Genomic DNA, 108,976 nt, shown 5'->3' with positions numbered 1-108,976 from the left:
TCCAGTGTCCTGTGTGAATTTAACTTCTTTGGGGTAGGGGGCAGTATTTTGACATCCAGATGAAAAGTGTGCCCAAAGTAAACTAACTGCCTGTTACTCAGGCCCAGAAGCTAGGATATGCATATAATTGAAAGATTTGGATAGAAAACACTCTAAAGTTTCTAAAACTGTTATAATGTTGTCTGTGAGTAAAACAGAACTGATATGGCAGGTGAAACCCTGAGAACAAACCATCCACCCCCAAAAGATTCAGCTTACCACTATTTTCAATGGCTAGTACTATAATTAAGAGCCCAATTCCTCCCAAATTGCAGTTCCTAGGGCTTCCACTAGACGTCAACAGTCTTTAGAAAGAGGCTTGTTTTTCAGTTTCAGGCTGGTTTTTGGAAAAATGACCCAGAAATTGTCGTTTTTCCAGGTGGCTCCCATTTTGGCTGTAGTGTTTCCAAGCGCGTGGAGGAAAGCACATTCTTTCTTGTTTATCTCCGGTAAAGACGTTAACAATTCTCTGTATTAAATTTGATTGTTTATTTGCGTATTAGGATACCTAAGGGTTGATTATAAACATTGTTTTACTTGTTTGGAAAAGTTTATTAGAAACGTTTGTGTAGTATCCTTAAAGGCTTCTTAGAGTTATGACTCATGAGACTTAAGTACGGTTTAGTATTTAATTGTAACTTAGAATTACATTCTATAATGCACCTGGCTTAAACTACCTGAATCTTTCTTAATCATAGTTATATATGCAGACATAGGAAATAGCTACAGAAAGCGGGAAGCAAACCCCCATCTTGTGTCAATACTGCCATCTATTGGTAAACATAAATATACCAGGTTACTACAGTTTGAGATTCATTTTGTATGCATTTTGACGGAGGGAAACTGAGTGGATTATTGACTGGATGCGCGCCAGCTGAGTTTTTATGGATATAAAGAAGAACATTATCGAACAAAAGGACCATTTGTGATGTAACTGGGAGCTTTTGGAGTGCCAACAGAAGATCATCAAAGGTAAGGCATTTTTATATCGCTATTCTGACTTTCGTGTCGCAACCCCCTGGTTGAATTATGTTTGTCATGCATTTGTATGATGGGGCGCTGTCCTCAGATAATCGCATGGTTTGCTTTTGCCGTAAAGCCTTTTTGAAATCTGACACGGCGGCTGGATTAACAAGAAGTTAAGCTTTATTTTGATGTATAACACAACTATTTTCAAGAATGTTAAATATTTGAATGAGTATTTTTGAATTTCGCGCTCTGCAATTTCACTGGATGTTGGCCCGTAAGAAGTTAAGTATGCTCTCTCTAATTCTCTCTTTTTCTCTCGAAGGACCTGAGTTCTAGGACCATGCCTCAGGACTACCTGGCCTGATGACTCCTTGTTGTCCCCAGTCCACCTGGTTGTGCTGCTGGTCCAGTTTCAACTATTCTGCCTGCGGCTATGGAACCCTGACCTGTTCACCGGATGTGCTACCTGTCCCAGACCTGCTGTTTTCAACTCTCTAGAGACAGCAGGAGCGGTAGAGATACTCTGAATGATCAGCTATGAAAAGCCAAATGACATTTACTCCTGAGGTGCTGACCTGTTGCACCCTCTACAACCACTGTAATTATTATTATTTGACCCTGCTGGTTGTCTATGAACATCTTGGCCATGTTCTGTCATAATCTCTACCCGGCACAGCCAGAAGAGGACTGGCCACCCCTCGTAGCCTGGTTCCTCTCTAGGTTTCTTCCTAGGTCCTGGCCTTTCTAGGGAGTTTTTCCTAGCCACTGTGCTTCTACACCTGCATTGCTTGCTGTTTGGGGTTTTAGGCTGGGTTTCTGTACAGCACTTTGTGACATCAGCTGATGTAAGAAGGGCTCTATAAATAAATTTGATTGATTAATCTACGAGCCAGACTTAAGGTTATTTAAGGAGTGCTAGCCAACCTGGCACAATAGGGGAAGCACAGAACAGGGTGTTAGCTGGGTTGGGGTCAATTCCATTGCTATTGAGTCAATTCAGTAAGTAAACAAAAATGTCATGTCAGGAAGTAAATTAAGTTGAATTAAAATGGTATTGACCCCAGCACTGAAAAACAGTAGCTATTGTTCTAGCACCACAGAGAACAGAAGGGAAACTAAAGTTTTACGATCTTGTTCCTGTATTTCTCTTTCCTAATGCGTATGTACGTTCCAATCTGAGTCAAAGGCCTGACATTTAATGCCCAAATCCATTTAACATTCAAATCCAATTAAACCTGTTATGGCTGCTAGCTGAATATTGAAAAAACTGGAAAATGTGTGCACATTTTCAAACGGCCTCCTAAGAAACTTTTTATTTTCCAATATGCATATATTTACTACTGTTGGATAGATAACAGTCTGTAGTTTCTAAAAAGGTTTGAATTGTTTCTCTAAGTCGAACAGAAATATTTTTACAGCCATTTTCCCAGCCGAATTGAGTTTTCCAAAATGCGATGTGTCTCTTTAAGACCTTCTCTATAAAAGGCCCTTTGACTTAGGACCATAGGGACACGTCACAGGCGTTCGTCAGACTGTAATGCGGAAGTGAGAATTGAAAGGAGTCGAATATCTCGTCCATGGACTGAATAACACACCTTCTTGTGAGACCTGCGCAGTTAAAAAAAAATTCCGGGCGCGAAGGATAATTTGTTCTCGGCTTCTGGAACAAGGTAGATAACGTTGAATATGATGCCTGACTACGATATTATTTGATACATGTCACAAAATCATCCTAAAGTATGTTTTTTCAATATACTTTAATTATATTATTGCAATTTATTCTGGACTTTAGATGTGAAACGACGGAAGAATTTTTTGAAGAAACGCTTTCTAGCGCCGCAATGCTATCGTGCCTGCTAACCAAAGAGGGAAATAATTCGTTCTGGAACCCAACTAAAGACTCTACTGGACATTGGACCCCGTTACAACATTCTGATGGAATATCAAGAAAGATAAGACCCAATTTGGGATGCATTTTCATATATATGTCGAACTGTTGTATGCTAACTCTGCTAACTGTGCTAGGCTAGCGCTTGACTAGAATCAATGCTGCCTTATGCTAGCTTATGTTGTTAGCTAATATAACGATATATTGTGTTTTCGCTGTAAAACACTTCAAAAATCGGAAATGTTGGCTTTATTCACACGATATCTGTCTTTCATTAGTTATCCACCATATGTTTTTCTGAAATGTTTTATGAGGTGTAATTAGTAGCCGACGTTGGTGTATGTATTTTCTCTGGCTACTCCCGGCTGGATTCAGACTCTAGCTATGTATTAGCATTTTTGGGTAGAATCAATGTAAAACTGATTTATAGCTAAAATATGCACTTTTTATGAACAAAACATAGATTTATTGTGTAACATGTTATATGACTGTCATCTGAGGTAGTTTTTTCTGGGCTCTTTAGGTTGGTTTTAGTTTATTTCGGTTGGCTTGTGCATGCTACTTCAATCATAATTCATACTTCATAATCATAATTCATACGTGTCTGTCCACTTTTGTATTTGGTGGTGAGCTAACATAAATATGTGGTGTTTTCTCTGTAAAACATTTAAAAAATCGGACATGTTGGCTGGATTGACAAGATGTTTATCTTTCAAATGCTGTATTGGACTTGTTAATGTGTAAAAGTTAAATATTTTTAAAAAATAGATTTTGAATTTCGCGCCCTGCAGCTGTTGTCATTTTCGTCCGATTTCGGGCTTGCATCCCAAACAGGTTTTAACACTCCTAAATTGCCCGACACAGGTAAATAACATTTCGAGATTTATGACGCCTATCCAGCTCATCTGTTTCGTGGGGTTATTGGTGCCTGCCAGGTGTGTAAATATATCAACTAAGATCACATGAACCTTTGTGGTCTGACTCTGACATACTGTATTCATTTGCAGATATGTAAGTTTTCACATGTTTTTTTTGTTCTCCTGTCAGATAGGATAGCTATTTTTATTTAGTAAGTAAGTTATTGAGTAATTTTTTTGCAAGTGAATAATGGACAGTTTTTTTTTTTTACCCTAAATTCTATCTACAGTACACAGTCATGCGGGGGCAGTTTAGAAGTTTACTACACCTGACCTCTGTACAGTATGTAGGACCTTGCAGCCACAGTGCAGTCCTTAAACTCTTTCTTATTGGCCTACTAACTCATTTACAGCCTGGGGATGTCACCAGGCAGGCCAAAACTCCATCCCACTAAAACAGGTTGACATTTCAGGCAGTCTTTTCAAAACAGCTCTTACACTAAAAACTCTTACACAATTTCACAGTATTTTTCCAACCTCATAGTGTGGATTTACAGTACCTGTCACATCCTGATCTGTTTCACCTATCTTTGTGCTTGTCTCCACCTTGCGGCGCTCAATCTCCTCCAATTCCTCAGCCAAGGGGTAACAGGCCTTAACCTTTCTAGGACACACGTTCCGCTAGTGGAACCCCTCGACAACATTCTGCTGAAAAGGCAGTGCGGGAAATTCAAAAATATTTTTTTGAAATATGTAACTTTAACACATTAACAAGTCCAATACAGCAAATGAAAGATAAACATCTTAACTTCTACTTCCTCCCAATCCCGGATCCGGGAGCACCCCCATCAGTAAAAAAGCTGACTAGCATAGCCTAGCATAGCGTCACAAGTAAATACTAGCATCTAAATATGTCACGATCGTGTACTGGAGAGAATGAGGACCAAGGCGCAGCTGGATATGAATACATCTTCTCTTTTTTTATTTAAAAGACGAAGATGAACACGACACAACACTTTAACAAAACTATACAAAACAACAAAACGACCGTGAAGCTACAAACGTTGTGCACATACAAACAGGCTACAAACGTTCTTACATAGACAGACAGGCTACAAACGTTCTGACATAGACAATTACCCACAACCAATGAGAGTCTATGGCTACCCTAAATAAGGCTCCCAATCAGAGACAACCGAAATCAGCTGTCTCTAATTGGGAACTCATTCAGGTAACCATAGACTCTCCTAGAATACTAACCACCATAGACAATGCTAAACATCTACACTCAACACAAAACCATACACTACACCCATTAACCCCTTTACCAAATAAACACCCAAAACAACAAAACATAAACATTCCCCATGTCACACCCTGACCTAACTAAAATAATAAAGAAAACAAAGAATAATAAGGCCAGGGCGTGACATAACCCCCCCCTTGAGGCGCGAACTCCGGGCGCACCATACACAGTCTAGGGGAGGGTCTGGGTGGGCTCCCCTCCACGGTGGCGGCTCCGGCTCTGGTCGTAGTCCCCTCGTCACCACAGTACCTAACCACCTCCTAGGCTTTCTCCAAACGACCCCCCTCCACATTAACCCCATTGCATTCAGGGGCAGTTCCGGACTAAGGGGCAGTACCAGGGTAAGAGGCAGTACCAGGGTCAGGGGCAGTACTAGGGTCAGGGACAGTACCAGGGTCAGGGGCAGTACCAGGGTAAGGGGCAGCACCAGGGTAAGGGGCAGCTCCGGACTGAGTAATGGCAGCTCCGGACTGAGTAATGGCAGCTCCGGACTGAGGGACTGCAGCTCCGGACTGAGGGACTGCAGCTCCGGACTGAGGGACTGCAGCTCCGGACTGAGGGACTGCAGCTCCGGACTGAGGGACTGCAGCTCCGGACTGAGGGACTGCAGCTCCGGACTGAGGGACTGCAGCTCCGGACTGAGGGACGGCCCATGGCTGGCTGACAGATCTGGCTGCTCATGGCTGGCTAACGGATCTGGCTGCTCATGGCTGGCTAACTGATCTGGCTGCTCATGGCTGGCTGACGGATCTGGCTGCTCATGGCTGGCTGACGGATCTGGCTGCTCATGGCTGGCTGACGGATCTGGCTGCTCATGGCTGGCTGACGGATCTGGCTGCTCATGGCTAGCTGACGGATCTGGCTGCTCATGGCTAGCTGACGGATCTGGCTGCTCATGGCTAGCTGACGGATCTGGCTGCTCATGGCTAGCTGACGGATCTGGCTGCTCATGGCTAGCTGACGGATCTGGCTGCTCATGGCTAGCTGACGGATCTGGCTGCTCATGGCTAGCTGACGGATCTGGCTGCTCATGGCTAGCTGACGGATCTGGCTGCTCATGGCTGGCTGACGGATCTGGCTGCTCATGGCTGGCTGACGGATCTGGCTGCTCATGGCTGGCTGACGGATCTGGCTGCTCATGGCTGGCTGACGGATCTGGCTGCTCATGGCTGGCTGACTGATCTGGCTGCTCCTGTCTGGTTGGCGGCTCTGGAAGATCCTGTCTGGTTGGCGGCTCTGGCAGATCCTGTCTGGTTGGCGGCTCTGGCAGATCCTGTCTGACGGACGGCTCTAGCGGCTCCTGTCTGACGGACGGCTCTAGCGGCTCCTGTCTGGCTGGCGGCTCTAGCGGCTCCTGTCTGGCGGACGGCTCAGTGGGCTCATGGCAGACGGGCGGCTTTGCAGGCTCATGGCAGACGGGCGGCTTTGCAGGCTCATTGCAGACGGATGGCTCAGATGGCGCTGGGGAGACGGATGGCTCAGATGGCGCTGGGGAGACGGATGGCTCAGATGGCGCTTGGCAAACAGGCAATTCAGTCATTGCAGTGCAGACGGCAGACTCCTGCCGGCTGAGGCGCACTGTAGGCCTGGTGCGTGGTGCCGGGACTGGTGGCACCGGGCTGGGGACACGCATCTCAGGGCTAGTGCGGGGAGCAGCAACAGGACGCACAGGACTCTGGGGACACACAGGAGGCTTGATGCGTGGTTTAGACACTGGTGGTAAAGGGCTGGAGACACGCACCATATAGCTAGTGCGTGGAGGAGGCACTGGTGGTACTGGGTTGGGGCGGGAAGGTGGCGCCGGAAATACCGGACCGTGCAGGCGTACTGGCTCCCTTGAACGCCGAGCCTGCCCAACCTTACCTGGTTCTATGCTCCCCGTCGCCTGACCAGTGCGGGGAGGTGGAATAACCCGCACCGGCCTATGTAGGCGAACCGGGGACACCATGCGTAAGGCTGGTGCCATGTACGCCGGCCCGAGGAGACGCACTGGTGACCAGATGCGTTGGGCCGGCTTCATGACATATGGCTCAACGCTCAGTCTAGCCCGGCCGATACGTGGAGCTGCAATGTACCGAACCGGGCTATGCACGCGTACAGGAGACACCGTGCGCTCTACTGCGTAACACGGTGTCTGCCCGTACTCTCGCTCTCCACGGTAAGTACAGGGAGTAGGCGCAGGTTTCCTACCTGACTTCGCCACACTCCCTTTAAGGCCCCCCCCAAGAAATTTTTGGGTTGTACTCACGGGCTTCCAGCCTTGTCTCCGTGCTGCCTCCTCATATCGCCTCCTCTCGGCTTTCGCTGCCTCCAGCTCTTCACGAGGGAGGCGATATTCTCCAGGTTGATCCCACGGCCCCTTACCATCCAGTATCTCCTCCCATGTCCAGAAATCCTTTATGGGTAGGTCCTGTTGCCTTGTTTTCCGCTGCTTGGTCCGATGGTGGGTAATTCTGTCACGATCGTGTACTGGAGAGAATGAGGACCAAGGCGCAGCTGGATATGAATACATCTTCTCTTTTTTTATTTAAAAGACGAAGATGAACACGACACGAAACACTTTAACAAAACAAAACAACAAAACGACCGTGAAGCTACAAACGTTGTGCACATACAAACAGGCTACAAACGTTCTTACATAGACAGACAGGCTACAAACGTTCTGACATAGACAATTACCCACAACCAATGAGAGTCTATGGCTACCCTAAATAAGGCTCCCAATCAGAGACAACCGAAATCAGCTGTCTCTAATTGGGAACTCATTCAGGTAACCATAGACTCTCCTAGAATACTAACCACCATAGACAATGCTAAACATCTACACTCAACACAAAACCATACACTACACCCATTAACCCCTTTACCAAATAAACACCCAAAACAACAAAACATAAACATTCCCCATGTCACACCCTGACCTAACTAAAATAATAAAGAAAACAAAGAATAATAAGGCCAGGGCGTGACAAAATATCATTAAATCACAAGTCCAAGACACCAGATGAAAGATACACATCTTGTGAATCCAGCCATCATTTCTGATTTTTAAAATGTTTTACAGGGAAGACACAATATGTAAATCTATTAGCTAACCACGATTTTTTTTCCACCATTTTTTTCCTGCATAGGTAGCTATCACAATTTCGAACAAATAAATATATAAATAGCCACTAACCAAAAAACAACTTCATCAGATGACAGTCTGATAACATATTTATTGTATAGCATATGTTTTGTTAGAAAAATGTGCATATTTCATGTATAAATCATAGTTTACCATTGCAGCCACCATCACAACTCTTACCAAAGCAACTAGAATAACTACAGAGACCATCGTGTATTACCTAAATACTCATCATAAAACATTTCTGAAAAATACACAGCGTACAGCAAATGAAAGACAAAGATCTTGTGAATCCAGCCAATATTTCAGATTTTTTAAGTGTTTTACAGCGAAAACACAATATAGCATTATATTAGCTTACTACAATAGCCAACCACACAGCAGCATTGATTCATGCACGTTACCGATAGCGAATAAACCAGCAAAATATATTACATTTTTGACTAACCTTCTCAAAACTTCATCAGATGACAGTCCTATAACATCATATTACACAATACATATAGAGTTTGTTCGAAAATGTGGATATTTAGCGGCACAAATCGTGGTTATACAATGAGAAAAGTAGCCAGGCTGCCAACAATATGTCGGGAGAAATCTTGGGAGAGGCACCTAGTCTAATCAGTAACTAATCATAAACTTGACTAAAAATACAGGTTGGACAGCAAATGAAAGATACATTAATGCAATCGCTGTGTTAGATTTTTTAAATTAACGTTACTACAACATACAGCGTGCGTTAACTTCTTCTCAATAGGGGTGCTGTTTGCACTTTGTAATAATTTTGTTCCCAAATTAAACTGCCTCGTACTCAATTCTTGCTCGTACAATATGCATATTATTATTACTATTGGATAGAAAACACTCTCTAGTTTCTAAAACCGTTTGAATTATATCTGTAAGTAAAACAGAACTGGAGCTAGAGCAATTTTCCTATGAGGATGTGAGAATGCTGAATTCTGCTGGCTGTTCTGAGATCCGTTTATAAATCTGCCTGTCTTCTGTTGGTTGAGATGCACTGCATACGCCTACCCCTGGATGTCAGCGAATAGTGAGAATTGAAATGATGTTGCTAGGCAGATCTGAGAGGTTATAAATGGCCTGGGAACGTGGGGTCCGGCCTTTGTTCACTTCGCTCTGACGCAGGAAGAACCTCTGGCTATCGTTATAGAATGCTCCTTTTATAGCTCTTAGATATATCCGGCTCTGTTTTTATTTGATATAGGTGTTAAAGACATCATAATGTTGTTATATCAGTTTATATCGGTATATTGCGATTTTCGGATATTTATTTGTACTGCGTTTTAGTGAATCGGACACGTCTTTGCCACATGGCTAATGTTTACTGCTAATTCGAACGTTGAAGAGGACAATCTATAACCAAGCAACGATTCTTTTGGACTAAGGACACCTTGCCCAAGATTCTGATGGGAGTTCATCAAAAAGTAAGAACTATATATGATGTTAATTCGTTGTTCTGTTGAAAAATGTAGAACTCATATTCTGCCATTAATCTAGGTGCGGTCTCGTTAATACCCATCCCGGATCCGGGATCCTCCTCATCAAAAAAGCTGACTAGCATAGCCTAGCCTAACGGGACAGGGATATCATATAATATAATTTTCATGAAATCACAAGTCCAATACAGCAAATGAAAGATAAACATCTTGTGAATCCAGCCATCATTTCCGATTTTTAAAATGTTTTACAGCGAAAACACAATATGTATTTCTATTAGCTAACCACAATAGCCAAACACACAACCGCATATTTTCACCATGTTTCCTCCGCATAGGTAGCTTTCACAAAACCGACCAAAATAGAGATATAATTAGTCACTAACCAAGAAACAACTTCATCAGATGACAGTCTTATAACATGTTATACAATACATTTGTTTTGTTCGAAAATGTGCATATTTGAGGTATAAATCATAGCTTTACATTGCAGCCACAATCACAAATAGCACCAAAGCAGCCAGAATAATTACAGAGAACATCGTGAAATACATAAATACTCATCATAAAACATTTATGAAAAATACATTGTTTACAGCAAATGAAAGATAAACATCTTGTGAATCCAGCCAATATTTCCGATTTTTTAAAGTGTTTTACAGCGAAAACACAATATATATTTCTATTAGCTCACTACAGTAGCCAAACACACAACGCAATTTACTCCCCGCAAAAATAGCTTGCACAAAACCGACAAAATAGAGATAAAATTAATCACTAACCTTGAACAAATTCATCAGATGACAGTCTTATAACATCATGTTATACAATACAATTATGTTTTGTTCAAAAATGTGCATATTTAGAGTTACAAATCCTGATTATACATTGTGAATACGTAGCATCGATTCACCAGAATCTCCGGAGATATTTTGGACACTCACCTAATCTGACCAAAGAACTCATCATAAACTTTACATAAAAATACTTGTTGTATGGCAAATGAAAGATACACTGGTTCTTAATGCAACCGCTGTGTTAGATTTTTAAAAATAACTTTACCATAACATACAGCTTGCGTTATTGTGAGACAGCGCTCACCAAAACGGCGGAGAATAGGAATCAACATTTTACACAGAAATACGAAATAACATCATAAATGTTTTCTTACTTTTGCTGAGCTTCCATCAGAATGTTGTACAAGGAGTCCTTGGTCCAGAATAAATCGTTGTTTGGTTTTAGAATGTCCATTTCTTCTGTCGAATTCGCGCCACAATGCTAGCCAAGGTTGCTAACATTCCCATCCTCTCTTGACGCAAAGAACGGAAAACTCCAAAAGTCCCGATAAACGTTGAATAAACTGATAAAACTCGGTTGAAAAAAACCTACTTTATGATGTTATTATCATATGTATCAAATAAAATCAGAGCCGGAGATATTCGTCGTGTGAACCGAACGCTTTTCAGAATACAATGTCGAGCTCCGCCGCACGCCTTAGAAGACAAAGAAAATTCCGGACCTGTCACTCCAAGCTCTTGTTCGGCCTCAGATCAAGCTAGACACCCCACTCCACCTCCCACTGCCTGTTGACATCTGGTGGAAGGCGTATGAAGTACATACATACATATCGATAAATAAAAGCCAGTTGAATAGGCAGGCCCTGAAACAGAGCCTCGTTTTCAGATGTTTCACTTCCTGTATGGGAGTTTGCTGCAAAATGAGTTCTGTTTTACTCACAGATATAATTCAAACAGTTTTAGAAACTTGAGTGTTTTCTATCCAATAGTAATAATAATATACATATTGTATGATCTAGAAAAGAGTACGAGGCCATTTCATTTGGGCACGATTTCGAAGTGAAAACAGCACCCCCCTATTGACAAGAAGTTTAAGATTTCCCTTCACTGGAACTAAGGGGCCTATCCCAAACCATTAAAAACAGACCCATAAATTATTCGTCCTCCACCAAACTTTACAGTTGGCACTATGTATTGGGGCAGGTAGCGTTCACCTGGCATCTGCCAAACCCAGATTTGTCTGTCGGACTGCCAGATGGGGAAGCGTGATTCATCACTCCAGAGAACGCGTTTCCACCGCTCTACTGAGTCCAATGGCAGCAAGCTGTACACCACACCGCCCGACACTTGGCATGCGCATGGTGATCTTAGGCTTGCCGGCAATGGAAACCAATTTCTTGAAGCTCCCGACGAACAATAATTGTTCGGATGTTGCTTCTGTTGGTCAATTTCTTCAACAAATGATCAGATCTATATCATTTACATTTAAGTCATTTAGCAGACGCTCTTATCCAGAGCGACTTACAAATTGGAAAGTTCATACATATTCATCCTGGTCCCCCCGTGGGGAATGAACCCACAACCCTGGCGTTGCAAGCGCCATGCTCTACCAACTGAGCCACACGGGGCCATATATAATTATCAGACATACATTAGTAAATGGAAAGGAAACACAGACTCTTTGTTTAAGTATTAAAATTAGCCTTTAGCAATACAATTGTAGGCAGAAGTTGGTACAGAGTACAGTATATGATAGCTCTCCCCAGGTTCTGCAAAATGTCTAAGATATCCTGTAACTCATACAGCCTCTCCCAGTCCTCCTTGTGTGAGTTTCTCTGGCAACAACATTTTAATAAATTGTTAATAATAACATTTTAACTTCCCCCTGACAACAGCAACCATCTTATCAGCAGTTAACAGCTCAGAAGTGGGTTTAACTGAAACTTGACCTTTCATCACAAGTATAGTCATAACAAGGTGAACGAGTCAAAGCATCTTCTGACAGGCGGCTGTTTTCACCAGGCCTGCGATAGCCTTGTGTTAACCATGATAACCATGGTGGGGCCAAGAGAGGTGGAGTATGAACGTACTGTAGTTTTCCGCCTTCTGATAGTGTCTGAAAACTCAAACAGGTTATAACACACACACAGAGGTCTCCTGAAGAGGAGACCTTACAGTTTATCATAACACAATTTATTAACCCTTTAAAAGGTAGTGAGTGTTGCAACCGAGGACAGACAATTTTTATGCGCTACGCGCTTCAGCATTTGGTGGGCCTGTTCTGTGAGCTTGTGTGGCCTACCACTTCGTGGCTGAGCCAGACGTTTCCACTTCACAATAACAGCACTTACAGTTGACCGGGACAGCTCTAGAAGGGCAGAAATCTGACGAACTGACTTGTTGGAAAGGTGGCATCCTATGATGGTGCCACATTGAATGTCACTGAGCTCTTCAATAAGGCCATTCTACTGCCAATATTTGTCTATTGAGATTGCATGGCTGTGTGGTCGATTTTATACACCTATCAACGACGGGTGTGACCAAATTAGCCGAATCCACTAATTTGAAGGGTTGTCCACATACTTTTGTATATATAGTGTATATACTATATATTATGCTTATCAGTGAATGGTAAGCATAATGGTATGATAGGACTATCATACCATTATTGATGATATTACCATTCCACAACCTTTGTTCCGTCACAGGCAGATAGATCTGTTGTCTGATCACGCTTACTCTGTCCTACTTTGACAAACGCGTCCTGGTGCAGTTGAGACAAGTTCCAAGAGAGTGACCTATTAAAACATACCCACCCAACAGGGGCATGTGTAATAACTAGGTAAGGTGGTCGCTGATCAGTGTCATTGGTAATCTCAAACGAAGGAAGGTACCTATCACTCCAGGATGTCAGCTCCACCCCCAACTCATCCACATGTTTTTGAATGGACACACATCCAGGAGTATCAGACCTCCTCCAGCACCTATCTGCAGAACTAGGTACTCTTGCATGTTGATACTCAACATTCTCACCCTAATTAGTACCAATAATCGTCTTATACCAATTAACATCTCTCCACATACCCAACATTTCAGTCTGGTTAAAAGGAATAGCCCCTAATGGAATACCTGCCCTTGATGTGAATGGTGCATATGTACAAACTTAACAACTACGTACTTTGATTGACTACTGTGGCATATTGTAGAGAGAGAGCTAGAAACGTATTGACGCCCGCGTGTCCCTCATCCAGCTGATGCATCTCTGTGTTGGAAATGGAAACACCACCCCACATCCTGTATTAGGAGGAAACTCACAAGGAAAATAATTTCAAACATCTTTCAATTGTCTGCAAGATAATAATATTCAATCGTTCTATTGTAAAGGTAATCATTCACAAAGTCCTTTAAAAGTGTCCAGCTCTACCACACTGGTATCAGTCCAACATAAATAATTATTAGAAATTATATTCTGACAAAAATACAGAGAATGTCTAACTCCGGTAGTGAGGAATTCTTCTTCCGGTCCACTGGTTGATACGGACTTCTCTAATGAACACTTCACCGGTGATCTTGTATCGTTTCAGGTACAGTCCTTGGGTCAAGGGATATTGTTGCAGCTTCAGACAATAGATTATCATAACCTGTAACGAAGGAAACAAAAAGGTGAAAGTAACATGTCCTGGTTTTAAGGGAAATTGATATTTCACATAGGAAAATCTAAGTAAGCATGTCCCGATTTTCAGGAAAAAGTTGGACATTTCACCTAGATATCCCTTATATGATGACTGCGGCGTACAACATAGAAGCTTATCAGGTTCTGATCATTTTACTGTGCTTCTTCATCCGAGATTGGCCCCTGATTGCTGATCAATCAGTTCTTTATTCTCCGGGTTCCGCTTTGTCATCAAAATGGACAACCTTGCAATGAGTGACATGTATCCACCGTGATTTTCCATGGACTTTCACTGCTGACCTCGTTATGAACAAAACTTGATAAGGACCTTCCCATTTTGGTCCTAATGTGTTTGTCACGACTTCTACCGAAGTCGTTGCCTCTCCTTGTCCGGGCGGTGTTCGGCGGTCGACTTCACCGGCCTTCTAGCCATCATCGATCCATTTTTCATTTTCCATTGGTTTTGTCTTGTCTTCCCACACACCTGTTGTCAATCCCATTCATTACCTGTTGTGTATTTAACCCTCTGTTTCCCTTCATGTGTTTGTCAGAGATTGTTTTATGTCAAGTGTTGTTTTATTGGTGTATAGGTGCGCGACGGGTCCTCGTACCCATTTTTATTTGATGTATGTATATTTCTCGTGTTTGGAGAATATCATGGACATTTATTAAATGTCTCCATCTACACTTCGTTTACTCTCCTGCACCTGACTTCCCTGCCACCTATACACACGACGTTGACAGAGTTGGTTACATATTACCATCACCCACTGTCCTGGTACTACATCATGTCTCCCCTCGGGAGTTATTCCCCACGCCTCTTTTACTTGTCTTTCTGCTTCCCCTGCTACATTAGACAGTTGTATGCAATAATTAAGCATTGTGTCACTCATAACGTGAACGTCTGCTTTTCTCAAATCTAACGTGCCTGTCACTATCACATTGTCCATTGTAGTAACTGCCTTCCTCACACCCACCTCCACAATGCTTGAACCGTTGGCGTATAAGATAAACTCAGGGTTTTCCAACGAATTACTCTTATAAACCCATCAGAGAACTGATCCAAAACCAACTCACAACAGTCGTGTTCAAGTCATGTGGTATCTGGAGGAAGCATCAGAGTAGCTCGATTACATGGTGTACCACGTTGTATGATGATGTTAGGAGCCGCCAACATCATCAACCATTTGTTCCAACGAGCAGCTGTGACCTCTGCAGCTCGATTCATTGTCAAAAGAGTATGAACAGTATGTCGGCAGAATCTTTAACCACTACTTTAGTAGCGTCCATAGCTTCCTTGCTAATGGGATATTGTTTCGTGCAAGGTGGGGCAACACCTGTCAAGCATACCGGTTCCATATTTAAAATTCCGCACTCATTTTTCTTCATAGTCCAAATAGGATAGTTCTGAACTGTAGAGCCCTGCAGGTGTCTAATTTGCCACATCACCTTCCCTTCAGAAATGTTCAATGTAGTGTCAAGTTGCATAATAACATCAAGGCCTTAAATAGGTTGTTCAAATGAGCCTATCCACACCCCATGCATCAATCTTCATTGGACCAATACAAATTGATAATGATGTCGCCGAAGTTTTGTCTCTCCCAGTAATTAGAAATCATCATGTATGGATTGCATCAGCTGATGAGTGATTACACTCAATTCCTCCAAAAATGGGGCATCTTCATCTTCCATGTCAGGTAACCCACTGTGTCTAACCACCTCAGCTCTAAACCTTTCTTCAAGTTCAACAAACGGTTCCTTCGGTTTTTGAACACATTTGGTTCTCTCCCCCAATTGGTGGTTGCATTGGTCAGACCCTTAAGGAAAACATGTATGGCTCTCCATCCATCGGCCACATCTTGCTCTTCACCACCCACAACTCTATAAACCTTTTCTTCAAGTACGCCATGTTCACGGTTGTTCAAAACAAAGGCTAATAACTGTAACCCATCATAAGGATGTAGATTGGAGAGTTTCTTAGAACGCTTCAAATGGTCCCACGTCTTCATACACACATCTCGTGGATGTTTCAACGTTTTTGACCGTTCATCCAACTGTTTTGGAGATGCTTATTTATGTGTGATTGCTGTCATAGGAGGTTTGTCTTTATTACCTTTTACAGCCTGTGTTCTGGTTGGCCTAAGACATCCTTTGTCACCGCTGTCAGAATCTGTTGACTCAAAGCCAGGCAATGCTGACCAGATGCTTGAGACCCGATCATCCTTGCGCAACTCAGCCTGACGGTAGATTGAGGGAACAAAGGGTCCACAGGTGGGGGTTAAGTCTGTTTTTACGACCCTTGCCTGTAATTGTTGAATTTATTCTTTCAAGGTTTTTATCTGTTCAACAAGAGCCCTTAAACTTTCTTTATCTCTCTTCAATGTCCTGTCATGATTCTACAGAAATAATTTCTCATCTCGTTTTCTTACTTTGGCTAAAACAGTTAAAGACCATCTTGTTTTTGTCAACGAGTTAGAAATTCTCTGTATTTATCGCCAAGCTTTTTGTATATCAGACAGATTCCATATTCCATCTTTGTCAACAATGACAGAATATTTCTTTATTATCTCTTGCCTATACTTCTCTACAGTGAATTTAAAATATTTTTCATGCTCACATCTGAAGGAGCTGTTCCGCCCTTTTCCAGAGTGCTTTTCTCAGTTACCGGACAAAAGTTTTAGAACACCTACTCATTCAAGGGTTTTTCTTTATTTTTACTCATTACTACATTGCAGAATAATAGTGAAGACATTAAAACTATGAAATAGCACATATGGAATCATGTAGAAAGAAAAGAATAGCCACCTTTTGCCTTGATAACAGCTTTGCACACTCTTGGCATTCTCTCAACCAGCTTCATGTGGTAGTCACCTGGAATATATTTCAATTAACTGGTGTGCCTTCTTAAAAGTTAATTTGTGGAATTTCTTTCCTTTATGCGTTTGAACAAGGTAGGGGTGGTAAACAGAAGATAGCCCTATTTGGTAAAAGACCAAGTCCATATTATGGCAAGAACAGCTCAAATAAGCAAAGAGAAATGACAGTCCATCATTACTTTAAGACATGAAGGTCAGTCAATGAGGAAAATTTCAACAACTTTGACAGTTTCTTCAAGTGCAGGTGCAAAAATCTTCAAGCTCTATGATGAAACTGGCTCTCGTAAGGACCGCCACAGGAATGGAAGACCCAGAGTTACCTCTGCTGCAGAGGATAAGTTCATTAGAGTTACCAGCCTCAGAAATTGCAGGGGTGTGGACAATGCAAATAGTCTGGGTGGCCATTTGATTAGCTGTTCAGGAATCTTATGGCTTGGGGGTAGAAGCAGTTAAGAAGCCTTTTGGACCTAAACGTGGCACTCCAGTACCGCTGTCACGCCCTGGCCTTATTATTCTTTGTTTTCTTTATTTTTTTTAGTTAGGTCAGGGTGTGACATGGGTAATGTTTATGTTTTGTTGGTTTTGGGTGTTTATTTGGTAAAGGGGTTATGGGGTGTAGTAGATGGTTTTGTGTTGAGTGTATATGTCTAGCGTTGTCTATGTTGGTTAGTTATCTAGGAGAGTCTATGGTTACCTGAATGAGTTCCCAATTAGAGACAGCTGATTTCGGTTGTCTCTGATTGGGAGCCTTATTTAGGGTAGCCATAGGCTCTCATTGGTTGTGGGTAATTGTCTATGTAAGAACGTTAGTAGCCTGTATGTTTGTGCACAACGTTTGTAGCTTCACGGTCGTTTTGTTGTTTTGTTGTTTTGTTAAAGTGTTTTTGTGTCGTGTTCATCTTCGTGTTAAAATAAAAGAAGATGGCTTATTTTCCAACTGCTGCATTTTGGTCCGTTAATCCACCACACGATCGTGACAGAATTACCCACCATAGGACCAAGCGGCATGGAAGGCGGCAACAGGACCTACCTACACAGGATCTCTGGAGTTGGGAGGACGAATTGGAAAGAGATGGACCTTGGGATCAACCTGGAGAATATCGCCTCCCTCGTGAAGAGCTGGAGGCAGCGAAAGCCGAGAGGAGGCGATATGAGGAGGCAGCACGGAGACAAGGCTGGAAACCCGTGAGTACACCCCAAAAATTTCTTGGGGGGGGCCTTAAAGGGAGTGTGGCGAAGTCAGGTAGGAAACCTGCGCCTACTCCCTGTACTTACCGTGGAGAGCGGGAGTACGGGCAGACACCGTGTTACGCAGTAGAGCGCACGGTGTCTCCTGTACGCGTGCATAGCCCGGTTCGGTTCATTTCGGCTCCACGTATCGGCCGGGCTAGACTGAGCGTTGAGCCATATGTCATGAAGCCGGCCCAACGCATCTGGTCACCAGTGCGTCTCCTCGGGCCGGCGTACATGGCACCAGCCTTACGCATGGTGTCCCCGGTTCGCCTACATAGGCCGGTGCGGGTTATTCCACCTCCCCGCACTGGTCAGGCGACGGGGAGCATAGAACCAGGTAAGGTTGGGCAGGCTCAGCGTTCAAGGGAGCCAGTACGCCTGCACGGTCCGGTATTTCCGGCGCCACCTCCCCGCCCCAACCCAGTACCACCAGTGCCTCCTCCACGCACTAGCTATATGGTGCGTGTCTCCAGCCCTTTACCACCAGTGTCTAAACCACGCACCAAGCCTCCTGTGTGTCCCCAGAGTCCTGTGCGTCCTGTTGCTGCTCCCCGCACTAGCCCTGAGATGCGTGTCTCCAGCCCGGTGCCACCAGTCCCAGCACCACGCACCAGGCCTAAAGTGCGCCTCAGCCGGCAGGAGTCTGCCGTCTGCACAGCGTTGACTGAACTGCTCGTCTCCCCAGCGCCATCTGAGCCATCCGTCTCCCCAGCGCCATCTGAGCCATCCGTCTCCCCAGCGCCATCTGAGCCATCCGTCTGCTATGAGCCTGCAAAGCCGCCCGTCTGCCATGAGCCTGCAAAGCCGCCCGTCTGCCATGAGCCCACTGAGCCGTCCGCCAGACAGGAGCCGCTAGAGCCGCCAGCCAGACAGGAGCCGCTAGAGCCGTCCGTCAGACAGGATCTGCCAGAGCCGCCAACCAGACAGGATCTGCCAGAGCCGCCAACCAGACAGGATCTGCCAGAGCCGCCAACCAGACAGGAGCAGCCAGATCAGTCAGCCAGCCATGAGCAGCCAGATCAGTCAGCCAGCCATGAGCAGCCAGATCAGTCAGCCAGCCATGAGCAGCCAGATCCGTCAGCTAGCCATGAGCAGCCAGATCCGTCAGCTAGCCATGAGCAGCCAGATCCGTCAGCTAGCCATGAGCAGCCAGATCCGTCAGCTAGCCATGAGCAGCCAGATCCGTCAGCTAGCCATGAGCAGCCAGATCCGTCAGCTAGCCATGAGCAGCCAGATCCGTCAGCTAGCCATGAGCAGCCAGATCCGTCAGCTAGCCATGAGCAGCCAGATCCGTCAGCCAGCCATGAGCAGCCAGATCCGTCAGCCAGCCATGAGCAGCCAGATCCGTCAGCCAGCCATGAGCAGCCAGATCCGTCAGCCAGCCATGAGCAGCCAGATCCGTCAGCTAGCCATGAGCAGCCAGATCCGTCAGCTAGCCATGAGCAGCCAGATCCGTCAGCTAGCCATGAGCAGCCAGATCCGTCAGCCAGCCATGAGCAGCCAGATCCGTCAGCCAGCCATGAGCAGCCAGATCCGTCAGCCAGCCATGAGCAGCCAGATCCGTTAGCCAGCCATGAGCAGCCAGATCTGTCAGCCAGCCATGGGCCGTCCCTCAGTCCGGAGCTGCAGTCCCTCAGTCCGGAGCTGCAGTCCCTCAGTCCGGAGCTGCAGTCCCTCAGTCCGGAGCTGCCATTCCTCAGTCCGGAGCTGCCCCTTACCCTGGTGCTGCCCCTTACCCTGGTGCTGCCCCTTACCCTGGTGCTGCCCCTTACCCTGGTGCTGCCCCTTACCCTGGTACTGCCCCTTATCCTGGTACTGCCCCTGACCCTGGTACTGCCCCTGACCCTGGTACTGGTCCTTAGTCCGGAGCTGTCCCTTAGTCCGGAACTCCCCCTTAATGCAATGGGGTTAATGTGGAGGGGGGTCGTTTGGAGGAAGCCTAGGAGGTGGTTAGGTACTGTGGTGACGTGGGGACTACGACCAGAGCCGGAGCCGCCACCGTGGAGGGGAGCCCACCCAGACCCTCCCCTAGACTGTGTATGGTGCGCCCGGAGTTCGCGCCTCAAGGGGGGGGTTATGTCACGCCCTGGCCTTATTATTCTTTGTTTTCTTTATTTTTTTTAGTTAGGTCAGGGTGTGACATGGGTAATGTTTATGTTTTGTTGGTTTTGGGTGTTTATTTGGTAAAGGGGTTATGGGGTGTAGTAGATGGTTTTGTGTTGAGTGTATATGTCTAGCGTTGTCTATGTTGGTTAGTTATCTAGGAGAGTCTATGGTTACCTGAATGAGTTCCCAATTAGAGACAGCTGATTTCGGTTGTCTCTGATTGGGAGCCTTATTTAGGGTAGCCATAGGCTCTCATTGGTTGTGGGTAATTGTCTATGTAAGAACGTTAGTAGCCTGTATGTTTGTGCACAACGTTTGTAGCTTCACGGTCGTTTTGTTGTTTTGTTGTTTTGTTAAAGTGTTTTTGTGTCGTGTTCATCTTCGTGTTAAAATAAAAGAAGATGGCTTATTTTCCAACTGCTGCATTTTGGTCCGTTAATCCACCACACGATCGTGACAGAATTACCCACCATAGGACCAAGCGGCATGGAAGGCGGCAACAGGACCTACCTACACAGGATCTCTGGAGTTGGGAGGACGAATTGGAAAGAGATGGACCTTGGGATAAACCTGGAGAATATCGCCTCCCTCGTGAAGAGCTGGAGGCAGCGAAAGCCGAGAGGAGGCGATATGAGGAGGCAGCACGGAGACAAGGCTGGAAACCCGTGAGTACACCCCAAAAATTTCTTGGGGGGGGCCTTAAAGGGAGTGTGGCGAAGTCAGGTAGGAAACCTGCGCCTACTCCCTGTACTTACCGTGGAGAGCGGGAGTACGGGCAGACACCGTGTTACGCAGTAGAGCGCACGGTGTCTCCTGTACGCGTGCATAGCCCGGTTCGGTTCATTTCGGCTCCACGTATCGGCCGGGCTAGACTGAGCGTTGAGCCATATGTCATGAAGCCGGCCCAACGCATCTGGTCACCAGTGCGTCTCCTCGGGCCGGCGTACATGGCACCAGCCTTACGCATGGTGTCCCCGGTTCGCCTACATAGGCCGGTGCGGGTTATTCCACCTCCCCGCACTGGTCAGGCGACGGGGAGCATAGAACCAGGTAAGGTTGGGCAGGCTCGGCGTTCAAGGGAGCCAGTACGCCTGCACGGTCCGGTATTTCCGGCGCCACCTCCCCGCCCCAACCCAGTACCACCAGTGCCTCCTCCACGCACTAGCTATATGGTGCGTGTCTCCAGCCCTTTACCACCAGTGTCTAAACCACGCACCAAGCCTCCTGTGTGTCCCCAGAGTCCTGTGCGTCCTGTTGCTGCTCCCCGCACTAGCCCTGAGATGCGTGTCTCCAGCCCGGTGCCACCAGTCCCAGCACCACGCACCAGGCCTAAAGTGCGCCTCAGCCGGCAGGAGTCTGCCGTCTGCACAGCGTTGACTGAACTGCTCGTCTCCCCAGCGCCATCTGAGCCATCCGTCTCCCCAGCGCCATCTGAGCCATCCGTCTCCCCAGCGCCATCTGAGCCATCCGTCTGCTATGAGCCTGCAAAGCCGCCCGTCTGCCATGAGCCTGCAAAGCCGCCCGTCTGCCATGAGCCCACTGAGCCGTCCGCCAGACAGGAGCCGCTAGAGCCGCCAGCCAGACAGGAGCCGCTAGAGCCGTCCGTCAGACAGGATCTGCCAGAGCCGCCAACCAGACAGGATCTGCCAGAGCCGCCAACCAGACAGGATCTGCCAGAGCCGCCAACCAGACAGGAGCAGCCAGATCAGTCAGCCAGCCATGAGCAGCCAGATCAGTCAGCCAGCCATGAGCAGCCAGATCAGTCAGCCAGCCATGAGCAGCCAGATCCGTCAGCTAGCCATGAGCAGCCAGATCCGTCAGCTAGCCATGAGCAGCCAGATCCGTCAGCTAGCCATGAGCAGCCAGATCCGTCAGCTAGCCATGAGCAGCCAGATCCGTCAGCTAGCCATGAGCAGCCAGATCCGTCAGCTAGCCATGAGCAGCCAGATCCGTCAGCTAGCCATGAGCAGCCAGATCCGTCAGCTAGCCATGAGCAGCCAGATCCGTCAGCCAGCCATGAGCAGCCAGATCCGTCAGCCAGCCATGAGCAGCCAGATCCGTCAGCCAGCCATGAGCAGCCAGATCCGTCAGCTAGCCATGAGCAGCCAGATCCGTCAGCTAGCCATGAGCAGCCAGATCCGTCAGCTAGCCATGAGCAGCCAGATCCGTCAGCCAGCCATGAGCAGCCAGATCCGTCAGCCAGCCATGAGCAGCCAGATCCGTCAGCCAGCCATGAGCAGCCAGATCCGTTAGCCAGCCATGAGCAGCCAGATCTGTCAGCCAGCCATGGGCCGTCCCTCAGTCCGGAGCTGCAGTCCCTCAGTCCGGAGCTGCAGTCCCTCAGTCCGGAGCTGCAGTCCCTCAGTCCGGAGCTGCCATTCCTCAGTCTGGAGCTGCCCCTTACCCTGGTGCTGCCCCTTACCCTGGTGCTGCCCCTTACCCTGGTGCTGCCCCTTACCCTGGTGCTGCCCCTTACCCTGGTACTGCCCCTTATCCTGGTACTGCCCCTGACCCTGGTACTGCCCCTGACCCTGGTACTGGTCCTTAGTCCGGAGCTGTCCCTTAGTCCGGAACTCCCCCTTAATGCAATGGGGTTAATGTGGAGGGGGGTCGTTTGGAGGAAGCCTAGGAGGTGGTTAGGTACTGTGGTGACGTGGGGACTACGACCAGAGCCGGAGCCGCCACCGTGGAGGGGAGCCCACCCAGACCCTCCCCTAGACTGTGTATGGTGCGCCCGGAGTTCGCGCCTCAAGGGGGGGGTTATGTCACGCCCTGGCCTTATTATTCTTTGTTTTCTTTATTTTTTTTAGTTAGGTCAGGGTGTGACATGGGTAATGTTTATGTTTTGTTGGTTTTGGGTGTTTATTTGGTAAAGGGGTTATGGGGTGTAGTAGATGGTTTTGTGTTGAGTGTATATGTCTAGCGTTGTCTATGTTGGTTAGTTATCTAGGAGAGTCTATGGTTACCTGAATGAGTTCCCAATTAGAGACAGCTGATTTCGGTTGTCTCTGATTGGGAGCCTTATTTAGGGTAGCCATAGGCTCTCATTGGTTGTGGGTAATTGTCTATGTAAGAACGTTAGTAGCCTGTATGTTTGTGCACAACGTTTGTAGCTTCACGGTCGTTTTGTTGTTTTGTTGTTTTGTTAAAGTGTTTTTGTGTCGTGTTCATCTTCGTGTTAAAATAAAAGAAGATGGCTTATTTTCCAACTGCTGCATTTTGGTCCGTTAATCCACCACACGATCGTGACAACCGCTTGCCGTGCGGTAGCAGAGAGAACAGTCTATGACTAGGGTGGCTGGAGTTTTGGGCAATTTTTAGGGCCTTCCTCTGACACCGCCTGGTATAGAGGTCCTGGATGGCATGAAGCTTGGCCCCAGTGATGTACTGGGCCGTTCGCCTACCCTTTGTAGTGCCTTGCAGTCGGCATGTAGGCATAAATGTAAATGCATAAATGCTTCAAAAGAAAAATAGGCCTTATTCCTAAAATAAAATCCCAACTCCAGCTTAAATTCTTTTGTAAATTGTTGAGTATGCAATTTAAAAGAGAGGCCATCATTAATAAAAATGGCAAGGTATTTATGAGGTTACAGCCTCAATCTCATTGCCCTGAAAGGTAGTAATAGGTGAAAGGTTCAGGGGTCCATTTTTTTGCTTTAGAAAACACTATTAATTTAGTTTGGTCAGCATTGAGGATAAGCTTCAATTGAGACAAGGTATGTTGAACAGTATAAAAAGCAGTTTGCAAGATCTGGAAAACCTTTGTGAGAGATGAGGCACAACAATAAGCAACAGTATCATGAGCACAAAAGTGAAGTTGCGCATTTTGCATATTTTTGACTAAATTATTTATATAACTAGTGAGTAAGAGGGTACCAAGTACAGAGCCCTGGGGGACATCATTATAGACAGACAATTTAACAGACATCAAATTGAGTGTACAGAGTTCTGTCCGACAGATAGTTAGCAAACCATGCAACTGCATACTCTGAAAGACCTACGCTCGACAATCTCTGCCTCAGTATAGCATGATCAACTGTATCAAAAGCGTTAGAGAGATCAATAAAAAGTGAGACAGAGTGCTGTTTTTTGTCTAGGGCTTCAGTGATATCATTTAAAACCTTCATGACTGCTGTAATTGTGCTATACTTCTTCCTGAAGCCCAATTGGTACATTGATAAAATATAGTTAGAATATAAAAACTATTTTAGCTGTTCACTAACAAGGATTTCAAGTATTTTCACCAGGGGTGACATCTTTGAGTTTGGCCTTGTTATTTAAAGAGTTGGATCTCCCCCTTTTAAAAGTGGTTGAACAAATGCCGATTTCCAGAATTTAATTACATTGAAGGGTTAGATTGAATGGATATGTAAATGGTTCAGCTAGGAAATCAGCTGCCAGGACCTGCAGGCTTCCTCTGATCTAAGGATTTCAGGGCTTTATGTACCTCCTGCACTGAGAATGGCAAAAATATAAACGTTTGACCAGCTCTCACTGGTTCATCCACACAGGGTTGTACAGAGACAGAGGACACTGAATCAAACAGCCTACCAGATGATACAAAGTGCTCATTGAAACAATGCACATGACGGTAATTACACATGACGGTAATTCATTAACATTACTGTTACCAGACATAGACTTAATAGCCTTCCAAAACTTTCTAGGGTCATTCAGGTTATCAGTGGTAACAGACATAAAATATTCAGACTTGGCCTTCCAGAGAAGAGAAGAACACTTGTTTCGTAGCTGCCTAAAAAAAACTATCAGCATCAGAACATGATTTCCTTGCATTAGCCCAGGCTAGATTACATTTGTGAATAAATCTAATGTTATTTCTCACTTGCACTGAATACAGCAAGCCCTTAACAAAGCAGTTCAAGAAATAGAGTTATGAAAATATTTACTAAATCAATTAAAGTTTAAAAAAAAAGAAATATCCAAAAGTAACACAAGAAATTGACATAACAATAACGTGGCTATATACAGGGGGTACCGGTACCGAGTCAAGGTGCGGGGGTACAGGTTAGTTGTACAAAGTGACTATGCATAGATAATAAACAGCGAGTAGCAGCAGTGTAGAGACAAAGGGGGGGGGGGGGGTCAATATAAATAGTCCGGGTGGCCATTTGATTAATTGTTCAACAGTCTTATGGCTTGGGGGTAGAAGCTGGCAATGTTGGCCTTCTCATCCATATACACTTTACGTGTATGCTCCTCCTGCAGATGACGCAACTGTTCCTGTAGATTCTGAGATTATGCGACCGCTTCATCTGGTCCTCCCAAGAAGCTGTAGTAAGAGAAATATGAAACATCCTAATGGCATGACATGACTCCGGACCTCATGACTCCGGACCTCATCCTAATGGCATGACATGACTCCGGACCTCATTGAAGACCGAATGTCAGCCCCAGGGCAAAATGAGTTTGACACCCCTGTCAGGAGATAGAGGTCCTGAAAGTCAAACAATGTTAGAATTTCTTGAAAAGAAAAGAAATTAAATCTGTAATTTTTTACCTTTTCTTCATATTAGTCAAACTATTTGAATTTGGTGGAGCGATTTCTGCATAGTGAATCTTTAACTTTCAACACAGGGGGTTGGTGGCACCTTAATTGGGGAGGACAGGCTCGTGGTAATGGCTGGAGCAGAATGTGTGGAACGGTTTCAAATATATCAAACACATGGTTTCCACCCACCGCCAAACATCAACTTGAATGGGAATGTCTGTTCTATTATCTGTATTTCTATGACTTCAATAGTTTTTCTAAAACCAATGGCAGGGTGGATTTATTTGTGAAATCAACCAAAAATGTCAACCTGTCATTGGACATCACTCCATGAAGCATCTTTGTACACGCCACCCAAAATATTGTTGGGGACAACATTTCTGCAAGGCTCATGTGACATTTATAAATTATACTGTATTCATCGACAATCACCTTAAGACAAATATATTTGGGATGAAATGCTAGTGCCTGGAAATACAATTAAAAGTTTGGTACTGATAGTCTTGCCATAGATTTTCAAGACAATTTAAGTCAAAACTGTAACTATGCCACTCGGGAATATTCAATGTCATCATGGTAAGAAACTCCAGTGTAGATTTGGCTTTGAGTTGCGGGGACAGGGGGCTGGGATTAAAAATAAAAAAAAATATTGGACAATACACACATCACGACAAGAGACACCACAACACTACATAAAGAGAGACCTAAGACAACAACATAGCATGGCAGCAACACATGACAACACAGCATGGTAGTAACACCACATGACAACAACTATCTGACTCTTCGTAAACTGGAAACCACACAACCTGAGGCTGCATTCATCGTAGCTGGGGATTTTAACAGGCTAATCTGAAAACAAAACTCCCTAAATTCTATCAGCATATCGATTGTGCTACCAGGGCTGGTAAAACCTTGGATCATTGTTATACTAACTTCCGCAACGCATATAAGGCCCTCCCCCGCCCTCCTTTCGGAAAAGCTGACCACGACCCCATTTTGTTGCTACAAACAGAAACTAAAACAACAATCTCCCTCGCTCAGGTCTGTTCAACGCTGGTCCGACCAATCTGATTCCACGCTTCAAGACTGCTTCGATCACGTGGATTGGGATATGTTCCGCATTGCGTCCAACAAAAACATTGACGAATACGCTGATTCGGTGAGCGAGTTCATTAGAAAGTGCATTGACGATGTCGTACCCACAGCAACGATTAAAACATTCCCAAACCAGAAACCGTGGATTGATGGCAGCATTCGCGTGAAACTGAAAGAGCGAACCACTGCTTTTAACCAGGGCAAGGTGACCGGAAACAGGACCGAATACAAACAGTGTAGCTATTCTCTCCGCAAGGCAATCAAACAAGCTAAGTCCCAGTATATCAAATCAAATCAAATCAAGTTTATTTTATATAGCCCTTCGTACATCAGCTAATAACTCTAAGTGCTGTACAGAAACCCAGCCTAAAACCCCAAACAGCAAGCAATGCAGGTGTAGAAGCACGGTGGCTAGGAAAAACTCCCTAGAAAGCCCAAAACCTAGGAAGAAACCTAGAGAGGAACCAGGCTATGAGGGGTGGCCAGTCCTCTTCTGGCTGTGCCGGGTGGAGATTATAACAGAACATGGCCAAGATGTTCAAAATGTTCATAAGTGACAAGCATGGTCAAATAATAATCAGGAATAAATGTGAGTTGGCTTTTCATAGCCGATCATTAAGAGTTGAAAACAGCAGGTCTGGGACAGGTAGGGGTTCCATAACCACAGGCAGAACAGTTGAAACTGGAATAGCAGCAAGGCCAGGTGGACTGGGGACAGCAAGGAGTCATCATGCCCGGTAGTCCTGACGTATGGTCATAGGGCTCAGGTCCTCCGAGAGAGAGAAAGAAGGAGAGAATTAGAGAGAGCCAAGATTTTCAAAATGTTCATAAATGACAAGCATGGTAAAATAATAATCAGGAATAAATGTCAGTTGGCTTTTCATAGCCGATCATTAAGAGTTGAAAGCAGCAGGTCTGGGACAGGTAGGGGTTCCATAACCGCAGGCAGAACAGTTGAAACTGGAACAGCAGCAAGGCCAGGTGGACTGGGGACAGCAAGGAGTCATCATGCCCGGTAGTCCTGGCGTATGGTCCTAGGGCTCAGGTTCTCAGAGAGAGAGAAAGAAAGAGAGAAGGAGAGAATTAGAGAGATCGTACTTAAATTCACACAGGACACTGGATAAGACAGGAGAAGTACTCCAGATATAACCAACTGACCCTAGCCCCCCGACACATAAAATACTGCAGCATAAATACTGGAGGCTGAGACTCGAGGGGTCAGGAGACACTGTGGCCCCATCCGATGATACCCCCGGACAGGGCCAAACAGGAAGGATATAACCCCACCCACTTTGCCAAAACACAGCCCCCGCACCACTAGAGGGATATCTTCAACCACCAACTTACAATCCTGAGACAAGGCCGAGTATAGCCCACAAAGATCTCCACCACAGCACAAACCAAGGGGGGGGGGCGCCAACCCAGACAGGAAGATCACGTCAGTAACTCAACCCACTCAAGTGACGCACCCCTCCTAGGGACGGCATGAAAGAGCACAAGTAAGCCAGTGACTCAGCCCCTGTAATAGGGTTAGAGGCAGAGAATCCCAGTGGAGAGAGGGGAACCGGCCAGGCAGAGACGGCAAGGGTGGTTCGTTGCTCCAGAGCCTTTCCGTTCACCTTCACACTCCTGGGCCAGACTACACTCAATCATATGACCTACTGAAGAGATGAGTCTTCAGTAAAGACTTAAAGGTTGAGACTGAGTCTGCGTCTCTCACATGGGTAGGCAGACCGTTCCATAAAAATGGAGATCAATAGGAGAAAGCCCTGCCTCCAGCTGTTTGCTTAGAAATTCTAGGGACAATTAGGAGGCCTGCGTCTTGTGCCCGTAGCGTACGTGTAGGTATGTACGGCAGGACCAACTCGGAAAGATAGGTGGGATCAAGCAAATTTCTTGGTTCTAGTCAGGATTCTAGCAGCCGTATTTAGCACTAACTGAAGTTTATTTAGTGCTTTATCCGGGTAGCCGGAAAGTAGAGCATTGCAGTAGTCTAACCTAGAAGTAACAAATTTATGGATACATTTTTCTGCATCATTTTTGGACAGAAAATTTCTAATTTTTGCAATGTTACGTAGATGGAAAAAAGCTGTCCTTGAAACAGTCTTGATATGTTCGTCAAAAGAGAGATCAGGGTCAAGAGTAACGCCGAGGTCCTTCACAGTTTTATTTGAGACGACTTTACAACCATCAAGATTAATTGTCAGATTTAACAGAAGATCTCTTTGTTTCTTGGGACCTAGAACAAGCATCTCTGTTTTGTCCGAGTTTAAAAGTAGAACGTTTTCAGCCATCCACTTCCTTATGTCTGAAACACAGGCTTCTAGCGAGGGCAATTTTGGGGATTCACCATGTTTCATTGAAATGTACAGCTGTGTGTCATCCGCATAGCAGTGAAAGTTAAAATTTTGTTTTCGAATAACATCCCCAAGAGGTAAAATATATAGTGAAAACAATAGTGGTCCTAAAACGGAACCTTGAGGAACACCGAAATGTACAGTTGATTTGTCAGAGGACAAACCATTCACAGAGACAAACTGATATCTTTCCGACAGATAAGATCTAAACCAGGCCAGAACTTGTCCGTGTAGGCCAATTTGGGTTTCCAGTCTCTCCAAAAGAATGTGGTGATCGATGGTGTCAAAGGCAGCACTAAGGTCTAGTAGCACGAGGACAGATGCAGAGCCTCGGTCTGACGCCATTAAAAGGTCATTTACCACCTTCACAAGTGCAGTTTCAGTGCTATGATGGGGTCTAAAACCAGACTGAAGCATTTCGTATACATTGTTTGTCTTCAGGAAGGCAGTGAGTTGCTGCGCAACAGCTTTTTCAAAAAAATTTGAGAGGAATGGAAGATTCGATATAGGCTGATAGTTTTTTATATTTTCCGGGTCAAGGTTTGGCTTTTCCAAGAGAGGCTTTATTACTGCCACTTTTAGTGAGTTTGGTACACATCCGGTGGATAGAGAGCCGTTTATTATGTTCAACATAGGAGGGCCAAGCACAGGAAGCAGCTCTTTCAGTAGTTTAGTTGGAATAGGATCCAGTATGCAGCTTGAAGGTTTAGAGGCCATGATTATTTTCATCATTGTGTCAAGAGATATAGTACTAAAACACTTAAGTGTCTCTCCCAATCCCAGGCCCTGGCAGAGCTGTGCAGATCCAGGACAGCTAAGCCCTGGAGGAATACGCAGATTTAAAGAGGAGTCCGTAATTTGCTTTCTAATGATCATGATCTTTTCCTCAAAGAAGTTCATGAATTTATTACTGCTGAAGTGAAAGCCATCCTCTCTTGGGGAATGCTGCTTTTTAGTTAGCTTTGCAACAGTATCAAAAAGAAATGTTGGATTGTTCTTATTTTCTTCAATTAAGTTGGAAAAGTAGGATGATCGAGCAGCAGTGAGGGCTCTTCGATACTGCACGGTACTGTCTTTCCAAGCTAGTCGGAAGACTTCCAGTTTGGTGTGGCGCCATTTCCGTTCCAATTTTCTGGGAGCTTGCTTCAGAGCTCGGGTATTTTCTGTATAACAGGGAGCTAGTTTCTTATGACAAATGTTTTTCGTTTTTAGGGGTGCAACTGCATCTAGGGTATTGCGCAATGTTAAATTGAGTTCCTCAGTTAGGTGGTTAACTGATTTTTGTCCTCTGACGTCCTTGGGTAGGCAGAAGGAGTCTGGAAGGGCATCAAGGAATTTTTGTGTTGTCTGAGAATTTATAGCACGACTTTTGATGCTCCTTGGTTGGGGTCTGAGCAGATTATTTGTTGCGATTGCAAACGTAATAAAATGGTGGTCCGATAGTCCAGGATTATGAGGAAAAACATTAAGATCTACAACATTTATTCCATGGGACAAAACTAGGTCCAGAGTATGACTGTGGCAGTGAGTAGGTCCAGAGACATGTTGGACAAAACCCACTGAGTCGATGATGGCTCCGAAAGCCTTTTGGAGTGGGTCTGTGGACTTCTTCATATGAATATTAAAATCACCAAAAATTAGAATATGATCTGCTATGACTACAAGGTCCGATAGGAATTCAGGGAACTCAGAGAGGAACGCTGTATATGGCCCAGGAGGCCTGTAAACAGTAGCTATAAAAAGTGATTGAGTAGATTGCATAGATTTCATGACTAGAAGCTCAAAAGACGAAAACGTATTTTTTTTTTTGTAAATTGAAATTTGCTATCGTAAATGTTAGCAACACCTCCGCCTTTGCGGGATGCACGGGGGATATGGTCACTAGTGTAACCAGGAGGAGAGGCCTCATTTAACACAGTAAATTCATCAGGCTTAAGCCATGTTTCAGTCAGGCCAATCACATCAAGATTATGATCAGTGCTTAGTTCATTGACTATAACTGCCTTTGAAGTGAGGGATCTAACATTAAGTAACCCTATTTTGAGATGTGAGGTATCACAATCTCTTTCAATAATGGCAGGAATGGAGGAGGTCTTTATCCTAATGAGATTGCTAAGGCGAACACCGCCATGTTTAGTTTTGCCCAACCTAGGTCGAGGCACAGACACAGTCTCAATGGGGATGGCTGAGCTGACTACACTGACTATGCTAGTGGCAGACTCCACTAAGCTGGCAGGTTGGCTAACAGCCTGCTGCCTGGCCTGCACCCTATTTCATTGTGGAGCTAGAGGAGTTAGAGCCCTGTCTATGTTGGTAGATAAGATGAGAGCACCCCTCCAGCTAGGATGGAGTCCGTCACTCCTCAGCAGGTCAGGCTTGGTCCTGTTTGTAGGTGAGTCCCAGAAAGAGGGACAATTATCTACAAATTCTATCTTTTGGGAGGGGCAGAAAACAGTTTTCAACCAGCGATTGAGTTGTGAGACTCTGCTGTAGAGCTCGTCACTCCCCCTAACTGGGAGGGGGCCAGAGACAATTACTCGATGCCGACACATCTTTCTAGCTGATTTACACGCTGAAGCTATGTTGCGCTTGGTGACCTCTGACTGTTTCATCCTAACATCGTTGTTGCCGACGTGGATAACAATATCTCTATACTCTCTACACTCACCAGTTTTAGCTTTAGCCAGCACCATCTTCAGATTAGCCTTAACGTCGGTAGCCCTGCCCCTGGTAAACAGTGTATGATCGCTGGGTGATTCGTTTTAAGTCTAATACTGCGGGTAATGGAGTCGCCAATGACTAGGGTTTTCAATTTGTCAGAGCTAATGGTGGGAGCCTTCGGCGTCTCAGACCCCGTAACGGGAGGAGTAGAGACAAGAGAAGACTCGGCCTCAGACTTCGACTCGCTACTTAATGGGGGAAACCGGTTGAAAGTTTCTGTCGGCTGAATGAGCGACACCAGTTGAGCATTCCTACAGCATTTCCCTCCAGAAGCCATGAGAAAGTTGTCCGGCTGCGGGGACTGTGCGGGGGGATTTATACTAACGTTACTATCTGTACTTACTGGTGGCACAGACGCTGTTTCATCCTTTCCTACACTGAAATTACCCTTGCCTAACGATTGCGTCTGAAGCTGGGCTTGCAGCACAGCTATCCTCGCCATAAGGCGATCGTTCTCCTGTATATTATGAGTACAGCGACTGCAATTAGAAGACATCATGTTAATGTCAATACTTAGCTTCGGCTGTTGAAAGTGCTGACGAACCATGTCCAGATAAAGCGTCCGGAGTGAAAAAGTTGAATGAGGGAAAAAAGTTGCGATGGAAAAACAAAAAATATAAACGGTAATTAAAAAGAAAAAAAAACAAACGTAAAGTTGTCAGCTAGTAAAGTAAGGTTGGCAACAAAACGCACAGCAACAAAACGCACACCAACACGTCTGCAAATTATAGAGACAAAGTAGAGACAAAGCAGAGTCGCAATTCAACAGCTCAGACACAAGAGGTATGTGGCAGGGTCTACAGTCAATCACGGATTACAAAAAGAAAACAAGCCCGGTCGCGGACCAGGATGTCTTGCTCCCAGACAGGCTAAATAACTTTTTTGCTCGCTTTGAGGACAATACAGTGCCACTGACACGGCCCGCTACCAAAACCTGCGGGCTCTCCTTCACTGCAGCCGAGGTGAGTAAAACATTTAAACGTGTTAACCCTCGCAAGGCTGCAGGCCCAGATGGCATTCCCAGCCGCGTCCTCAGAGCATGCGCAGACCAGCTGGCTGGCATGTTTAAGGACATATTCAATCAATCTTTATCCCAGTCTGCTGTTCCCACATGCTTCAAGAGGGCCACCATTGTTCCTGTTCCCAAGAAAGCTAAGGTAACTGAGCTAAACGACTACCGCCCCGTAGCACTTACCTCCGTCATCATGAAGTGCTTTGAGAGACTAGTCAAGGACCATATCACCTCCACCCTACCTGACACCCTAGACCCACTCCAATTTGCTTACCGACCCAATAGGTCCACAGATGACGCAATCGCAACCACACTGCACACTGCCCTAACCCATCTGGACAAGAGGAATACCTATGTGAGAATGCTGTTCATCGACTACAGCTCAGCATTTAACACCATAGTACCCTCCAAACTCGTCATCAAGCTCGAGACCCTGGGTCTCGACCCCGCCCTGTGCAACTGGGTCCTGGACTTCCTGACGGGCCGCCCCCAGGTGGTGAGGGTAGGTAACAACATCTCCACCCCGCTGATCCTCAACACTGGGGCCCCACAAGGGTGCGTTCTGAGCCCTCTCCTGTACTCCCTGTTCACCCATGACTGCGTAGCCATGCACGCCTCCAACTCAATCATCAAGTTTGCGGACGACACTACAGTGGTAGGCTTGATTACCAACAACGACGAGACGGCCTACAGGGAGGAGGTGAGGGCCCTCGGAGTGTGGTGTCAGGAAAATAACCTCACACTCAACGTCAACAAAACAAAGGAGATGATTGTGGACTCAGGAAACAGCAGAGGGAGCACCCCCCTATCCACATCGACGGGACAGTAGTGGAGAAGGTGGAAAGTTTTAAGTTCCTCGGTGTACACATCACGGACAAACTGAATTGGTCCACCCACACAGACAGCGTTGTGAAGAAGGCACAGCAGCGCCTCTTCAACCTCAGGAGGCTGAAGAAATTCGGCTTGTCACCAAAAGCACTCACAAGCTTCTACAGATGCACAATCGAGAGCATCCTGTCGGGCTGTATCACCGCCTGGTACGGCAACTGCTCCGCCCACAACCGTAAGGCTCTCCAGAGGGTAGTGAGGTCTGCACAACGCATCACCAGGGGCAAACTACCTGCCCTCCAGGACACCTACACCACCCGATGTCACAGGAAGGCCATAAAGATCATCAAGGACAACAACCACCCAAGCCACTGCCTGTTCACCCCGCTATCATCCAGAAGGCGAGGTCAGTACAGGTGCATCAAAGCAGGGACCGAGAGACTGAAAAACAGCTTTTATCTCAAGGCCATCAGACTGTTAACCTTTACTGAGTATCAATCCCGGATCCGGGATCACCCCCCCCCCCCCCCCCCCCCCCCCACCCCCACACTGATTAGCATAGCTAGCATAGCTTCACAATTAAATAGTAGCATCTAAATATCATTAAATCACAAGTCCAAGACACCAGATGAAAGATACAGATCTTGTGAATAACCCCATCATTTCTGTTTTTTAAAATGTTTTACAGGGAAGACACAATATGTAAATCTATTAGCTAACCACGTTAGCAAAATACACCATTTTTCCTTTGTCCACCATTTTCTCTCTCCACCAGTAGCTATCACCAATTCGGCTAAACTAAGATATTGATAGCCACAAACCAAGAAAAATCCTCCTCAGATGACAGTCTGATAACATATTTATGGTATAGGATAGGTTTTGTTAGAAAAATGTGCATATTTCAGGTAGAAATCACAGTTTACAATTGCACCCACAGTCACAACTGGACTAGAATTACTAGAGAGAGCAACGTGTATGACCAATTTACTCATCATAAAACATTTAATAAAAATAGACAAAGCATAGCAATGGAAAGACACAGATCTTGTGATTTCAGACAATATTTCAGATTTTCTAAGCGTTTTACAGCGAAAACACAATAAATCGATAAGTTAGCATACCACATGTGCAAACAATACCAGAGCATCAATTCAAGCCAAAGAGAGTGATAACGTAATCATCGCCAAAAGATATTAATTTTTTCACTAACCTTCTCAGAATTCTTCCGTTGACACTCCTGTAACATCATATTACAACATACATATATTGTTTGTTCGAAAATGTGCATATTTAGCCATAAAAAAACGTGGTTATACAATGAAGATGGTAGCAAAACCAGCATGGAAAAGTCGGTCGCCATCTTTCAGAGTGATCTAGTTTAATCAATAGCTAATCATATACTTGACTAAAAAATACAGGGTTGACAGGAATCGAAAGACAAATTTGTTCTTAATGCAATCGCTGATTTACATTTCTAAAATGATCCTTACTGTGCAATACAGGGTTCGCCAAGCGAAGGGATAGAAAACAAAATGGCGAAATATGCGTTTCAAATATTTCGACAGAACAACAATTTATCATATTAAATATTACTTACTATGAGGTGATTTTCCATCAGATTCTTGGGCAATGTATTCTTTCTTGGGTCTAATCTTCTTTTGGTCGAAAGATGTCCTTTGTCCGTCGAAATGCCCGCTAACGTTCGACCGGGACCCCCGAAACGTGCCCGGTGCTTCATAGAGCATCACATAGAAATGCATCAAAATCGCACTAAACGGATATAAATTGCTATAAAAGGGTTTAAATTAACTACGTTATGATGTTTCTAACTCCTATATCAAATTAAATTACAGACGGATACATTTCACGTTGATAACCGAGCCTTTGAAAATGGCATCCGGAGGTCCCTTCCTGCGTAAAGGCGAGCGTCGAAAGGGGGGCTACCCTCACTCCTTGGTCTTTTATAACCTCTGAGAGCTACGTAGAAGGCCCATTCCACTTCTCATTGGTTACTGACATCCAGGGGAAGGCGGGTGCAGTTCGTGTCGTTCCATAGGATACACAGAGACCTTAAAAACTGATCTGAAACCTGAGCTTCGCTCTCAGACCTTTCACTGTCTGTCATGGATTTCGCTGTAGAAAGAGTTCTGGGTAACCCACAGACATAATTCCAACATTGTATGAAACTAGAAAGTGTTTTCTATCCAATAGAATTAATAATATGCATATTGTACGAGCAAGAATTGAGTACTAGGCAGTTTAATTTGGAGACGACAAAATGCTAATTCGGAACAGCACCCCCTGTAGTTGCAAGAAGTTTTAAACAGCCACCACTAACATTTAGTGGCCGCTGCCAACATACTGACTCAACTCCAGCCACTTTAATAATGGGAATTGATGGAAATGATGTAAAAATGTACCACTAGCCACTTTAAACAATGCCACTTAATATAATGTTTACATACCCTACATTACTCAACTCATATGTATATGTATATACTGTACTCTATATCATCTACTGCATCTTGTCATCTTTATGTAATACATGTATCACTAGCCACTTTAAACTATGCCACTTTATGTTTACATACCCTACATTACTCATCTCATATGTATATACTGTACTCTATACCATCTACTGCATCTTGCCTATGCCGTTCTGTACCATCACTCATTCATATATCTTTATGTACATATTCTTTATCCCTTTACACTTGTGTGTATAAGGTAGTAGTTGTGGAATTGTTAGGTTAGATTACTTGTTGGTTATTACTGCATTGTCGGAACTAGAAGCACAAGCATTTCGCTACACTCGCATTAACATCTGCTGACCATGTGTATGTGACCAATAAAATTTGATTTGATTTGACATGGTAGCAGCACAACATGGTAGCAGGACAAAACATGGTACAAACATTATTGGGCACAGACAACAGCTCAAAGGCAAGGAGGTAGTGTGATGGGAATGTTATACTTGTCCTTTTCTAATAACTCATTTATGTGTTAAATTGATGTGCTGTTCTAATAACCAATTTCTGTGCTCATGCAAGGGACTGATTGAACGAATCCTCACCTATCAGTATCTGCAATTGGGCTGTACGCCCAGACCATGTTTTGAGAACGAAGCATATCTCAGTTTCAAGGTCTCAGTTTAGAGAGAAAAAGCCTCTTAAGGTATTGGTTGGTCATATGAATTAAGCAAACATTCATTCATTATGAATGATGAAGAAGCTAAATCATACAAAATATGACTTGTCTGCAGTATATAAGGGAACTAACGGTGTTAGTGGACGGGAGGACGGGAGGAAGTCAGCAGGCATTGATAAGGGGAGAGAGCCATGGATTAGTGATGGAGGGGGGTTGAGGTCAGGTCACCTTAAGGGAGAAATAGAAGTTTCTGGCCCGTATCACTAGTGTCCTGCCTAGCAGTAAAGAACGATGTTTGTACAGATGGGTAGGAGGAGACTCAGCCGAGGAGAAAGGGTTAAATATCAGTGCTTGTGTAAAATGTTTTTTTTTGTCTGAATAGAGCTGTGTCGACCCTTTGGCAAGAATTAAACCTGGTGAAGCTTCTCTAGTGTCCGTGAGTTATTTACTCAGAAAAATTTGAACCTAACAATACACATGGATTTAGTACTGTAGATACAGTTTAAGTCGGAAGTTTACATACACTTTAGCAAAATACATTTAAACTCAGTTTTTCACAATTCCTGACATTTAATCCTAATAAAAATTCCCTGTCTTAGGTCAGTTGGGATAACACAAACTGGATTCGTTAGCCCTTTCATGCCCTGCCTCCAGTCCACTTACCGATATCAGAACAAGAGAGCCTCATCGAAATTGCAACAAGCGGTTCTGGGAAAATTTCATTTAAATCAGAAGCCACTGCCAGATTTCTGGATTGGGCTGCGCGCAGAGTATCCTGTCTTGGAAAACCGTGCTGTTAATGTACTGATGCCCTTTGCAACCACGTACCGATGTGACAGTGGATTCTCGGCCCTCACTAGCATGAAAACTAAATACAGGCACAGACTGTTTGTGGAAAATGATTTAAGACTGAGACTCTCCAATACAACCCAACATTGCAGAGTTATGTGCATCCTTTCAAGCACACCCTTCTCATTAACCTGTGGTGAGTTATTCACAATTTTCAATAAACAAATAAGGTGTTATATGTAAGATGATTAAATAAAGAGCAAAATTATTGATTATTATTTGTGCCCTGGTCCTATAAGAGCTCGTTGTCCCTTCCCACGAGCCGGGTTGTGATAACTCATTGTGGCAGGCTTACAATGATGACAAAAAACAACCTTTGAGAGTGTGCTGACCCTGGGTGCTAGAGGTGGTACGCAGCTGGAGGTTGAATGTTCGAAGGGAGGGGTAGAGGACTCTAAAAAGTTTGGGAACCACTGCTTCAAATCAACCACTTTAGCGACCTTTAGTGATGCCCTCTGCCTGTCCAGCCTGCAGCGAACCCTTCAACACCTAGACCTGAGTCAGAACAGGCCCTGCCGCTTCAGTTCTGCCAGCTGCGAGAGCTGATCAAGTTCAAGCTGGACGACAACAAACTGGTGTGGCTGCCCTTTCACATCGGCCATATCTCCAAGCTGCGCTTTCTGTCAGCAGCCCACAAACAGCTGGCCGTGCTGCCAGGGGACTTCCGAAAGTTAACTCTTGAACCTGGACCTGTTTGGTAATCTGTTTGCCCATCCCAACCCCCTGGGCCACACCATCCAGCTCACCTTCCCTCTCAAACTGCAGGAGATGGCATCCAGGGTTGTGGCCAACATCAGGTTAGTTCAATTATTAATTTCAACATTTCACCCATAAAATGTTTTTACCTCGTTTTGAAGTCTAGGATCACCTGTAGTATCATGCAAGGTGTTATATAATAGTTTAGCCTAGCCTACTTCTCTTGTTTTGCGTTTACACCACAAAGAATCCCATATGGGCCTCATCTATGCCAGCAGCATACCACCCTGCATACCACTGCTGGCTTGCTTCTGAAGCTAAGCAGGGTTGGTCCTGGTCAGTCCCTGGATGGGAGACCAGATGCTGCTGGAAGTGGTGTTGGAGGGCCAGTAGGAGGCACTCTTTCCTCTGGTCTAAAAAAATATCCCAATGCCCCAGGGCAGTGATTGGGGACACTGCCCTGTGTAGGGTGCCGTCTTTCGGATGGGACGTTAAACGGGTGTCCTGACTCTCTGAGGTCATTAAAGATCCCATGGCACTTATCGTAAGAGTAGGGGTGTTAACCCCGGTGTCCTGGCTAAATTCCCAATCTGGCCCTCAAACCATCATGGTCACCTAATAATCCCCAGTTTACAATTGTCTCATTCATCCCCCTCCTCTCCCCTGTAACTATTCCCCAGGTCGTTGCTGCAAATGAGAACGTGTTCTCAGTCAACTTACCTGGTAAAATAACGGTAAAATAAAAAAATAAATAAAAATCTCAACCCTGCACACCTTTGTCAAGTGTGAACTACATCAAAACGGCAGTCAGCATGAATCTGCATCTCGTCTCTCACACTGTGGTATTGGTAGATGACATGGGAGGCACAGATGTGCCAGTGCATCACCACTTTTGCTCCCTATCGTGTTACTCTGAGTTCCGAGACCAATGCCTTCAGCAAGGCCTGAGATGATAAGGCCCCTTAACTGTTCCGTGGCAGTGCTTTTGGTGTAACTCTGAAGGAAATGGTGACCAGCCAGTGTAGTGTAATGTCAAGGACAGTATGGACACTTTGGACATTGTACCCGACACGTACCTTAGAACTACTTGTCATGTGACCACTGATCGAACATATGCTCAGGCATTTTCTCTACAGGTGTGTTTCGCACATATCAGTGTTACAGATTGAGAGACCAAAAATTACAAGAAGTAGTATATAATGTATGTTTGTCTGGTTTAAAAAGGTGCTTTTGTGTATATAAAACATTTGTTTGCAGATTCCAAAAATGTAATTACAGTTTACTATATTGGTACAAGATTTAAAGAAATTAAAGTTACCATCCTATCCTTGTCTCAATCTATCCTCGTCTCAATTAGATTATGTTTGGAGATTTAGAATTCCATTATCATCTGGTTACACCTTGTAGTAATACAATGTTCAAGAAAATTAAGATAACAGTAATACAATTCTTTAAAGTTGTAGTATTTATTTGTGTGACTAATGCTCTTTGATATTTCAAGCAGACTTGACCCTCTTGGCATGGTCTGAGTACAGCACTTTGCAGTTGTAGAAGCTATGCTCAAATGGTGAGCTGTTCCACACCCTCAACATGTACCAGCACAAGGTAAGTAAAGCTAAACACACGAGATGTAACCTTTCCCCTTTTGTAGAAAGAAAAATATGAATAACAATTATAAGAACTCTGAAATAGATACTGAAGACATGGGAGTGTTACTGGTTGCGTTTACACAGGCTGCCATCTTTTTTCCAGTAATTTTTTTTTTTTAACCAATCACCTCAGGGCCCGATTTCCAGATAGCGATGGAATTTATGTTTAGGAATTTAGGTTTTAGTGATGCATTTTCCTACAACGGTCGAAGATGTAAAATGCATTTCCCAAAACACCACACTAAGAGAGCATTCGCTCTGACAAAACCATGGCAACAAGGCAGGTGCTGGGCCCAGGAAAGGGGCTCATCCAATTGCGTGACGTTTGTCTAAAAAGCGAAAAAAGTAATAATAATAACTTCAGCCTCTCTGACTTCAGTGAATTAACATTTTTATGACTCATCAAAAGGTTTATATGTTATTATAACCATTTGGGGTGGTGGCCTAAGCAAAGTTGAAGTTGTAAAAATTAGGAATGATATCAAACATTACAACAGTCTTCTTTATTAAAATGCCTTTGCTTTTGTTGCAGGCAGAATACACATCCATTCATAGTCATCATATACAGTTAATTCGGAAATTATTCAGACCCCTTGACTTTTTCCACATTTTGTTACGTTACAGCCTTATTCTAAAATGTATTAAATTGTTATTTTTCCCTCAATCGACACACACACTTCCCCATAATGACAAAGCAAAAACAGGTTTAGAAATTTTTGCAAATGTATTACAAATAAAATAAAAAAATGGGAAAATATCACATTTATATAAGTATTCAGACCCTTTACTCAGTACATTGTTAAAGCACCTTTGGTAGCGATTACAGCCTTGAGGCTTCTTGGGTATGACGCTACAAGCTTGGCACACCTGTATTTGGGGAACTTCTCCCATTCTTCTCTGCAGATCCTCTCAAACTCTGTCAGGTTGGATGAGGAGCATCGCTGCACAGCTATTTTCAGGTCTCTCCAGAGATGTTTGATTAGGTTCAAGTCCGAGCTCTGGCTGGGCCACTCAAGGACATTCAGAGAATTGGCCCGAAGCGTTGTCTTGGCTGTGTTGTCTTGGCTGTGTGCTTAGTGTTGTTGTCCTGTTGGAAGGTGAATCTTTACCCCAGTCTGAGGTCTTGAGCGCTCTGGAGCAGGTTTTTTATCAAGGATCTGTGTTTGCTCTGTTCATCTTTCCCTCGATCCTGACTAGTCTCCCAGTCCCTGCCGCTGAAAAACATCGCCACAGCATGTTGCTGCCACCACCATGCTTTACCGTAGAGATGGTGCCAGGTTTCCTCCAGACATGATGCTTGGGCATTCAGGCCAAAGAGTTCAATCTTGGTTTCATCATCCTTTAGGTGCCTTCTGGCAAACTCCAAGCGGGCTGTCATGTGTATTTACTGAGTGGCTTACATCTAGCCACTCTACCATAAAGGCCTGATTGGTAGTGCTGCAGAGATGGTTGTCCTTCTGGAAGGTTCTCCCATCTTCACAGACGAACTCTGGAGTGACCATCGGGTTCTTGGTCACCTCCCTGACCAAGGCCCTTTTATTTAACTAGGTAAGTCAGTTAAGAACATTCTTATTTACAATGACGGCCTATACCGGCTAATCCCAGGCGACAGTGTCTGTAGTGACGCCTCAAGCACTGAGATGCAGTGCCTTAGACCACTGCGCCCTTCTCCCCCAATTGCACAGTTTGGCTGGGAGGCCAGCACTAGGAAGAGTCTTGGTGGTTCCAAACTTCTTCCATTGTTAAGAATGATGGATGCCACTGTGTTTTTGGGGACCTTCAATGCTTCAGAATATTTTTTGGTACCCTTCCCCAGTGGCGGTTCTGGGGGGGGCAGTGCCCCCCTTGTGGCCCCCCTAAATGTGGAGTATGAATACATTTTTACATAACAAATTTTTGTTTTCGTTCGTTTTTTTACATTAGTTATTAGACAGTGGCAACGATGATGATTATGAACATGGTCTTTTGCCTGCTAATGCCTGAAGAAAACGATAACAATAACGTCTAATGTAACTGGCCCCTCTAACAGTACAACTGGCCCCAGCTTGGCCCCCCCAGTTGAAATGGTCTAGAACTGCCACTGCCCTTCCTCAGATCTGTGCTTCGACACAAATCCTGTCTCGGAGCTCCATGAACAATTCCTTCAACATCATGGTTTGGTTATTGCTCTGACATGCACTGTCAACAGTGGGACCTTTAAATAGACAGGTGTGTACCTTTTCCAAATAAATGGAAACACCTTTTCAAGCCAAGTTTCAAGGTCCATATACAGTGGTGCTCCAGTACACTGAGCAAAATTATCTAGTTGCCACTCCAGAACGGAGGAAAGCACACCAACTGTGCCATGTACATTTGTTAAAACCCTATTATGCACGTTCCTCTGAGACTGAACAGTGGGAATCTACAGAGGACGGTAACCTGTTCTTTTGGCTGATACCGTTATTTCCTTGGGTTCTTCTCAGGCTAGGTCTGTGAATGAGGAGGGAAGATGTTCCTGGTCCTGACGATTGCATACTGCAGGGTAGATTGAAAAATTCAGAGACACTGGATATTTTAGACAGCCTTCTCACTCCTCTACCTGTTGATGGGCGGAAAGAGATGGTTGGTCTGATTCAGAGATTTCCAGGTTTGTTTTCTGATACACCCACACGTACAAACTTAATAGATCATGATATTGGAGATGCTGACCCCATTCGTCAGCGGTTCTATAGAGTTTCTTCAGAGAAACTGCGTTGTCTGGATGCTGAGGTCAGATACATGCTAGAGAGTAAGATAGCAGAGCCTTCTTTCTCCAGCTGGGCTCCTCCCTGTATCTTGGTCAGTAAACCGGATGGAACAAACAGATTTTGTACGGACTACCGTAAGGTAAACAGTGTCACTAAGCCTGATTAATTTCCTCTTCCTCGGATGGAGGACTGTGTTGATCAAGTCGGAGCAGCTAGGTTTGTGAGTAAATTTGACCTGTTAAAGGGCTATTGGCAGGTGCCACTGATGAGTAGGGCACATGAAATTCTGTTACGTTGAGAAGTGACTATGAATCGTTGGGAAGTGACTATGACCCGTTGGGCGATGTTGTAAAAATTAGGAAGCACCCTGAGATGTTATTTTCTTTGGCGTTTGTAGCTGATGCGGTCTCTTGTGTGCCCTGTTCCTGAATGTTTACGTGACTGACCATTGTTTGGTATTGTCATGTTCTATCTTTGCTGTCTGTTCCCTCCTGGTCTTGTGTTCTTCTTTTCTCTTAAACGTTGCTGTGCACGAAGGTTGCTGAGGTCTGGGGAGGAGGTTGGCTGGGGCAATTTGGAAGTGTGAACACGTAACCCCTCATCAATTTGGGACGCAGAGGCCGTGTCAATTTGGGACGCAGAGGCCGTGTCAATTTGGGACGCAGGGGCTGGTACGTTGTTCCGGGGTCCTTGTTGGTTCCCGGTTTCATGGGGGGGGGGGGGGGGTGACGACCCTCCCACTCTGTCTACCGTATTCTCTTTCTCTTTGCTCTTGTTTCCTTATTAGGATGTCGGTGGGCGGAGTTGAGAGGGTCGTCAGCTACATGGGAAACACCTGGGCCCGGGTGTGTCCCAGGATAAATAGACCTCTTCCACATTCATTGAGGAGACTCTCTCCATTCAGACACAGGCAGATTTTGGTTGTGGCATTGTTGTGGCTATTTGGTTTGTTTGCGTTGGCACCCTTCAACACCCCCAATTATCACATGTATACATGCAACCACTCACTTACAATACTGACTACACACACACCATTGTTAATTGTATTTACTTTACTTCAATTAATAAATATATTTTGTTATTCTTTATCTCCATGTCTCCCTTTTGTTACGGGCTTTGAGCATTTCCAAATGTCCATTCAATTGAATTTACCACAGGTAAACCCCAATCAAGTTGTAGAAACATCTCAAGGATGATGAATGGAAACAGGATGCACCTGAGTTCAATTTCAAGTCTCATAGCAAAGGGTCTGAATACTTACAGTACCAGTCAAAAGTTTGGACACACCTACTCATTCAAGGGTTTTTCTTTATTTTTACTATTTTCTACATTGTAGAATAATAGTAAAAACCATAAATTATCAAATAACACAGAATCATGTAGTAACCAAAAAAGTGTTAAACAAATCAAAATATTTTAGATTTTAGATTCTTCATAGCCACCCTTTGCCTTGATGACAGCTTTGCACACTCTTGACATTCTATCAACTAGCTTCATCAACTAGCTTCATTCACGCAGTCTCCTCTGAACAGTTGATGTTGAGATGTGTCTGTTACTTGAACTCTGAAGCATTTATTTGGGCTCCTATTTCTGAGGCGGTAACTAATGAACTCATCCTCTGCAGCAGAGGTAACTCTGGGTCTTCTGTTCGTGTGGGGGTCCTCATGAGAGCCAGTTTCATTATAGCGATTGATGGTTTTTGCGACTGTACTTGAAGGAACTTTTAAAGTTCTTGAAATTTTCCGGATTGACTGACCACGTGTTAAAGTAATGATGGCTGTAACATAACATGTGGAAAAAGTTAAGGGGTCTGAATAATTTCTGAATGCCTTGTAAGATACACTGTAAGACATTTGACAATAAGTCAATAATGTTTTGTAAGACAAATCGCCCCACATACTATGAAGGCCTTCTCAACAGTAATATGCGGAACATAGTCTGAACTCTGCATTATCAGTTTACTGTAGTCTACTTAAGCAATACGGCACCTCGGCGGTTGGTGGTATATGGCCAATATACCATGGCTAAGGGCTGTCCTTAGCACGATGCAACACGGAGTGCCTGAATACAGCCCTTAGCTGTGGTATATTGGCCATACACCACCAACCCCAGAGGTGCCTTATTGCTATTATAAACTGGTTACCAACGTAAATAGTAAAAATAAATGTTTTTACCACGGCTGTCAGCCAATGAGCATTCAGCATTCAGGACTCAAACCCCCTAGTTTATAATACTGAACATTTCCCTTAAGATTTATATCTGACAATGCTATATTTTCTTTGTTGTCCGAAAAAATGATATTCTCTTCTGTACAGCTGGCAGTAGTTTTGGAGGCACAAATGGAAGCTGTTTTTCAAGCATCTTGCAGTTCTTCACATTCTTGGCTATGTAATCCTCACATATCCTGTGAGACATTTAAAAAAAAAAAACGTTTTAAGTATAGGCTAAGAGGGCATTGCATGCATTTGGTAGTTGTAGCTTACTATACTAAACTGTCACTGTGTTATAGCATCTATGTAATAGCCAAATAATACATTCCATGAACTATTTGTATGGGGACCATTCTGTATATAGAATATATATATTTTTTTATCAGTCAACATGATTTCCAAAATATCAGTGTCTTCTAGCTGAGACAGATTCTCGCTCATTGAATTATCATAATTGATTAGTTACCGAAAGAGTGGGTAGGGCTGGATCTGGAAAACAAGTGCGTCATTGCAGTGACCCTGAAGAAAGGTGATAACGAAACAGTACCATAACAGCTCATTGTAAACATGTCTTCCATAATTCATGATACGTGTTCCATAATTCATCAATGATCTGCTTATGAATTTTAATCATTTAACATTAACATAACACCAAGCAATTTCCTTCCTGTCACAAATGGTAAAATCATCCAATGTGAACGATTAGGGAAGTTCCTTGAGTGGTTTCCATAGAATCCGATTGATTCTAAGGTGGTTTCCATTATACTTACTGTGTCTACTAGAAGGATGTAGTTGCAACTACCCCCAAACACAATGCCATCAGAGTCTTTCCCTTGGCATGCTGTGTGCCACAACCTGAGGGTGGAAAATAAATAAAGGGTCAGATCATAGAATTACATATAAAGTGAATTAAAGGATCTCTGTGGGTCAGACAATGTGCTTACAGTTTTATCATTTGCACATTTTAGGTACATTCCTCAGACTTTTAGATTGGAACATGTAATGCTATCCAATACCAGTTTAGTAATTTAGCTTGATTTAAACATGACACAAACAGCTTGAACATGCACTAACCTTGGTTTGTTCGTGTATGGATGCTCAAACTCTCTCCATGTCTTCGTCCCAACATCAAATACCCAGCCATCGCCTGGAGAGATATCATTTATTTGTTAGAAAAGCGAATGCCATGTTTCCGTGGACCTTATTAAGGTACAGAGGTAGGATTTTGAATCTGTACAGGTAAATGACTTACTCATTGGTTTGCAGTCTATACTCAGTCCTCCAAATAGAAACAAACTGCTGTCAGATATTGCAGTGAGGGTATGCCACGACCTTCCCACTGGCACATTGGATGCTGGTACTCTAGAAAAGCCATTTTGAAAGAACAGTTAAAAAAATTTAATCGAGCGTGTTGTGATAACAGTATAGAACAGGAAAGTAACCATTTTAAGTTGAGCATTTGAAAGAGTGAACAGTTAATGCGTACATTTCAGACCATGTCCATGATTCTAGATCTAGACAATAAATGTCACTTGTCCTGGTTTCCTGAAAGTGAAAGAAAAATGATCTTCTTTCAAACCAAATCAAAAAAACTTGAGTTAAGTAGGTATATTTAAACTTGAATGTACAATAAAAGATGTAATCCCACAAATCTTATTAGCAATACACTTTAGGGTTTTTGTTTCTGTGTTTCAATGCAACCATGGAGAGGAGTTAAAATTAATAATTTCTCACCCTTATTCTGCCCCCACATACATATCCTTTGTGGCAAAGTGTTACACTGGCATGGGCAGCTCTGGGGTCAGGTGCACAACCCTGTAGACAGTAGATATCCACAAATAAAGTATAATATGTGCCTTGTATGTTCCATTCCTCAAAACATGTGATGTCATAGCACATTCTTAAGTTTTTGCTTATTGTATATGATATCATGTCTTTTTTTTAAATAAATAAACACGTTCAATGTATTGTTTTACACTGGTATGTGGTTCACTCCAACTGGCCGATGTTGGGTCAAACATATGGACTTCATTGTTTCATCCCCAATAGATGTCATCCACCTACAGAGCACAGTATTACTAATTCATATAATAAAGTTAAAATAGTTAATAGTACTAGAAAATGTATTTATACCTTTGGCTATAATTGCACCCATAAGCCAAAATTACCCATGATGCCTCATCCATAAGGAAGCTTCTGTTGTTATTGATGTCATCAAGTTGCTTATGACCATATCCACCAAAGTAGATGAGCCTACAGAATAACCAAAACATATCCCAATCACAAGGGTTTCGTTTTACAGGGTAGCTGTGCACCCCCAACGATTTTTTAGCTCACCACCAATAGTAAAGTGGCAAGGTTCGATTTATAAATCTTCCCAATTAGGCCAATACTGCCATGGGCATTGTTTTGTTTTTTAAAGAATGCTTGCCTGCCATTGAAAACCCAGCAAGAGAGCTTATCTCTGGGTGTGGGAGGGGAGCCACTCTTATGGTTAACTTTCCTCCAAGTATATTTTCCATCCAGAAGATTGACACAGTAAAGCTGAAAACAGACCATTTCAGCACGTAAATGTAAACAAAACAATGTAAGGCTTAGTAAGCTATTGAGGATTTTCACACATCCGTGCAAATGTACTGTACATTAGGGGGCTTTTCTATTGATTGGGTTTACCTGGTTGGTCTGGCCATTGTCATCGCATCCCCCAAATATGTACATGTCTCCATTCAGAGAGCAGCCACAGGTGCCTGACATGGGAGGCGGGACCTCTCCTGACATCCTGCACATTTCCCTTCAGAATGGAGAAGAAACAAACAAAACAGGGAAATGTAAGTTGCAGGGCGCAAAATTCACAAAAAGTATAGAGTACAGATATAAACACAAACCACTGACCAATAAACTTCTAGCAACTATGTAACAACATTGTAAATAACATGTAACAACCTCTAATGCAGAGCTCCATAATTATGAAATGTAGTGTTTACATCTCTCAAATGTTTCCCACTTGGCATAGACGTCAGCTCAACATCTAGTTTTGATTTACATTTGGTTGATATGAATTCAACATGAAATAAATAAATAAATAAATAACCCTGTTATTGGATTTAGGTTAAACGTTGGGTGAAAAAAATTACAAAATTCCCTGACGTCGATGCGTTTTTTGCAAATCCAATCAGTTTTCCACATTGATTCAATGTCATCACATAGTTATTTTTTGTTGTTGAAATGAAATGATTCAACTTTTGCACTGAACCAACCCACTGGGCAAAAACTGGTTAAGTAAATTGTTGCGTGGTTGTTTTTTGATGGGTAGACTGTAGTAGAATATTCGAAATCAAGCTTAGTTCTCATTACATTTACATTTAAGTCATTTAGCAGACGCTCTTATCCAGAGCGACTTACAAATTCTCATAAGATATCAACTTCTCCATTCATGATCTTAGAAATGTGTTACTTTGTTAAAATTCCATTCATATTCTTACCATACACCTCTTTCTAAGTCATATAACCAGATTTCATCATTAGGTAGGAAAACTTCATCATCAGCAATTGACTGCAGAAAACAAGTAACATAGAATAGTAATTTGGCATCAATCAACATATTGCATAATCCTTGAATATTATTTCACGACCCAAATAGCATGTTGGTGAAATGCAAAACATAAATGAAAGATAACACTATCCATTGGAAATGCTTGTCAAGACAGTTGCAGCCAGGTAGGCTTTCTGTTTGACAGTTTCTGCTTACCACGTAGCCTCCCCACACGTACAGGACATTTCTCTCAATTAGAGCCGTATGACCGCTTCGCTCACGGGCTACAAGCTCTGAACAGTGCTTTTCAATTGCAGAATCCATGAATGCTAATAAGGAAAAATAAAATAGGATACGTTGCTACGTTGAAACAAATATCACTGTGTCAGGACATTATAGTATCGTTGAAGAAATCTGCTCAGAGATCCGGGTTGCTAATTTTTGTCAACACAGCGAAGAGAAGAGCATGGTAATTGAAAAATTACAATTGGTCGCGTTCTGTCGTCTCAAGATGTTTTTAATCAAGTGCAACAGCTTTGAGAGAAAACAAGTTTTTCTTGCTCTGATCAACCTAATGGTTGTTTTATTCTGTATTCGTTCTACACTGATGTGTTGTAAATATGAGAATACTATTGAGATATGATGAATAAACACATGGAGGATAATAAATTAATAAATGTTCAAGTAATAATTCATATACTTACATGTCTGTGAATACGGGGTGTTTTAACAACATCAGCTGACTTCAAACAGTAAATCTCGGCATAATCGTGATTTGTACTATCCGGGATCCTTGGGACGTCCCTACCTAAACCCTAACTTAATATCGGCAATCAGCATTAAAAACAATAAAGGCGTTCCCACCCATGGTTCGGTAAAAAGCCTAGGGATGGGGCTGGAGAAATGTAATCACTCTCAAATTAATAGACAGAGCTATGGGTGCAAGGATTGACCCTCCATGATATATAAACATTATAGTTTAATCATGTTTTGAGGCTATATAGTGTTTGCTTACATTTTCTTTGTTTAAAAACACATTTATAAGTCATCTTTTTCAAGAATCAATGGATACATATCATTAATATGGATGTAAATTCATGTAGCAACTGCTGACTGCCCCTTTAACCTTTACCCTACCAATTTACGTTTCAACTTCAATGGGGACGTCAAAAGGATTCCGAATTGCAAAGACTGCAGACTAAAAATAAACTTGTTTAGAATTTTTGCTTTGGAGGAAGTGACGAAACATGTAGCCTATAGGCGGAAGTTAAGATTTAGCACCAAGTGTTTGATAGTTGAAGGAAGATTGGATTGAAAATGAAGGTTCGCAAAGTCAAGACGAAAGTATCTGCTGGCTTCAAGATGCGGGGACTTATGCTTCGACCGTATGTTATTGTTTGTCAATCATGTTGTTCTTGACATTTGTTTACAGTAAATGTAATGGCTGCATTGCTAGTTAGTAGCCAAATTGGTCTGGTGTGTCAGTGTCATACCAAGAAGCTATGCTAGCCCAGACTCGACGGCAGGATAAAGTAACTAGGGTCAGTTGAACTCGCCAAGGGGGCTACATTTTTTTGTGTTCTTGCATTGCAATTATATCGAATTCTGCGCCTTTCATTTACAATAATACTAACTAAATGCTGAAAGTAGTACGCCTACTCATTCAATGTTTTTTTTCTTTTTCCTACATTGTAGAATGAGAGTGAAGACATCTAAACAATGAAATAACACATATGGAATCATGTAATAAATCATAATAAACAACGTTCAAATGCTGAGACTCCGAGATCATCGAGTTATTTTGGAATCTGTAGTCTGTCTGTTGCGACGTATCAGAACAATGGACAGCCCCCTACAGTAGGGCGGTTTCGATGGGCAATTACCCTATCACAAGCAGCCTATGTGAATGCAGCCGTAAACACAGCTGCCTTACCACAATAATGCTAACTAAATGCGGAAAGTAGTAGGCTAGTTATTTATGCATTCAAACAAAAACTGTATAGCAGTTTGGCTTAGAATACCGACAACTGCGAACAGAACAGCGGTACAAAGTAGTAAGCCTAGTAAACAAAATATCACCTCGATAAAGGCATGACACCATCTATATGAGCCATGCTAAGCTGTTTTGCCAAATAAAATGGGGCGTCGTTTGGGTTTTTGCGTTGGAATTAAATTGAATTCTGCTTATCACGCTATACCACAAACATAAAAGTTAAGTGACAAGTTCAATGGCAAACAATCTTGCGGCGCTCTATCAGCACAATGGGCAGCGCTCTACACAAAAACCAACCAGCTAGATTGTTTCAATCTTACCTTTTCAAAAGAGTTCCAGCTTCCTTGATGCTCTGTGGAATTTCCGGAATAAGTGATCATTCTATTCTCCCCGAATCTTGTAAGATCCCCCTCAAATGCCAGTTGTATTAGTTGAGCTTTCTTCTGGTGTAGCGTGCTTCTACTCTGCTGACTGAATACATTTTTCAAAGTGGAAAATGAATTCTCGCATGTAGCTGTGGACGCCCCAAAGTCAGTCCATGTTTCAGTGCAGAAAGCACAGTCGTTATAGTGGAGAGAGGCCCAGAGAATCGTTACAGGATAACAAGTGGGGTCCATTTGTTCTCATTGGGGCTAGAGTGGGCGATTTCAGGCTGCAAAAACTGTAGCTCGACAACTCAGCTTCCACCAAATCTTTTTTTTGCTTAGATCCAGGAGTTGCTTTACATCTAGAAAGTAATGGCTCTCTGGGTCAATGACACAGGGCCTCCACCAGATGGCAGTTGCCTTTGCTGAATTGTTCTGACATTTCACCAATGACCGCATCCAACGTGCCGAGGAACAGTCTTTTACACTCAGTCTCTTTTCCTCTGTCCTGCTGTACTGTCCAGTGGATATATTTTCACATCCATTAGGAACCTTGGTCCAGTATATCTTCAGTGTGTGCCAAGATTCTCAGATTTCTTTTAACTATTTCCCCAGTGACAATCTCACATGAGCACTATGATTTAATTTTGAATATCGTGTTACGTATGGGGTATGGTGCTAAACACCTTGGCAGGTTCCTCGTCTTTTTGGAGAGTATATTTCATCATAGACAGAAAAAGTCCACTGCTCCCCTCCCATCTTGATTCTTATCGCGTCCAATGTCCCCCTCAGTGGTTGCTGGTTTGAAACAAGGAACTCAATAATCACAATCGCCGACAAATACGACAGCCAGTTTCATCCTAGTGCTTAATGGTTTTTGCGACTGCGCTTGAAGAAACTTTCAAAGTTCTTGACATTTTCTGGATTAACTGACCTTCAAGTCTAAAAGTAATGATGGACTGTCGTTTCTCTTTGCTTATTTGAGCTGTTCTTGCCATAATATGGACTTAGTCTTTTACCAAATAGGGGTATCTTCTGTATACCAACCCTACCTTGTCACAACGCAGCTGATTGGCTCAAACGCATTAAGAAGGAAAGAAATTCCACAAATTAACTTTTAACAAGGCACACCTGTTAATTGAAATGCATTGCAGGTGACTACCTCATGAAGCTGGTTGAGAGAATGCCAAGTGTGTGCAAAGCTGTCATCAAGGCAAAGGGTGGCTACTTTGATGAATCTCAAATGTAAAATATATTTTGATTTGTTTAACACTGTTTTGGTTACTAGATGATTCCATATGTGTTATTTCATAGTCTTGATGTCTTCACTATTATTCTACAATGTAGAAAATAGTACAAATAAATAAAAACCCTTGAATGAGTAGGTGTCAAATCCTTTGACTGGTACTGTATATGTGTGTGTACACACACACACAGAGTGTACAAAACATTAAGGACACCTGCTCTTTCAATTAAATAGACTGACCAGGTGAATCCAGGTGAAAGCTATGATCCCTTATTGATGTCACTTGTTAAATCCAGTAGATCCGTTTAGATGAAGGGGAGGAGACAGGTTAAATAAGTATTTTTAAGCCTTGAGACAATTGAGACATGGATTGTGTATGTGTGCCATTTAGAGGGTGAATAGGCAAGACAAAATATTTAACTGCCTTTGAATGGGGTATGGTAGGTGCCAGGTGCACTGGTTTGTGTCAAGAATTACAATGCTGCTGGGTTTTTCACACTCAACAGTTTCCCTCCTGTGTGTATCAAGAATGGTCCACCACCCAAAGGATATCCAGCCAACTTGACACAACTGTGGGAAGCTTTGGAGTCAACATGGGCCAGCATCCCTGTGGGACACCTTGTAAAGTCCATGCCCTGACAAATTGAGGCTGTTTTGAGGGAAAATTTTGCAACTCAATATTAGGAAGGTGTCCTTAATGTTTTGTACACTCAGTGTTTATGGGGGGAATGATGTATGGCAGTCAGATGTTTTAGTTACGATTACAGCTGTCTGATGGGTGTTAATGGCTAGATAGGTAATGTTAAGCGTGGCACACATAAACCTTTACTTTGCGATACTTCCTCAATTCCCGACATGGAAGACAAAACGTCTTCTAAACTTCCATGTCTAGTTGTTGGGGGTTTGTTGGAATGTAGAAGTAATCCAACAGTGTGTACGCGGTCATCTTGGCTATTTTAAATCTTCTCTCATTGATCGAGATGGGTGAGTGTCATGACATGTAGCACTTTGGGGTGGACATCCACCTGTCTCAATGAATGAGAGAAGATTTGAAATAGACAAGATGGCGGCGTACACATTGTTGGATTACTTCATGGAGCAAAAAAGTATATATTTTTTAACAGAGCATCAAACGAACTCCCTGCATCTAGACATGGCAGTTTAGAATAATTGTTGTCTTCCAAGTTGGAATTGAGGAAGGATCACCAAGTAAAGGTTGGTTGAAAATTCAATGTGCTACTCTTAACATTACCTACCTAATAACGCCGATCAGCCAGCTGGAACAGTAATAATGGTCTGACTAGGCATATATATGTGTTGTCCTCCAATGAAGCCTGCAGGTACACGGTGGAGGTGTAAGAGTCTGTCAATGAGCTGGAACTGGATGTCATCATCGAGCGAGTCTTGGACGCTGTGGAGAAGCAGCCATGTAAGTCTTTGATCACAACCACTAACATAATGTACACAATTCTCAATACAATCAGTTGTGAATTATGTCAATGATGTACTCCTCTTTTCTCCTGGACGGTGACCTCCAGTATGATTGAGCTGGCTGTGGTGGAGACTGCTGTGCAGGACTCCAGCCAGTCGTGATGAAACCATGTAAGTTGAGCAAAGTGTCATTCTCACAAGAACCAATTTCACATACATTCACTTGTCATCCCCGCATATTTTCCTTGTCAATGTGAAATCTAATTATTTTCAGAGATAACGTCTTCAACATCATTGGCGCTTTTGATGTGCCAAGATATATCTACAGTACAGAGAGGAAGAAGTTTGTACCGTAAGTATAAATGTGTAGGTTGACTTCAAGTCTGCATGGGTCATGGTCCTATGGTCCAAATATTATACCAAATACACTCTAGAATAAATGTTCTTTCTAATGAAATCACCATATCAAGACATCCCTCAGTGAAGCTGTTGTTTGTTCTTCCCCCAGCCTTACCATGACCACCCACTCTGCTCCAAGTCTCTGTGGCTCAGCGAGGGACAAGGCAGAGCTCTTCAGGGAACGCTACACACTCCTACAGCAGGTCAGTTCACTCCATATTTTTGGCCTTTGAATGAATCCTATATTGCTGGTCTTGTATATTTCAGCTGTAAAAAAAAAAGTCCCCTGACACACTGCTCTCTGTGAGGTAGTTGTAAGAGAATGTGTTCCAAATCCACTTGCCAGATAAATGTAAAGTAAGTACATGATAATGAAATGTGTACCATGATCCACATTGACACTTAGCCCATTTCTGTAGCGTACACATCGGCATGAGCTCTTCACCCCACCTGTAATAGGGACCGGGACGCTGCAGAAGGAAGTAGGAACACATTTCAGGTAATAACTCTGTTATAACTTAAGACACACTTTACGTGTTTAATCGATTTTAAATAAGCTAGGAGGACATTTTTCAGACATTCCTCAAGTGTTGTGAATGGATTGCCCTGATCTTGATCTGTGCTTGTTTTCAGCTTAAGACTGTTGAAGCACTTTTAGGTAGTACGGCTAAGCTACGAGAGGTCATTGTCTTGGGGATGGTCACACAGCTTAAAGAGGTGAGCAGCTAAAATCATGTTAAGGACTTTGAATTGGAAAATGCAGTAATATCTGCAATACAAATGAATGAATATACACTACCGTTCAAAAGTTTGGGGTCACTTAGAAATGTCCTTGTTTTTGAAAGAAAAGCATTTTTTTTTATCCATTAAAATAACATCAAATTGATCAGAAATACAGTGTAGACATTGTTAATGTTATAAATTACTATTGTAGCTGGAAACAGCAGATTCTTTTGAATGGAATATCTACATAGGCGCACAGAGGCCCATTTATCAGGTACCATCACTCCTGTGTTCCAATGGCACGTTGTGTTAGCTAATCCAAGTTTATCATTTTAAAAGGGTAATTGATCATTAGAAAACCCTTTTGCAATTATGTTAGCACAGCTGAAAACTGTTGTCCTGATTTAAAGAAGCAATAAAACTGGCCTTTAGACTAGTTGAGTATCTGGAGCATCAGCATTTGTGGGTTTGATTACAGGCTCAAAATGACTAGAAACAAAGTACTTTCTTCTGAAACTCGTCAGTCTATTCTTGTTCTGAGAAATGAAGGCTATTCCATACGAGAAATTGCCAAGAAACTGAAGATTTCGTACAACGCTGTGTACTACTCCCTTCACAGCTCAAACTGGCTCTAACCAGAAAAGAAAGAGGAGTGGGAGGCCCCGGTGCACAACTGAGCAAGAGGACAAGTACATTAGTGTCTAGTTTGAGAAGCAGACGCCTCAAGTCCTCAACTGGCAGCTTCATTAAATAGTACCTGCAAAACACCAGTCTCAACGTCAACAGTGAAGAGGAGACTCTTGGATGCTGGACTTCTAGGCTGTGGGGATCTTTTTCAGCGGCAGGGACTGGGAGACTAGTCAGGATCGAGGGAAAGATGAACGGAGCAAAGTACAGACAGATCCTTGATGAAAACCTGCTCCAGAGCGCTCAGGACCTCAGACTGAGTCGAAGATTCACCTTCTAACAGGACAACGACCCTAGGCACATAGCCAAGACAACGCAGGAGTGGCTTCGGGACATGTCTCTGAATGTCCTTGAGTGGCCCAGCCACAGCCTTGACTTGAACCCAATCGAACATCTCTGGAGAGATCTGAAAATAGCTGTGCAGCGACGCTCCCCATCCAACCTGACAGAGCTTGAGGATCTGCAGAGAAGAATGGGAGAAACTCCCCAAATATAGGTGTGCCATCGAACCAGGGACTGGAATCGAACCAAGGACTGTAGTGACGCCACTTGCACAGAGATGCAGTGCTTTTGACCGCTGTGCCACTCGGGAGCCAATTATGAGGTATTGTCTGTAGATGGATGAGGGGAAAAAATCTATTTACTCCATTTTAGAACAAGGCTGTAACGTAACAAAGTGTGTAAGGGTCTGAATACTTTCCAAATGCACTCTAGACACACACACACACACACAATCAGAGCGCAGCGTATGTTTGTTGTTGAAACCTGTCGAACGCTGAAACCTGAACTGAAGACCTCAGGTTTAAAAGCTGACAGTGTTTGTATATACTTTAATTTTATTTTGAATCCTGTGGCTCTGTTGGGCTAAATTGCTGTGAGTGCTGCTATCCGTCCCGGGATCCTGCCAGATTCCGTATAGGGGGAGAGACGCGAAAGCTCAGCTAGCCTAGCTGACTCGGCGGTCTCAAATGGAGGCCTCCATTGAACGTTTCCAACGTTGCAGGAGCTGCATTTACTTTGCTTTGTTCCGGGAAAATGTTGACTTTCAATGTAGTAACTGCTTGCTTGCAGAGGACTACAAGAGTGAAGTAGCTACTCTTAGCAAGCAAGTAGCAAACCTACATAAGCTACTAGGGAACCCACGCCCACCTCCTTTTTATTTTTCTTCCACACCAGTAGCTGGATACCGCTCTGGTCTGGTGGAAGTTTCACCGCCGTGTCCGCTCTCCACAGCCGACTGGCCGGTGCTAGGCAAGGTTCTATCCCTGAAGGGGTCTCCCCCCTTCCCTTGAGAACGGAGCTGATCTCGACCCAACCAACCAGCCATGGAGGTATGTCACTCGCCGTGGAAGTCGAAGAAGGCGTCCTCTGGCAACGGGGGGTCTCCATGGAGATGTTGAGCCTAGAACTGACACAGACCAGAAACAGCTTTGCCGCCCTGGATCCAGAGGTTCCGGGTGCCTTCGTCCATGGTGGCTTCGGATCCGGAGGTACCTGCGTCTTCGTCCTCCGCTCTGTCTCCCTCTCCGGTGGCTTCTACCTCGGGTTCACCAGACCGTGAGGCTGCCTGAGAGACCGGCCCATTCAACATTGGTGAGAAATGGTGAGAAACATCTCGGTCCCCATGCCAAAAACCCTGTGCTACCCTGGAGCACGAGTACAGGACATAACAAGGCTGCTTCCGACTATTCTACCACAGATGCCGGGAGCTGACACTGTCGTAGTCCATGTGGGGTCAAACGACATCAGGAGGGCTAGCTCGGGAAACATTTGAAAATGGATTTTAAAGAACTGATTTTAGCATTAAAAGACTCCAAAAAATGGCCAATAATTTCAGGTCCAGTACCATCGTTGGGCCGCGGGTGTGAAACGCATTTCAAGTCTGCGTTGAAACAATGACTGGTAAGTGATCCAAGACCAGCTCAGTTAATCCCTACCATTGTGACAATGAGTCGCCATAATGCTGCATCAAATGTACATGATCTTAGGGGCATTGGCAAACACAATGTAAGTAATTTAATTTATGTACCCCTAATTGCACCGAATACATCTGTTTATCCTACAGCTATTGTAAGCAGTAATCATGAGCCTATAAACCAGAGTTACACTGTTAGCACTGAGGCGGTGTGCAATAGTAGGAAGACAACTTTATGCAGCTCACCCTGCACTATCAGCTCCAATGTAAATAACATGAGTAAGTCTACCTCTGATAAGCTTCCCAGTAAAGCATTAAAAACAATCAAGCAACCCAGAAAAGTGCTAAAGAATAGCCCATATTAACATCTGTAGCCTAAGAAACAAGGTCCATGAAGTCAATAATGTGCTTGTAACAGATGACATTCATATTCTGACTATCTCTGAAACTCACTTAGATAATACCTTTGATGGTACAGTGGTAGCAATACATGGTTATAACATCTACCGAAAAGACAGAAATGCCAACAGAGGCGGTGTTGCTGTCTATATTCAGAACCACATTCCTGTAAAGCTTAGAGACGATCTCGTGTTAAATACTGTATATGGCTACAGGTTCATCTGCCTCACCTAAAGCCCATTCTTGTGGGAAGCTGCTATAGACCACCAAGTGCTAACAGTCAGTATCTGGATAATATGTGTGAAATGCTTGATAATGTATGTGATATCAACAGTGAAGAAGTATATTTTCTGGGGGATTTAAATATTGACTGGCCATCATCAAGCTGCCCACTCAGGAAAAAAAATTAGTTAGGTAACATAGATAAATATACTTTCGGCAGTTGCATTTTCCTTTCTCCTCTAGGGAAAAGTCACTTGGGGCCCAGAGAGGGGAGAGGTCAGGCTTGTCTTTTACATGTCTGGTAATAGAGAAGTCAGATTTGAACATTGTCTTCATAATGAATATATCTGTGAAACCATGTGAAGGGCTCCACTATGTCTGTATGCCAGTCATATCCTCCTTTTCCCATTGGGGGGAGGAGTATGGCAGTGTCTGGAACCATTATACCACCCCTCTGATGTTGAACTTATCTTTCATAGTATATGACCTAGAGGTTCACTCCCATTTAACATTTACATTTAAGTCATTTAGCAGACGCTCTTATCCAGAGCGACTTACAAATTGGTGCATTCACCTTATGACATCCAGTGGAACAGCCACTTTACAATAGTGCATCTAAATCTTTTAAGGGGGGGGGGGGGGGGCAGAAGGATTGCTTTATCCTATCCTAGGTATTCCTTGAAGAGGTGGGGTTTCAGGTGTCTCCGGAAGGTGGTGATTGACTCCGCTGTCCTGGCGTCGTGAGGGAGTTTGTTCCACCATTGGGGTGCCAGAGCAGCGAACAGTTTTGACTGGGCTGAGCGGGAACTGTACTTCCTCAGTGGTAGGGAGGCGAGCAGGCCAGAGGTGGATGAACGCAGTGCCCTTGTTTGGGTGTAGGGCCGGATCAGAGCCTGAAGGTACTGAGGTGCCGTTCCCCTCACAGCTCCGTAGGCAAGCACCATGGTCTTGTAGCGGATGCGAGCTTCAACTGGAAGCCAGTGGAGAGAGCGGAGGAGCGGAGTGACGTGAGAGAACTTGGGAAGGTTGAACACCAGACGGGCTGCGGCGTTCTGGATGAGTTGTAGGGGTTTAATGGCACAGGCAGGGAGCCCAGCCAACAGCGAGTTGCAGTAATCCAGACGGGAGATGACAAGTGCCTGGATTAGGACCTGCGCCGCTTCCTGTGTGAGGCAGGGTCGTACTCTGCGGATGTTGTAGAGCATGAACCTACAGGAATTAGTGAATTTCTCCAGGAGTGGGGAGAAGAGGGGGTGTATTTGAGATGGGAGTATCTAGAATTGACAATTGATATATGCCATTGGATGAGGTAATGTTTTGGTACTAAGAAGTACCAAGAACGAGATTAGAACCTCGTCTTAGAGAGCAAACTGAACGATAATGTATAGCTAATGCTATCTGGCTATGGGATACTCCTCTCTCTCAACTAAAAGTCTTTCTTTGTGAACTGTTCCTGAGATCTGTGGTTTGTCATGTAAGTTGAGAGGGGTGTATCTTGGCTATAAAAGATACTAAGAATTGTTTTGTAAGCACTCTCGGAGAATTCATTTATAGACACTGAATTGATCTGAGAGTCAACGGGCTATGGTGAAGCTCATATAATTAAAGATGGACTTTAAAATATAACTGACTTGTGTGTGGTTTGTAAACATAACTCATTTAGTAATACAGGAAATTACCACGACAAGTCGTTGAAAGTTCTTGCAGATGCAATCTATGAATACCTCAGCATCCACAACAGGTAAACTCTGAGAAGAGATAAACCACTTGGTTGGCATGAAAGTCAGATATTCCAGGGAATAGTTTTAACAGTACTACATTGTTATATGACTTGCATACAGGGTGACAAACTTTTGGAAATATTCACCATGCTGCATTGAGGTCTGGTCAGAAATTCTACAGGTAATAGTTTTTCTCAGTTGTTGGTTTACTTTCCTGATTTGAATCGATCCTTTCAACTGCAGTAGTCGCTTTGTGTTTGTCCCCGGTCCTGAAGATCCTAGTCCCAGCACAATCCTACCCAGGTGAGAGTGGAAAAACTGAGACAAATTATTCCTCTGTTGTATTGCTCTGTTGTATTGCTCATGATTTGACTATAATCCTCTGATGTTTCAATGTTTCTCAATAGACACTTTCTATAGTTTTTTTTCTGTTCTGTACTAACCATGAGGTACTCTACTTTATATAAATGCTTATGTCCTCAGGCCCCGTTGGCAGACCACATCACTGAGGAGTTCAGACAGAGGGTGCCATTCTCTGTGTTCACTACGAACCCATGCAGGTGACTGAAATATTATAGTTGCTTGATTTGTTAACTTTTCCATAATTTGTTTCTCATCTTGAACTTTATTAGCAAAGATCTTATGATTTTTTTTCACATAATAGCTAATATGTAGCATTGTCAAATACATTTGTCTGCATAAGGCTACATTTGCTCATTATAGCATTTTACCAATCTTGTTTTCACAGGTTACTAGATGGCTTGTTGTCTTTGTTTTGCCACTGCAGTGGCATTTTGTAAATGTCATCTTTGACGTATAACAACATGTGAATCTACTTTTCCTGTGTCAGAATCCAGTACTGCAGCCAGGAGATTGTTGTCATTTGAGAAGACCTGGTGAACAAGATGTGTAGAAATTGTGTCCGGCTGCCTAGCAGCAATCTCCGCATTCCAAACCATGTGAGATTTAGCTCCTCAGTTATGACACAGTCAACCTCTACTACTACTGCCTATAGCATCTAACTTGGCTACTAACCATGGCCTGTATTCACAAAGCATTTCAGAGAAGGGGTGCTGATCTAGGATTGCCCCCTCCCCCCCCAAACTTATTTTGTCCAGATTATTTCTAGGTTCACTGCTATCTTCCTCTGTTCTTCAGAAATACAATTAATCAAAATAAGACCACTCCTGGTCACTGACAGACCACTTTTCCCAGCGCATTCTTCACAATTTGACACCTCAAACAGGTCTCCCACATATGCATCCCAACAAGAAGAGATTCATTATCATTCATACATGTATCCTCCACTCCAATTCCAGTTTTCAATACTACTGTTGTCCATTCAGAACATTCGTCTTCACCAACTTTGCTCGACAAGCTGCTTGATTCGAACTCATCATCCACTTCCATCTTTCCCTGACAGCATGTCCCAGCAGCCTTTGCCTTCCTCCATTTCTAAAAGGGACATGTCTTCTTAAAGGGATAGCCCACCAAAATGACTATGGCAGCCATCTTGGATTTGACAGTGAAAATAATGCAGTCAGAACTGGCAGATACATAATATAACAGCATTAAAATGAAAATACACAAAGGTTTAACCTTGCAAAGTTTTTAAAACTTTAAACCAGATGTCATTATATGTCTATCACCTCACACTACCTTTTGTATCATGGAGAATAAAGGTTCACATTCCTTGAATTGTCAACTTTGTTCTTTTTCACTTGACTGGTGAATGTTTGACAATAAAATCATATTTTTATTACGCTTCTATCCTGGCTACTATCCTTCTTGCACAAATGAAATTATATTGACCCCATAAAGATGGCGGAAATGAGATGTTCTTGGCTGCTTCCGGTCAGGCTTCAACTAAATGTTGCACAGTAATCACTGGACAAAAACAACGCTTTACGCTAAAGCAGACGTCGGTCATTTGAAGTCCTGTAAGTAAGTGACATATTTTTGCAAGGTTGAATCTGTCCCTTTTCAATGTTTTATGCATTAAACGCAGTTAAATTGGATGATATGGCAAACTAGCTAGCACGTTCATGTCAGCTGTTTCTGCAAGCTTTCTAACGCGTTAGCTAGCTAGGCTACGTTGATTATCAATCAATATGTTTAAAACGATGCTAACTGCAAACTAGTCTTTATACACGAGCTACGTATTTATATTATGTTAATGATAGCATGAAAGCTAACGTGTCTTGCGTTCCCATGTAAACAAACCATCCTTCACGGTGCAAAAAGTTGTCAGGTGTTTAAGTGTTTTTGTGATCTGGCACAGTACACAGTTGGTACATAGTACTTGCAGGTTCATACTAGTTAACAGGCAATAACAATCCAAGTATTACCCAGTAACAGCTATATATTACCAAAACAATTATGTATACACATTTATTTAACTAGGCAAGTCAGTTAATAAGAACAATAAGATTCTTATTTACAATGATGGCCAAACCCGGACGACGCTGGGCCAATTGTGCGCCTATCTATGGGACCCCCAATCATGGCCGGATGTGATACAGCACAGGTGTCAAACTCATTCCACGGAGGGCCGAGTGTCTGCGGGTTTTCGTTCCTCCCTTGTACTTGATTGATGAATTAACATCACTAATTAGTTAGGAACTCCCCACACCTGGTTGTCTAGGGCTTTATTGAAAGGAAAAACCAAAAACCTGCAGACACAAGGCCCTCCGTGGAATGAGTTTGACACCCCTGTGATACAGCCTGGATTTGTTGGCCAGTTTTAGGTACACCACACAGTTTACGAAAATAGTTAGCTCCTACAGACAGTGAGTCAGGTGGCCGTGGCTTGCTATATAGAGCAGGCATTGTTACTGTTCGATTAAACGTTGGAATAGGCAAAACGAGTGACCTAAGCAATGTATGATCGTTGGTACCAGGCACGACGGATCCAGTATCTCGGAAACAGCCGCCCTCCTGGGCTTTTCATGCAGGTCGAGGTCACTTTGAGTCAAAATGCAAGCAGATATCTACCTCTCAGATTTATTTAAACATGACTTAAAAAAGTAAGCCTATGCCACATTAACCAATTAAAACAATATATATGGGGGATTGGAAATGATGCCGACAATTACATTGTTGGAAGCTACAATTTATCTGCAATATTAAAGCTGAGCTACACCCTTAAAAAACAAAAAACGTTAACCAATTAAAAGTTCTGTAGCAATGTTTGTGCATATTGTCTATGCCTGAATTGCCCTGACAATGTTCTTCTCAGACCATTTTCAAATTACATAAAAAAATGTAGGTATATGATCACACTGGTAATTATTATTTTTTTGTATAACTTGTGAGGCACAGCTGAGTGTCTTTTTACTGGACTGATGGCCTGCATCTGATGGTCAGTCTGAGGGGAGGGAGCAGCGGTGTGGCTGCCACTCACCATCCCTGCGCACACCTTCTTCCACTGAGAAAAGGGGACACAGTCTTCCAGCTGATTGCGAAACTCAAGTCACGCATTATTTCTGCCTCATGCGCCAATTAACATTACTCATATGACCAGAGAAAGTTAAATATTCCTCTATTAAAATAGACAAGCTGCGAATAATAACAACGCAAGCTTATTGGAACACTTTGCTATACTCATTCATTGCAGCTGCAGTGCTGGTTGTAGCGTGAGCGGAAGTAGGGAGAATGCACATTTTATGGCTTTATAAAAGTGTTGAACAAAGTGTTGACAGTGCTGAATAACCTAAACATGAACTTACTCATAAAAACAGCTCTTTGCTGTATTCGTTGCGTTCTAGTCATGCTTTTGAAATCTCAGTATCAACTTTGCCAGGCGTTTGAGGCTTCTTTTTACAGTTTATGCCTCGAGGAAACTGCAGATGTGTTGATCTGAGCTATGATTGGCCAGCAGTAGGCCTATGGCTGCACTTGACTGGGCAGGCAGAGTTCTACCTCCAGACATGAAATGGTTCAAAATGGGAACACTTTGCCTTGTAGGGCTGCTGAATCAAGTGCGCCAACAGTACGAAATGTTTGGTGATCGACTAGGAATGCCTTGAAGATTGACCAGTTGGTGACCACAGGTCTAGGGTTTCCCAAGAATGGGCGACAAACAAAAAAACATCCAGTTAGCGGTAGTGCTGTGGGTGAAGGAGAATTGCAAAAATCGTGCAAGCTAACAGGCGGGCCACAAACAGACAAATAATGGCACAGTACAACAGTGGTGTGTAGAACAACATCTCAGAATGCACAACTTATCGAGCATTGTCACGGTTTGGCTATTGCAGTAGCAGACCACGCTGGGTTCCACTCCTATCAGCTAAAAACAATAATAATTTGGGCTGTTCTGGAGGCAAATGGGGGTCCAACCCGGTACTATACTGAACAAAAATAAATGTAACATGCAACAATTTCATAGATTTTACTGAGTTAGTTCATATAAGGAATTCAGTCAATTGAAATCAATTAATTAGGCCCTATCTATGGATTTCACATGACTGGCAATACAAATATGCATCTGTTGGTCACAGATACCAGAAAAAAAGTCAGTATCTGGTGTGATACTGACTATGGGGGTCTCATTCAGCTCGACACACATCTCCTTTGCATAGAGTTGATCAGGCTGTTGATTGTGGCCTGTGGAATGTTGTCCCACTCCTCAATGGCTGTGCGAAGTTGCTGGATATTGGCAGGAATTGAAACACGCTGTCGGACATGTCTATCCAGAGCATTCCAAACATGCTCATTGGGGGACAGGTCTGAGTATGCAGGCTGTGGAAGCATTGGGACATTTTCAGCTTCCAGGAATTGTGTACAGATCCTTGCGATATCATGCTGAAAAAATTAGGTGATGGAGGCGAATGAATGGCACGACAATGGGCCTCAGAATCTTGTCACGTTATCTCTGTGCATTCAAATTGACATAGATAAAAAGCGAATTGTGTTCATAGTCCGTAGCTTATGCCTTCCCATACCATAACCCCACCACCACTATGAGGCACACTGTTCACAACATTTACATCAGCAAACCACTCGCCCACACAATTCCATACACGTGGTCTGCGGTTGTGAGGCCGGTTGGATGTATTGCCAAATTCTCTAAACCAAAGTTTGAGTGAAATTAATGTAACGATTGAGAAATGGTGCACTTGTGTAATGATCTTGCTGTTTTAATCAGCTTCTTGATATGCCATCCCTATCAGGTGGATGGATTATCTTGGCAAAGGAGAAATGCTCACTAACAGGGATGTAAACACATTTGTGCACACAATTTGAGGGAAATACGCTTTTTGTGCATATGGGACATTTCTGGGATGTCGTATTTCAGCTCATGAAACCAACCCCTAACGTGTTCATATTTTTGTTCAGTGTAGATGAGTGTACCTAATAAACTGGTGTGTGTAGTTGAGCTAGCTGCTTATAGCCCCATGTTGGGGATGGGAATTCTTAACTACAGTAAATGTCTATCGCTCCAATAACCCTCAAAATCCTTGTGCATGCAAAACTATGTAGCCCTCTTCTCCCATCCAGGTGATCATGGCAGAAATGGAGGACAATGCTGACCGCTTGCCTGTTGAGGAGGAAGACGAGGAGTCCGAGAGAGATGAAGAGGAGAGAGAATTTGACTGGGTGGGGGATGAGGCTGATGAACTCGATGAGGATGCAGTTCTTCTGGACACTGAAGAGCCCTTTGAGTTGGACCAGCCAGCTGAGCGCAGTGGCCACATAGCAGTGGTGGATGGCCACTGCATGTATGTTTGGGGAGGATATAAGGTAAGCAAGTATGACTGACAGACAGACATTTGGAATTTGCTGTCAGATGAACAGTAATATTTATTAAGACCTTTGTTTAGATGTTAGTTTATAGTGTATCTAAATAATAGAATTCTGAACTATACCATTCCAATCAGTCTTTAACCATAATTTTTACTGGGAGATTTGGCATCAACTTTGACCTTCCTAAACATTTTGTCTGGAGTTTTACTGTGTTATCTATTACCAGGGAAAGTGTGACATGGGTCAAGTGGACTAAAACAGTGTCAAGATTCCATTGACTTCCCTCTTGTTTGTCTTCTAACTAGAATTCCCAGACCACTGGCTTCATTGACTTATACTTGCCAAAGAATGAAATCTGGATATACAACATGGAGACAGAACAATGGTAATAAGGATTTTAACTTAATTTTGTTTGTAGTTGTGTCTAGCTGTGAAATCTAGGTTGTCACAAATCAAATGGCACCCTATTCCCTATATAGTGCACAACTTTTGACCAGACCTTATACAGGGCCTTCAGAAAGTATTCATATCACTTGACTTATTCAACATTTTGTTGTTACAGCCTGAATACAAATACAATACAACGGATTCGACTAAAACTCAATACCCAATAATGACAAAGCGAACACGTTTTTAGAAACTTTAGCAAATTTATATAAGTATTCACACCCCTGAGTCAATGCATGTTAGAATCACCTTTGACAGCGACTACAGCTATGAGTCTTTCTGGGTAAGTCTTAAGAGCTTTGCACACCTGGATTGTACAATATTTGCCAACTATTATTCAACAAATTCTTCAAGCTCTGTGAAGTTGGTTGTTGATCATTACTAGACAGCCATTTAAGTCTTGCCATAGATTTCCCAGACAATTTTAAATCAAAGCTATAACTAAGCCACTCAGGAACATTCAATGTCGTCTTGGTAAGTGACTCCAGAGAATATTTGGCCTTGTGTTTTAGGGTATAGTCCTGCTGAAAGGTGAATTTGTCTCCCAGTATCGGTTGGAAGACAAACTGAACCAGGCTTTCCTCAAGGATTTTGCCTATGCTATTCTGTTTATTTTTATCTTAAATTCTGGAATCCTTGCCGATGACAAGCATACCCATAACATTATGCAGCCACCACCACGCTTGAAAATGAAGCGTGGTACTCAGTGATGTTGTGTAGGATTTGCCACAAACATATCTTTGTATTCAGAACTTTCATTTCATTTTGGTCTGTTTTACTTTAGTACCTTATTGCAAACATGATGCATATTTTTGGAATATTTATATTCTGTACAGGCTTCCTCCTTTTCACTCAGTCAATTAGGTTATAGTATTGTGGAGTAGCTACAATGTTGTTGATCCATCCTCCGTTTTCTCCTATCACAGCTATTGAAGTCACCATTGACCTCATAGTGAAATCCCTACAGTTTCCTTCGTCTCCGGCAGGAAGGACGCATGTATCTTTGTAGTGACTGGGTGTATTGATACACCATCAAAAGTGTAATTAATAACTTCACCATGGTCAAAGGGATATTCAATATCTGTTATTTTTTTACCCATCTACCTATAGGTTGCCGTCTTTGTGAGGCATTGGAAAACCTCCCAGGTCTTTTGTGTTTGAAATGTACTGCTCAACTGAGGGACCTTACAGATAATTGTATGTGTGGGGTAGCAATGAGGTAGTCATTAAAAAAAATAATGTTAAACACTATTATTGTACACAGTGTCCATGCAACTTATGACTTGTTAAGCACATTTTTACTCCTGAACTTATTTAGGCTTGCAATAACAAACAAGTTGACTACTTATTGACTCAAGGCAATTCAGCTTAATTTTTTTTAAATGAATGTAATTTTTTTTGAAAAACATTCCACTTTGACATTATGGGGTATTGTGTGTAGGCCAATGCCACAAAAACTAAATGTAATCCATTTTAAATTCAGGCTACAACACAACAAAATGTGGTAAAAGTCAAGGGGTGTGAATACTTTGAAGGCACTGTATCTACTGTCTATTTGCAGGAAGAAGCAGATGGCGGGGGGTAACCTTCATGCCGCCATGTCTGGCAGCTGTGGAGTGTGTGTGGACGGCGTCCTCTATCTGTTTGGAGGCCACCATGCCAGAGGAAACACTAACCGGGTGTGTGTGTGCGTGTTGTCTTGTATAATTTCGGCACACAGAACCAAATTTCTCATGCACGCTGGCCAACTGCTGTATTTGCAGTAGTATTCTAAGGGCAAAGGATTTGAAGTCTACACCCCTCCCTTTCTGCCAAAGCCGTTCCCAGCCCCCACCTTTCCAGAAACTGGAAATATTTTGTGCTGCATGCTACCAACATGGAGGTATCTTTCGATGCAACTATTTCACATGTAAGCAGTGATGATTAGAGAATTACAGAATTTTCCATTTAAAATCCCTGCCCCCACTTTAAAGCAACAATCCCAGTAGAAACAATAACAAAGCGGCTCCCCAACCCTGATTTGGTGAACAGCTGAGGGATGGGTCTGAAAATGTAAGCACTCTCAAATTCATAGAGAGAGCTATGAATGCAAGGACTGACCATCCATGATATCAAAATGATAGTTTTAACCCTGGTTTGATGCTATATAGTGTTTGTTTACAACAAGCTTTTATTTTGGTTTCTGATGGGGTACGAGAGTTGAACTAAATTCATAAGTTCTGAAAGAATCAATGGGGTACATATCATTAATTTATTAAGTCCACAAATGGATGTAGCAACTGCTGATTGCTCCTTTAAGCACCATGGCAGGATTTATGCATTTATCCTTATCTCACCTCAGAAGCCTGTTTGCCAACAGACTTAAAGGCCCAATGCAGCCATATTTATATCGATGTCAAATAATTTCTGGGTAACTAAGTACCTTACTGTAATTTTTTCATTAAAACTGACAATCGCTTGATTGCAAAAAAAATATTTCTCAAGCAAGAATTTTGCAAGGACTGTGGCTGTGTGGAGGGGAAAACTTAATACTAGCTGTTATTGGGATACAGGTTTGGAGATCTTTGTTATTAATCAATTTATGGCCTAGTGATATCACCAGGAAAGCCAAAACTCCTGCCCATGCAAACAGGCTGATTAGATGGCCCTATGTAGATTGTATTTTCCACTATAACACTTTTTTTACAGTCACCAGGTTTCCGGCCAACAGAGTAAAGTAATGAAGTAAAACATGTAATGACCAGCATAATGGAAACAAACATTTTCTTCCCAAATGTCGACAACTAAATGCGCTAGGTAGGATATTTTTGTTTGTAAAATGTATTTTGCAAGAAATGTCGGTGGAAATGCGTAAGTATTGATATAACATATCAAAGTGAACTTGGAGTCACGTGATGACATGTCCTCCCACTACAACTCGTCAGGAAAGCATGCAGTTTATTAGGCTACAGATGAACTTCAGAGTGGTGAAAGTGCAAGGTGATGAGCTTGATGCTCCTTTCCAATAAATAGAGGTTCTTATTCTGGTGACATCTTAAATCGATGCTTGGCTGCCATTTGACAAATACAAAAATCTCGATATTTTGTCCTTAATAATAATCTCATCATGTAGGCAATATTTTCGCTCAAGCCAACAGTGTGCTGATAAAGCTGTTGTCTGGAGAGCAATGCCAGTGGGCACCTGCAAAAAAACATTTTGTGATGAAAGCCCATTTAACTTTTAATCGCTACATTTGTTGTGCAATGACACAAAACACTGGAGAACAGAATTTTGACTGCACTGGGCCTTTAAAATGTTAATGTTAGTTACAAGAGACTAGTCTTATTCCATTTATACCGTCTGCCCTTCAGGTCTTTCGGCTCCCTCTCCGAACACCTCTCCTCTGCTGGGAGGAGATGAAGGATCTTAAGGGCCTGGCCCCGTCCTGCAAGGACAAACTGGGCTGCTGGGTTCACAAGAATAGGTGAGTTGGTCTATTGGCAGGCAGTGTATTTATATAATAGGTCTTATAGTTGCTCCATCTCATTACCCCTAAAGCAGCGTTTACCAAGCTATGGGGTCGCAAGAGAAATTCTACACAGAAGATCATACAAAATTGACTGATGATCTTCTGAACTTCCCAATACCTTTGATGCATTTGTCACTTCAAACCATTTCTCCATTAACTGCTGGCTATTCACAGGCTAGTATTCTTCGGGGGCTATGGATATATGGCACAAGGAGCTCACAGAGGGACATTTGAATACGATGAAACTTCATTCGTGGTATGGTCAATTAATTGCACAACCCTTGAAACCTTCAGCTGCTTTTAACATCAGTATGAAAATGGTCTGTTAAGTGTATCTTTCTGCAGCAAAGGGAGTTGTCAATGATAGTAAAGTTCTTGGTCGTGTTAATTAGGCACCAAACATATTTTTTTTACTGAAACGGGGATGGACAACCAATAAGAAATGCACATTTTTGTTCCGTAGTTAAATGTTTGCATGCCCTAATGAAAACAACCCCTTCTCTGTGTGGTGTAACAGGGAGATAATCTGGGGCGGGGCTGGAACAACCACATTCACATCCTGGACCTGGAGATGTCCACCTGGAGCCAGCCAGTCACCAAGGTAACAGCATTCCCTTAAATCACAGCTTTCTGTGTTGGAAGCCATTTTGCACATCCGTTTCAATGGGAGCTCCAGTCTCACCTCTCCATCTCCCCTTTTTATTGAAGGGTAATGCCCCATCTCCCCGGGCAGCACATGCCTGTGCCAAGGTGGGCAACCGAGGCTATGTGTTTGGGGGGCGTTACAGGGTAAGTAGGAATGTTCTGAAAAGAGATTACTGTCAAATGTGAAATGGTATCACTGGCCTGTAGATACAGATGTTGACTTATTACATAAAGGATCTTGTTTTCTAAATGTTTGATGCTTTGTCTCTTTTACAACAGGATTACCGCCTGAACGACTTGTACTACATCAACATGGATTCCTGGGAGTGGCATGAAATGTATGAGATGGGGTCCTCATCCAAAATGTCTTAGCATTAAAATCCTTTTTTTAAATGGGAGGATGATGTGCTCTAACCCATGGATGTACCTCTGTTCACCTTTATGGGACAAACCCTTTACCCCGGTCCTATATCTCCTCTACAGGAGTGTTCCTCAGCAGGGTCCTGTGGGACGCTCATGGCACTCCCTCACCCCCGTGTCACCTGATCACATCTTCCTGTTCGGAGGCTTCACAACATATAGAGAGACACTGAGTGAGTGAAGAATACTTCCTTGTCCATTTTCCTTGAGTCCATGGCATGACCAAATGTTTTTATTCCTCCATCCATTTGTAATATATACAGGTGACGCTTGGCTGTACTGCATCAGCAAGAACGAGTGGCAGCAGTACAAGCACAATCATACACAGAGCCCCAGGTAATATCCCAAGAGAAACCAATTAGTGGTAATGAATAGGAGCTTGCTTGTGTGTGTGTCCTTAGTCATGTGAGTCAATAGTGATTTTCCTCTTTTTTTGTGTCAGGCTCTGGCACACGGCCTGTTCCGGTTCTGATGGGGAGGTGTTTGTGTTTGGCGGTTGTGCCAATAACCTGCTGTCCCATCAGCGAGCAGTGAGTACAGTGAGACCACACCTTCTTGGTGTCTGGCCCAAGTGTCACAAATTAGAACTACAAACTGATTGATAACCAGGTTTACTACAAAGTATGGTTTGAATAAAGGTATGTCAATTGCCTTTCACAGGCTCACAGCAAAGAGTTGCTGGTGTTCACGGTTCAACCCAAGTCACTTGTCTGGTGAGTAGAGAAACAACCCTGAACCCAGACACAAAAACATGGCCCTAACTACTGGGAGTTAGTCAGTCTGTTTTCTTCTGAACACATCAGCTCTGATACATATCCTAGTCAATGAAAAACTTGCTTAAGTGGTGCCTGATTGTCCCCCCCTCTCTAGGTTCTGTATGGAAGCAGCATTGCAGCACAGAGAGTTACTGGCTGCGTCATGGAACTGCCTGCCTAAACACTTGCTACACAGTCTCAAACAGAGGATGGGAGGCATCAACGCACTGGGGTCATGAGGCATATACCACCACATTCTATGGGATGCCGGGGTGTGTGTGGACAGCCATGGCCTTGGTGCTAGCTGAACAAAGAGGATGGCTCAACCCATCTTGTCACGAGTGGAATTAATTTAGTGAAAAAAAACGTAGGCTTTTGATGGGAGTGGGTTTGGCCAATCAGCAAGCATGGCAACATTCATTATCCTTACGTGTGAATTTGTCATGCCAGTGTTCGAACATGTATATTTTTTTAAAGTGAAAGTACCATGTTCAGTCCTGCTGGAAAGGTGTTATTCCTTTGACCATGTTAGTCAGAAGAGGCTCGTGTAGTATTTTGTCTGTTTTTAATCAGGTAATAATACCAGTTGCACTGAAGTTACCACAAAAAGTTACTCATTTTGTATTATTTGCACAAGTTTCATTATAAAAACCTTAATTTTGAATCAAGAAAAAATAAATGTCAGATTTTGTTCTGAGATTTTGCATTGCTTTCCCCCTCCGTCATCTCGTCCAGGAAAATGAATGCGTCGGTGCACAAGCTTTTCCTGTCATCCAAGTCCTATTAAGGGTGGGGTTAACTCATTGTTTTGTGAAGAAAGCCCATGTCGACTAAATTGTATAGGTCTATTTCTTCTTGGCTGCCATTAGGTTAGGTGCTGATACTTTAACTTTGCCTGGGATGTTTCTTGATAAATCTGTATCCTGAAATGAGAAAAGGATGGTTGTTGTTTTGTGCTAAGGTGCTTACATATTCCAGAATGTCAAATTGATTATATATATGTGTAAATGGCAGGTTAGACATCTTTCAGCAAAATCACTTGTAGTATTTGGACGCTCCAAAAACATCCGTTTAGAAATGGCAAAGCTCTCAGTATAGTGATGCAAGTCTTAAGATGTTGTACGCAATGTTATATTCCCTTTTGGCGACTCTAAATTTCCCTGTCCAGCTGTTCAATTCTGTGTAGCCTGCTGCTAGTTAAATGCCAAAGTAAAGGAATCACCAACTTAGTCATCATAGGGCGTTGGCCACCACGAGCCGCTTCTATGCCCCTTGGCATAGATTCTACAACTGTCTGTAAATATACTTTGTATTCCTCATTTACTCAGATGTTGTGGATAAAGTTTGGAATGACACAATTTCATGTGTCATTCCAACATCTAAAGACCTGCATCGCTTTGCTGTTTCTAAAAGGACGTATTTGGAGCCTGTGTTCATATTTTTCGGAAGTGATTAGCTGTTTGGGGTTTCTCAAAAATGTGAAATCACAAAAGATGTGTTATAGAATGTTATAGAAATAACTCAAGGGCACACTGACCTAGTTGGCTCGTGAGTTCGAACCAGCAACCTTTTGGTTACTGGTCAAACACTAGGCTTACGTGCCGTTCAGTAGTCTCAAAATGGGTGAGGTACTATCTGAACTCTGTCCAATAAAAATAACTTGTTTTCCTACGGTGCACCCTAATGAACAAGATACAGGTATGTGGATCCGCCTTACCTTGACACTGCGAAACAGGTCCTTCTCTCTGGTCGAAGCCTCCCTGGCCTTCATGAAGCTGAATACTGCAGTGCGGGCAGCTGGGAGGACAAAATATAGATAGATACAGAATTTCCTAGGATCCAGCCATATCATTTATAATACTAGATAAGAGATGGAGACCTGCACACTGTCAAAAAAAGTAACAAATCCATTTAAGCCTCAGTTTTGGATTTATTCCTTTTTTTGTTACTGTGCGGGTCTCTACCTCTTCCAGTATTCTTATTGACTCCTATGCACCTGGAACAGACACTATTCAGTAGTAAGGACCTTAAAAGACGCAAGTGCTGAGCGATTAGTGCTTTTTGAGGTTGTTTTGGTTTATAAAAAGAATCATACAGATCTGTTTTGAACACTGAAACAATTAATAAAAGTCCCATGAAGGTATTGACTGCTCATTACTGCTTCACTTATGGACCATCATTTATTCACTTTAATAAAATACTTCAGTTGTGTATTACTTTTTATTTAATTCCAAGTCATCATCATCCCTATAGAGCTGCTGCATAATACAATCACAATTTTGTCGTTTTTCAAAGTAAATAAGGCATACTTTTATGACTGCTGAATACCAACAATCACTTAAATCATGTATTTTCAGGTAGAAACACCTCGTGAAGCAACAGCTGCTCTCTATATCCCCTCAAGATTGTGCATTCTTCTGCCTCTTCAAAGCAGGCATAAAAGAAACCAACCAAACCAACCAGTAGATGCGCAATTGATTGTGGTCATAGGAGTTAATTACTACGTTTTATGCACTTAAACTATGTAGAATTCTGACCTAGTTGGAAACTACAACTCCCTCACACAGTTCAGGTTGGATCTGATTTATTTCTAGAGAAACAGCAATGTGCGGATTGAGCTCACAGGGGAAAAAACGAACGAAATCGAATTCAAATAAATTGAAACGACGTCGGACGAATTAGTTGTTTAAAAAAATAAGTTTTGGTTAATCGCTCAGCACTAGCAGACGCCCTCTTATCATTTATAAGACGTTAATTGCTCTGATATTACCTTTTCCTTTCTTCTGGGTCCCTGGTGTCAACTTCACCTTGTGCCTATTGGGAAACACTGTTGTTTAGCTAACTTTTAAAACATAGCCAGGTCCCATTTCCTAAGGCAAATGGAAGCAGAATAAGTATATCCTTATTTGGGTAAATGGATTAATCAACATTGGTGTTAGGTTGGCTTCGATGGAATGGTAGGAGGATTTGGTATTTCAATGGTAACGTTACATAGATATTATACAACTAGGTAGATATGTTGTCATTACTTGTAGTTGGAGAGGGCAGTGTAGGGGGCACAGACTGGCACAGCGAACAGCAACACATCCTCTGGGTGGGGTTGGCCCGTCAGAGAATTCAGCAGTTTCTCTGCTTCCTAGGGAAGTCAATGGAGAGACAATAAGACAAGGATGTTGGCACTGCAACAAAGGATTTCATTATTTTATCCCCTTTTTTCAAAATTAAAATATATTTATACCTAGCCAGGTTTGAACAGTAATACAGTAATCTCGAAGAACCCACCTCTGCTCCAGGGTTGTCTTGGTCCTGTTCATCTCCTTCCTGCAACAGAAAGAAAATAGTCTCCCTTTTTCTTCAATCACCTTTGTTTCAGTTCTTAGATCAAGCAAACATGGATTCAGAGGCCCTATTCAAATACTCTTAAGATGCATTCTTCCTTCCTTAAAGTAATCACTGATCTGACAAATGGATTGATGATTGGTGCCAGTTTTCCATGGCATTGCTTTCACCAATTATGTCATGTTAGATCAGTTGCTACGTTTCCATTAACTTGTCCAGTGATTTTTTTTCTCGACATTTAGCCAGTTTGCATGGAAAATAGATGTGACAATTGCCTTTAAGACTTTCCAGTCTTAACAGTCTTGTGTTGACAAAAACAGCTGGACATAATGACGTTACAACAAAAAAGAAAGCACTTTTTCACAAAAACCTAGTGTCGAATAGAAATAAAGTGTTTCCATGATACATTTAGGCAGCCTGTATGCTTTACAGTCCGCAAAAGCCAGCATGGATAAAATGCAAGAATTTACTAATATTTCTCATGTGCCATCATAACACCACACACCGTGCCATGGTGAAACTTGCACTCCTGTATATCTGAAATAATTGGATGGTGAAACTTGCATCCAGCCAACCAGAAAAGCAAGGCGAAGTAATTTAAGCATTCTTGAATGTCAAGACAATCTTTGTCCTTAAATTTGTGGAGAAATGTAGATTTAGAAAGCAGTAGGCATTTAGAATTAAATGTGGAGTGAAGCTTTGTAATTGCGTGATATCACGTGCCATGCGTACCTTCAAAAATTATTTAACAATCATCATTATTCAAAAAACACTGTTTCCATCATCATTTGTTGCAATAAAAGAGTTTGACAAAAGCAAAATCCACCCGTCGAACAGGTAAAAATGAAAAAAAGATAAACATGAAGTGTTGGTCCCATGAGCGGAAATATTCCATAAACACAAAAATATTATTTCTCACAAATTTGTTTATATCCCTGTTAGTGAGCATTTATCCTTCTATGAACTGTAACTCAGTAAAATCGTTGCGTGTTGTGCGTTTAAATATTTTTTTCAGTATTGATCTTTAGAACATTTCTATTATACTTTTGTACTATTTATATTATACTATTGGGGCAGCAGGTAGCCTAGTGGTTAGAGTGTTGGACTAGTAACCGAAAGGTTGCAAGATAGAATGACCGAGCTGACAAGGTAAAACTCTGTCGTTCTGCCCCTGAACAAGGCAGTTAACCCACTGTTCCTAAGCCGTCACTGAAAATAAGAATGTGTTCTAAACTGACTTGGCTAGTTAAATAAAGGTTAAAAAAAAAAAAAAAAAAAATTGGGGGACATTATTTTTGTCTAATAAACCTCAGGTCAATGGAAACCTGCCTATTGATTACTTTGAGGAAGGAATCATTCATTTTAAGAGCATTTGCGTGTTCCCTGGAGAGAGAAAAACAAAAACCTTTCTGATGATTGTTGCACTTTCGGACACTGAACAGACATGGAGCAGTTTGACTTGTTTTTTTTACCTTGTCATCCTGTTCAGGTGCTGCTCCCTCCTCCCCAGCCAGATCCTCCACTTCCCCTTCTGGTTTCTTTAAGATGACCTCCTGAGGACGAGGTCTCTGGGCTTGCTTCTGAGGTGCTTTTCTCAACACCTCGTCTTTACCCTTCCCCTTCTTGCCCTTCTTAGGCTTCTCTTCCTTAGTGGAGCCAGCAGACTGCAGACGGAAAAGGTTTGGGATTTCAATAAATTCCTGTACTGTACTGCTTTATTGGAAACATTTATTGGTAACCAGTTACCAGCCATAAAAAAACTCCCTTTCATTCAATGTGTTTTTATAAATTCTTTGGTATACAGATATGCTCTTGTGTTCCAGTTTATAATCCAGACATTTCAACAGTATGAGGGAAAGTTCAACATCATACTCCTCACCCCCAACAATTTCATCATCAGCTCCCGATCCTCTTCGTCTTGGTCTTTGTACTTCTCTTTTATTTTCTTCAGCTTGTTCTGGATTTCAACAACAGCATAGATGAAAAGCTTGACTTTCAATGGCAGTTTATTCTAACTAATGCCACCACGAAGACAGGGAAGCTGACAATAACCTTAGCCTGCACTAGATCCAATCTCCAGTCCAATTGGACTACAACTAATTTAGTTAATTCAAAACTTTGAAAATGTCTCACCTTTTGATGTCTCTTAAGAGGTTGCTGAGAGGCTCCTCCCCCTCCTTCGCTCTTGGTTTTCTGATTGGCTGCGGAGGCACCATGCGTCTCCTCGATCTTTCCCTCTTCTTCCTGAGTTTCAGAAAGATCCTGTTTCCCCTTCTTCTCCTCCCTTTGGACAAGAAGAAAGCAGCAAAACAAAACCATTGCATTCATGCATTAATGTTAGACACGAGGGAAGGTTACATTGCTATGTATTTAGCTTACCTTCTTTGCTTCGCTGTAATGTGTTTCCCCCCCTCCTTTTGCGCCTCCACATCAACCTAATGAAGAATAAATTGTACATACAGTTGAAGTCAGAAGTTTACATACACCTTAGCCAAATACATTTAAACTTAGTTTCACAATTCCTGACATATAATCCTGGTAAAAATTCCCCGTTTTAGGTCAGTTAGGATCACCACTTTATTTTAAGAAATGTGAAACGTAAGAATAATAGTAGAGAGAATTATTTATTTCAGCTTTTATTTCTTTCATCACATTCCCAGTGGGTCAAAAGTTTACATACACTCAATTAGTATTTGGTAGCATTGCCTTTAAATTGTTTAACTTGGATCAAACGTGTCGGGTAGCCTTCTACAAGCTTCCCACAATAAGTTGGGTGAATTTTGGCCCATTCCTCCTGACAAAGCTGGTGTAACTGAGTCAGGTTTGTAGGCCTCCTCGCTCGCAAACACTTTTTAAATTCTGCCCACCCATTTTCTTTAGGGTTGACGTCAGGGCTTTGTGATGGCTACTCCAACACCTTGACTTTGTTGTCCTTAAGCCATTTTGCCACAACATTGGAAGTATGCTTGGGGTCATTGTCCATTTGGAAGACCCATTTGCAACCAAGTTTTAACTTCCCGACTGATGTCTTGAGATGTTGTTTCAATATATCGACATAATTTTCCGTCCTCATGATGCCATCTATTTTGTGAAGTGCACCAGTCCCTCCTGCAGCAAAGCACCCCCACAACATGATGCTGCCAACCCCCGTGTTCCACGGTTGGGATGGTGTTCTTCGGCTTGCAAGCCTCCCCCTTTTTCCTCCAAACATAACGATGGTCCTTATGACAAAGAGTTCTATTTTTGTTTCATCAGACCAGAGGACATTTCTCCAAAAAGTACGATCTTTGTCTCCATGTGCAGTTCCAAACCGTAGTCTTTTTTATGGCGGGTTTGGAGCAGTGGCTTCTTCCTTGCTGAGCGGCCTTTCAGGTTATGTCGATATAGGACTTGTTTTACTGTTGATATAGATACTTTTGTATCCGTTTCCTCCAGCATCTTCACAAGTTCCTTTGCTGTTGTTCTGGGATTGATTTGCACTTTTCACACCAAAGTATGTTCAGCTCTAGGAGACAGAACGCATCTCCTTCCTGAGCGGTATGACGGCTGTGTGGTCCCATGGTGTTTATTGTTTGTACAGATGAACGTGGTACCTTCAGGCGTTTGGAAATTGCTCTCAAGGATGAACCAGACCTGGTAGAGGTCTACAATTTATTTTATGAGGTCTTGACTGATTTCTTTTGATTTTCCCATAATGTCAAGCAAAGAGGCACGGAGTTTGAAGGTAGGCCTTGAAATACATCTACACCTCAAATAGGCTAATTTACATAATTTGAGTCAATCAGAAGCTTATAAATCCATGACATCGTTTTCTGGAATTTTTCAAGCTGTTTAAAGCCACAGTCAACTTAGTGTATGTAAACTTCTGACCCACTGGAATTGTGATACAGTGAAATAAGCTTACTTGTGTCATGCACAAAGTAGATGTCCTAACCGACTTGCCAAAACTATAGTTTGTTAACAAGAAATTTGTGGAGTAGTTGAAAAAGGAGTTTTAATGACTCCAACCTAAGTGTATGTAAACTTCCGACTTCAACTGTATATTACGTTTACAAAATAAAAACGTATACTATAAAACATCAATTATTTTATTGCATAATGAAACCAGATTAATGCAAGCAGTCAGAAGTTCACCGATCACAATGGCTTTACCTGAATGGACACCTTTTTGAAACCAGCACTTTGTGTTTCCCTGGAGAGAGAAACAAACAGAAACCTTTCTGATGACTGTTGCACTTTCGGACACTGAACAGACCTGGGTCAAATAGACATGTCAAATACTTGAGCTGCACTTTATTCTGCCATCGTATCTTACGTCAAAAAAAGAGCTGCTGGATATCAGGACAGCGATCACTCACCTCGTATTAGACAAATATTTTTTCTTCAACAAGGAGGATGATGATGTACTTCAGACACCCAACAAGTCCCAAATCTCTGTCATTGGCAAGAGAAAGAGACGCAGGTATAGAGGACACAGGGCGGGTTGCCTCGTAAGGATCCGCTGATGGCGTTTGGGAAATCTGCCCTTACTATCAATATTACTTGCCAACGTACAATCATTGGACAATAAATTAGATGAGGTACGGTCACGAATATCCTACCAACAGGACATCAAAAATTGTAATATCTTACGTTTCACCGAATTGTGGCGGCTAGATAGAACAACACACTCCGGTAAGACGGGGGGGGGGGGGTATGTGTATATTTGTAAAAAAACAGCTGGTGCACGAAATCTAACCCAGAGGCGGCGCTCCTAGTGGCCGAGGACTTCAATGCAGGGAAACTTAAATCAGTTTTACCTAATTTCTATCAGCATGTTAAATGTGCAACCAGAGGGAAAAAAAATTATAGGTAACCTTTACTCCACACACAGAGATGCGTACAAAGCTCTCCCTCGCCCTCTATTTAGCAAATCTGTTCCTAATTATATCCTCCTGATTCCTGCTTACAAGTAAAAATTTAAGCAGGAAGCACCAGTGACTCGGTCTAAAGTACAGGACTGTTTTGCTAGCACAGGACTGGAATATGTTCCGGGATTCTTCCGATGGCATTGAGGAGTACACCACATCAGTCACTGGCTTTATCAATAAGTGCATCGAGGACGTCGTTCCCACAGTGGAACTGTGGGAATAACCCAACCAGAAGCCATGGATTACAGGCAACATTCGCACTGAGCTAAAGGGTAGAGCTGCCGCTTTCAAGGTGCGGGACTAACCCGGAAGCTTATAAGAAATCCTGTTATGCTCTCCGACGAACCATCAAACAGGCAAAGCGCCAATACATGACTAAGATTGAATCGTACTACACTGGCTCCGACGCTCGTCGGATGTGGCAGGGCCTGCAAACTATTACAGTCTACAAAGGGAAGCACAGCCACGAGCTGCCCAGTGACATGAGCCTACCAGACGAGCTAAATCGTTGTCGGTGATCAGGCCTACCACTGTTGTGTCGTCTGTAAACTTGATGGTGCTGTAGTCGTGCCTGGCCATGCAGTCGCTTCGAGGCAAGCAACACCGAGGCATGCATGAGAGAATCAGCTGTTCCGGACGACTGTGTGATCACGCTTTCCGTAGCCGATGTGAGAAAGACCTTTTTTAGAATTTACCAGTCATTGTTTCAACGCAGCCTTGAAATGCGTGGAGAGAGTTCAGGAGCCAAGATGATTTGGATGGACTCAGTCATTCCTGTAGAGTATCTTCTGTTTCCAGAAGGTGTCAAAGTTATCAATAAAAGTGACTACAGCAGAGCTACAGTAGTATTTTAGTGTAATGCCAGCAGTCTGCTGAATCTTTCACACCCGCGGCCCAACGATGGTACTGGACCTGAAATTATTGGCAGTTTTTGAGTCTTTTAATACTAAAATCAGTTCTTTAAAATCAATTTTTCAAACGTTCGAAGCTAGCCCTCCTGATGTCATTTGACCCCACATGGACTACGACAGTGTCATGTGGGAAAAAGTAGGTGGGCGTGGGTTCCCCAGTAGCTTATGTAGGTTTGCTACTTGCTTGCTAAGTGTAGCTACTTCTCTTCTGTAGTCCTTCGCAAGCAAGCAGTTGCTACATTGAAAGTCAACGCGGTCCACATTGTCCCGGAACAAAGCAAAGTAAACGCAGCTCCTGCAACATTGGAAACATTCAATAGCGGCCTCCATTTGAGACCACCGAGTCAGCTAGGCTAGTTGGGCTTTCGCGTCTCTCCCCCTATACAGAATCTGTTAAGATCCCAGGACAGATAGCAGCGCTCACAGCAATTTAGCCCAACAGAGCCACAGGATTCAAAATAAAAGTATATAAAAACACTTGTCAGCTTTTAAACCAAGGTCTTTAATTCAGGCGTCAGTGTTCGACAGGTTTCAGTTTCGGCGGTCGACAACAACAAACGTACGTCGCGCTCTGATGACATTCACAAGGGTTTAGGCTTTAATACATGAAGGTCAGTCAATGCGGAAAAAGTCAAGAACTTTTAAAGTGCAGCCCTAAAAACCATCAAGCGCTCTGATGAAACTGACTCTCATGGGGATCACCACAGGAAAGGAAGGCCCAGAGTTCTCTCTGCTGCAGATAAGTTCATTAGAGTTAACGGCACCAAATTTATGCATCACAGAGTTCAAGTAACATACAAATCTCAACATCAACTGTTCAGAGGAGACTGTGTGAATCAGGCCTTCATGGTCGAATTGCTGCAAAGAAACCACTACTAAAGGACACCAATAATAAGAAGAGACTTGCTTGGGTCAAGAAACATGAGCAATGGACATCAGACCAGTGGAAATCTCTCCTTTGGTCTGAGGAGTCCAAATTTGAGATTTTTGGTGCCAACTGCCGTGTCTTTGTGAGACGCTGAGTAGGTGAACAGATGATCTCCGCATGTGTGGTTCCCACCGTGAAGCATGGAGGAGGTGTGATGGTGCTTTGCTGGTGACTCTGTGATTTATTTAGAATTCAAGGCACACTTACTCCAGAAATACGCCATCCCCATCTGGTTTGCGCATAGTGGAACTATAATTTGTTTTTCAACAGAACAATAACCGAAAACACACCTCCAGGCTGTGCAAGGGCTATTTGACCAAGAAGGAGAGTGATGGAGTGCTGCATTAGATGACCTGGCCTCCACAATCACCTGACCTCAACCCAATTGAGATGGTTTAGGAGGAGTGGGACCGCAGATTGAAGGAAAAGCAGCCAACAACTGCTCAGCATATGTGGGAACTCCTTCAAGACTGTTGGAAAGAGCATTCCAGGTGAAGCTGGTTGAGAGAATGCAAGAGTGTGCAACGCTGTCATCAAGGCAAAGGGTGTGTACTTTGAAGAATCTTAAATATATTTTGATTTGTTGAACACTTTTTTTGGTTACTACATGATTCCATATGTGTTATTTCATAGTGTTGATGTCTTCACTATTATTATACAATGTAGAAAATAGTCTAAATAAAGAAAAATCCTTGAATGAGTAGGTGTCCCCAAATGTTTGACTGGTACTGTATCTCTAAACTATTTCACCTACATATTTGACCTAGGTCTACTGCTCTAGACACTAGCCTTTACTCAATTCAAAAGGTAATAGTTGGTATTCAAATACAGTGGAATAACATATTAACATGACCGGCACACATACAATGGCGACATACAGTAGCAGCAGCATAATATTACCTGGTGGACTGCAAGTGGGACAGGGAGATGGTGGTGTCTGGAAAACTGAACTCTGCACTCTCCCCATCACTCTTCACCTTGAGCCCCTCCACCTCATCCTCCTCTCCTTCCTCCTTCATGTCGTCCAGTTCTTTAGCGTCTCCATCCTCCTTATGTTCAGCCTCTGCCCCTTCGGTGGCTTTCTCTACTTTTACCTCCACTCCATTCTTCTTTCCATCTCCTCCTCCGTCTTCCCCCTCTCCCTCGTTGCTACTGTCATCCCCTGGGAAAGCATACGTATGGTACATAAATGCAACAACCAGTAGATTTACATACAGGTGTGTGTGTGTCTGTGGCTCTTGAAGTCCTGTACCTATAAGCTCCTCCCCATCCTCTAGTAGCTCTGCTGTGCTGGACGTCACATCCGAAATGTCCTCGTCAATGGTCTTGACCTTCCTCTCACCCCGGTGTCTGAATACACACTGCTCATCTACCTGTGGACACAAGACTGGACTGTTGAGCCAAGATAAAGTTTACCAACTGACTCCTCAAAAGGCAGTCAGATATATTTTAAGACTATGACAGAGCAAACACGTTTCAAACATGAGCTTTTACCTTGAAGAGAAAGCTGAAACCCATCATTAAATAAGAGGGCGGCATAAAGTTCTTCTTTCCTGTGAAAATAGGAATGCGGTTTTAGCTGTCGATAATCCAAAACGACATAATTGACACATAACCACCATGTGGTGGCTACTGGGAAGATGTTGGCGTACCTCGGATCATGAAACTTCCAGTGGTCAGGTATTCTCCAGTGGGGGCCGACTTAGTCACCTAGACAGAGAGAGACGAGAAGAGTTATAATTGGAGCAGCTCTGACTATACCCTGATCTAACCATCCAATCCTGCAGCAGGCTCCCAGGAGAACTCACCTGGTGGTGGTGCACCCACCATGCGCTGGTGATGACCTTGGCGTCCCAGGCTGCACTGTAGCACACGGCCATGGTGCCCGCCTCGGTCAAGGTGCGTGGAGGAATGGGCACACCTAGAGGGAAGAGATAGAAGTGTCACAATACACCCCATTAAAATACATGGAGAGTTCACAGATGATTGTCAACACTTAAGCTTGAATTCAAGTCGGGTAGTTATAACTAGAATTTGGGCTAAGATGGGTTATTCACTTTAAGTTGCATGAACATACAGTACTAGTCAAAAGTTTGGACACACCTACTCATTCAATTGTTTTTCTTTATTTTTACTATTTTCTACATTGTAGAATAATAGTGAAGACATCACAACTATGAAAGAACATATGGAATCATGTAGTAACCAAAAAAGTTGGTTACAAATCAAAATATATTTTATATTCTTCAAAGCACTGTTCCTAGGCCGTCATTTTATTTAAGAATTTGCTCTTAACTGACTTGCCTAGCTAAATAAAGGTTAAATAAAAAATTTAAACATTTAAGTAGCCACCCTTTGCCTTGACAGCTTTGCACACTCTTGGCATTCTCTCAACCAGCTTCACCTGGAATGCTTTTCCAACACTCTAGAAGGAGTTCCCACATATGCTGAGCACTTGTTGGCTGCTTTTCCGTCACTCTGCGGTCCGACTCATCCCAAACCATCTCAATTGGGTTGAGGACGGGTGATTGTGGAGGCCAGGTCATCTGATGCAGCACTCCATCACTCTCCTTCTTTGTCAAATAGCCCTTACACAGCCTGGCAGTGTGTTGAGTGATTGTCCTGTTGAAAAACAAACGGTAGTCCCTATCTGGTTTGTGCTTAGTGGATAGTGTGTCGCAGCACAATGCTGTGGTAGCCATGTTGGTTAAGTGTGCCTTGAATTCAAAATAAATAACAGAGTCACCAGCAAAGCACCCTCACACCTCCTCCATGCTTCACATGTGGTTCACACATGCGGAAATCATCCATTCACCTACTCTGTCTCACAAAGACACTGTGGTTGGAACCAAAAATTTCAAATTTGGACTCAGACCTAAGGAGTGATTTCCACCGGTCTAATATCCATTGCTCATGTTTCTTGGCCCAAGCAAGTCTCTTCTTCCATGAAGGCCTGATTCACGCAGTCACCTCTGAACAGTTGATGTTGAGATGTGTCGGAAGAATTTATTTGGGCTGCAATTTCTGAGGCTGATAACTCTAAGGAACTTATCCTCTGCAGCAAAGGTAACTCTGGGTCTTCCTTTCCTGTGGCAGTCCTCATGAGAGACAGTTTCATCATAGCGCTTGATGGTTTTTAGGACTGCACTTGAAGAAACTTTCAAAGTTCTTGAAATGTTCCGGATTGACTGACCTTCCAAGTCTTAAAGTAATGACGGACCGTTGTTTCTCTTTGCTTATTTGAGCTGTTCTTGCCATAATATGGACTTGGTCTTTTACCAAATAGGGCTATCTTCTGTATACCACCCCTACCATGTCACAACACAAATGATTGGCTCAAACGCATTAAGGAGGAAATAAATTCCACAAATTAACTTTTACGAAGGCACACCTCATAAAGCTGGTTGAAAGAATGCCAAGAGTGTGCAAAGCTGTCATCAAGGCAAAGGTTGGCTACTTTGAAGAATATAAAATATATTTTGATTTGTTTAATCCTTTTTTGGTTACTACATGAAACTATTATTCTACAATGTAGAAAATAGTATATTTAATGAAAAACCCTGTAATGAGTAGGTGTGCCCAAACTTGACTGGTACTGTATATTAAAGAGAGATTCCAGAGGATAAGAGAGCATCATTTGACTGAACAACAGTGTGCTGATCACAGAACTAGGCCAGCTCTTACCAGATGGGTTCTTGATGACACAACTAGTAGCTCCATGGAGGTCGGCGTGAACGTAGATATCCCCTGATAAGAGACACCAACAGAGGATGAGATTTTCACACGGGTAGAGAGATAGTATGGATATTGGAACAGAGTCTAACTACAATGAAGCAATGTATTGTGAATGCATTCTATGTGGTATGCTAGTATGGACAGTGGAACATAGCGTGTTGTGTGTACCAAACTAGCATACGTTCAAGTCTGAAACAATGTATTGGGCATGTATTCGATGCTGGTATGGACATTGGATGTTGCAAGGCAAGACTATAATAAGTGTATTCCACTCTTACCAGCCCTCAAGTAGCGCTTAACGATAATTTCATTCTGTTGCTGGTCACGTCCGGCGATGATGAGGTAATTTTCTGAGCTGATGAACCACAGGAACTTCTCAAACCTGACAGAGCACAACGATACATAATTTGTCACATACTGAAAAGATAGAGAAAGTAATTGCCCAGAAGAATATGAATTTGTCACAAACCTGACACAAACAAAGGTGGAGAGAACTTTGCGCTCATTTAATCACTTCTTACAGGTGTTACATTAGCTGGACATGGCTGCATTAGTTCAGATTTGTCAATGACTGTTCATCTCTCTACACGTGGCAAGTTTTCAAAGGGTGAATGCAGCTTCAGTTAGGTTGAGTGTCTTACCAGTAGACTTTCCTGGCCTTCTGAATGGTCGTAACGGTTTGGACCTCTTTAAGGGTTTGCTTGGTCTTCTTCTCAGCAGATTTGAAAGCCTTAAATTAAAAACGGGGAAAATGTTACAAATATATGAACTGATCACAAACACAATCGACAGGGAATGTCATGCATGTGGCACCATCACCTTCTGGGCTGCCTCCACGGTTTTCTGCTCTTTCTTAGCAGCGGTTCGCTTGTGGTCGTAGTATCTGGAAAGAAAGGATAAACGTTTGGGTTCGTCAGCTTGATATCTAAAACCACATCTGGCCATACTGTTCAAAGCATTAAGATAAAACATAACTGTTTTATTTAAATTTTGCAGTTCAAAGAATACAGTAAGTCAGGGAGAGTGGAGAGCCTACTTTTTGGCATTGGCGTAAGCTGACAAGCTGAGGTCCACATCCACCAGCATGGGCTGGTCCTTCTTGGGCTTGCCCTTCTGACCCTTGTCTTTGTTCTTGTTCTTCTTCCCCTTTTTCTCTTCAGCCACCTCGGCTACATCTTCCTCCTCTACTTCCTCTGAGACAATGTATGGGTTCCTGAAAGGGGAAACAACAGGGTCGTTTTCAGTAGGGGGCTGTCTTGTTAGACTTCAGTGCAGCTTTTGACAATATTGATCATAGTCTGCTGCTGGAAAAACGTATGTGTTATGGCTTTACACCCCCTTTTATAATGTGGATAAAGAGCTACTTGTCTAACAGAACACAGAGGGTGTTCTTTAATGGAAGAATATCAAATATAATCCAGTCAGAATCAGGAATTCCCCAGGGTAGCTGTTTAGGCCCCTTGCTTTTTTCAATTTTTTACTAATGACACGCCACTGACTGAGTAAAGCCAGAGTTTCTATGTATGCGGATGACTCAACACTATACACGTCAGCTACTACAGCGACTGAAATGACTGCAACACTCAACAAAGAGCTGCAGTTAGTTTCAGAGTGGGTGGCAAGGAATAAGTTAGCCCTAAATATTTCTAAAACTAAAAGCATTGTATTTGGAACAAAACACTCACTAAACCCAACTAAATCTTGTAATAAATAATGCGGAAATTGAGCTAGTTGAGATGACAAAACTGCTTGGAGTAACACTAGATTGTAAACTGTCATGGTCAAAACATATTGATGCAGTAGTAACTAAGATGGGGAGAAGTCTGTCTATAATAATGCGATGCTCTGCCTTCTTAACAACACTATCAACAAGGCTGGTCCTACAGGCCCTAGTTTTGTCGCACCTTAACTACTGTTCAGTCGTGTGGTCAGGTGCCACAAAAAAGGACTTGCAATTGCAATTGGCTCAGAACAGGGCAGCATGGCTGGCCCTTGGATGTACACAGAGAGCTAATATTAATAATATGCATGTCAATCTGTCCAGGCTGAAAGTGGAGGAGAGATTGACTTCATCACTACTTTTATTTAAGAGAGGTTGAATGCACCGAGCTGTCTGTCTAAACTACTGGCACACAGCTTGGACACCAATGTAGATAGACTGTAGATGATTTCACATTGATATCACAGTAACAGGGGTTTAGAAACCATCACACCTACTCCATACCAGCTCCCTCTATAGTGCACTATTTAGGCTCTGGGTCAAAAGGTGTGCACTATATATCCCCTCAAGACGTCTCTTCACAGTCCCCAAGTCCAGAACAGACTATGGGATGCACACAGTATTACATGGAACTCTATTCCACATCAAGTAATTGACGCAAACAGTAAAATTAGATTTAAAAAACAGATTAAAAAAACACCTTATGGAACAGTGGGGACTGTGACGCAACACAAACATTGGCACAGACACATGCATACACACACATACAATAACATACGCACTTAACATACACATGGATTTAGTACTGTAGATATGTGGTAGTGGTGGAGTAGGTGCCTGAAGGGACACAGTGTGTTGTGAAATCTGTGAATGTATTGTAATGTTTTAAAATTGTATAAACTGCCTTAATTTTGCTGTATCTCAGGAAGAGTAGCTGCTAATAATAAATACTAATATAAAACTGAAGAAAACAGCCTAATACAGGGAGGTACTTTTTGAACTTGTCCAATAAGAAATGTACGTTTTTGTTGTCCGTTGCAAAACACTGTGCTACGGTAGGCCCTAATGAGCATGACCCTCTTCTTTCTGTTCAGCATCCATCTATTTAATTGGCTAGAGGGCAGATAAAGGTGGGTTAGTGGTTGATTCATAGTATTTGGAGTACCCATTTCATGCTCTTGTTCGAATCCAAACTGTTCTGTGCTGGATACAATATCACATTTTTCCTTTCGAGCAGGATTCTTGGTAACACTGTTAATACAAGGCTTTATAAATGCATACATATGACACCTACAGTAAAGAGCTCGGTCCCCCTTACATATTGTTCAGCTTATTCAGACAGTTTGAAAGAGGATGGGACACCGTGATAGGGGGGAGCATCAAGGACGTGGGATTCAAATCCTAGACGCTGTGGGCGATATATGCTGGGAAACTGCAACGCCACGCTCCCACACCTTTCCAGCAAGATTGCAGCAGCATAGGATGGATGCGTAACCAGGTTAGCTTAGTACAGCTCAGCTCAGTTGTAGTGTTAAAGGGCAGTAGTCAAGTTTAACCGAACCAAAGACAGTTCAATTCAATATTACTTTATCAATCCCTGAGGGGCAATTAGAAATGTATCCATTTTGGGCATCAACTCACTTTAAAAGCATTGTGATGTGGTTGGTCTGCAGCTTCAGCTCCTTGATGGCGCAGGCCACTGGGTCTCCGGCAGCCTGGGCCTCCTTGACGATCAGCCCTATCTCGGCCCAGTCCACCTGGTTGGCCAGGGCGCTCCGCACCACCTGCAGAGCCCTCTCCACTATGGGCAAGTTCATCTCCACCAGCTCGCCCCTAAGCCGGTCTACCTCCTGCAACAAACGTTAGCATTAGCACTCCTTTAGCATTCGCATAACTGAGTAGAAGCTATTTATTTCAAAAGTCTTTCCGTTTTAAATTAAAATCACTTCTTGAATTGACCATCTTCATTTCAAATTAACCCTGGCACGGACACACTTGCTTCCCATCATAACTAGATAACACACAGAAGGTGTTAAACTACATGTCTTGGCAGAGCCACCTCTCCTCCTTCAATGAGATTACCTGTGATTAGGTTATGTACATTAGTGTTGCCTACACAAAGATGCTGGGATAAGGTGCTGCCAACACCAGTTGACTATGTTCCAAAAGTAGTGCACTATACAGGGAATAGGTTGCCATTTGCGACAGAGTAGTCTCACCTCTATGAAATTATGGAAATCCATGCATGTCACCTGCTGACAGTAACAAGGTTTGTGACTGCCGATCGATCAGGTGATCAACCCAATCACCCCATTACGGATCAGATCAATATGTAAACCACAGCCGGGGAGCTACATATTCCTCAGCTACATAGGCGGATTTCCAAATGCCACCCTATTCCTTATAAAGTGCACTACTTTTGAACATATCCCTATGGCTAGGTACACTTTATAGGGACACAGCCATAAAGTGGGTCATCATGGAGGACAATCCTCCCATCATTACCCTCCACACAGCCTATCAGTCATCCTTCATTCCAGCCATAACCTGACTGTTTATTAGACAGGTAGTATGGAGAGAGCGAGGGGGAGAGAGAACCTGTGTACCTGTTTGTGTTTGTTTTGAGTTGTGGGTATTTTTGAGTTGTTTGGGGTGATTAGCAGGACCAAGGGCCATGCATTTAGAGAGAGGCGAACTTTTAGAATTTTGAATATTGTTCTAATTCTAGACATTCAGTTACATAACATTGTTTAAATATTCCCCGTGTAATGTTAATTGGGAGCTAACATGACTGCCATACAATGTTGTAGTGTCATTGAAATGCTTTATAATGTTCATTCTAGACATTCAATTTTATAGTATATTTTAAATATTCCCCATGTAATGTAAATTGGGAGCTAACGTGGCTGCCATAGAATGTTGAAGTGTCATGTAAACGCATCATAATGCAAAAACCGCATTGGCCCAACTCTAAATACATGGCTCTGGCCGGACCCATTAGCACTCCTTTTGGTCTGACCATTTGTTTTCACTGTGGTGATCAGACCCGAGTTCAAATATCATTGGTTATCTTTCAAATACTTTGAGTGCTTGATTGAGACTGCCTTTTGATGGTTCGGGTTTACTCCATTGGTTCCATTGAGCAAGGAAGGCTAAATCAAGAGCAGTTTAAGTATCGGAAAGAAAACAAATACTAGTTGAACCCAGGGCAGTGTTCGAATACCCATACTAACATACTGTATACTACATACTTAATGAGTACATATTACATAAAATGTTCTATTAGTTAATTTTAGTATACTGTAAACGAATGGTATTGTTTCAGTTGAGCGTACTAGAGCGTCGCCTGTCTACCGGAAGTTGATGCTGTTGCTATGCAACCTCTTGCTACCATAACAAATGACTAGCTAAACATTTTACGATTTCGGGTGTGTTCGTAAATTCAAATCTGCAGTGCCAGAGTGTGCTCTGGGCGTTCGTAAATCCAGAGCGTTGTCAGATTGTAAATTCAGAGCGTTTCACTCTCGGAGCGTTCAGAGCCGACACTGGACGCTCTTGACAAGGAGTAGGGCTGATCCGAGCGTTCAACGGCAGTCAAGCACCCAAGCTAACTGGCTAACGTTAGCTAGCTACTTCCAGACACAAATTATTTATTTATTTATTTACCGTTATTTTACCAGGTAAGTTGACTGAGAACACGTTCTCATTTGCAGCAACGACCTGGGGAATAGTTACAGGGGAGAGGAGGGGGATGAATGAGCCAATTGTAAACTTGGGATTATTAGGTGACCATGATGGGTTGAGGGCCAGATTGGGAATTTAGCCAGGACACCGGGGTTAACACCCCTACTCTTACGATAAGTGCCATGGGATCTTTAATGACCTCAGAGAGTCAGGACACCCGTTTAACGTCCCATCCGAAAGACGGCACCCTACACAGGGCAGTGTCCCCAATCACTGCCCTGGGGCATTGGGATATTTTTTAGACCAGAGGAAAGAGTGCCTCCTACTGGCCCTCCAACACCACTTCCAGCAGCATCTGGTCTCACATCCAGGGACTGACCAGGACCAACCCTGCTTAGCTTCAGAAGCAAGCCAGTAGTGGTACGCAGGGTGGTATGCTGCTGGATAAATGAGAGAACACCTTACTCTGACCATTTTACTCGCAATCGCAGAGCTGGTTAGGCTGTTTTCATGTTATCCAGAGCGTTGGTGACTAACTGTGCAGCTGGCAACAATTTATTACTCTTTTTTTTTTTTTTGCAAACATTTACTGACACCGGCCATATTCAAATGGTGCGCAAGACTAATTAACAAAGTCTATTGAAAAGCAAAACGACTACACCACTTATCTAAGAATGACGTGAATAATCAAGTCAATAAAACGTTGGTTAGTTAGCAGATAGTTAATATACTGCCTGGCGAGCTCGATGTATTAGTATCCAACATTTACATTTACTAACGTTAGGTAACTAGCTAACATACCGATACATAGTGCTGTAATGCTTTGCGGTTCGTAAGGATAGCGTAGCTAACAAATTGTCAGCCAACATAACGTGTAACGTAACTTATTTGAAATGTCATTACATTGCTCAACATTAACATTTGTCATTAGTTAGTTCAATGAATTTGAATTCGCTCTCGTCGGACTTCGGCTGCATAGTTTCTGGCATTTTCTCCAAATCTGAAAACGTTGTGAAGCCACGCCCATTTTCTGAAGATTTGCATTATGGGCCCTAAAAGTACGGAAATGGTAAATTTGGCAAATTTAATACGACATCCGGAAACTTTTGGCATACTAACTATATCCATACTATGACCAATAAGCATACTACATACACAGTTGAAGTCGGAAGTTTACATACACCTTAGCCAAATACATTTAAACTCAGTTTTTCATAATTCCTGACATTTATTCCGAGTAAGAAGTCCATGTTTTACGTCAGTTAGGATCACCACTTTATTTTAAGAATGTGAAATGTCAGAATAATAGTAGAGAGAATGATTTATTTCGTACAGATTAACGTGGTACCTTCAGGCGTTTTTCTCCCAAGGATGAACCAGACTTGTGGTCTTTTTTCTGTGGTCTTGGCTGATTTCTTTTGATTTTCCCATGATGTCAAGCAAAGAGGCACTAGGTTTGAAGGTAGGCCTTGAAATTCATCCACAGGTACACCTCCAATTGACTCAAATTATGTCAATTCACCTATCAAAAGCTTCTAAAGCCATGACATCATTTTCTGGAATTTTCCAAGCTGTGGTACGGTCAACTTAGTGTATGTAAACTTCTGACCCACTGGAATTGTGATACAGTGAAATAATCTATCTGTAAAAAATTGTTGGAAAGCTTACTTGTGTCATGCACAAAGTAGATGTCCTAACTGACTTGCCAAAACTATAGTTTGTTTACAAGAAATTTGTGGAGTGGTTGAAAAAACTACTTTTAATGACTCCAACCTAAGTGTATGTAAACTTCCGACTTCAACTGCACTCAATTCACGTCAAAAATAGTACAGTTAGTGCGGTTAGTATGAGTATTCAAACACAGCTCAGGTCTGGTGGTGATGAGAGAGTTCTTCAGTATTGACCTGAAGTTGGTGCAGTGCCTCCAGCCTCTGCACGTGGTCCCTCTTGACATTGTCCAGCTTTTTCAGAGCCTGTTTCTCCTGCTGCAGGGCCTTCACGTCAATCCTCTGACTCTCCATCTTGGAGTAGAATTCGTCCACTGCCTAAGCGCAGAGGAGCAAGACTTACTTTAGTGATCTCATACCTTAGTCTTATGAAAATACCAATATAGTTTTGGTACAGTAGGTACGTATGGGAAACAATGACATTTTCCCAACATATGCATAGGGTAAATAAACAGATATAAAGGACATATATTCTAAAATTCACCTTGTCAAACGTATCAAACTCAACATAGTGGCTATTTGCATGTTGGGCAAAGAGGAAGGGATGGAATTCCTCATATCTGTAAAAGAAGACAATGCTGGAGATTTGAGCATATCTCACCAACCAAGCAAACAAAAACCTCCATAATGCTTCTGGTGAGACGTAATGCTGATCTTACCAGTAACTGAACTTTGAGACATAATATCATTAGCACAGAATGAGAGTCAAATAAAATAACTTACGTGAGCAATTCTTCAGGTTTCTCTGGGGCTAAACTTGGTTTCTTCTCACATTTTTGGATGATGTAGCCCTGCAACGAAACAAGGGAGACACAGTTTTCTATAATTTCGCTATGACAAATGGATCTGATGTATGAATGAATGTTCTCAATAAAGACGTGAGACCTACCTTTCCATCGAAGCTTGCCGTTTTCTCCATATAATCTTCTGCCATTTGCAGGGCATCGAGGATTTTGGGTGCATCTACAGACAACAATTAAGCCCATTACATCCAGAATATCACAATTCTGATGATCATTGTTTGAATAATATATACCAGCAGCACATCTTTGTAATCTGCCAACGGCTACAGCTGGTCTAAAAGAAACGTACCTCGTGCAGCATCAAACTGGCTGTCCACTTTGATGAACCCGGGGAGTCCCACTTCCATCAGACAGTGCTCTATGAGAGTAGCCCCATATGCTGAAAGAGCAGATAGATAACATTAGAAGTTAAGTCTGCTGTTTACAATAATAACATTGTGTAAAACATTTCTTTTTAAACTAAACCTGGATGAGCAATGGATGGAGCCACTGAAGAGATGAAGACTACTTACGAAGGTGGGGATTGAGGACCCTTTTCACCTGTTCTCCATTCGTGGCCTTCAACAGGACTTCAGTGAGTCTACATGAAAAACAAACCAACACATATGATTATTTCTTCAATGAACTCTTGGGCCTAACTAGGGTTGCAAAAGTCCGGTAAACTTTCCCAAAATAACCAAGTTTTCCAGAAATCCTGGCTGGATGATTGCGAAAGTCCTGCTTATTGAAATCAAATTTTATTGGTCACAACGCCGAACAGGTGCAGACTTTACAATGAAATGGTTTCTTACAAGCCCATTCCCAACAGTGCAGAGCTAAAAAGTAAGAAATATTAGCTAAATTAAAAAAAGGAAGTAGTAACAAAAACAATAGCGAGGCTATATACAAGGAGTACCAGTAACAGGTCAATGTGCAGGAGTACAAGGTAGTTGAGGTAATTGAGCCAATACAGTACGTACATGTGGGCAGTGGTGGAAAAAGTACCCAATTGTCATAATTGAGTACAAGTAAAGATACCTTAATAGAATAATACTCAAGTAAAAGTCATGCAGTACAATACTACTTGAGTAAAAGTATTCGGTTTAAAATATACTTAAGAATCAAAAGTGTAATTGATAGAATATACTTAAGTCTCAAAAGTTAAAGTAAAAATCATTTCAAATTCCTTATATTAAGCAAACCAGACAGCAACATTTTCTTTTTATGAATAGTGAGTCTGCCAGATCAGTGGCAGTAGAGATGAACAGAGAGGATATTTTGATAAGTGCGTGAATTGGACCATTTGTGTCCCACTAAGCATTCTAAATGTAACAAGTACTTTTGGGTGTCAGGGAAAATGTATGGAGTAAAAAGTACATTATTTTCTTTGGGAATGTAGTGAAGTAAAAGTTATCAAAAATATAAACAATAAAGTACAGATACCCCAAAGTATTTTTTACTTAAGTACTTTACACAACTGCATATGGGTAAAAGTGACTAGGCAATCAGGATATATAATAAACAGAGTAGAAGCAGCGTATGTAAAGTGTGTCTGTGGCATCAATGTGTGTGTGTGTGTGTTGGAGTGTCAGTGTAGTATGTGAGTGTGTGGGTAGAATCTAGTGAATATAGCTTGGGGGTATAGGCTGCTCTAGTGCCTTCTGGTCAGAGACTTGTCGCCCCGGTACTGCTTGCAATGCGGTAGCAGAGAGAACAGTCTATGACTTGGGTGGCTGGAGTCTGACACTTTTTTGGGCCTTCCTCTGACACCGCCTGGTATAGAAGTCCTGGATGGCAGGGGGTTCGGCCCCAGTGATGTACTGTGTTGTACGCACTACCCTCTGTAGTGCTTTGAAGCCACCGGACGGCGATATTGGCACTCACTAGAAGGAGCAGTCCTCCATAGTAATGAATGGAATTCTACAGTATTTCAATTCAATTTTAAGGAGATAATTACACACATTCAAGTATTTTTGTTGTTGTAGTGGGGATATTAGCATAACTTTAAGGGAAATGTTATATATTTTCTCATGTTTATTTTTATGTTTAGCTGACATAATACAATTTAAAAAGTAAACATTAAGGTGTCTCTAATAGAATACATGGGACAAAAACAAATTTAGACAATAATAAAGGCATTTCTATAGCTTCAAAACATTTTGCAATGTTGGGGGAATGCCAAGATGGAGGCGTGGTGGTTTCAAAACAGTTCCCCTTGTCAGATTATACACACACAACCAGTCAAAAGTTCAGACACCTACTCATTCAAGGGTTATTCTCTATTTGTACTATTTTCTACATTGTAAAATAATAGTGAAGACATCAAAACTATGTAGTGACCACAAAAGTGTTAAACAAATCAAAATATATTTTATATATTTGAGAATCTTCAAAGTAGCCACTCTTTGCCTTGATGACAGCTTTGCACACTTTTGGTGTTCTCTCAACCAACTTCATGAGGAATGCTTTTCCAACAGTCTTGAAGGAGTTCCCACATATGCTGAGCACTTGTTGGCTGCTTTTCCTTCACTCCGCAGTCCAACTCATCCCAAACCATCTCAATTGGGTTGAGGTCGGGTGATTGTGGAGGCCAGGTCATCTGATGCAGCACTCCATCACTCTCCTTTTTGGTCAAATAGCCCTTACACAGCCTGGAGGTGTGTTGGGTCATTGTCCTGTTGAAAAACAAATGATAGTGCCACTAAGCCCTAACCAGATGGATGGCGTATCGGTGCAGAATGCTGTGGTAGCCATGTTGGTTGTGTGTGACTTGAACTCTAAATCACAGACAGTGTCACCAGCAAAGCACCCCCCACCATCACACCACCTCCTCCATGCTTCACGGTGAGAACCACACATGTGGAGTTCATCCGTTCACCTACTCTGCATCTAACAAAAGAAACGGCAGTTAGCACCAAAAATCTCCAATTTGGACTTGCTCGTGCATTGCTCGTGTTTCTTGGCCCAAGCAAGTCTCTTCTTCTTTTGTGTGTCCTTTAGTAGTGGTTTCTTTGCAGCAATTCGACCATGGCTTGACTTTGAACAGTTGATTTTGAGATGTGTCTGTTACTTGAACTCTGTGAAGCATTTATTTGGGCTGCAATCTGAGGTGCAGTTAATAAATGAATTTATCCTCTGCAGCAGTAGTAACTCTGGGTCTCCTTTTCTGTGGCGGTCCTCATGAGAGCCAGTTTCATCATAGCGCTTGATGGTTTTTGGGACTGCACTTCCAAAGTTCTTGAAATTTTCCGGATTGACTGACCATGTTTTAAAGTAATGATGGACTGTCATTTCTCTTTGCTTATTTGAGATGTTCTTGCCATAATATGGACTTAGTCTTTTACCAAATAGGGCTATCTTCTGTATACCACCCCTACCATGTCACAACACAACTGATTGGCTCAAACGCATTCACGAAATAAGTTCCACAAATTAACTTAACAAGGCACACCTGTTAATTGAAATGCATTCCAGGTAACTACCTCATGAAGCTGGTTGAGAGAATGCCAAGAGTGTGCAAAACTGTCATCAAGGCAAAGGGTGGATACTTTGAAGAATCTCAAATATATTATGATTTGTTTAACACTTTTTTGGTTACTACATGATTCCATATGTGTTATTTCATAGTTTTGATGTCTTCACCATTATTCGTCAATGTATAAAACAGTAAAAATAAAGAAAAACCCTTGAAAGGGTAGGTGTGATTCATTCATCCTACCCCACTATCTGCCTCCAGGGTCTGTCTTACCTCTCCATGCTGATGAGGGGCTCTGGGGGCCTGGCGTTCTCCACAGGGTACCTCTCCCTCACCGCTATCTTCACATCTTCCTCTCCCTCTGCTGTGCGGAAGCGCAGCAGGTTCAGAATGGTGTACTCGTGGTCCGCCAGGATAATGTTACCCTTCACATACACAGGGGGTGCACATTGCATTCAACATGACGATCATAAAGAGAACAGCATGGATTATCTAATATCATTGCTAAATATGAAACGAGTACTGTATTCTAGAGTTGAGGAGTATAATGAAAACGTCAAACTCGGAGATGGAAAAAGGGAATGGTCATTTCTCACCCTGTCATAGAGTTCCACTATCAGATGGTAAGCAGCCTCATCTGAGCCAAACTGGATGTCAACAATCCTGTCAACCCCAAGCTGCTTCACCTGTGTTAGTCGTCTTGACTTGAGATGCTTTCGACACTGTGGGGAAGAGTGATCATACAGTGAGTTACCAAGACATTCATCATTGCTTGACAAGTGAATGGACAACTGAAAAAACAACTTATCCTCACTTTCATGGCAAAGCCAGAGGGCATCATATTTTTGGGCCATTCAAAGTCTGTAGAATGAATGCGGAGTCCAGATTCAACCAGTAGAATAGATTTGGTGTCAGGCCTGAAAACAAACAAAAACGTTTTCAATTCTAACCTTGAACACCAGTCATCCCTAGGACTACGTGTACATGACAAGTTCTGTAAACAAACATCATGGCAACATGGATGATTGCTGTAGCTTGGTACCACTGACAGGCAGCAGATATTACTTACTTTTGCAACCGGATGAGATAGGTCTTGGTGTCGATGTCATACACGTTGTTTACGCGCATACCAAGGTAACTGTGATAACATAACAAGTTAAGTTAGTGTCATGATGACGTTATTCATAAGTCCCAATCATATTTTGTTAGCTAGCTATCCATTTAGCTAGATATCTGTGTCGTTAACGTCTGTCAAGTTTAGCGAATGCCCGTGGACCTAAACCCATTGTTGACAGTAGTTATTTAGTTAGCTAGTTAATCAATGTCCGTGTTCGAGAACGTCAAAACCGTGATGTTTCGTGGGTAAATTGTGACTGATCTTGCTACAAATAATAATGCGTCGTTATTTATGACGCAAGGTGATTTGAAGATCAGTCAGTCGCCTGAAATGTCGAACAAGCCAAATCTCTCTTTTAACGTCGACATTTGCTACAGTAACTAGTTAGCTAGCTAGCCAACATTAGCACGTTTCATGATGCATGAACCAGACTAACTTACTTAGCATTTATCTCAGCAATAACCGCTCTGATATCCACGGTATTGAATCTTGTTTTCATGGTGAAAATTAGTAGTTTGTATTCGTTGTCCGAAACATTTACACTGCAGACAAGGAGAGCAGCACACAGCAACGAATACACGCTGGCTTTTACAGCACGCATGCGCGGTCTAGATTTGTACGGAATCCTGTTTGAATCAAAAATACCACGCGAGCATGGACTCTCGAGCATACAAACACGCTTGTGCACGTGCATGCGCAGACATTTGACGAAAATGCTTTACATTACGCAATGATAAATTTTGTTGGTTGATGCTGCCAGGTGATGGTCACCCGCTGCTACTTGGGAGTGTTTCAAGATACAAATTAACGGTAGATTTGGGGCATTGTTGTACTAAATGCGTTCTCTTCGTCAGCTATCGTATAATTATGTATTACACAAATTGGCTTGTTGGTGTGAAAAATAGAGCATGCATTCGCAAAGCAAACAAAACGCATAGTATCGACTGGAAAAGCTTCATGGACATATATAACAATACAACGTCGTACAATCGAAATAGATCTGAGCTCATTTTAAGCAAGCTTCTTTGGAAAAAAGGTGAGATCAATACTTCGCAAAATGGCATTCAAACGAACAACATGTTTACATGAACATGCTCCACGTTATAGGAAATATATGTTTTGTTCATTTGTGCATTTTTTTGGTAAGCTATGTTGCATTTGGCTCCATCTCTCTCTGCTCGAGCGACTGATGTGTGCAGACCTTTTGTAATAGAGCAAAACACAATTGTTATACTATTTGCAGAATAAAGGCATTTGGACGTCCATAACAGTAAAAGTGTGCATACATCATTGAGTGTGAGTCCAATGTCAGAAATAGATAGCCAGCCAATGTAACGAGACACGTTTCTTGTTTCAAATCATCCACCTTTTAGGTCAGAGTTGAGGGTGAGGCGTGCCTGGTTACCAAGGTGACGGCCCCGCTAACATGGCTAGCTAGTAGTAGAGATTAGAAATGTCTTCATTAGGCTAGGCTAGAGACCAGCAAGGCGTATTTTCCCCCAAGCCTTTCAATCTTGGAGTTAGCTAGCTAAAATGCATGCCACAACACCACAGATAGAACAATGAGATTAGTTATACAAATCTTTGACAACAATGTGTCATGAAAATATCGCTATGTGTTATTTATATATTAGACTATGGATAATTTACTTCTATGCAGTGTACACTCTGAAGAATGGATAGTAAGTTGATCGAATTGTTTGCCTGTACTAACGGTACTAGTAGTTAACGTTAGCTAGCTAGCTACTAACGTTAGCAAACTAGTACAGTACGCTAGCTTTAGCTAGATACAGCTACTGTAGATAGCTGCGTGTTTTTTCTCAACTCCTTTGTTGTTATGCAGATTACAAGATAATCAAGAAAATTGGAGAAGGGACATTTTCAGACGTGGTGAAGGCTCAAAGCCTGAAAGATGGGAAATATTATGCTTGTAAAACGATAAAGCAGTCACTCAGCAGGTAATTATCATGTGTGTTGCCCATAAGTTGCCCAATGGTTCTGCCTGCTGCTTGCCTTCAGGTGCATGGCATCCTCTTTGTACGTGGACCCTTGCCTTGAAACTCGAGCCAGCAGCATGACACCCCTACCTTATCCTACTGGGTGTCAACCATTGATGTGTATATTGGTTTCAACATACTCTGACCAAGTGAGGTCAGCGAGGGACAACTTGGCTTTAAGTTTTGTGGCAAGAATTTTTAAGCCTGCATCTTTGAAAATGAGTCATGAGACATGTTCTCTACAATAGAAAGATTAAGTTACACATAATAAACGTGTTTTGTTTTTTGTTGCTCAGCCTGGAACAGGCCAACAACCTGCGAGAAGTCCAGGCCATGAAGAAACTGAACCCTCACCCCAACATCATTCAGCTGCATGAAATTATATTGTGAGTACAATGTTTGTCACAGTCGTTTTCATTGTATGTGTGAGGCCTGAACTGAATTATAACAGGATAATTTTGTCTGATTCATTCAATGTGTTACAGTGACAAAGAATCAGGGACCCTGTCCTTGGTATGTGAGCTGATGGAGATGAACATCTATGAGTACATACGAGGTCAGACACACAGGGAAACTGCTACTGTGAATGACATGAAACCTTTACCATAACTGTAACTACAGTACATCAAAGACTATTTCTCATTCTGTTATCTTGTGTATTGCTAACTTGTCTCACTTGCAGGGAGGCAACAACCTGTGCCAGAAAGTAAAATCAGACACTACATGTATCAACTTTGCAAGTCACTCGATCACATGCATAGGTAAGAATGAAATATGGATGGGAGCTTGTCCAATAATGCTTTTTAGTTTACATTTCTTACGGGGGGGTTAAGGGTAATTGTTTTGCTTCCCCTAAAAGTTAACAGTTTTACTCTTTTGTTACCTTCGTACAGCAATGGGATCTTCCACCGTGATGTTAAGCCAGAGAACATTCTAATCAAAGTAAGTAAAAAAAACCTGATGCTGAAAACCTTGCCTGCTAATTTGTAAATAAGAACTGTTACTGTTACGTTATTTACCATATGTTGCCCATGACTTGGTTGGTTGCTTCCATAGCATGATGTGCTCAAACTAGGAGACTTTGGCTCATGCAGGAGTTTGCACTCCAAGCCCCCCTACACAGAGTACATCTCCACCCGCTGGTACAGAGCCCCAGAGTGCCTCCTTACAGACGGCTATTACTCACACAAGATGGACATGTGGAGTGTAGGATGTGTTTTCTACGAGATCATCAGGTACCTTGTCATTGGCTGTGACCGAATTCTCAAACTACATACTGCTTATGTAATTTCCATCCTTGCATACCCAAAAAGCTGACTAAATAGGATGTAGTATTATAATTAGGTTATAGCCTTAGTGATATATGTATTCCTCTATGGTCAAAGCCAGACATTCATGAACACATACTGTTGTGTAAGTAGCCTTGATGGCGTCACAGATTATCATGTTTTTATATTTCAGTCTCAGCCCTCTGTTTCCGGGTACCAACGAGTTGGATCAGGTGACCAAGATCCATGATGTTTTGGGTACACCTGACAGCAGTCTTCTTCAAAAATTCAAGCAGTACGTTTCTTACTTTGGCTGCGTTATATACGTTTCTCATGTAATGGAGACCAATGCCTTCACAGTATGTTCAATGGAAACCATTGTCCTTAGTGACATTGTTGTACATTATTGTTGACAGGTCTAGGGCGATGTGTTTTGACTTCCCTCCACGGAAGGGCAGTGGGATCTCTCGGCTCATCCCAAACTGTTCTGCGCCCAGTCTGTCATTGCTCTACCAGATGCTGGCCTACGACCCAGAGGAGCGCATTGGCTCACGAGCGGCGCTACAACACGCCTATTTTAGAGAGCTACGGTAAGCACGCACTGTACCGGATAGAAAATACAGACATACTGTACTGTGCCTTAAAATTGTAGTGTGTAAGATACATTTTTCATATGGTAAAGGCTATCTTCCCTCCTGTCCTCTTTGGTTCTTGTCTCAGGCTGGCAGAGAGGAGAGCTGATAGTCTGCACAGGGCCATTGGGACTGTAGAGGGAGGACAGAGCAGTGGGACCCCCAACTCTGTGGATCACGTGTGGCGCATGGCCAGACAGGGCAGGAGGCAGGTAAGAGATGGCCACATCGCTTAAAAATAGGTCCAAAATGTTGACCCTACATCAGATTTTATGAGTAATAAAAACCCCATTACAAAGATTAGGATAACATGTAATAATAGTCTACATACTGGAAAAGGTACCAAATATTCCATAATTGCGATGCACTTTGCCCTGCTATGATGCCCTGCTAGGAGGTCTCTCATGATGGCCTAATATTATTTTGTTTTGCAGCACAACATAAAGCATGTTGCCGAGTCTCGGATCAGACGCAACGCCCAACATTATCCAGTGGAATTACCAAAGCTCAATGTGGTAGTGCCTGCACCCCAGATCACCTACCTTGGTACCACAGTACCAGCTCTTACCATCACTCACCGTGGGTCCCCCCTTCCAGTCATCACGCCAAAAAAGTGCCACTTGCGGTTGGCTAAGGTAAACACACTCCATTACGGTGTACATTTTAGAACACCCCTACGGCTACTCCCTATTTTAAGACATCCCTAAGGCTACTCCCTACGACAAAAGTCCTGTACGGACATTACTTTATTGCACATCATATAAAGCAGTGGTCTCCAAACAGTCGATCGCTATTGACTGGTCGATCTCCAAGGCATTCTATTTTTTGAATTCGTCTTGCGCTGTTGGCGGTATGTGCACCCGATTCAGCTGTCCTGTGCGCCGGGTGGACAACGTGTTCCCATTTTATTTGTCAGAAGGTACAAATTCTGCCTTCCCGGGGGTAGCACTATATACCCACCGCTGGCCAATCAGATGGCTCAGATTACCGTGTCTGCAGTAATGTAGCAGGCATAAAAGAAAGTCCCGTGTGGCTCAGTTGGTAGAGTATGACGCTTGCAACGCCGAGGTTGTGGGTTCAATTCCCATGGCGGACCAGTATGGGGGGGAAAGTATTAAAAATGTATGCACTCACTACTGTAAGTCGCTCTGGATAAGAGCGGCTGCTAAATGACTAAAAAGTGAAAGCTACAGCGAAATTGATACTGAGATTTCTAAACTTTTAAAACCATGACTAGAGAGAGACTGTCAACAACTTACAGCAGAGTTGCTGTTTTTATGAGTGAGTTCATGTTTGTTTTTACTCTGCACTGTCAACACTTTCTATTCAACACTTATAAGCCATAAAATGTGCGTTCTCCCTACTTCCACTCACGCTACAACCAGCACTGCAGCGGCAATGAATGAGTAGGAAAGTGTATCGATAAGCTTGGGTCTTTTTTAGATTGAGGAATATTTCACTTTCTCTGGTCATAGGAGTAACAACATGAATTTGTGCATGAGGTAGAAATAATGCGGTGCAAATTGAGTTTCGCCATCAGCTGGAAGACGGTGTCCCTTTTTGGTCAGTGTCAGCGGAGGAAAGGGAGAGCAGAGGGACGTTGAGGCGGACCCTCAGTCTGCTGCCCTCTCCCTCCGCTGAGACTGACCATCAGATGCAGGCTCCTTCAGCCCAGTAAAATTTAAAGAAGCTAACTGCCTGAGTACCAAATATTCCATAATTGCGATGCACTTTGCCCTGCTATGATGCCCTGCTAGGAAGTCTCTCATGATGGCCTAATATTATTTTGTTTTGCAGCACAACATAAAGCATGTTGCCGAGTCTCGGATCAGACGCAACGCCCAACATTATCCAGTGGAATTACCAAAGCTCAATGTGGTAGTGCCTGCACCCCAGATCACCTACCCTGGTACCACAGTGCCAGCTCTTACCATCACTCACCGTGGGTCCCCCCTTCCAGTCATCACGCCAAAAAAGTGCCACTTGCGGTTGGCTAAGGTAAACACACTCCATTATGGTGTACATTTTAGAACATCCCTACGGCTACTCCCTATTTTAAGACATCCCTAAGGCTACTCCCTACGACAAAAGTCCTGTACGGACATTACTTTATTGCACATCATATAAAGCAGTGGTCTCCAAACAGTCAATCGCTATTGACTGGTCGATCTCCAAGGCATTCTATTTTTTTAATTCGTCTTGCGCTGTTGGCGGTATGTGCACCCGATTCAGCTGTCCTGTGCGCCGGGTGGACAACGTGTTCCCATTTTATTTGTCAGAAGGTACAAATTCTGCCTTCCCGGGGGTAGCACTATATACCCACCGCTGGCCAATCAAATGGCTCAGATTACCGTGTCTGCAGTAATGTAGCAGGCATAAAAGAAAGTCCCATGTGGCTCAGTTGGTAGAGTATGACGCTTGCAACGCCGAGGTTGTGGGTTCAATTCCCATGGCGGACCAGTATTGGGGGGATAAGTATTAAAATGTATGCACTCACTACTGTAAGTCGCTCTGGATAAGAGCGGCTGCTAAATGACTAAAATGTAAAAAATGAAATCTACAGCGAAATTGATACTGAGATTTCTAAACTTTTAAAACCATGACTAGAGAGAGACTGTCAACAACTTACAGCAGAGTTGCTGTTTTTATGAGTGAGTTCATGTTTGTTTTTACTCTGCACTGTCAACACTTTCTATTCAACACTTATAAGCCATAAAATGTGCGTTCTCCCTACTTCCACTCACGCTACAACCAGCACTGCAGCGGCAATGAATGAGTAGGAAAGTGTATCGATAAGCTTGGGTCTTTTTTTAGATTGAGGAATATTTCACTTTCTCTGGTCATAGGAGTAACAACATGAATTTGTGCATGAGGTAGAAATAATGCGGCGCAAATTGAGTTTCGCCATCAGCTGGAAGACGGTGTCCCTTTTTGGTCAGTGTCAGCGGAGGAAAGGGAGAGCGGAGGGATGTTGAGGCGGAACCTCAGTCTGCTGCCCTCTCCCTCCGCTGAGACTGACCATCAGATGCAGGCTCCTTCAGCCCAGTCAAATTTAAAGAAGCTAACTATTTAAATGTATGCTCACTCAGCTGTGCCTCACAAGTAATACAACAATTAATCGTTTACTGGTGTGATCATACTACATCAAATGAAATGGGTTTTTTTTATGGTCTGAGAAGAACAATACATTCATTGGCAAGTCAATCAAAGCCAATATGAGGTGATATAGTTTTGGGCCTATAGCCTACTACACAAACCTCATTGCTACAGAACTGTTTTTAATAGGGTAATGTTGCATTTTTAGTTGTTAAAAAAAATCAGAACAGCTTGCACTTTGACACAAAGTGTACTCAAAAGGTTGGTGACCACTGATTATTTATTTTTAATTTTGCCTTTATTTAACCAGATAAGCCAGTTGAGAACAAGTTCTCATTTACAACTGCGACCTGGCCAAGATAAAGCAAAGCAGTGCGACAAAAACAACAACACAGAGTTACAAATGGGATAAACAAACATACAGTCAATAACGCAATAGAAAAATCTGTATACAGTGTGTCCAAATGAAGTAAGGTGGTAAGGCAATAAATAGGCCAATAGTGGTGAAGTAATTACAATTGAGCAATTTACACTGGAGTGATATGTGCAGATGAGGGTGTGCAAGTAGAAATACTGGTGTGCAAAAGAGCAGAAAAACAAAAATGGGGATGAGGTAGGTAGTTTGTTGGTTGGGCTATTTACAGATGGGCTGTGTACAGCTGCAGCGATCAGTAAGCTGCTCTGATAGCTGACGCTTATAGTTAGTGAGGGAGATATGTCTCCAAGTTCTGTGATTTTTGCAATTCGTTCCAGTCATTGGCAGCAGAGAACTGGAAGGAAAGGCAGCCAAACGAGGTGTTGGCTTTGGGGATGTATACCTGCTGGAGCGTGTGCTACGGGTGGGAGTTGCTATGGTGACCAGTGAGCTGAGATAAGGTGGAGCTAAAGGGAGACCACCCTAATGTCAGAACATCTGAGGCTGTAAGTGTCAAGCGTCTCTGAAGAAGTGCTGCTCTAGGATCAGGTCCGCCCTGTCCATGTAATTTTATGCATTATGATCTAAAAGGCAACACTTATCCTAGATCAACACTCCTACTCTGAGACCCTTGATGCATACAGTATCAGGACTCACCCATGTGTTGTTCATATTTCTGTTAATAACCTTAGTCTCTTTTCCCAACAGCCAAGGGATGAGTCCTACTGCTCTGCTTTCAAGACCTACTACATGCCTCCTTTGGACAGGAAACGTGGTGGCTGCTGAGAGCCCCAATTCTTAAGAACTGTTGCTGTTTAACAGAACATACCTGTAGCTACTGTACATACTCTAATCTGCTTTGTTTGAAATGTTAAGACAATATTGTTTGAACAAAGCTATTCAGCTTCTGTAAAGCCTGCCACTTTCTGGTGAGAAGTGCAACCAGGGTGTTTGACAAAGGAATATCACATAGCAATAATTACCAGGGTTAATTTGTACACGTCATAATTCCTGCAGATGAAATATAACATGATCCCCAAAGTATATTTGACTCTGTCATCAGTGTTAGCTTAATGAGATATTGCCTATTAACCATTATTTACCCAGCCATTTCCTAACAAAATTAGGTGTCATGTTAACAGCTGTTGATAAGTTGACTCAAAATGTAGCTAATGACTACTCGCATGCAACGCAGAAATTCAAGGATGAGCTCTGATATATTTTATCAAGTGATGAAAGAGCCAGCATTAGTTCATTGATTCAGCACAGTGTAGTGTATGCTAGTGCTTGATAAAATTAGATTTTGGGAAATTCACTTTTTTGCTCACAGAGCATATCTTTATAATAAAATCAAGTTGCAGATTTCCTAGGCCACTGTGACTTCCAAAGCAAGTGTCATGTGCATGACAATAATTACAAAAGAAACTCTTTAAACTCTCAGAATGTGCTTTAGTATCACCCCTTTTACAAAAGATCTGTAGCATATACTACTGCATTGCCAAAGGAGTATAAAATGTAACTGTATTTTGTAACAAGTTCTGTGAATGTTTTTCTCTTTTTTAATTATGTCATATTACATAAGATTTTCCAAAGCTGTGACAGATTTTTGAGAGAGGTACACTACACAACCAACATTTTGTGGACACCTGCTCGTCGAAATTCTCATTCCAAAATCAAGGGCATTAATATGGAGTTGGTCCCCCCTTTGCTGCTATAAACATCCTCCACTCTTCTGGGAAGGCTTTCCACTAGATGTTGGAACATTGCTGCAGTGACTTGCTTCCACAGCCACAAGATGTTGGGCAATTCATCGCAAATGTGTTCTATGGAGATGAGGTCAGGGGTCTGTGCAGGCCCGTTTAAGTTCTTCGCCACCGATCTCGACAAACCATCTGTATGGACATAGTCGGCGTTCCAATGGCGGCAAGCTCTACATCACTCCAGCCAACGCATGGTGATCTTAGGCTTGGGTGCGGCTGCTGGACCATGGAAACCCATTTCATGAAGCTCCCGACGAACAGTTCTTGTGCTGACGTTTCTTCCATAGGCAGTTTGGACCTCTGTAGTCGGGGTTGCAACCGAGGACACAGAACGGTGGTTCCATTCGGTGAGCTTGTGTGGCTGAGCCATTGTTGATCCTAGATGTTTCCACTTCACAATAACAGCACTTACAGTTGACCGGGGCAGGTCTTGCAGCGCAGATCTTTGACGAACTGACTTGCTGGAAAGGTGGCATCCTATGACGGTACGACGTTGAAAGTCACTGAAATCTTCAGTAAGGCCAATCTACTGCCAATATTTGTCTATGGAGATTGCATGACTGTGCTCGATTTTATAAACCTGTCAGCAACAGGTGTGGCTGAAATAGCTGAAATCCACAAGTTAGAAGGGGTGTCCACATACTTTTATATATAAAGTGTATATACATTGCCTTCAGAAAGTATTCACACCCCTTTACTTTTACCACATTTTGTTGCGTTACAGCCCGAATACAAAAAAAATAAAATGTAGATTTGTCACTGGTCTACACACAGTACTCCATAATGTCAAAGTGGAATAATGTTTTTTGAAATTTTAACAAATTAATAAAAAAATTAGCTGAAATGTCTTGAGTCAATAAGTATTCAACCCCTTTGTTGTGGCAAGCCTAAAGAAGTCCAGGAGTAAACATTTGCTTACCAAGTCATATAAGTTGCATGGACTCACTGTGTGCAATAATAGTGTTTAACATGTTATTATTATGACTACCTCATCTCTGTACCCCACATGTACAATTATCTGTAAGTTCTCTCAGTTGATCAGTGAATTTCATCTACAGATTCAACCACAAAGACCAGAGAGGTTTTCCAATGCCTTGCAAAGAAGGGCACCCATTGGTAGATGGCAACAACAACAAAAAGCACACATTGAATATTCCTTTGAGGATGAAGTTATTAATTACACTTTGAATGGTGTATCAATACACCCAGTCGCTACAAAGATACAGGCGTCATTCCTAACTCAGTTGCCTGAGAGGAAGAAAAATACAATAAAATAAATGTGGCAAAACAAACTTTTTGTCCAGAATACAAAGTGTTATGTTTGAGGAAAATCCAACATACAATTGAAGTTAGAAGTTTACATACACTTACGTTGGAGTCATTAAAACTTGTTTTTCAACCACGCTACAAATTTCTTGTAAACAAACTATAGTTTTGGCAAGTCGGTTAGGACATCTACTTTGTGCATGACACAAGTAAGCTTTCCAACAATTGTTTACAGACAGATTATTTCACTGCATCACAATTCCAGTGGGTCAGAAGTTTACATACACTAAGATGACAGTGCCTTTAAAGAGCTTGGAAAATTCCAGAAAATGTCATGGCTTTAGAAGCTTCTGATAGGCAAATTGACATAATTTGAGTCAATTGGAGGTGTACCTGTGGCTGTATTTCATTGCCTACCTTCAAACTCAGTGCCTCTTTGCTTGACATCATGGGAATATGCCAAGAACTCAGAAAAAAAGTTGTAGACCTTCACAAGTCTGGTTCATCCTTGGGAGTAAACGCCTGAAGGTACCACGTTCATCTGTACAAACAATGGTACGCAAGTATAAACACCATGGGCAACACAGCCGTCATACCACTCAGGAAGGAGACGCGTTCTGTCTCCTAGAGATGAACATACTTTGGTGCGAAAAGTGCAAATCAATCCCAGAACAACAGCAAAGGACCTTGTGAAGATGCTGGAAGAAACAGGCACAAAAGTATCTATATCCACAGTAAAGCGAGTCCTATATCAGCATAACCTGAAAGGCTACTCAGCAAGGCTACTCACTGCTCCAAAACTGCTATCAAAAAAGCTAGACTACGGTTTGCAACTGCACATGGGGACAAAGATCGTACTTTTGGAGAAATGTCCTCTGGTCTGATGAAACAAAAATAGAACTGTTTGGCCATAATGACCATCGTTATGTT

General features: G+C 42.8%; 4 protein-coding genes and 1 long non-coding RNA gene across 8 annotated transcripts; 3 read left to right on the top strand and 2 right to left on the bottom strand.

The window, feature by feature from the left end:
- Window positions 1-40,682: 40,682 nt before the first annotated feature.
- On the bottom strand, window positions 40,683-49,602 carry LOC129812547 (kelch domain-containing protein 1-like). Its single transcript, XM_055864201.1, is given in 14 exon segments — window positions 40,683-45,324; window positions 45,597-45,649; window positions 45,901-45,985; window positions 46,205-46,277; window positions 46,383-46,492; window positions 46,617-46,675; window positions 46,865-46,945; window positions 47,107-47,190; window positions 47,299-47,383; window positions 47,562-47,674; window positions 47,804-47,921; window positions 48,613-48,683; window positions 48,879-48,991; window positions 49,367-49,602. Coding segments are annotated over 13 exon segments (1,176 nt in total). The 5' UTR covers window positions 48,987-48,991; window positions 49,367-49,602; the 3' UTR covers window positions 40,683-45,188.
- Window positions 49,603-49,893: 291 nt separating this feature from the next.
- On the top strand, window positions 49,894-54,050 carry LOC129812549 (uncharacterized). The gene is made up of 4 exons (XR_008753017.1): window positions 49,894-50,047; window positions 53,600-53,695; window positions 53,805-53,868; window positions 53,972-54,050. It is a non-coding gene; the product is annotated as an uncharacterized LOC129812549 (long non-coding RNA).
- A 158-nt stretch (window positions 54,051-54,208) lies between these two features.
- On the top strand, window positions 54,209-73,427 carry LOC129812546 (kelch domain-containing protein 2-like). Of its 3 annotated transcripts, XM_055864198.1 has the most exons (16): window positions 54,209-54,299; window positions 54,516-54,595; window positions 54,730-54,813; window positions 65,263-65,505; window positions 65,814-65,893; window positions 67,517-67,634; window positions 69,307-69,419; window positions 69,639-69,720; window positions 69,982-70,065; window positions 70,173-70,253; window positions 70,389-70,447; window positions 70,593-70,702; window positions 70,793-70,865; window positions 70,972-71,059; window positions 71,190-71,242; window positions 71,400-73,427. In XM_055864198.1, the coding sequence occupies exons 3-16, from the start codon at window positions 54,793-54,795 to the stop codon at window positions 71,521-71,523; spliced, it is 1,329 nt and encodes a 442-aa protein (XP_055720173.1). In that variant the 5' UTR covers window positions 54,209-54,299; window positions 54,516-54,595; window positions 54,730-54,792; the 3' UTR covers window positions 71,524-73,427. The 3 variants fall into 3 exon arrangements, with proteins under 3 accessions (XP_055720173.1, XP_055720175.1, XP_055720174.1); XM_055864200.1 differs by lacking the exons at window positions 54,209-54,299; window positions 54,516-54,595; window positions 54,730-54,813 and adding an exon at window positions 61,574-61,703; XM_055864199.1 differs by lacking the exons at window positions 54,209-54,299; window positions 54,516-54,595; window positions 54,730-54,813 and adding an exon at window positions 61,574-61,707.
- Window positions 71,833-98,234, bottom strand: LOC129812541 (ribosome quality control complex subunit NEMF-like). Its single transcript, XM_055864182.1, has 32 exons — window positions 98,053-98,234; window positions 97,565-97,633; window positions 97,310-97,412; window positions 97,092-97,217; window positions 96,769-96,920; window positions 93,554-93,621; window positions 93,331-93,420; window positions 93,128-93,201; window positions 92,962-93,029; window positions 92,723-92,798; window positions 92,416-92,556; window positions 88,469-88,677; window positions 86,144-86,320; window positions 85,927-85,990; window positions 85,749-85,837; window positions 85,386-85,489; window positions 85,057-85,119; window positions 83,181-83,293; window positions 83,025-83,082; window positions 82,867-82,925; window positions 82,625-82,745; window positions 82,273-82,534; window positions 78,776-78,815; window positions 77,003-77,058; window positions 76,757-76,907; window positions 76,503-76,580; window positions 76,096-76,287; window positions 74,567-74,605; window positions 74,314-74,420; window positions 74,055-74,098; window positions 73,002-73,081; window positions 71,833-72,207 (listed from the first exon to the last, which is right to left on the bottom strand). The coding sequence occupies exons 1-32, from the start codon at window positions 98,211-98,213 to the stop codon at window positions 72,130-72,132; spliced, it is 3,312 nt and encodes a 1,103-aa protein (XP_055720157.1). The 5' UTR covers window positions 98,214-98,234; the 3' UTR covers window positions 71,833-72,129.
- Window positions 98,235-98,251: 17 nt separating this feature from the next.
- Window positions 98,252-107,624, top strand: LOC129812544 (MAPK/MAK/MRK overlapping kinase-like). Of its 2 annotated transcripts, none has more exons than XM_055864186.1 (13): window positions 98,252-98,648; window positions 99,456-99,570; window positions 99,906-99,995; window positions 100,095-100,165; window positions 100,292-100,370; window positions 100,503-100,551; window positions 100,666-100,844; window positions 101,071-101,172; window positions 101,294-101,467; window positions 101,598-101,721; window positions 101,944-102,144; window positions 103,307-103,507; window positions 105,729-107,624. In XM_055864186.1, the coding sequence occupies exons 1-13, from the start codon at window positions 98,363-98,365 to the stop codon at window positions 105,804-105,806; spliced, it is 1,749 nt and encodes a 582-aa protein (XP_055720161.1). In that variant the 5' UTR covers window positions 98,252-98,362; the 3' UTR covers window positions 105,807-107,624. The 2 variants fall into 2 exon arrangements, with proteins under 2 accessions (XP_055720161.1, XP_055720162.1); XM_055864187.1 differs by lacking the exon at window positions 98,252-98,648 and adding an exon at window positions 98,662-99,294.
- Window positions 107,625-108,976: the final 1,352 nt, after the last annotated feature.

The sequence above is a fragment of the Salvelinus fontinalis genome, chromosome 16 (assembly GCF_029448725.1).
Source record: "Salvelinus fontinalis isolate EN_2023a chromosome 16, ASM2944872v1, whole genome shotgun sequence".
Taxonomy (NCBI): Eukaryota; Metazoa; Chordata; class Actinopteri; order Salmoniformes; family Salmonidae; genus Salvelinus; species Salvelinus fontinalis.
The sequence above is the reverse complement of the archived record's forward strand: the minus strand, read 5'-3'. Positions and strand labels throughout refer to the sequence as shown.

What these genes read in the sequence shown, in the direction of transcription:
- LOC129812544 (XM_055864186.1), top strand. Translation starts at nt 98,363, where the DNA reads ATGCTGCCAGGTGATGGTCACCCGCTGCTACTTGGGAGTGTTTCAAGA. An exon ending in CAAGCTTCTTTGGAAAAAAG is followed by an intron (nt 98,649 to 99,455) that starts GTGAGATCAATA and finishes GTTGTTATGCAG; the next exon opens with ATTACAAGATAATCAAGAAA. An exon ending in CATCTATGAGTACATACGAG is followed by an intron (nt 100,166 to 100,291) that starts GTCAGACACACA and finishes TCTCACTTGCAG; the next exon opens with GGAGGCAACAACCTGTGCCA.
- LOC129812541 (XM_055864182.1), bottom strand. Translation starts at nt 98,213, where the DNA reads ATGCGTGCTGTAAAAGCCAGCGTGTATTCGTTGCTGTGTGCTGCTCTC. An exon ending in CCCCTCATCAGCATGGAGAG is followed by an intron (nt 93,622 to 96,768) that starts GTAAGACAGACC and finishes TTTTTCATGTAG; the next exon opens with ACTCACTGAAGTCCTGTTGA. An exon ending in CGGCAAGCTTCGATGGAAAG is followed by an intron (nt 93,030 to 93,127) that starts GTAGGTCTCACG and finishes GTTTCGTTGCAG; the next exon opens with GGCTACATCATCCAAAAATG.
- LOC129812546 (XM_055864198.1), top strand. Translation starts at nt 54,793, where the DNA reads ATGGTCACACAGCTTAAAGAG. An exon ending in ATGTTTGGGGAGGATATAAG is followed by an intron (nt 65,506 to 65,813) that starts GTAAGCAAGTAT and finishes TCTTCTAACTAG; the next exon opens with AATTCCCAGACCACTGGCTT. An exon ending in TCCTGGGAGTGGCATGAAAT is followed by an intron (nt 70,448 to 70,592) that starts GTATGAGATGGG and finishes TCTCCTCTACAG; the next exon opens with GAGTGTTCCTCAGCAGGGTC.